Source organism: Pithys albifrons, chromosome 19, assembly GCF_047495875.1.
Source record: "Pithys albifrons albifrons isolate INPA30051 chromosome 19, PitAlb_v1, whole genome shotgun sequence".
Taxonomy (NCBI): Eukaryota; Metazoa; Chordata; class Aves; order Passeriformes; family Thamnophilidae; genus Pithys; species Pithys albifrons.
The window spans coordinates 7946791-8090969 of record NC_092476.1 but is presented as its reverse complement, the minus strand read 5'-3'; the positions used below and the strand labels follow the sequence as shown (position 1 = coordinate 8090969).

General features: G+C 43.5%; 1 protein-coding gene across 10 annotated transcripts; it reads left to right on the top strand.

Annotated features, from left to right (window-relative positions):
• Positions 1-40841: 40841 nt before the first annotated feature.
• On the top strand, positions 40842-138192 carry TNRC6C (trinucleotide repeat containing adaptor 6C). Of its 10 annotated transcripts, none has more exons than XM_071573727.1 (24): positions 40842-42040; positions 61279-61378; positions 61840-61861; positions 83604-83930; positions 100603-103194; positions 111655-111864; positions 113046-113212; positions 113855-113959; positions 114404-114484; positions 115103-115160; positions 115365-115510; positions 120138-120311; positions 121493-121639; positions 122058-122180; positions 122770-122853; positions 123155-123386; positions 125096-125263; positions 126351-126542; positions 126673-126816; positions 129601-129717; positions 132054-132251; positions 133559-133629; positions 134357-134496; positions 135830-138192. In XM_071573727.1, exons 2-24 carry the CDS (start codon positions 61316-61318, stop codon positions 136188-136190), a joined length of 5922 nt encoding a protein of 1973 aa, XP_071429828.1. In that variant the 5' UTR covers positions 40842-42040; positions 61279-61315; the 3' UTR covers positions 136191-138192. The 10 variants fall into 10 exon arrangements, with proteins under 10 accessions (XP_071429828.1, XP_071429832.1, XP_071429836.1 ...); XM_071573728.1 differs by having other exon boundaries at positions 40843-42040; positions 111658-111864; XM_071573729.1 differs by having other exon boundaries at positions 40843-42040; positions 120162-120311.
• Positions 138193-144179: the final 5987 nt, after the last annotated feature.

Genomic DNA, 144179 nt, shown 5'->3' with positions numbered 1-144179 from the left:
CCAGGAGGGGAGATGGGAACAAACAAGCTTGTAAATACACACATAAAGTGGAACAAGCGTGTGCAGAGAGTTCTGCCCACTGCATGTGTGGAACACACCAACACAGCCAGAGGCTCAGGCTGCTGGAGATGTTTGCAGCCAAGCTGCAAAGAGCTGAAAAGACAGGAATTTGGGGAGACAGGGAAAAGAGGGAAGGCACTGCAGCCTGATGGAAACCCTGACAGCACCTTAACCCCGTCAGCACAGGCTGGCATAACCCGGAGGGTCCTCTCTGGTGATGGGAAGTGGCAAGTGAAGGCGATGCTTTATCAGCGCTGGGTTATGAAGGGACAGGCAGCTGAAGGAGATGGGCTATTGTCAGAAAGATGAAATTTATTACAGGGCACCACACAAAGCCTAAATTAGGCTATCCAGGAAAAGGAAAAAAACCCTTGGTGTGTGTGATATGTATGCAGAGCTTGTCATACCGAGTAATGTAGTGCAATAAGGCTGAACCAGGCAGTAATGGGCTGTGTGGCTGCTGCTCTGCTTCTCTCCCTGTGTATTTTTGGTGTCGTTGCTACAGTGGGACCTTAATGGTGTTCTTTAAACAGATGCTTGAGGAGTCATACTCCAGAAAGCAGCGATTAAAAGAAAAAAGAAAAAAAGGGAAAAAAAAAAGAAAACAAAAAAGGAGAAAGGAGGGGGAAAAAAAGAGGAAAAAAATGTTAAAAGCACAAGATTGGCAGAAATCATTTTTCAAAAGAAAAGAGCTTGGGGGTGGGGACGAGCTGGGAGAAGACTGTCAGGCTGTGGAAAAGTTTAATAAATTCCATGTCACTCTAAAGACCGTCATGTGCAGAGTTGCCCAAGGCCAATAAAACCCGATAAACCTCTGATAGGCTGGCTCTGCTGCATGGGCACGCATTATTGCTTTGATACCTTACACAAAAATAGGGTGCTTTTTTGTTGTTTTTGATATGGTAAGAGGCCTTGCAGTGTGTGCTGTTCTTTATAAGAGATATATATATATAAAATCCATGATAAAAACACCAAAGGATTTAAGTGTGTAGCTGTCATCAGTTACTATTTAACTGAGCGAAACATGTTAAAAGCAGCAACAATACAATATAGCAGTGAACGCATGAGAGCTCAGGCAATCTTCCTCCCACATTTAAGAGAAAGTGCTTTTTAAAACTGTAATCTTGGTCTGATTCGTGGGGAGGGGAAAAGGGGAAGATGAAGAAAGCAGGGAGAAACATCTCTTATTTTTGTTTAATTTCAGCAAGACATTTATTTGCCAGATGTAGCAAACCTTGGAGTATTTGCTTATTTTTTCTCCCAGGAATGGCTTGGCTGAATGAATGTGTTGAGGGCAGTCTGGTTCTTACCACAGGGTGGGGTCTGATATGCCAGTGGAGGATGCAGCACGTACCAGCCTGGGGAGCAGCAGCATCGCTTGTGCTCCTACCCTTGAGTGGTTCAGCTGAGCTCTCTCAGCCTTTATTTCCCTTCATCCCTCCCTGATGATGATCAGAGCATGTTGCACAGTGCACCCTTCCCAGAGCACATGTGGCTAATGTATTGAAAAGGACCTTGGTCACTGGAGCAATGGGAAATCTGGGGGTTTGTCTTTGCTGAGAATTAAGATTGTGTTTTCACCAGGTTTGGTGCAGTTTTAGGTCCTTGCCTGTGATCCCTGGGAATCACCACTCAAAAGGGGGTGAAGCTGCTGCTGCTCCTGGCTGGCAGTGCAGCACCCACCTCCTGCCCAGGGCTGGTCACCAGCCCCAGGCCAGCTCAGGGCTGAGCATGGTCTTCCATCACTCCCTCTGAACTCCAGTAAAACTAAGGGATATGGTGTGGGCAGGGAAAATAACCCAGGTGGGCAGACTGGAGCTGTGGTAATGGTGAAGACTGGCCCAAGGGAAGGGTCTGTGTGCCAATTTTCCAAGCCCTTTTCCTTGCCCTGGAGCAGGTGGGCAGTGGAGCTGGATCCCCAGTGTCCCTCAGTGCAGCACCACTGGTTCTCTATTTATTACCCAGTTTCTCCATTTGCTGCTGTTTGTTGTGCTGGTACCTGGAAGGCAAAGGTTGATGATTGAAACATGCCCAGTGCCAAATGGGTTGACATGTTGGGTTTAATGGTTATCTCTCTAGAGCTGAAAGTCATAACCCTGAGCTGGAACAAGTGCAGGAGCCTACAGAGAGCTGGGACGGCACAGACAGGGAATGTGGCTCCCTCTGAGCCCTGTGTCTGAATTTCCACATAATTTTTCCACACATTCACCTCTTGGGCAAGATGAAGTTTTGCAGGTCTGGGTGTCTCTACAAACTGAATATTTGGAATATTTGAGCAAAGGCAGTTTGGTTGGCTGCAGCAGGCAAGACAGTATAAGAAACCCTTTTTTTTTGTTTTGTTATATGAGAAGTACCTGCAGGGTGTCATTTCCAAAAGATGAAATTTAGCCCAGGAAGAGCTGCTGTTAAGAAGTGCTTCTCATTGTTCTCAAAGATATTGGGTTCGATTTGTCTGAGTTATGAACCTTTGATAATCATGTGCTCACCATAGTCAGTACATTTTTCTGCTAAACTCCCAGCTGTTTTCTATAATTTTCTCCCTTATCCAGACACACATTTCACAGGGAAAAACACAACTCCAGAAAAATCTTCTTCCCTCAGTGCTGTAGTTGTCAGGAAGGTATTCACTTCCAGGCTTTGCAAAATACACAAAAATACAGGCTCACTAAATGAGGGTGGGTTTGATGTTTTCCCCCTCTGGAAAGTATAGATTTTCTTTCTGAAGTGTCTTTGGAGCACAAGTTATACAGCTTGAAATTTAATTCCAACAACTTGGAAGATTTAAGTTGAACCCCTCTTTCTGCTGGGTAACTTTGGGTGAATGACCCAAACTGTTTTGCTGGGCCAAACAGAGCCAGGACTTTGTCTTTTCTTCCACCACTCCTACTTTTTTTATTAAAATACAAAACCTTCTGGGTCTGGAAGATGCAGTCCTGGATGGCCCCTCTCTCTTATATTGTATTTGCAGCATCTGCCTGTGGAGGGACAAACCATGATCACTCCAGCAGCATTTTACAGCGGGGGGGGAAAATGTGGCTTTATCCAACATGTTGCTTCTGGTCAGATAAACAGTAATTTCCTGGCAAAATTCCTGTTTCCATAAAGCTTTACCTCATCTCTCCTCTGGCTCCCTTCAGGAGGCCACAGCTCAGCTCAGTGCAAGGAGCATGTGCTTATACAGATACCTGCAGAAGGGAAATGTAAAGGAAGGAATCTGGAAATGTTTAATGTTGTCCACATATCAGCACTGTTCACTCTGTTCATCATAATCCCATTTTCTGCCTCAGACATGTCATTACTGCCCACCGGATTTGGGGAGATAGCAGCAGGAAATGAGCTGGAAAAACATCAGACAGTTTGGGTCTTTTTTTAAAAAGTCATTAACACCTTTAATATATTTAATGAACTGCACGCAGCTCTCGGAGTGGAGAAGGATAAATTCACTCTGGGTTTGACAGTGAAGTGAAGCACTGCAGAAAGGCAGGAGGAAAGTGGTGGGTTTATTTGGGCGGGACTGGAGGGCAAGGAGAGCTGGGTGAACCCTGTCCAGAAGCCCAAACAAAAGAAGGGAAATAAAAAAGAAAATGAGGTCCCTTCTCCCCAGGGCCTTCCATAGGCAAACAGATGTGCAGGGTGGCTCCCCTCCCATGTGTGCTCCCCTATCCCAGCAACGCTCCAGTGCTTGCAAAGATGTTGTCTTGATGAAGGTACAGCATCATCTGCCCATCATGCAGGCTCAGCTGAGCCCATCCATGTTTGTTATTTGCAGTCTTCTGAAGAAGACCAGAAAAGGGAGGTAAAGCCAAGGTGTTATCCCAGATCAAGCCAAATTCCTCACTGCCCACAATGCTCCAGAGTTTCAACTATAAAACTCAACCCATTTTAGCCATTGTTAGGCTGGGGCAATGCATACCAGGAGAGCCCCTGCTGCAGGTTCATCCTGGCCAAAGCTCAGGCACTTCTGTTTTGACACCACCAGTTAAAGCCTGCACACCAGCCCAGACCCCTGGGAGCTACACACAGGCTTTGCCATTGCCCTCTCCTCTGCTGGCTCCAACCTTATCTGATTGTGATAAAGCACTGGAGGTATTGTTGTTCTTAGTACCTGCTGCTGTCTGCACACCTACCAGCATAGCTAATTTGCAGCACATCTCTCGTGTGGGAAGAGGTATTTATCCTTCTGACAGGCAGAGAGGGGCCAAGAGACTTGTCCAAAGCATGGAGCAAGTCTCTGAATTAACAGGGACTCAACCCAGCCCTGAACTGGTGCCCCAGCTCCTGGCACACACACTCTGCCTGCTGGCAGCTGCTGAAGCATGAGGGGGAGAGGAGAGCAATTTGTTTTTCAGGTTGCTCATTTATAAGGACAGGCTCTTTCTGGTTTTTGCAGTGCTTTATAATTTCAAATTGTCTGGGCTGCCATGTCTCCCATCCTTAGGGTTCCCATGGGTGGCAGAGGTGGGAAGTTTGGATGAAGAGGTGACACAGGCTCACGAGGAGCAGCACTGGGGGCTGCCCACCCTGAGGTTTTGCTGGACGGCCCTGCTGGCAATGAGCTCAGCAATCCTGGGCTTCCTTCCAGGCCGAGGAGGACTTACAGGATTTAATGGGCATAAGCTACAGTGCCACTTCCCTGCTCTCTTGACCCTTTCCATGTTGACCCCATCAGCCTGGTTGGAACATGTCATCTCCCCAGCTTGTCCCATGTACTGCATCTCCTGTCCCATCCCAGTTCCTGCCTCTTCAGCATCTCAGTCTGGTTCCTCCCTTCCCTGACTTGCCTCCCCTTCTGCCTTTCCCCCATCCTCCCTGGCAGCCCGAGTTTTCTCCTCCCTGGCTCTTTCCTCAAGCCCAGTCTCTGGCACCCAGGTGGGGCAGCCCTGCCTCCTGCCTCACCTTTGTGCAGCTTCTCATTAGGTCAGTGAAAAGCATGTGGCCACCACACTCTGAATTAAAAGATTATTCTGCAAAGCCTGAAAAACTGTCCAAAATTTTCCTACCAACATAACTTTCCCCATTCTACCCCTGCAGAGGCTGGAGGTGCTGGTGGACAGTTGCAGAGGCACACACTCGCTGCAGAAAGTTTCAACCCAAACAATTAAATCCTTGAAAGAATTTCCAAAAGCGCCTAAGCAGGTTACATGCCTAATTCTCAGAGCCCAATGGGACTTGGACATCTAATCTTCTTAGCTGCTTTTGAAAATCTTTGCCAGGTGCCTGTTTGCATGTTTAGGTGCTCTAAAACCTTTGCAAGTCTGAGCTGTAGAGTGTGGTCAGTTTGGGTCAGAGTAGAATTGCAGCAAATCCCATCTGGAGACATTTATTTGGGCTTAAATCTGAGCTGGGCAACCAGCGGGGTCCCCAGCCCTGCTGAGGGACACCATATGTCCTTTGTCTTTTTGCTTTATTCTACTTGTGGTAGACTTACCATGGGAAAGGCAAAAAGGCCTTCCCATGCCTGCCCCTGCCCAGAGAGCACCAGTTCTGTCAGATACCACAAAAGGAGACTCAGCTGTCAAAACCACTCACCATGCTGTGGGGTTTGGTTGGTTTTTTTTTTTGCAAATCTGTCCCATAATGACCATTGTTTTATGGGACTAGAGCTCCAAGTCAGAATGAGCGAAGACAAAGCCTCCAAGCAAGAGCATTGCCTTGCTGAAACTCAAGCAGAGCAGCTCTGTGTGTAATAGCAACACTTCTGTCCTCAGGGTGCTGTTGAAAATCAGAAACTGCTCATGTAGTTGCTGTGCAAAGCACTGAGCTCCTGGCCAACGCCGCTGATGGAATGAGAAACATGGTCTTTTTGGAGCTTTGGAAAATCAGGCCACAGGTTTTGGGTCTGAAACACAGGCCTGTGTGAAAGTCTTGGCTGTACGACACCAAGGACTGCCCCCAACACTCACTGCCACCGAGCAGAGGCAGATGCTCCAGCTGACAGGATGAACAGGAGCACTCAGAAGTGCTGTGTCCCAGCTCCTAAGTCACTTGAAACCTGTCCTTCCTCAGGAGCCCAGTGGCAGTGCCCAGCAGCCCTGTGGATGCACACACTGCCACATCTACCAACCCCCAAGCCCAGGGAACCTCCCTCCACTGGGACTCTGACCCCTCCTTATCTAGCCCTACCCCACCCCCAAAAAGTGACCCCATTTTCTAAGAAATTATTTCCAGTGCAGTAATTGCAGGCTGGAAATTAGACCCCAGTCTTCAAAGAGCAGGCTCTGAAGTGCACATTAGCTCTCTGCCGGGATGAGCCACCGTACCAGTCCCTGCTCGTCTCCTGCCTGAAATTATGTTTGACTACAGGGCATGAAATGTTATTCATCCTTCCCCATCTCCCTCCCATCCGTTTCTATTCAGATTCAGCACCGAGTGGTAGCAGCAGCAGGTATATGAAAAGGATTTTCAGGTGTTCATGTGTCTTTTCTTCCTTTTTTCCCCGGTTCCCCTTTTATACATGAGAAAGCAGCATGAAAGGCAAAGCAAATGAGAATGGGAAAGAAAGTGTTGGATTTAAAGCAATCTGTTAACACGGGGGAGTTTATTATCCAGAAAGACAAGGCTGTGGTGTGTCAGACAGAGTGGGGTGAGTGGCAGAGCAGCCCCAAGAGCCACCTCTCCAATGGCCATGGTCAAGGCTGGCGTGGAAAGGGTGGTGCTGAGGCAGCTGATGGGCACGAGGTTAATTCTCATTTCACTCCCTGGCAGTAGCAATTTCACGGATCTCGTCATCTGTGGACAGTTGCAGAAAGGGGAGATCAGAAATGACAAATATCTACATTACCTTCGGAGATTAAAATGCCACCAAATGTTCTTTTAATATGAAACCGCTGGTGGTTCTGGGATGTGGTTTGTATAAGTGACCATTTTCAGTTTGGGAATTTTTTTGTATTTGATTTTTTTAAAGAACAAAATACACTGAGAAAAACACAAAAATGCAGAGGTAGCTGGATTTGGAGTCTAACATGTAAAGCAGACTGCACATCTAGGCTGGACATCTCCCATCTGCAGGGATAATTGATAATCATGTATTTTTCCCACCAGTCAAAAACAGAGTTAGTTTTAAATAGATAGCACTGGCTCTTACTATTTTCTTGTCAGTGTTATCTCATTAGGATCAATACTTTTCTTTGCTTTTCTATAAGCCTGGGAAAATCAGGGGGATGGATTTCCTCTAACAGGATAAAATCCTTGCAAAGGACTTTGGAGAGGTGAGATAAGAAATTAACATTAAGAAACGTGATCGCTATCGTATGCAGAGGTTTTGCTTCTGAAACCCACCTGAAGCTTGTTTTCCAGCACATTTACATTTTGAACAAGCTCCAGCTCTTGCTGATTTGAAGCCGCAGGGTGTATAAACCCCCAGGGTTTTGCTTTGCTGAGAATTGCCTGTCCCTGCACGTAGGAAATCCGGTGTGATGCCGACCTTGAGGCTCAGTCGGGACTGGATGGGACCGCGGGAAGAGGGGCAGGAGAGTGCAGAGGACATGCAGATGTTATGTGCTTGTGATCATGCTCAGGGCAAATTAAAGCTGAGCTGTACAAGGCTTTTATTCCATTATTCCATTTTCTCTGCTGAGGAACAGTGCTGGAGGTCCCTGATGGAAGAGCCACCCCCACACCTATGTAACCAGGGGGTGGTTCAGTTTATTTTTCCTTGGGTCATTTCTATCCTCCCCACATCCCTGCTCCTCTGTAGCTGCCACTCGGGGATTTTTTGTGCTGTGAAAGGAGAGGAAAGGGGAGAGAGGGAACCAGTGGGGGGTCTGGGGTGCAAAGCATCAGCAGAGGAGGAAGGTAAGGAAGAGGTGCCTGGCATAGCGAGCATCCCCTTGCTGCCCTCCCCAGTGCTGGCTCTCCAGGCTCTCCTGTAACTCCTCGGCATGTGCTGGTGTTCACTGCAGGAGGCCAGGACACACCATAAATCAAAACCTTCATGTGCCCTTTGATTAATGCCCGGGGAGGCGGGAGATGGCATTGCTGGTGTGCTCAGCCTGGGAGGGGGTGGCAGAGATGAATCTAGAGGGCTGCTGTAATTAGCATTTGGGGAGCAGCATGGGTATGGCCAGGGCAGTGTTTGGCCAGGGCAGGAGAAAGGGAGGTTGTCTCTTCCCCCCTGACACAGCAGCATCCTGTGGCTTTAGAAAGTGTAGGAAGCAACCTGAACCACGTCTCTGGAGGTGTTCTGAGCAAGGAAAATTTAAGGCATTTAAAGAAAAGAGACGGGGTGACTGTCCAGGCATTTAAGGAGAGTCCTTCTGGTTTGGCTCAGAGAGAAACCAGGAGATGGAAAATGTAATGGGAGGGTGATGGAAGCTGGCTGATGGGGGTGGGAGCTGACAGCTCAGTAGCAAATGAGACATGACAGAAAGGGGGGAGATAATTTAACAGGCTCGGCCTGATATTGTCCTTCATAGTCATGTCTTGATTTTCTCTTGCTTTAGATTTGTCAGATCTGATTTTACACAGAAGATGAGGGCGGGGGGAACGGTCTGTACCGCATGTGCTGCGCAGAGGTGCCTGTGCAGCCGCCTGTTGCTCTTCCAAGCCACAAGCATGCAAGAAACATTTGGTTTTAAATGGCTGGAAGTATTTTTGTGTTGTTAAAATGACCTCTTCTTCACCATGTGCCTTCTTGAGAGCTGTTGTGCTATTTTTGCTCCAAATTTCAAAACAAATCCCACCCCCTAAGGCAGAAACCAAGAGCAGGAACCGTCAGGAACTGTCAGCTTCACTGAACTAACTGAAAACTGAGATTTACAACAAAAGCCTTTGACTTTTGGTGTTCACCTCGAAGAACAGGCTGCAGAACCCCCTCCCCCTGAGGCCTGGCAGCTCCCCCACTGCAGGAGATGTTTGTGGTGGAGCAAGGGGGAGGCTTGGGGGGAGTTTACATTCTGCTCGAGCTTCACACAGGCGCATAAGCATTCGCATCTCCATGGCCTTGTCCCACAGCCCAGCCCACCAGGCTCCTGCATCCTGGTGGTGTCTTGAGGTTGAGGTATAAATCTGTGTATAAGGTTTTATACCCTTCTATAAGCTATAAATCCATGCCCTGAAAGCTGCTGGATACCAACTTTTCCAGTGGGAGAGAATGTTATGAACTCCTCTTCATGACAGCACCTCCCATCATGCTTGTTCATGAGGACCTCATGGACCATGATGGGTAAAGGGTAGTCCCTAAATGCAGATGCAGACCACAGTCCTCAGGGTCACCACAGTTCCATATATAATAATGGTAATGATAATAATAATATCAAATATAATAATTATTATAATAATAAATAATAAAAAGTTGAGCTGCCTTTAATTTTTAACCAAAGCAGCCACATAAAATAATTTCTTAAGCCCTTTGCCTACGGCAAATTCCTTAGAAGGGCATAAAAGATGAGCTCTAATCTTCCTCTCTAGCCTTTTCTATGGCTGCTGCCTGGCACAGCTCCTAAGCCACAGATTCTTGCAGCTTTGGAAACTGATCTTTCCTCGGAAGGCGAGCAGGACATGCCTGGAGCCTCCACAAAGCCACAGGCAGGGCACTGCTGGCAGTCAGGACCTCTCAGGAAAGAGCTGCTGCTGGGAGAGGTTATAATTGCCATTTCCCTGCAGATATTTGCTTTAGTACCTTCAGGCTGGACTCTCCTGAGCTCCAGCTGAGACCTGAAGCCACTGCTCAGGGCACAGACCTGCCGAGCTCTGATGGGACACGCGCGGCTCCGTGGCAATTTAAAAACCATTCCTGAAATCCCAACCTCCTGGCCCATGCCAGATGGGGATTAGAAGGGGTTTGCCACAAAAAAACCCCATGAGACATGTCCTGGTGGTGAATTTAGTGATCACAGAAGTGGCTAATTACAGGGAGGGGGTGAAGCCTGGTTTGCAGGACACCCTGCAGTGCTGGAGGGACAGGAATGGGAAGCCCTGTCTGCTTCCCAGTGGCTTTGGGATGTGCTGCTGGTGTGCTCAGTGACAGTCATGGCTGACTGGAGTACCACGGGGTGAAGGGAGTGACATCACACCACTGATGAGCTGCCCTGAGAACTTGCACTGGGGGGGACAACTCAGCAGCTTTGCCCAAGTCTGTCTCTGCTGAGCTCTGAGTGTGTTATTAGTCCAGGGGGGAGGCTGGCTTGGCCCTCCATGGCAGCTCCTGCAGGAGCTGTGGAAAATTGCCTGTCCTTCTCTGGGTAAATCCCACCTCATCTTTCCCAATCTATGGATGGGGCTGACCCTCTATTCCTCAGCAAGAGCTGAGGGGGCATAGCATGTTCTGGGCAGGGACACAGAGGAGCCTCTTCCCAAATGCAGGATGCCAATGCTGTGCACAAATGTTCTGTCTGGGAAAACTCCTGCACCACTTTAACTTGATCTTGACTTACCTCTCTGTGGCAAATGCTCTATATATGTCTAACACTGCAGGGACACAACAACTATAGGTTATGCTCATGCATGGATTAATAACTCTGCCCCCAGAGAGCTGGAGGGAGGGCAAGCAGGACCTCCAAAACCATACCCAGACAGAGACAAAACCTATGCTGGAATAAACCCTGTTTGCTGGCCCTAGATCTGCATTAAACCTCATGCACTTAATGCAGGGAGGAGATGCCAAGGCTTAGACTTTTTTACCCAGGCACTGCTTGCTGGGGGATTTCCCCAGGAGAAAGGAGCTCCATGGTGTTCCCAATAGGGAAGGACATCACTAGCCAGCCCTGCCACATTGCCTCACTGCTGTGGCAGCCCTGGTGCCACTCACTTTATTAGCAGCCTGGTCCAAGCTAAATTTTAATTGTACATGTCTCTCTGATGCCCATTTAAATAGGCCGGGTATGCTGCCCGAGGATCCAGCACATGAGGAAGGTGAGATCTTTTCTTAAAAGGACATTGCCCAGTGATTTTTCACAACGCTTTGAAGAGTTTTGCTGATTCTTTTATTTTTAATTGGTTCCCCTTGGAAAACTGGTGCTGAAATCTGTGTCCTTTCATCATTTCGTGCCGCCGTTGATGCCAGCAGTGTGCTCGGAACTGCGTGGGGCATGCGAGGAGCTGGGGTTGCCTCCAATATCCTGCCCATTAACTAGGTCAGCATTTGACAAAGAGATCTTAGCTGGCAGTGGGTTTGCTGTTGCCATCCCATTGCAGAGCCAGTGGGGGTGGTTGGGGGGAGGTTTGATTTGAAGAGCCTCATGGAAAGGTTTTCCTTACCCTGAGCAGCATCCTTCACCTCCAGGAAATGCCATATAGGGTCATGTGGAGTCTGCAGCCATTTCCCTGGAACAAAGACTGATGTGAAATGTCCATGGAGGTTTGCTGTGTGATGGGGAAGGATAAAGCTAGAACTGCCAGCCTTTGGGCACTGGCTTTAGATGAGTCTGGAGTTGCCCTGCTGTGGATGTTGGTGCTGGGACAGCAGCACCTTCCACCCACCCACTACTCCCAGGCAGGGATCCTTCAGCCCAGGGAAAGCCCTGGGGCAGCATTTTGGGGGTTATATCACTGGGTCTGGTACACCTGGGCTTCATCCGAGATCTGTTTGGGAAGTCCCCTGCATGCACTGTCCTCTTAGCCAAGGGGTGAGGCCTGTCCACTGCCCAAGGGGCTGCCTGCCATTCTGCTTCTGGCTCCCACCATGACATCCCCAGTCTGGGACCCACCACCATCCTCACCAACCTCATTTGTGGCCTCAAGGCCATGGTCTGCAGAATTTTGTCCCCTGTCAGGCAGGAGGGTTGCTCACGAGAGCAGCAGGAGTCTGGCACAAAAGGAGGGGGGGAGAACAGATACAGGGGGATAGAAACTTGACTTTTTTTTTTCATTATTTTTAGAAAACAATGATATCCCAATGCCTGATTTCCTTCACTTGTGCTCAGGTTAGTGCAATGTGTATGTGTGTGGCTTAGCAGGGATATTTTCATTGCATGAGTAGGTGCAATGAGGCAACACCCACACACTGCCACTGCTGTCTTTGTCTTTCTATGAAACACACTTGTTGAAGCCGAGAAGGACCATCTCAGCAGCATTTCCACCATCCTCTTAACCCTCATTGCTTCCCCTTTGATTGTCACATGCTCCTAAGACTTCTCATATTTAACCTCTAGCCCTTTGAACTTCCCATTTCTTGGGACTACAGGTCCCCTGGTTTCACTGTAGCCTTGTCCTGGGGAGCAGAGGTGTAAGGGTTAGATGTGAAGGTGTCTGGGTTTTGGAATAGAATCATAGAAATCTCAAATGATTTGGATTGGAAGGGACTTTAAAGATCATCTCATTCCAACCTCCTGCCATGGGCAGGGACACCTTCACTAGAATTTATTGCTCAACTGCCATCCAACCTCATGTTGAATACCTTCAGGAATGAGGCATCCACAGCTTCTCTGGGCAACTTTACTAAACATAATAAAACAAAGCTGGGGGTCAGGAGGGGCCCAGTGGAGGGAACTGGGCAGTGCTGTCCAGTGTGGGCAGAGGCAGAGCAGGGTTGCTGTCACACATCCTGCTCAGCTTTCAGAGGGTGAATGTGAGTGATTAACATGAGGCTTTGCCAATGCAGCAATGGTTCATCTCCTTCTGGCAGCACAGCACTGCCTGTGTGACTGTGCTGAGGCTGGAGGGACACAGACCTTCACCCTCATGGCAGGGCTGAGCCCACCCAACCTCTGCCTGGGCACCAGTGTTGTCATCACCTTTGGAAATGGTTTTACACTCCTTGTTCATTTATCTAAATAATTATTTTTGTAGCTTTTTGGAGTCCAGTGAACATTTAGAGAAGTTACAGATGTTTTTCAGTACAGGGAACGTTTTGGTTGATTGCAGCGGTGCAGGCTCCATTAGTGCCTTGAGGACAAGCCTTGTGCCACTGCTTGGAGCTTGGGAATTAAACTGGGCTCAAATCCAGAGATCTGGAGGGGCAGCAACTGGGAGCAGAGCACTCCCAGCACTTCTCAGCAGCACTGGGAAGCAGGGACCCACCAAGGGAGGGTGCCAGCCCTGTGGGCATCGCCCTGGCCATGCAGTGCTGCTTGGGAGCACAGCTGGCAGCTTGGAGCTGGAGGGAAGGGCAGCCTAAAAGGCAGCAAGCAAACAGAAATCCTCTGTCTCCACTCACTTCCCTGGTCATGCTTCCCTCCCAGCCCCATTCATAGTTCAACACAAAGTGGACAATGAGACTTGTCATTTTTATATCTGCTGTGCCCACAAGCCCTCTTTGCTCTGGGCAGGAGAAGGTGATGAGTGTTCCTTTGGAGCTGGGTGGGGATGGAGCCTGGAGCCAGAAACATCTCCATGCCCCTCTACCTCCATTTTGCCTGCTGCCATAGACATGCCTTTAACTAGTCTTTAAAGATAATAAAAGGACTTACAAAGCTTAATATGAGTCAAAGTGTTTTCAAGAAATGTCAGCTGCCACATGTCTCTATTTAAATAGGGAAAGGAATTTTTTTCCCCATTTGTAAAGCACAAAACCACACCGCTGTGTTAATTCATGAAAATGCCATGGAAAGTGGCGGTGAGAAGTAAAAAGGGAAAAATGACCAGGTCAGCTCCTCTGCCAAAGATGAGTGAAGTGCTGAAAGGCTGAACAGAAAACGTGGTGTTTGAAGAGATTTGGTGCCTGATTTAACGTCTTTCTTCCCTCTGTAGTTCCTCTGCTATTGTGCCTCACAGGATGGGCACTGGAGCAGAGGCACGGCCTCTGTCACTGAACTCCAGCCAGGCACGTTTGTACCTTCATCAGAAAAGAAACATGCAAAAAATGAATTTTTTTTTCCTGAGTGAGTGGCATTTTGCTTTAATAGCCTTTATCTCCTGTCACTGTGCAACAAATCTTATGCCCAGCTCTGACCTGCTCTCCAGACCCTGCAGCCCCAGAGTGTTTCCCAGATCGAAGTGCTCCCTCCAGCATGAGCCATAGGGTTTTCTTTGCATGTGGAAAAGGGCCTTGTATCTCCAACCAGGGAGACCGAATGTTCCTTTGAGCAAGAAAACCCCCTCTCTGTGTCAGGAGAAGGCCCCCAGTCCCCACCAGCTGCGTGCTCTGGAGTTGCTGCACATGCACCATGCCAGGGGCCAGGATCCAGGAGCTGGGAGTGGGGACCCAGGAGCTGGGAGCCAGGAGCTGGGAGCTGGGAGTCAGGGAGGTGGGAGCCAGGAGCTGGGAGCTGGGAGCCAGGAGCTGGGAGCAGGGAGCCAGGAGCTGGGAGTTGGGAGTCAGGGAGGTGGGAGCCAGGAGCAGGGAGGTGGGAGCCAGGAGCAGGGAGCTGGGAGCAGGGAGCCGGGAGCTGGGAGCAGGGAGCAGGGAGCCAGGAGTTGGGAGCTGGGAGTCAGGGAGGTGGGAGCAGGGAGCAGGGAGCCAGGAGCTGGGAGCTGGGAGTCAGGGAGGTGGGAGGTGGGAGCTGGGAGCTGGGAGCAGGGAGCAGGGAGCTGGGAGCCTGCAGTCCTGGTGACTGTTTGCACAGTGCAAATCTATTAACTGAGTTACTGCCGTAATTTCCTAATGGGATGGGGAGTGCTCAGAAAATGATAGAACTGTATAATTAAACCAAGTCTATCTGAGGATCTTCCATTATGCCATGGTAATTTCTGGATCTCCACATCCTTCTTTCCCTTTTTTAGAAGTCAGAGAGAAGGGAGATGTGTGTGTGTTGCTTTTCTCTTGAAGCCTTAGGTAGCGCGCCTTTATGGTCATAAATCCCTGCTTATTTATGATCCAGGGAAGTTAACCTTCCAAATCAGATTATACAGATAATTCTACGCCTTGCCTTTACCTGGCTGGCAGGAAGGAGATCTGCTAGGGAAGAGGCATATATTCCAGCAGTGGAATATGTTGTGTATAGGAATTTAGCAACATCTTTCTGAATAAATGGAGAGCGCTCCTTTGGGACTCACTGTTTTTTATTGCAGAAGCTATTAAAAAGCTATGAGAGCAGCAGGGATCAGGGCAGCAGGTTTTGTCTTTTGCAGAGGGTACTTAACCTGGTTATTTAGAGTCCAGCTGTAGCTGTTTCTCCATATTCCTAAACTGCAAAGAGTAAAAACCATAGCAGTCTGCAAACTCTCCTTCCATGCTCCACTTCCAGGACTTGGTGTTCTCTGCTGTTGCTCAGGGTTGAAGCCCTGACATTGCTCAGACCTGCAGCAGGTCTGCCAATACCTGGTGTGATCAAACACTGTGAGACCCAGCAAAACGTGTCAGCAGAAATGCAATATTCCCACTGAAGCAGGCAGGAGCCAAGATTTTAAGGACAAAGGCAGCCCAGGTTTTGCTCGAGAAAAAGCCGCACTGGGAGATGCCAGAAGACTGACAATAGGTGCTGTGCACCAAAGAGAGAGGTCTCCCTTAGGGTTATTCTGGGCACATGCCCTTTGGTGGTTGATGTCTGACACCTCCAATGCAAAGTTCCTCTTCACTGGGTCTCACTCTTGACAATGCAGCCTTTCTCTCTGGCGAGGATCACTCGGGGCGTGTGCGGACTTTGCCCATCCAGGTAGCTTAGAATAAAACTGGTCACAAAGCACTGAGGAAAATGCATCTATATTGGAAAAAAAAATCCACCTTCGCCTGGTCTTTGGAGCTAAACTTTATCTCCAAACTGCTGCATTAACACAGCCTCATCCTCACTGGGAATATCAGCTTTTCTTAGATCCTTTTTCCATTTACAATGTTATTGCTGGGACAAGGTAAACAGTTACTTAATGCAAACAGATATTTTATGACAAGGAGGGATCTGAGATGCAAAGCAGGCTCCGAAGAAAGCAAAACATCTCCAGATGCACAGAATTTGATTCAGGGCTCCCAGGGCTATAATGGGACAAGAAGAACGGCAGATTTGCATGCCCCTTCTTTTCTTTCAATCAAGTATTTCTTTATTTTGATGCAAATAAGTGATCCGTGACCAAGCGGCTGCTGGAGCGTGGCTTGCTGAGACCTGTGCAAGGGCTCTGCACATCTCACTGGCAGCTGGCAGAGTCCTTTATTATCCCATAACTCTTCCATCAGCATCCTACATATTTTTCTTCTCTTTCTTTGAAAACCTTGCCTCTTCTTCTAATTAAATGGCTTGTTCTAGAATCAGCACCCTTTGGTGGTACCAGACTCAGCACAGTTGTGTGAAAGGGGAAAGCTGCAGTGTCTTTTTTAAGGGGATGTTGGGGACCCGGCAGTTTGGAGTGAATTTCCCTCTCTCCACGCTGTGTAAGACAAAGTTTCAGACAGGTTGGAATGCAAGCAGAAGTGCAGAACCTGATCTCTACCTTAAGAGAAAGAGTTATAGAGCAACTGCCCATGAGGTAAGACTTGCATGTCTGAATCTGTGGTCTTATTACAGCCTAATAATATTGGCTGAGGGTGGCAGAGAGGAGATTTCCTCATACAGCCTTTACTAGTCAGTTCTGGAAAAGAGTAGGACCTGATGCCTGGGATTTCCTGGGCAGAGGCTTCAACCTGCCAATTTTACCATGGAGACAGTCCAAGCCCCAGGAATTGGTTTAAGTCCAACAAATGAGTCCCTCTAGTGACTTAAGAGCCACTGGGATGTGGATCTCCAGAGACAATCATAGAATCATTTAGGTCAGAAAAGATCTTTAAGATCATCAAGTCCAGCCATTTACCCAGCACTGTCAAGGGCATCACTAAACCATGTCCTCCCAAGTGCCACATCTACACATCTTTTAAATCCTTCCATGGGTGGTGACTCCACCACTTTCCTGGGTAAGAACACAGCATATGGCAGGGAAAGATGGAAACCTGACAAAAACACCTCCTCCCTACACAAAATGAGTGTCACTACCACTAAGAAGGATGGGAAAAGGAATATGAAAACTAACATGTAGAGGTCTGTGAGGACTCTGGATCTGCTTCAGGCCTGACTGAGAGGCCAAGTACTCAGAAAAGACAACATTCAGGCCATGCTATTCTGCATTCTTACCAGAACATTCAGAGGTTTGTATTCTTAGGTTATTGGCCTCTTGGGACTACAGATGACAGAGCTATAAATTACTGCCATTAACTGTCATACAAGTGACTGACATGCCCAGCTGCAGGCAACACAGCAGAGTCTGGTCTGCAGCACTCAGGACCTGTTCAGCCAAAGTAGCAGATGAGAAACTGGACCCAGCCAATCACTTGGATTGATGTAATAATAATGTAAGGAGAAGTTCTGAAACACAGATTTATGGTCCTCCAGCCAGTTTAGGGTTCCCTGCAGCAAAGGGTCTGAGCTGGAGGTTTGGTGGTAGTAGGATATGTGCAAAAGGGCACCCTCCCCACTGTTCATATGTGTATGGATTCACCTGCTGCTGGGTTTTCAGAGATGTCCTGTGGACTCTGTAAGAGGAAAAAAGTCTGGATTTCTGTGCTTGCCCATGGTTACTGTGAAAAGAGACTGCAAGTGCTTAGGGGGTTTTGAGTAAAATCCTCCCCTTCCCATATATCTTCAAATTTTGCTCATGCTAAGGAAGTAATGAGTGCAATTCGTGTTGCAACCTGACCCCTCCATCAGGAGTATCCATTGCATGGACTTTATTAGGCTGTTGGACAGAAATGAGGTTAGGGAGGCTGGTCAAGAGGTGATGTGCTCCTTCATTTATAAATGCCTATAGAAGAGTGTCCTGGGGAGCATAGATCCAATCTGCAATTGCTCCAAGGACAGAAGTGAGGTAGAAATGAACAAATCAGCTATGAAAATTATACCCTTGCCTTTCCACTTAGGAAAACATTATCGGTGCACCCTGGTAGAGGTCTGGATAATGATAAATGGGTACTAATGGGAAGCACTAAGTAGATCTGCCAGTCATGGTATGTATTACCCATTCCTTACCCAGCCTGAGGCATGAGCTTTGGTCTATGGGGGGAATCTTCATCCTCTTCATCACTTGTAGAAGGCAAATGAGTGGCATACCTGGGCATGCACAAGACCCCTCAAAAAGCCATTTGATCCAAGGCCACCTCTCATTCCCAGAATGCTCCTGACATGATGGATTTTGCAACCTGCATTCTGGATGCAGCTCACCTAACTGAAATTAAATGTTTTAATAAGTAAAATCTTATAACCAGCAGTGGAGAAACGGTCCCATTGCCATTTGCTCTTACCATGGTGTATGTCTGTTCTTTGCAACTCAACCCAACTGGAATTTTGGTTCTCTTTCTTCACATGACTACCACAGTATTTTTCTGCAAATTAATCTATTTTAGTGCTTTATTCTTTTTCCTAAAGACATTTTCAGCATCAAAACAAACCTAGTGTGTGGGTAAGAGTGTGATGAGGAGGGAGTTCTCTCAGCTGATCCTCACTGTGAGCAGAAATAGGGCTGGAGCAGAAGAAAATGCCTCAATTTCGGCACAGTGTTGACCCAAATCTGCATCTCTTTCCAAATGGGATTAGGCAAACCAATCCTTCCAATCTTCAGGCAGGTTGTAACTTACTGAAAAAAAGAGCAGTGTATTTTTAATGTTCTCTTCACTAAACATGCAAACCTCATTCTTTTAACAATTAGTCTCAAACATATTTTTCTCTTCACATCAATTATTCCCTACCTCAGTATCTCTTTCTATTGTATGGTGTTTCTTTTATCAGGCATTAATGTACTTCTCAAAGGTAATCTCTAAATACCCAGGCTGATTTTGAAAAAAAGAAGATATTGTTGGTCTTTTCTAAATCATTTGTTTTGAAGGAGTTTTGCAGGAAAGGTTATATGTATTTATCAGGAAAATGCAATAACATTTTAATGAGAAAATACAGCATTAAATATATATCACATGTATTTATTTCTCAGAAAACTCATATTGTTCAGTCTTTGGGTGAAAGCCAAGCACTTGTAATAGTTACCCGACATGATGCGGCCCCGTGACAGAAAGTCTAATGAAGACTTTCTTGATAGGAATGTAATTGTAAAGAAAAAAAATGATTAAAAAATTGGTTCCAGTGCTCTGTGATCCAAGAGTTCATTTGTTTCCTCATTCATGCACTAAACAAGTCCCTAATTAATCTTGAACCTTGGAGAAAGGAGACTAGATTGGCATCTTCTGAATACGAACGTACTTCTCATTTTGGAAAGTTTGAAGAGGCTCTTAAGAATTCTCTTTTAATGGTATTTTTGCAAGGGTTTAAAGTGGCTTCATTAGCCTGCCAAAGCCACTAATTGCATTACCATATTTTTAAACTTCGGAGATTCCTTTAAAAAAAAATAGATTAATTTGATGGTTGAAACCGACTGAAGTGTTCTGTGGCTGTCACGGTCCTCAGCTGGAACCACTGTGGCACTGAGCAGTGTGTGCTGCTGGGGCTGCCCCCAGAGGTGCCACCAGTGCTCATCCCTCTGGGTCCTGGGTAATTTAGGCAGTGTGATCTCTTACCCCAAATGGAAACCTGCCTGAATTCCTGCCAACCTCAGTGCCCGAGCTGGACAGGAGCAAATCCTTGTGCAGGGGCAAACTCATGCTGGATCTGTGGCTTTGTCTGTTTGGGTTAGAAATGCAGAACCAACAGAACCTTCAGAAATGAAGTGATGGTTGCATTTTGAGCAGCTCTTCACCATCAATGGGGCATCTTTAGCAACAGCATCCAAGCATTCTCATCTCTGGGGGTGCAACCTGTGCCTAGGGGTTCAGCTGGGTGCTCACCTTTCCAAAACCCTTCCATGTCCACCAGGCAAAACCTTTCTGTAATCCCAGGCCTTTTGGAGGAAAAGTGGTGGTGCTGATTAACTCTGGCTCCTCCATTCCTCTGCGCTGTGAAGTGTGAAAGGGACGGAGTCAAAGCCTCAGATGGAAAGAGCCAGCCAAGTTCAAAGTGTGGCTGTGTTAGTCCAGCTGTTCTTATTACAGTAAATAGGCACCTGAACTGTAATGAGGTCACTTCCCTGGATCTTGCTTGTGTTCGGCCCCAGGTGGCTTATCTAAGGTAATATGAATAATACGAACAAGATGAGATAAGGCTGTTAGCCCCAAACAGTATTATCAGCCTGTGATTTTAGCTGCCTACCTACTCCATCCTGACAGTGAGGGATAAAAGAAAACCTAAAACTCCAGCCTTGGAGTCTTACAAAAGCCTTGTTAAAACCCATACCAGAGCTCCAAGAAGAAATATTACCCTGGCTGGGGGGAAGGGGTTGGAGGAGAATCAAGGGCACCAAGAAGAAAATACAGCTCACAGTTGAGGGAGTTGGGTTTTTTTCTTCTTTGCAAATGTGTTCTTGCTCATTTCATTGTGAGCACCACGATATATTATCAGCTTTCACGGAAGTGAAGAGTCGTCGAGGTTTCATTAGTTATGTTTATGCCAATAGAAATAAATCTCTGCAGTCATCAGAACAGGTTTGTTCATACTCCCAGCCCCGACTAGGGAATTTCACTGGCCACATCCCTGTTGTGCTGGTGGAGCAGATACAGTTTGAGATATACTTTGGCCTTATTGATTTGAAGGCTTCTTCATTACTTCTCCAGCACTGCAGATCAATAGCCATGCCTAGAGCAGCATAATAGATTTTTTTAAAAAATCAATTAAACAGAATATTTTTAACAGACCCCAGTGTGAAATTCTGTTGCATTTTGATATGTGTGGCTTAAGCTTTGCTGCATTTACCTGCAGATCCACATGCCTTGCTAAGGAATGGAAGTCTTTGTTTCAGCATCCATGGACTGAGATGTTCAGGCTTCAAAGGAGGAGGAATGACTGAAGATTAGAAATAAGAACCACCCAGCTTTTCTCCTTTGAAGTCCATATTCATCACTGCAGCCTCACTAGGAAGTGAAATAATGTTTGTGGTCTTGGCTCAATTCTCAGTGGACAATAATTTAGTTAAAATATACAAAAATCTGTCATGCTTTTTCCTTGCTCCTTGTCTCTCAACACAAGGAGATGAGCTCCTCTTAAATAGCTTTCGTGCTTGAAGGGTTTCCTTCTGCATGCATAGCCTGATCCTGCATCTGCTGGGGCCAGTGACAAATTCCCTATTGATTTTGGTGGCCTGGACCTGGGGTTAGGCAGCAGTATGGCTGAGGGCAGCCTTGGGTCCTGGAGCTGTGAAAAGCAGCTGCTCCTGTTCGGAGTTCTGTGGGACTGCATAGCTGCTGTCCTGGCCCTAGAGCTGGCTGGGAATCTCCTGTGTCAGATTTTTGCAGCAGTGCAAGTGGTTAACATGGTATAACAGAGGCAGGTAAATCCCTATGGCAAGCAAAACACTTATATTTCAGAAGCTTTTCACCAGTGGAAGGATGTAATGAAGGATTCTGGTGATATTCTGAATGGTGATGCTCAGTGAGACCTTTCTCCAGTCTCCTGGTCCCCTGATGGGGCTGCTTAAAGTCATCCCACAGGAAGCCGAAACCAAATTTCCCCATCTTTATTCTTCCTTCCCCCTCCTTCCCACGTTCTCCAGCTCCACACAAGCTGCTCTGGGCTGTCTCTCAGCCAGCCACTGACCACTCCCCCACCATTTCTTCCTAAGCCCTGGGTCGAATTATATTTCTTTGAATTATTTGCATGGCGAATGACACAGGTGGGTATTTTCAGAACTTGCTTTGTCATGTCCCAGCACAGCAGCTGCAGCCACATTGGGTTGTGTTGGCTGGGGCTTTTTTTGCTTTGCAAAGTACAAGTATTTGTGTACACAACCCCCAGTGAACTTGGACCTGCAAACTGGGGGAGTTTCTCATCAATCCAAATCAGGTCTGCACATTGAGAACCTGACACACCAAAGCCTTATGGCAGAGGTGCAGATCCCCCTCCCAGTGTCTGAGTTCATCACCAAGCCAGGCTGCTTCACTCCATTCCCAGGAAGAGCACAGGAGGAGATAGGCTCTGCATCACTGTCATAGGAACAGCTATTTGGCCAGGGAGGTTGCTGAGAGAGGCTCCCTGGATAGAGCCAACCCCTCAGATGTCTGCAGCTGGGAGGTCTGGAAGCCTCCTGGTTTACTTCTTTCTGTCATCCATGTGTGTGGTGGATGTGAGAACCGCTTCCAGAAAGCCCTGACTTCCCTCTGCTCCCCTCTATTTATGTTTAAACATCTCATGCAATCCAAAGAGTTTAAAAACATTGCTCCAACCTGGAATGGGAAGAGGAGGGAGGCAGAGCCTGGCGTTGCTGAGCACATGGACAGGAGCCCACCCAACCCATCATATCCCTGTCAGCTCAAGTTCAAAGCCAAGTGGGGTGTTTTCTGCATGGATGTGAACTGGGGAAAAGGCAACAATTACTGAGAGCTGACAGGTCTGCCTGGAGCTGTGCTGGTGAGCTGGGGGCCACAGGGAGAGCTCGGCTGGGGACTCCCAGCCATGGGTGGACTGTGCCAGTGGAGTAGGTCAGGGCAGCAGCGCTCACACACGTGCTTGATTCATTCATTTTTCATGCCTCATTTTCAAGTCTGCCTGATTTATGAACCTCATTCTTCCTTCTTCTTGGTTTAAATTTATCTTCAGAAAACAAAGGCAGGGTTTAGAGCAGATCCTCCCTTCCCCTGAGACAGAGGAGCCCGAGTTGGTTTAAGGCCACCAGCTTTAACCAGGGCACGAATGGTGTCGTGGGGACCCAGGAGCCTCTCAGGTGAGCAGCTGCCCCCAAAAGTGAGATTTCCCTGCTCCCAGTCCTGCCTTTGCCCTGAGGCCCATCCAGTCCTTGGCAGGAGCTGAGACAGGAGAAAGCCACCCCATTTCCCAGCAGATGGGTTTCCTTGGGAAGCACTAGGGCTGAAATCTGGAGTGGACCGAGAAAACAGAGGAGGAAAGGCAGTGAGATGAAGGGAACAGGAAGATGAGGAGAGTGGCTGGATATTGTGGGGATGGGAGGTCTCCTGCCCCGACTGTGACACTGGTTCCTCTGGCTGTCCCACCTTGTCCTCACTAATCCAACAGGGACCACTCCAGGGACTGCTCCAGCCCTTCTCTCCCACAGTCATCAGGGCAGTTCCCATTTAGTTCCAGGCAGTTCCAAGCAGCCTGCCTTGACATCCTGCACTGACACAGCTCCTCTGGAATTCTCCATCTTTCTGCAGGTTGGGAACAGGCACAAATTATCCACCTTTAGCTTTCGCGTATTCCACATAGACAGCCATGGACCACAGTGATGAGTCGAATTGCTCTGATTTAGAAGGAAAACACAGCCCGTGGACCTGGGATGGGACTTGCACTGTCTGCTAAGATGGCATCACTGGAGCTGAGCTGTCCTCTGGCAGTCAGGGTAGTTCTGATGGCTCAAGGCAAACCAGACTTTGCCTTTTCCATGCAGCAGGACTGAGGAGAGTCTCTGACCCTTCTGAGAGTCACTATGATCACGCAGCACCTTCTCTGCTGCGAGCTGCAAAGGTGTAAAAGCTGGGGACAGCAGTCCCATGGTGGCTCTGCCCTGGCACAGTCCTGGCATGCCCGTGCATCTTCTGCCGGGCAGTGCTGACCTTCCCATGGCGTTGGCATGGGAAGCGCCGTGCCTAATTACTCAGAGGGCTAAGGAGAGACTTTATTATTAGGAAGCTTTTTTCCCCAGTTATCTTTCAGCTAATTTCCCCCCAGTTCTTAATTTGCGCCTGGCTCCTCGGAGTCGTTTCAGATCTGTCAAGTGCTCTCCGTGAAACGCTTGTTTTTGTTTGACTAACACGTTCTGGGGGAGGGGGACGGCGGTGCTTTGGAAGAGCCGGTCTGTTTGCTTTGGTGATAGCAGTGATATTTGGGAGAGACAGATGGAAGGCACTTTTTATTTTCTGCAGACACTTTATGATCCAAGCTGCTCATATTGTATAAGAGAGGCCAGATGCCTTGTTAATTCATAGACATGTTTACAGCATGGAGCTTCTAATAGGTGAATATGAATACTAAATAGTGATTAGTGCTTGTCTGACAGACGTTTCCCTCCTGACTGAAATTGGATCTAAGTTTGACCTTTGGTGAGGGAGGAAGGTATTGTGGTATATTATAAGCCTTTCTTTTTTTTTTTTTTAATAAATATCTCTTCTCTACTTCTAGAAAGACAAATCCTTTACAGACAAATCCTTTTTCTTTCCAGTGAAGGATGTATTTGCCCTAAAGACACAACAGCCTGCCAAGTCAGGCTGTGCCCCCTGTCCCTGTGTCACTGTGGAAATGAGGGGGAACCCCAGGCTGGGCATTGCGGAACTGTGTGAAGTGGGGAGCATGAGCCCAGTGGTGGTTTAGTGCCCATGGGAAGGATGGCATTTCGGTTTTCTGAGAGGGACTGAGGAGCACCATGGCTTTCCACCTGCATCACTAGGCTTTTCTGGGATGCTCCTGGCTGGACAAGAGCTGGTGCAACCCATGGGTGTCTGTGCACCCCGTGCAGAGGGAGAGGTCGGTGTCTTGGGGTCCTGACACCAAACCAAACACACAAGATAGAAGAACTATAGATGTGAGAAGGGCAATAGGGAGAGAAAAAAATTAGCCAAGAGACTTAATTTGTGAATAATCCCCAGCACTGCTGGTGAAAAGGGGTCAACAGCTCTTTCAGAGGATGGAGCAGAGTGCCAGGACCCTGTTTGTCCCATCCATGGGACTTTGCACCACCTCCCTGCAGGACCCAGAGCTGTCGTGTGTATGGAAAACCCATTTAAGAGCAGCACCAATGTATGTTTCATTGTCCTTGATGTGATATCACATCCAAAAACAAGAGGATGACCAGCACCTCAGGATGCTCAGGTGCATGGCCAGGCTGCTCTGGAGGTGGCAGAGGTGGAGGGGGTGATTTGTGGAAGTGAAAGAGAGGAAAGCAGAAGCAGGTCTCAAAAGTAGATTTATTTTTGCAAACTGCTCTTTACAGCTAAGCAAGCCCAGACTTCTCATCTTCTCTTAAAGAATCACTCCCATTTTGGGAATTGCAGACTGCCTTTGGGAGGATTGCAAAGCTGAGGGGGGTTGCAAGGGGTGGTTGGCTGTCAGCAAGTTCCCCACACTCTGGAGCTGTTCCACCTCTCCCTGGGGATTGTTTCAAACCCGAGGATCTGGGAAACAGGGCAAGGCACCCACGCAGCCCCAGGAGAGCCCCAGGTGACCTGTCCAGCTGTAGCAAGTCTGAGGCACCCCAAGAGCACCCCCTTGGTCACATAATTTCTCTTACAGGCACCAGGCATTTCCCAATCTGCTTTGGCGAGGAGAGCTTTGTGATACTCAGACAACTGGTGGGGCTTTGGGAAGTTGTGAGAGTGCTGAGGGAAAGCTGAGTGTGTAATAGTCCAGTTTCCAGCCTTTTTGGCCACGCTAAGCAGTCATGGTGAGGGGCACTCCTGTGTCACCAGCTGTGCACATCTAGACAGAGAGATGGCCCTGAGCCAGCAGGAGAGTGGAGGCAGCCAGAGCATGGAGAGATCTAAGAGGGGTCAAGTTCTACTTCCCCAGCCAGATTTCCTCCCCCAGCCTGGGTCCCTGCAGGTGCAAGGCAGAAGCACTTATGTCTCTGCATTACCAGAGCATCCTTTCATGTGTGCAAAATCATCTGATGCCCATCCAAGGCACTTTTAAAGATACTTTGGGCTCAAGGGACAGTGTATGAATTATCACCCAGGAATTACCCCATGAAGCTGAGTGGAGATGTATCCAAGGTAAGGGAGATGGGGCTCAACCTCCCACACCCAGTGCCCACCATGCTCCAGCCCTTCCCAGCACACAGCAGTTCCCAGCTGAGGCTGCACATCATTTTCCAAGCTTTGGAGGTTCTGGTGGTGACAGGCACCCAGCTTCCACCAACTGTGCTGGAGAGCAAAGGGCCTGACTCCTGTCACAGCCCCTCTGACATGGAGCCTGACAGACAAAGCTACTGGTTCCTCTGGAGATGCAGATCCAGTCTGCTGCCTGTGATCACGGCTGGGTGCAGAGCTTGGCTCAACTTGCTTTTATCCCTTTCCTTTTCACTTCATCCTTAAAATTAGATGTTAAGTTTATTCCCCAATTAGACCAGGAAAGGATAAAATGTTTGGTTTAGGGGATTTTTGTTTTTATTTTTTTTCTTTTAAAGGCTTGCTCTTGCTGTGAATTTATTGGGTATTGCTGACTGCAGAGGAAATCCTGTGGTTTTTGCTTTCCCTGCTTGTTGTTCAGATGTGAAGGTGCAGAGGATGCCTCAAGCCTTGAGTGAGCTCAGCTCTCACACAAGGCAGAGAGAGCACAAGCGATTAAGCAAAATCAGCCCATGACTCTCCTTTCTGATCTCAGACTCCCCTCTGCTTGGACTGGAAGCTGAAGCAGGAATGTGGTTTTGGCAAACAACCTCAAAAAGTAAATTGCTTGCTCTGTGGACCGAAAAACACACTCTTTCTCCTCTAACCACTGCCTCTCTGCAGGGAAACAAACCAATAAACGAACAAGAAAAGAGACCTGGCCTCCAGAGCGTAGCAAAGCAGGAAGGCTGTGGGTCATGGGGGGTGTTCCCACAGGTTAGGGGGCTGATGCTCCAGCCCTGCCCTCACCCTAGAACCAGCCTCTGCTGCTGGAGAGGAGAGAAGGGATTTACTGCATAAAACACCATTAAGGACTTTGCTTTAGGTACCAGCTGAGTGCACTTTGGTGGCCATAAACTAAATGATGTGTATATATTATGTGTGTATGTTTGTATGTATCTCTATAACAAGTTGCAAGGCAGATCCTGCCTCCTTCGAGCCGGAAGGGAGGGAACAAACCCACAGCATCTTGCCCTGACATTAGTGCCTTCCCCAGACCAGATTCCCTGAGGTGTTTGCCTGTGCTGGTGCAGGGCTGGTGCTGCCAGCACAGGCAGGTGCCTGGGGTGCTGCCTGCTCTCACCACTGGAGCTGCTTCGGGTCCAGACTTCATCCCTTCTCAAAACCATGGTTTGGCAATTCTGGTTCCTGCTCCCTCGTGTGCACTGGGCTGGATGGGACAAGGGGGATGTGGCTCTGGGCCAGAGGTGGCAGTGGGGCTGCAGGTCTCCCAGGTGATGCCCTGGGAGGGCAGAAGGGCAGAGCTGTTTCTGGAGCAGAGGCTGGCTCTGACTAATGCTAGTTCTAACCTCCTGCACAGTTTTTGTGCAAGGTCTTTGCTGATGGCATGGCATGGCATCACTGCTCTCTGCTTGCACATATTTAAACCTCTCTGGGTCAGCAGGCATGAGAAATGTCCTCTGTCTTACCAAAGCACAAAGTGACTCCTCCATTCTGTGTCTGTGACATTTTCACAGGGGCCCTGACTGCCATGCAGGGCTCCAGCTCTCAACTCTGCCAGAAAAAAATGATGCTGTTTCTATCTGGGATTTTGGCTCAGACCTATCTTAAGCAATATTGTTTCTCTTGTTTTTGAAACCATAATGCACTGCACTTGGTAGTGATGTCAGGTACTTGTGGATTGTAATTATTGTGTAACCCAGCAGCCTGGAGAGGGACGTCTCAGGAGGGGCAGCCTGGGGGGAAGAAAAGTTAGTCCTTTATGAAATGCAGATGTTTTTAAAGAGCTGCAATTAACTGGACTTGATGCGGAGTATTGCAGATATAAAAGTTAAAGAGGCTTGTATTTTTAAACATTTGCTGCGTACTTCCAGGGGTCACTCAGGTCTGTAGTGGAGGATTTCAGTCCAGTCCATGCTGACCCCAGCATCACCCTCTTGCTTTTGGGTTCAGATCTTAGCGTGGTGCTTTTTCTTCTCCATCCAAAAACTGAGGAACACCTAAACTCCGTGCAGGGCTGTGACCCTTCGCTCCATCCCTCGGCTCAGCACAAGCTCGAAACTGGCTTCAGGGTGATGTGGAGAAAGAGGCAGGATGAGCAGCATGGAAAAGAAAAACAAAACCCTCCCAGCGCTCGTAGCTGAATAGAGCGAGCTCTCCAACCCCAAGTTATGAATTTTGTCAATGAAATTAGCCAACAATGTTTGGGAAAGAATAAAAATAAAGCAGTGAGGGCTCAAAGAAAAACTAGCAGAGCCCGGGAGTGAATGGGGGCTTTGTTCGGGCTGCGGGCCCTTCAATAGGCAGCCTGAAAGCCTGTGAGTCACGACGCTGCTGGCCAGGCAAGGGGCCTCCCGGAACGGCCAGGGGGAAAATCCGCCCCGCTCCCATTTCACAGGCTGACCAGCAACAGAATAAAGTTAATTTACTGTTAAAGTTAATTTGTTGGGTGAGAGAAGGAAACGAGAAGTTATAATAAACACAGCAACAGAGAGGCTGCAGGAAAAGAGTGTCTGAGCCAGGACTGCCCCTCGGATAACGGAATCTGCTGCAGCTTTGGGTCTCCCTGTGTGTCTGGGCACAGCCCAGGGCTCCCAGCGACATTCACTGCAGGGAGGAACCACCTTTACACAGGAAAGCCCTGGTACAGACAGCAGCGGCATGATGCTGGAGATGGGGATGCCTGTGAGCCCAGCCACATTCACAAATGTGGTTCCCAGGGTCAGCACCGAGTCTGGCATTGGAGATCCAGATCTGTGTTGCTGCGGGCTGGCTGTGAGCCTGGCATGGGTTTTGGTGGCTGCGGCGCAGGCAGGGACAGGCAGCACCTTTGGTCACACCAGGTGTGTTTTGTACGTGGAGTTGGGCCCTGGAGGACTGTGCAAAGCAGCACATTCCTGGGATGTGGTTTTGTCCCTGACCACACACTCCAACCTGAGAAGTGCTCCCTGTGCCTCCCTGTCCTGTGAGGGTGAGGAGGAACAACGGAGTGGGAGAACAGGTACCATGCTGTGCCAAACCACTCCTGTAGGTAAGACAGGGGGTTGCACATGCAGAGCCCTGTGCGTGGTTTGGTGGGAGTCGCTGCTGTTTCTAAACAAAGGGCTCCTTTTTTCCCAGCAACAAGAGGTAGCTGGTGTGAGCTGAATACAACCTGCCTCCAGCCTTTGTTCTGCAGTACCTAATGCACCCCGTACTTGGTACTTGGAATCAGACAGGAAAAAGATGGTCCCTCCCCCACGGGGCTCAGAGGAGCTGCCTCTTTGTCCCACCGCTCTGCCCATGACCCTTCCCGCAGCCAGGGATGTCACAGCTGAGGGTGATGGCTGTGCAGGGTGAAGGATTCCCTGCCTGGCACTGACTCGGCATGCCAGGAGTTGTCCCAGTGCCTGCCCCCCGGCCGGCCCCCGGGCACGCCGCCACGCTGCTGTGGTTTCAGACAGGCACGGCTTGTCTTCCGAGGCGGCCTCCGAGCAGGGGAATGAGGGCATTGCTGAGGCCATCCAGCTGGAGCGGGGGAGCACAGCACGACCCTTGGAGGTGGAATGAGCCGGTGTCAGGAGCCAGTGTGGATGTCCAGCCTTGACGGGGCTCTCCTGCAGCCCAGAGTGCAGACATTGGGCTGTATCACGTCCCTTGCCACGTCAGCCAGTATTTAATGAAGCAGAGAAGCACCCAGGTCGTTTCTGGCTTACAGATCATTCGGGAGGAAATTGTAATGGTTTGCTACAATATTTTAAAATCTGGGTTAAGCCAGAAATGGCATAGAAGAGGTAACCACCAGGCAGCAACAAAACGGTACCATCTCCCCTTCCCAGCTGCGTGAGACCATGTTGTGACCAAAGTAATCCTCCTTTCTGCTCACATCACCTTTCCAGATTTATCATTTTAATGTTCTCTGGGCCACCAAGCCCCACAGCTGTAAATTAATTTTTAAAGTAATACAGGTTTTAAAACTTCCATCTGCTTTAATGAGCTTGGGGGAATCCTGTTGTATTAAAAAACATGCATGCAATTATTTTTCCATCTTGGGTTTCGCCAGTTCCCAGCACCACTCGGCGATGACATCTTCTTCCCCTCTCCAAAGTGTTTTCTTGTGATAATGTGGCATTGTATCCTGATGGTGTGTGTTTTGCCGCACGTGGGCAAGGCTAGAGAGGACTTCTCTAAGGACGAAGCAGTATCATTAGCAGGTCCCTCGGTGGCTTCCCAGTCACCTTTCCATTAATCCAGTTCTGCATCACAGAATTACGAAGCGGCTAATGAACAGCTCCAGCGCCGGGAGCCTGGAGGTACCGTATTAACCGGACGTCTCTTTGAACTGCCTGATTTCTGGTGGGAAAACTTCATGGAAAAACGAGACTGTGTTTGTTTTCACAGCCTTCTGCATCTGTTTTCAAATATTTGCTCACAGTAGTTCTGTTTTTTCTTTTTTCTCTTTCTTTTTTTTTTTATTAGCAATTAGCCTAATAAGGCACCTTTTCATTGCTTTGCATGTAGATTAACCACTTCAGAGAGTACAAAATAAACATTTTGCAATGCATGCATGTATCTTCTGGAAAAGATGAGTAAGTTGCTTCCGCTGAGACAAGGTCTTTATAACATCAGGGTTTTGCTCTAATCATTAGTGCCCGAGAGTTTTTTTGTTCCCTTTTATTTCCCTCAAGACAACTTCTTACAGCGCTCATTAACCTGAATATTTAACACAATTAATTCTTATTTAGCCAGTGCATTCAAAGTTAAGGTCTTTATAAGTAACAAATAAATAGCCTGGGATTGTGCAACTTCCTTCTGGTACCTGAGCATTTAAAAGATGCATCTCGATCAGCCAGGGTGGCTGTCAGTCCAGCTAGAACAGCCAGAGAGTCACTCTGCACTTCCTGCAGGCCCTACTCAAGTCTTTTTTACCACTTACATCAAAATTTGTAGGATCTAAATATCTTCATGACTTGTCTTTTGATCACAGTAAACATTGTGTTCCAGAATGACAGTGGGACAGTAGGAAGAAAGGCAGCATGACTGCAGGACCATGATTTCTTTTGCCAAATGAGGTTCAAAATCACCAAGCTGTTTATGCCTATCCCTTGCCATCACAGTATTGCCCCTCCTGGCAGAGTCCCTGAGGTCCTGGACCTGGCATTCTGCATTTTCACCTTATTTTTTTCTGTTCAACTTGAGCTACTCAGTGCTTGATTCACAGGCACTGAGCAAAAGCAAAGCCCTGTAACTGCAGCTAGAAAGTAAGCCCGAGTGTCCACACTGACACAGGGCAGTGGGGGACACGGGTTGCCTCTGTGTCTGATTCCACATCAAATCCCCAGTGATGTGCCCCCTATGATGTGCCCCCCGAGGATGTGCCAGTGGTTCCTCCCTGGCTGGCCTGGGCATGGTCCCAGCTCTAATAAGATCAGTCCTGTGGCGTCTTTCCTGAGCAGTGGGAACAATGAGCCTCTGTCCCACATGCTGCTGCAGCGAGAACAAGAACCAGACTGAAAAACAGTAAAAACAGGAGGAGGGGAGGAGAAAGATCTTCATCTTTGAGCAAACCTGTGCTGGTTTTCACCTCCGGCCTTGGTGAAGCTGAACTGCTCAGTGCCTGTGCCTGCAGCCAAACAGTAAGTTATCAGTGCTGGTGAAGGACAATGTGGGATTTTTTCCAGTGCAACGCCTTAACCACCCCTCTCCTGGGACCCCTTCACTCCTCTCATGCCCACATGGCCCCTTTCCAGAGCCAGTGACAAATTCCACATCACTGCAAAGGAATTTCCTTTCCCTTCCAGAGACCAAGCTGGGTTTGGCAGGATGGGCCCTTCCCACCCAAGAGGGGCATCTCCCTGGCACCTGCCAAGAAGGTTTTGCTGTGCTGCCCTGGGGGCAGGCAACACCTCCTCCCATTGCAAATAGGGTCAGTGGTCCAAACGCGGAGAATAACCAACCTGTGAAATGGAGATGGATAAATGGACACCAGATGGTCTCACTTCATGGAATCACAGAGTGGTTTGGGCTGGAAGGGAACTTAAACCTCATCTAGTTCAACCCCCTTGCCATAGAGGGGTTGGAACTAGTTTTGCTGTTGTTCAAAGCTTTCATTCAAATGACAGCTGCAGGTTCTTGGGGAATTTGGTCTTTTTCTCACCCTCAGGGCTGGGTCAAGCCCAAGGTTTCCTGCAGAGCTCTCTGGCCCTGCTCCAGGCTGGCTCCCCAGGACACTCCTCGCCCTCTAGGAGCCTGCCCACAGCAGAGTCCAGGGCCAGCAGCAAAACACAGCAGAGCTTTGGACCAGCCAGGCTATGTAAGCCCCAGAGCCTGTGGATTTTCTTTGGAAGGGTTTTAGGCTTTCAGAAGAAAGTCCTTCCAGTGTGGCAGGAATCGTGCTCTTCCCTGCTGCTTTTTTCCCCTGAATCTTTCCCCTGGGCCAAGTGATTAGTTGGTGTGACTCAGTGACTTTGATGGGGCACTGCTGATTTACACCAGTTGATGAGCTGCTCTGATTTTCTTATAGAAAATCACAGTTAGGCTGTTACACTTAACCTGTACTAAACTGCGCATGAATGATTTATTGTGTACTTCTCATGCAAATGACACTAATAGACTTTGTCATACATAGGAGAAGATGCTAGAAGATTACTAAAAGCTGCTGCACTTAAAAATGTTTCAGAAGAAAATAATCTTACATTGTATTACCTGAGAAATCCATCTGATCTCCCCTTGAAACATGTACATGAGAGAACAGTGTGAAGGTTGTGCTGCATCGTGTGAAGTACCTTGAGGCTGTAACAGAAAAGCTACAAGAAGTATTTTAAAGGAATATATATTGATACCCAGAGCTGCATTATGAGGAGGGAGAGAGCTGTTTTCCTCACATATCTCATTCAACCCAACTCGTGATCCAGGAGTGCTTGATGACTTCAGGATCAGACTGCAGAGGAAGAAACAAACCAAAAGAAGTCCTGTCTAATTAACTGAACATATTTACATGTGTAAAACTCTCCTGTAGTCCTGGTAATGACTAATGCATAATTATGCACAGACAAATCCCCACAGTAAACACAAATATTTTTGTTTGTGATTATTTATCTCAGGAGAGCTTGGCAATTTGTCATGGCTCTGCTGAGCTCCTCAGCTGAGCTGAGAGAGGTGTGGGCAGCAGGTGAGTGCCATGGTCACCCCAGGAGCCCTTTCAGCCCTGTGGCAATAGAGGAGGGCAGCTTTGGGCTCACAAAATGCCTTTGCATTGAGAAATGTGGATTTATAGGGTCGTAGTATTATTTGGTTTGGAAAAGACCTTTGGGATCACTGGGTCCAACCATTAACACAGCACTGCCAAAACCACCTCTAGACCATGTCCCTCAGCACCGCAGCTACACAGCTTTTAAATACCTCCTGGGGTGATTGGGATCAAAACAAAGCATTTTGCAAGTTTATTCCAATTACACAGAACTACTGTGATTTCCCCCAAGTCCAAACAATGTTCACAACCTTTTCATATTAAAACCCTCTTTCTTTTATGCTGCCTTCCCCAGACTGCTCAGATGGAAACAGGCTCATGTGTGCTCCTCATGTGTGTCTCTGTTTTCAGTGGAGCACTTTCATTTTACACAGAACATTATGGTGGTCTGGAAAGCCATGGAGGAAGGAGACCATGAGGTGGAAATCCCAAGCCAACACCACAGCAGGTACAGGCAGCTGCAGCTCACTGGACATGTAAGAGCTCTGATCCACTCCAGTGGTGTCATGTCTCTTTCCTTAGCTGCTGTCACCCTGCCTGGGAGCAGCATGGGCATTTCAACCTGCACCAATGCCTTTGACTTCCTGAACCTCTCCGGGGTCACCACTCTGCTCTCCGAGTCCTCTGTGCCATGTCATCTTAATCCATGGAGCCATGCAAGCCCTAGTGATAAATTCATCACTTAGTCAATGGCTTTCCTCCTAAAATCCTCTTCAGGGAACAATTCTCCCATGTCTGATACAGTGACTAATTGATAACTTTCTTTAAGGGGACTGCACAATAACTTTCTTTAAAGCAGTATATTACGATCAGTGGGTTTTCCAAGGAGCATGCTGCTCTCTTAATTCTCACCTTCATTATTTTAATACCTCTGTAAAATGGATTTCTAATGGATCTATATTGCCATAAAATTTTAGGGATGGTAGGTGGGTGTCAATAAATTCTTTGCAATCTGAGCATCTCCGCCAGCCAGGTTGGGAGCACAGTGACAGGCTCTGGGGAGAAGACAGGTCTTGACTCAGGACTGCAGCTTCCAGCGATGTGACCTTCCTTGATTTGACCCCATCCTGCTGTCTCTGAACACCTTGCAAAACTTCATTAAGCAACATGACTAGTATCTGTCACAAGCAATTCTTTCTCTCCCACCTCCTCACCCCAGGGATAAGTCATATCAGCTCTGTCAGGAATACAGAAGCTGCCTGAGGTACAATCCAACCCAAAGTGTTGATACCTGGTAAGTCTGTGCAGAATAACAGTCATCACATCAGAGCATTTTCACCCAAAGATCCCAAGGCAGGCTATAAATGTACATTATATTGGCATCAATCTCCTTCAGAATGTTCTCTGCCACCAAGGAGATGGAAGGCAGCAGCCACGATCCCCAGCTTAATCAAAGCAAGAGAGAAGGGCATGTTATGGCCCTCTGAAAATATGGGAGGATTTTAGAGACATCAAATTATTCCCATGATGATTTGCCAGGACATTGGGAAAAACTGTTACCATTGGATCCACCACCAAGGTCTCATGAAAACTGCCCAAGAATCTTATTTTTGTCTCACCCATATGGGCCACAATAACTCATTTTTACTTTGAACATTGAGGTTGCTGGCCCAGCAACTGCTCAGGAATGAGCTGCAGCCATGAGCATTTGCCATTCTGCCATCCTTTGCCCTGAAGAGCAACCAGGATTAGGAGGTGTTGGAGAAGGGTGATGCCCACACTTAGCACAGGTGATATAAAGGAGTCTTCTAACATAAATGTTAGAGGCTGAAGTCGGCTGTGTTGGCTTGTTCCACTGCCAGCATTAGATGTCTGACATATATTACGAAATTCTGCTGCAAAACCCCACCAAAGGCAGTTGTTTGTCCCAAGAAAATAGTGTTGAACTGTCACCATGGGCACTGTGGAGGTGGTGTGGGAGCAGTGCCTGGCCTGAGGACTGAGGTTTGTTTTTTTACTAAAGTGTTTGCAAGCTCTTTCACTACTGCTTTGAGAGCTGGTGGGGCACTAGAAGATATTCTCCTCCCTGCCACTTGTTTCAGAAGAATTTGCCTGCCCTGGTGTTTCTTGGGTGCAGCTGTTTGAGCTGTCCATGTCAGAAAAGGTCAGACTGGCATACACAGCAAATTAACCTTTTTGTGGCCTGTCTCCAACTCTGCTTTATTTCCACTTGCAAACAGGTAGGAAAACCGAAACCATCTTGAGTTTGGAGCACATCATGAAAACAGCTCCAGTGCTTCCCATACATGCCTGAGGCTCTGTGTGGGGCAAAGATAAAAATAAACAAGCTGGAGGAGAAAATCCTTTCCTGAAAGGACTTTTCAGCAAAGAAGTGCTGGCACCTTCCTCCCAGTTCATTGAAATGTTGGGTAATCAGGGTGTTTTTCCCTTTCTGCTGCAAGATTTTTATTACAGACACTTGGCTTGGTGCCCCTCTGAGCCTGCTGGTGCCAGAGGTGACAACTCCAGTATTTCACTGGGGGTTTGCACACTCAGCAGTGGGTTTTCTGTACCATCTGCAGCTGTGCCTGGATGATGAGCTCTGTCTGTGCCACTGGAACAGCCTGTGTCTTCTCTCTGCTTGTTCCAGCCCACTCACAGCAATAAGTGATGACCATGCAGGCAGAGAACAGAGCAAGAGAAACTGATTAATGGCAATACCTTTATTCTCAGAAGCACAACAGGAAATTTGCATGTCTTTACACTTTTCCAACCTATTGGCTTAAATCAAAGTGGACATTTACAGGTTACAACATTTAAACCATTTATTCCTCTCCCCAAAGTAAGTTATAGGGTTAACTATCGGGTAAGGAAGTCTTGGGCTCTGCCCCTCTGTTCAGGGCAGATTATGTATTTATTGTTAAACAGCTATTGATAATAAGCAGAACATGTTATCCCCACTGCTGTGTGCTGTGGCAAGCTGGGTAGGGAGTCATGTGCTTCTTGCTTGCTTTTTGGCCTCAGGACACTTGTGTTCTTGTTTGTACAATAGCTCTGCTTGGAGAGCAAGAATAAAAAATACCTTGTTTTCCCCCTTACCAGATCACTGTTTAGCATCGTGCTACATCTCTCTCTTGGGAAATACAGGTTAGAGACTCTCAGGTTGGGGAGGGAATTGAATCCAGATGTTGTGTTTTCTGGGCAAGTGTTTGAAGTAGTTGGTTATTACACAGAAAAGGGGAACCAGCTCATCCAACCTGGAGGTAAGAGGTGAGCTGTCAGTCTCCTGTGATGATGCTCATTGTGGTATGTTTGTTGATGGGCCAGAGACCAGGAGGAACCCGGGGTACCAGGTTACCAGGAGCCTTTTCTGCTTGGGTCAGAGGAGAGGACATTTCATAGCCGGGTACAACCACCCCAGTTTGGATGTCTGTGGCATTGTGACATGGAAATGTGGGAGGGAAACGTAAGTTATTAAAGTGAGTTTTTCCATTAACAAAATGATATGTAAGTTCAGTATGGTTCATTAATCACTGGACTCAAAGATCTTGGAGGTCTTTTCCAACCTTAACAACTCTAATATTCTGTGATTCTGTTTAAGTGTTCACCCTAAAGACTCAGTTTGTTGGTAGGGTGGCCAGGAGGGATGTGTTTGCATCCTTCAGAGGGAATGGACTCCATGCAAACATCTCATACATCCATAACTTCCTTGGAAAAGCCCTTGCTATCCTTGATCCTGGCTTTCCAGCATGATCCTGCCCACTCTGCCTCTGAGCATCAGCTCAGACAAGGGAGGGCCTTGGAGGTGCAGCTTCATTTTCTGTGAGCTCTGGGAAATCCTGTTCAGCATCAGAGACTGGATTCTCCTTAACACTATGAGATGAACTTTGTGTGTGCTCATTAGCACTTGGTAAGAAGTGCATGGTGACTATTTTGACCCACTTTTGTACTTGGCTGGATAATATAAAAATAAGCAAGAGGTATCAAGTCTACAGTGGAGGAATATTTTGCCTTGGTGTGGTTGAGCCACCCCAACACAGTCCTGAATGTGTGAAGAGCTCTGCTTAGCTTAGTTTTGTCACTCCCAGCAAAGAAAATGCTGATACCTGTGTGACTTCTTGGCTCTTTGTGCTCATACCCATGCATTCAACATGCCCAGCACCCTGTGAACATTTTGGTCACAGCCCTTTCCCCGAGACACGAGCAGATTGGGAAATTGGAGGCTTACAAGGCAGTGGTGCAAGCACAGGAATTCCTCCTGCTCTGCGAGCACTGAACCACTGGCATCATATGTCCCTTTTCCTCCCCTTCACACCAGCTCACATCTGTTCTTACTCATGTGTGACAGAAAAAGACTACCTGAGTGCTGGGGGGAAGGAGAAGGTTCAAAGGCAGCTGTGGCTGCCTGAAGCAGCTCTGGGAAACACAGCTCAAGGAGAAGCCTATGCCCCACCAGGGTCCTGTCAGCTCAGGCCGAGAGGGCTGTTGGGGACAGATATACACGGTGACAAGAGTCACCAGACCCTACAAAGCTTCAGCCCATGGTGTTGGGGGTGCAAGCACACCTGGGATATGTGTGAGCTGCCAGGATTTCTGTGAGCTTCCAAGAAGCACAGCCAGGGCAGCAGGAGGGCAAAACCCCAGTGGGAGACCAAAGCAGGATGAAAAAAAAAATCAAATTTGCATTGAATAAAGCCTTGTATTGAATGATAAAAGCGCTTAGGTAAGACAGGAAAGGTTTACTAGAATGCATTTTTACCTGTTAAGGACAGTATTTTAAAACACGGGCATCAAACACAACAGGCTCTCTGTGTCTGTGTGGCTGCAGTTACGTCATGGTTTTGATGGTAATTTTGCCAGGGCCAAGAAAACAGATTAGTACACAAATCACTTTCAGTTTTATTCCATTTTGACATTTCAGGGTCTCCAGCAACTTGGCATCACTCTGCGGAGCCAGAAATATTTGTGTGTTAGAAGTGTGTTTTGAATTACAAATATTTCCACGTTCACAACACATAATTTAAGGAACCAGGAACATTCCTCTGCACAATTGCCAAGCAGAGTTTCTGGTGCGGGGCAGCCTCCCGTAGGTACATGGTGAGGATGAAGATGCTTGTCCCATATGCAGGACATGTGGCTGTTTCTGCTCTGCTTCTTTGGGGTGGTTGGTTTATTGGGAGAGCAAAATCTCTTTTGAAAGCTGCAGTGTGGGAGCTGCTGCTGCTCCAGGGCGGGTGTGGGAAGGAGTCTATAGGTGCTGACCTACATTTAAGCAAGGAGAGCAAGCTGAAGCTGTGCCAGCTCTTGGGATGGCACTAGGGCATTTTCTGTCCAAGCCAGGTCTGCCACGGTCATGGCATATGAATTCACTCCTGGTGAAAGGCGCCACACTGACATTCAAAATGTGGCAGGGTGGGGGGGAAAGTGCCTTGTTCTTAGCAATTTTTCCTTTCTTTGTGCCGGTGAAGTACAATGGGACATTTAAATCTGATTTTTATAACATTTTGCATTGCTATAGATCACGGTCTGACCTGGAGAAGACACTTTGTTCTGACTACAATGATTTGGTATTTCATATTTTAGCAAATTTTTTTTGTCTTTCCCATAGTATTTCTGTTGCATTCTGGCACAATATGGGCTCCCTCCAGTGGTCAAGGGGTTCCGGGCTCCTGGTGCCGCTTGCCCAGGGGCTGGCACAGGGTGGCTTTGGGGCTGGCACCACAAATCCCAACAGGAATCATATTGGGACTGTATTTCTCTTACCCCCATGCCCCACTGCGGGTGCAATCCCACTGGCAGCAGTAATGGCCCTGCTCTGTAACCCACATTCAATGCAGATTTAAGTGGAACGGCCTGAGCAAATAAAAGATTCACGCTCTGGATTTCCTTGCATTTCCCAAAACATTCACTGCAGAAGGGCGAGAGGAGAGAGAACCAGAGAGGATCTCCTGAAAGACCCAGACACAACAACTTTGAGCAAAAATGACTCATTTTTGCATTCCACTCTTTCTGTGCCATTTTGAGACCAGATCCTGACTTTCTCCTCAAACAGTTAACGTGGTTATTGTGGGGAGCAAACCAACCCCTCTGAAACACGATATTCCACCTAGCCTCTGCGAGGTGCACAATTCCTGGTGGTTCCCCTGTTTGCTTAGCTGCTAGTTCAATTAAAACATTGGAATTATTTTTGGAGATATCTGGGTAGGATGGGGATCCCCTGCAACAACAGCCCAGCAGAGCCATGCAGGAGTGCATCATAGAGAGCTGGGCCTTATCTACAGAACACACCTCAAGTGTAACCAAGGTGTATCCATGCACTTGTGTGTACACACTTGGGTGTACCTGCTTGCACACACAGCCATGCACGTGTACATGTAGGGCACACGAGTACATGCCAGAGTGCAGATGTAGCCAAAGGGATGTATGTATAAGGCAAGGGATGCTGAAAGGGTGAGAGGGGGCTGTTGGCACCTCGGGGTGCAGCAGAACTGCGATTCATGCCCACCTTCCCCTCTCCTCCACCCCGACCAGCCCCTTCCCATCCCCAAAGATCCTCAGCCCACTGGGGTGGGCTCTGTGTGTGTACATGTGCACATGAAGCCCCCCTGCACCGGTTTGAGAGTAGGAGTACAGCTCTCCCGTCGTGTCTGCCCTGCTCCCGGCCCCCGTGGAGGGTTTGCAAGGGAGGGTGGAATGCACCGAACTTTGCACGGGGATCTGTGTGTGAAACCCCTCTGCACTCCTTTGAGGAATAGGGGTGTGTTCTCTCGTTCCCCCCACCCCACCGCGGGGATGTGCGGGGGGCAGGGATGCGTGAGTGCACCGACTGTCGTTTGCACGGGGTTTGTGTGTCTGTGCAGCCCCTCTGGACTCCTCTGCCGGGTCGGGAGTGGCACAGCTCTCCCGTTCACCCCCACGGGAGTTTATGAGGGAGGAGGGAACGCACCGACGGATGTTTGCAGGGTCGCGTGTGTGAATGCACTGCCACCCACTTGCACGGGCTGGGGGCGAAACCCCTCTATACCCCTTTGGGAGGCCATAGTCCCTCTACACCCCTTTGAGGGGTAGAGTGGCACAGCTCTCTCGTTCCCTCTTCCCCGCAGGGGGGTGGTGGTGGTGTGTGAATGACCGACACCCATTCGCACGGCGGGGGGGGTGAGGCCCCTTTTACACCCCTTTAGGGGGCCATAGACTCTCTGCAACCCTTTCGGGGAGGGGGGGGGCGGTACAGCCCCTCTGCACCCCTTTGGGAGCGCACAGCCCCTTTACATCCCTTTCGTGGGGGTCACAACCTCTTTGCATCCCTTTGGCTGTGCTGTCCCGTCTCCCCCCCTTCCATCCCCGCGGCGAGGCGATGCAAATGCCCCGGATGCGCTGACCGGCATTCGCAGGGGCTGGGAGGATGAAGCCCCTTTACATCGCTTTTGGAGGTGTGGGGGCACAGCACAGCTCGCCCTATCTCCTTTTCCCCTTCTTTCCCGCTCCCCCCATTCCCGCAGGGCGCGGGCCGAGCGCGCGCCCGTCGCTGGAGAGAGCGCGCGCTCCCTCCCTCCCTCGCCGCTGGTTGGCTGCGGCCGCCGCGCTCATTTGCATGTCGGGCGGGAAAAGGGAGGGAGGGAGGCCGGGAGGGCGGGTGATGTCACGTGGGCGCGGCGGGGCGCGCGCGGCACTTCCTGTTGGCGGGCGCGCGGGAGGGCGGGGGCGCGCGCGCGGAGCCGCCCCGCGGTGTCGCGGTGCCTGGCGCGGCTCTGTCAGTCAGCGACAAAATGGCCGCGGCGGCGGCGGCAGCGGCGGCAGCGGCGGCTCCTCTGCTCCCCAGGGCGGCACCGGCACCGGCACCGGCGGCGGCGCGGAGGAGCGGCGGGGGACAGACCCGGCAGCACTGAGCACCCCCTCACCTCCACCCTCCCGGCACCGCCTTGCCCTGCGAGCGGACGGAGCGAGCGGGAGGAGAAGGCGCTGCACAACCCCCCCCCCCCCCTCCCGCCCCGGCGGAGCGACCGACCCTCCTCGAGGCGCTGCTGCGGCTCCCCCGGGGACGCCCCGCCGACCCGCGCCGGGTCCCGGCTGCTCCCGCCGCCCGCCCCGATCCCCGCGGAGGAGGACACGGAGAGAGCCGCGGAATCCCCCCCGCGCCCACCCGCGGATCCCTTTGCGAGCATAGACTGTCGGGTTTCCCCGCTCCCTCCTCCCTCCGTGGAAAGACTTCTGCTGGATCCTCCTCCCCCGGATCCCCTCCCCGCGCTCGCTCCTTCCTGCGGGAGCGGCCGCTGGATCCTCCTCCCGGCCCGGATCGCCCGCGGGGTCCCTGCGGAGCCGCGGACCCTCCTCCCCTGGCAGAGACACCGCTGGATCCTCCGCCCCCCCGGAGCTCCCGGCGGATCCTCCTCCCGCCCGCAGCCCCATGTGAGACTCCGCATCCCCCCGGGGGCTCCGCCGCGCTCGTTTATTTTTCTCCCCCTCCTCCCTCTTTTATTTTGAAGGAGGGATCCATCTTAAAACTCTTCTTTTTTTTTTTTTTCTGCCTGGATCCCGGTTTCTCTTTTTGATTTGCACTTTTTGAAAAAGCCCTCAGATGCTCCTCCATGTGGACTGAGAACCCATCAAGGCACACACACGAGAACTCATCCCAATCAACTCCAAATCCTGGCTTTTCGTGGGTTTTGCTGCAACACATAAAAGCAAACTTGTATTTAAGACACACTCGTGCAAGAATTTAGCTGGGGACTTGAACGTGTATTTTGTCTTGGTTTCTTGGTCTTGGTTATATTTTTTGTCGTGTTTTTTTTTTCCTCACTGGAAATCAAAAGCTTGTTTTGGAATTGGACCTGCTTTTGCTGCACTTCTCCTCTGGGCTGGATAACACTGAAGCTCTTTGCTTTTCTACTTGGATAGTGTTTTCCTGTTGATCTGTTTTTTTTTTCATCTCCTGTGTGGCAGACCTTTTTTTTTTTTTCTGAGGGGGGTAAACAAACGACCACAACAACAACAACAACAAAAAACTTAATTTTTTTGGCCGTGTGAGATTTTTTCTTATTCAGATTCGTGAAATTACGGGTACACTTACAAAAAAAATTTAAAAAGAAGCATTAAAAATAAGAAAGGAACACGTCAGAAAGACCCCTACACGGTAGACAAAATACTCACTTGTTTCCTTACAGCAAGACTGAATCGAAAGCTGCCAAAGAGCCCCATAAAGAAAAGACTAAAAGGTAAGAAGGGGTGAGAGCCTCTCTGAATTCGAGCATGGTAGAAGTTAGCAGAGAAGAGACCTTCTAAGCCAGTGCATTCCTCTTTTCCTCACAAGTCTAAATCAGATAATTTTATTTTTTAAACTGCTTATTAGTGCAGAAAGTGCCATCCCGAAACACTTCAAAATCCATTTGTTTTTACACGGTTTTTTTTCCTGTGAAAACTTGCAGATTTTTTTATAATGCTAGAAATAATTCCGTGGGATTTTTTTTCTGTCCCTTCTCCCAGTTGAAGTCGCTGATTTTCACCGAACAGCGATTTGAAATGCCATTTGTGAGCGTGTTGTGCCACTCGGACATGACACGAAGGCAGGTCCTGCTGCAAGGCATGACCGTGTGCTCTTGGTTGAGAACTTGCACGAGTGAAAATTATCGCAGAGCGGGTTGGAAATGATCCCAGGGCTGGAAAATTGTGGGCATGGCCAGCAGTGCTGCTCTATGGGCGACCAGATGAGCTCCAGCTTTGTCATTCTTAAAAGTAAAATATCTAGAGTTGGGTTTTTTTTTCCTTCTTTCCACCCACGTAATGAGGTTGTGGGGATCCACAGTAATTTTCTCCTGAGTATTCAAAGAGAGAGCTTCGTCTAAACCTGGAATGTCCACGGGAAGAGAGAGTATTAAACAGAGTTTATTCCTTTAACTGCGATGCAGAAGGGGAGGAAGATGGGGAGGGCTCAGTTGTTAACCTGAGAAATCTTGAAACGCTGGAAGTTTATTAATTGTTTGAGGCTTCTTTGTTTGTATCACAAGTTTGTGTCAAAGGTTAATCTTCTTAATATGTAATTAGTTGAAGGTTCAATTATGGGATTTATTGAACTCAGTTGGGTTTTTTCTCCCTATTTTGCCATTAAATGTAATACTGATTGTGTTTGTGGCCAGTTTATTTTCTGCTACAACTCCAGTGTATCTGCGAGAAGAGATTTATTCAATTATTCTAACAGCCAGTTTAAATTTAGAAATAATCTTTGGTACGTCATACCCGTGTCTGTTGCATATTTTCCCTCTCGTTTGCATATGGATGTATCTGACGAATTATGCTAATTTATATACAGAAATTTGCTTTGGACATTAGGCCGGTTAAGGTAATTAAAATTCCAATAAATCCCGCTGTTAGTGGGCTGGTCGATGGTGCAGAGCTTTATATCAGGTGGGTGTCGGTGGTGCCTGGACCTGATCAGGGACAATGCCAGAGTGGAGGAGCAGGAGAACATCTGCACTGCTGCTGGATGCGCTGGGCGAGGGAGGCAGCGCTTCCAAATCCTGCCCTGATCCCAGGCGGTGGGTGGGTTTTCCTTGAATTCACCTACGACTCAGAATTTAGATGCAGTTTCCTCTCCGATATTACATTTTTATAATAATTTCAAGAAAGTAGTGGGAAGATACACACACATTCTCACTGCTTCCCCCTGTGTTTTCCAAGGAAATAGGTGATGGACAGCGGGTGCAGCCTGTGCTTAGCACATCACACAGTTACCCTTAATTGCGGTTCCTCAAATTCAGAAATCCCTGGGATATCTGTCTGGCCGCTTCGGTGTGTTATTTTTGAGCTCAAAATGGTGTGCTGAGGAACCAGCCCCCGGATGCACTGGCGTTCCTGCTCTGGCTTCTGGAATCCTTTCCAGAAGGTGAAAGCATCAGTGTCAGCCCCGCATCCTCCAGGTCGAGACCTGCTCCAGCCTGTGGGGGCTCGGTATCGCATTGGTAACACTGATGCTGCTTTTTGGGTAACATTGCTGCTTTTTGGGTAACATTGCTGCTTTTTGGGTAACACTGTTGCTTTTTTGGCGAGCTACAGAAACTGTGTTATGCTTGGATGTTGGGTAACCTTTGCCGCTTCCGAGCCCGTGACTCACTCTGTGAAGAAAGCTGTAGTAAATCAGATTAATTTGAACTTTTTTTAGGGCAAATGAGTGCTGAAAGGCACCGGAACAATGTAATAATGTCTTGCGTCGCTTTGTCCTTATCTTCAAAGGAGAACGGATCATTTCTGACTTGAAGGGATCTGCTTGGCACGGAGCTGGTGAGGTGGGAAAGGTTCTTTTCAGTCCAGCCCCTGGAGAACAGGTGCTGCCATCGGGAAAACTGCTGGAGCCAGGACTTGCTCCAGGACAAGAGGGATGTATGTTAGTAGGGACTGTATTTTAGGCAATGTTTTGTACTTGTGTCTAAATGTTTTGTTGAATAATGAAAGAAACAAGACAGGTAAACCTTTTTAGTGGGAGCTCGTCTGGATTGCAGTAGGATATATTTAGGATACAATTATGTTCCCATTCTCTTTGGGGTTTCCCATATTGACAAATTTAGGATCAGTATGCATCAGACTAAGAGCTGACTGGACCTGAGCAGTGTGTGACACACGGGGGGTTTGTGTGTGCTGGCACATGAGTTTTACAGCTCTGAGATTATTTTGTAACTCGGCTGTCAGTGGTGCAGGGCATCGTTCCCAGTGCCAGGGAATGTCCCTGTGGGCAGCCCTGGGCTGTGCCCTTTCCATGCTGGTACAGAGGATAGTGGAGGTTGCTCTTGGACACTGCCCTTAGGTTAAGAACCACTTGGGAACTTGGAGGTTCACCCTCAGACCTGACATCTCCCAAAATCTGCCTCTGATACCCTGTGAGTGGAAGAGGTTTGCCTCACCTGCCATTGCAAAGCCTGCTGGACTTCGCTGGGATCAATGAAAACCCCACCTGTCTGGATTAATTTCTTTTTTGTTATTGCAGGGTTTGCCTTTTCTATTGAAATAATAAGCTGTACTTTTAGTGAGTTGTGATCTTTACTGATGTTTAGGGAAAGGAAGGGAATTCTATACTTAGATTTTTTCAACGAGCTTTTTAAGACTTTGAAAATAATAGGACAAAATTCCCTTAATATGAGAAATAACAGACTGCTTTTAACCTGAAGATTCTTTGTTGGAATTCCCCAAGCCCCCATGTTCTCTACCTTGCTGTGCTGGAGTAACAATAAAACAAGATAAAGGTTTTGAGAATCAGGGGCTCACAATCACCTTGTGGCTTGGAGCAAACTGTTGCTGAGTGGCAACCTTATAGACAGCATAGCTCTAAATTAGTCTAGAAAGGTAACCTCTTATTTTCCTGTGTTTCATTCAGAAAGGCTGGGAATTTTACTTACAGATTTACTGCCTGCTGTTAACTCAAAATAACCTACTCTTCTGCAGCTGGTTTAGGTGCTCCATGCAATGGGGACTCCTTTTCTCTTTCGTCTTCAGTTTATTAAAAGCCCAATAGCATCGTTTACTTTCAGTTTTAGCTGTGAGGACTTAACCAAGAGCAGTGTATGTGGGAACGGGTAGTATGTTAACTTAGCAGCTGGCCTCGCCGAGATAAACACGCGCTTTTCCAAATGCTGTCATCTGGCCCCTTTCCAAAACAAGCTGAAGGAGGAGGTCAGGGGTGGAGCCATCCCTTGCTTCAGTAAAAAGAGGCTTTCATTTGGAAAGAATTGCCAGAGCGTATTGACTATGAGAAGTGCAGATTTCAAATAAAATGGCCAGACCTTCCCTAAGTAAACCACATAGTCTCTGCTGATGACTTAAATCTCAGTGTCTTGTTGCGGTGCCGCTTCTCTTGTAGGTTCAACAGCTTAAATACAGAGTGCATATTGCTGCTTTTTTTAAAAAAATCAGTGCTTTATGTAAGACTTTAAACATGAGAGCTGATGAAAAATATATCATCTTTGGTTACAGTAGGGACCCACAACACAAAGGTGCTATTGTTTTAATTGTTTAAAATTCAGATTACAAGATAATGGTAATACCATTAGAAGGTTTCCTTTTGGCCTAGAAGCTGCAGGTAGGAGTGTGTCGATCCCTCAGTATTAAAGATGAATGATAAGGAAACCTCTTAAATGCTGTGACGCTGCAGCCTGGCCAATTTAGGATCAGCTGATGCCTTCTAGTGATAATGGCTTGAGGGTTTCAGCTGTATTATGAAGATATTGGCCAGGGCAAATAGTGTTTAGAGGAGAAGGATACTTTATTGAATGGGGAGATGATCTAGAAGTGACAGTAAATTGCATTACTGAATGATCTATGTGCTCTGTGCAGTCTCTTCACTGGCAAATGCTATTGGTAGAATGAAAGATGGTTATTCTTAATGTATGAAAGCAGAGGAATCAAAGTATTATTTGATTTTCCTTTAGAAATCTGTGCTATTTTTGAAAACTAAGCACGGCTTAGTTGTATATCTTGAATTCCTGAAGCTGATGTACTTACTTGTTGTTTCACCATTCCTTAACCATGGTTAACTTCACTGTGGCTTCATACACACAGTTTTGCAACTGTGTTTTCTGAAACTCTATTTGTGCAGCTTCCTGCTTTGTCACTAATGTGTTTTAAAGTCTCCCGTACAAGATAAAAATATCTGAATTTGATCATAACAAACTGCCTGTTCTTTCACAGAATAGTCACAGTGCTCTCTGAGGTTGTATCAAAGATGGTATCACTTGTGGAAAATGCAGCAGTATTTAAAACATGCATCTGATTCTTTTATCTTTTTTTAAAGTGTAACATACCTCCCTCTTCATCCCAATAAAAAGGCTTCTGTCACTGATGACAGCCGTAAAATAACTGTCTGTTCTTACATCTCATGGCTCAGGGTACCAAGCAAATCTGAGTGAGTTTTGGTCTCAGCCCTGGGTGTGAATCAGCACTGTAATTTTTCAGCACTGAGGTCTTGAACGTAGTTGTAATTCAAGCTCATAAAATATTAGAAGCCCTGACGGTACCGAGATCTGCTTTCTGGAGCTCTTCCCCGTGGGTTTGCAGCCAAGGATGGCTGAGAGGGAGAACAGTTATCTGTGCTGCAGCAGTGATGGTTTATGGCTGGGTGCCCAGATTGTCTGGCTTTGCACACAGCTTTATAGTTTGCCTTTGAGGGCTGTGGAGGAGGTGGAAGTCATTTGTAATAAACAGCTATCTGCAGCCTGCTTTTTCTGGGGTTTGAAATGTACAGCCATTTAAAAAAATTGTAAGGTAGATATATGTTTACTTAGATTTCAGTCAGGAAATTCTATGTTTTAGAAGCTCAATTATGAGAAATGTTAACAATTGCTTATTGCTTTGTATTAACAAGCTAATATTTATCCCTTGGATGTTTTGGCTGCTTTTAAGCTCTGAATTGCTAGAGAATGAGGGGGATTTTTTGCTGCTTTTTTTTAATTTGAGAGAAAAATTGACTTGTCAAATCAGGTGGCATCCTTTGTGGTAATTAAGCCCCAGAGAAAAATATGTTTATGTGTCTCAAAATAGTTATCATGCAGCTACCAGCTATAGGAAAAGAGAACACCCACCCCCCTTCCACTGCAAGGAAAACCGCCATCCTGGGCTCTGAAGTGTTTAGTGGCTGCCCATGGGTGTTTTCCAGAGGCAGATCCATTCTTCCCCCCACCTACCTCTCCCCAGCTTCTTGTTCATGGGGTCTGGACATGTTTTCCTATGGCTTTCCAAAGGGATGGTGCATGCTGTCTTTGTTATGGTCTTGCCCAAGAGGAATCTGCTAGATTGGCATTACCTGTTTTTTTTCCTTCCTTCCTTTTTTTTTTTTTGTGCTGCTTTCCTTCCTATTCCTTTTTTCCCTTTCTGCATTTCCAAGACTGCCCAGTGGGAAATGGGAGAGCTTTTTGGTTTGGTTGAGGGCAAAGGGAGCACTGGCAGGGGCTTGGATGCGTTCTGGGTGGTCAGTACGTTCACAGATCAATTGTTAGTCCAGGCTGACTTCTGCCAAGTCTATTTTAAGCTCAGCCAGAGATATCTGTGTTGTGTCAGTCCAATGTCAGTCCTGCTCTAGCCCAGGACTCTCAGGTCTTTTAGTTCTTCAGAATTCCAAAGTGTTTTCATGGCTGATGCTCCATTCATTGGTGCTGACAATGGAGGTCCTTGTTTTTAAACAGTGGCTGGTTACTGGTAAACAAAAGAGCATCAGCCCAGTGCTTTAACACAAACTATTCTAGAAAAAAGAAGCAGTTTGGGGAGAATGCCAAGGAAAAAAGAAATCAGCTGTACAGATGCATAATGTGTGACTCCCATTTTCCTGTGTTCCTATAAGGTCACCAATAGACCACAGAAGGTGGTCTGGCGTTTTTTGTGCTGTCTTTGCTTGAACTCGGTGTATGTTCACAATAGCCTTGAGGATGATATTGTGCATGAAATATGAAGTGAAAAACTTTAGTAGCACTGCAGACATAGCCTAATGGAGAGTGTGTGTGTGTAAATCAAGTAATATTCTTTACAGAAGTGTATTACCAAAGCCAGTCTAGAGCAGGATTCCTCATTATCCCTCTGCTAACATCATTCAGTTTATATGTACATTTCAGTTTTCCTCTTCTCTCAATGTTTTTAATCAATTGCACTTAACAAGTGCACAAGCTTACTTAACATAGGAGAATTGCTTCCAGTGTTTGTGTTGTCTGAATTTCTTCCACATTGACAGCCTTGAAATAGATGCTACACTTGAAAGCATCTTTGTCTCTTACAAAAGATGCTCCATCTCTGCAAATCTAATCATCCTTATCTCCTTATGGTGTCACGGCTGGAGTGCTGTAAGTGCCCAGTTCTCTACCTTGTTCCTGTTTTGTGATGCTGAAAAGAATTGCTGTTGGTTAAAAATAACCTGTTGACATAAGTGTGCTGATCACATCTGTTACTAACGTACCTCTCCATCTTCCTGCCTGTGAAATTATTTGTTTTCTCTTTGCTGATGTAAACTATAATGAGGTGTATGTTTATCTTGAGTCTTTTGAAAATAAATTAGTATGGAAGATGCAGCATCTTCTGATAAGGGAGGAGGAGAGCCTGGTGGTGGCAAACTAAATGCTATTTAATGTTTTCTGGTGTGATCAGAATGAATTATAACTGTCTGATCTGGGTGTGGAATTCGAATTTGGTCTGTCCCAGTAACAGAATTGCTGCTATAAAGGAGCAGAGTCTCTGTAGAAAGAGGTGAAAGGTTTATTATATGGGACTTACTGGAGACTAGTAAATGTGTAATTTTGACTAGTTCTATTTTTCTAATCAAACTCATAGAAGTCCTTCACTTTAAAAGAGAATGGTCCAATTAAGTCTCATTACACACCAACAGTACATTGTCTAGAGATGTAAGTCTTTATACTCTGCTACCACACTTACATGTAATAATTGAATAAAGCAGTAGTTGGGTTAGTAGATGGATGTTTATGTAGTGATTTGCCTAAAAAAAGACCCTCAGCTTTAATTTTTTCCTACATTTGTGAAAGTGGTAAGTTCTTCACAAGTTTCTACGTGAAACACTGCAGTGAGAACAAACCCCACTGCTTTTGTAGCAAATAACCCAAACTGATACAATCTGTTTTATCTGGGTGATACTGGAACCCTCTGATAGTCCAACTGCACTGAAATCCATCTTCCCCCCCATCACCAATCCTTCCATCAGCATCCAGACAAGCAAGAGCTGCTCTTTCTGGAATTCTGTCTGCATCTACTGATCAGTTAACGTACTTGGAGTCATTGGATATATTTCTGAGAATATTTGCTCCCCTGGGCATTTCATGCACTAAATGAAGGCATAAAATAGTTATTACTAAGATCGTAATTGACCATAAATTGATTTCCAAAGTGGTATTTACTGCAACTGGTTTTCCTGTCCTGGAAGATCATTTGCAGCTATTTCCTTTCCCCATCTCTCCCCTGACCCTGTCTCTCCTTCCCCGTGGAGTTGCTATTCATTTGCTAAGTTGAAAAATGGATGAGGGCCCATTCTGATGGTGGATCTGATATTCTAATTTAGGCTTTTACTATGGAAAGTAGAGCAGAGGAACAGAAAAGTTTATTTTCATCAAGTTTTAAGGATTACCTTTTCAGCACTGCACAGCTAATCTTTTAAACTCTGGTGGAGTTGTGGGGAGAAAAGTGCTACCTACCTTGGATCATGCTGTTTCCTTAATTTTGTGTGGTAGGATGAATCTTTTTCTGAGTTTTCCAGATCCAGTTTCCAGCCTAAAGATATGCACAGAATAACTTAAGGGTTTCTTGTATCTTAATTTATGTTGCTATATTAATTTTCAAAGTAACATTGCAGCTGAAGATGCAGTGGAACAACAACTAAATAGCTTCAAAATGTGTTGGGTTTAAGTTCAGTGAAACAATCGTGGTGAGCAGTGTTTTGTTTTTTGTAGTTAAACCCTAAATGTGTAAAAAGTGCACAAAACAAGTAGATTTTCTTCATTTGTGTTTAAACTTTCACATATTTGTCATGCACAACTTTTAGTACAGTTTATTAGTCTATAGTGTGTTTTGTCTTCCTTGACTCAGATCAAATTTGGTGTTAACCTCCTGCAGAGAATTCCAGGACCCCTGACATTTTATTGTGACTCTTGATTAGCTCACCAGGGTTCCTGCTAAGAATTCTTCTTTCATTCATTTGATAAATTGAATTCCCTATTCACAGTGCCTTTAAATAGAATGGTATTTGGAAAACCTGAAGACAACAGCTTGAATATTCAATGAGCTCACTCAGCAAATTTAAAAATGCAGAAGAAGGAAATTACTGGTTTATGTATAAATCTTTGAAAAGAATAAACATTTTATAAAAATTTAAATATCTGTCTTTTATTTGCTTTAAATGCATTTCCCTTTTGGTTTCTAAGACAAGGAGTTCTGTTTTCCCTTTTGCATCCTGTTTTTCCTTGTTGTGTCATGAGCTGTGCAGTCACATGTGCCTTTGTGGGAGCAGGTCCAATGAGGTGACACACATCCATACAGTGGAACTTGACTTCCCAAGGCAGGATGATTGTGTGGAGAGAGAGCATCTTGTTCTTCACCTGGATTATGCCACTCACTACTTTTACTGTGTATCTTCATGCTGGAGCTGCACTGTGCAGTGCCATTCTGGGCTCTACAGAATGGGGACTAGTGTCTTAATTTTTTTTTTTATTCCAGACCTTAAGACACACCTTCCCTGGGAGGCTGCTGTCCTTTGATTCCCCCATCCAGAGCTGCAGCAGTGTCTTGCACCTCCCACCACTCGTGCTGTCTGAAGTGGTACCCGGAGATCTCAGTGATGGGATAACAGAGGGCCATTCCCTGTTTGGCATACAGTCTTCCTAAAAACTGCTTTCTGCAGGACTCTGTTGCACTTCTGTGAAGTGACTTTTATATCATAGTAAACTCGGGCTCAGGGGGACCTCAGAAGGTCATCTCAGGTGGGCAAGTCAGTGTTTGAGTGACACGGGTGTGTCTGCAGGCTGCTGGTCCTCACTGTGTTGCTGGTATGTGCTGGTGTTATTCCTGGACTTGCCTGGTACAGCTTCCCTGCTTGTGGGTAGGAATGAGGAAAGTGTTGTATGCATTTCTCTGCTGTGCCTGTGGCAGATACTCTGCCTAAAGGAGAGCTATTGCTCCCTGATCTCACCTTCCTGGGCCTGTGTGATCACACTGGAGCCACTCAGGAATGAGGATACACAGTGGACATGTGTGGCTGTGGCTGGGTGTCTTTTGCTGAAGGTGTGTTGGCCCCACCTTATTCTCAGAATAAGCACAGGAGCAGCACCATGAACATACCTGTCTTCAGTGTGAATTCTGCTTCCTGCTCTTTGATGCTGTAGGTTGTTCAGGCTCCACCTGTGTGAGAGCACCCACCTGATCTTTAGCTCTGGCACTGCTTTCACCTGCGGCTACCAAAGTCATTGGGCTCAGATATAGTTGAGATATAACTGATGGAATGGGGAGTGGAGGATTTGGGGTGTTAAATCCGTACAGGCAAAATGGTGCATGATTTTAGTTACACAGAGTTTTCAATTTTTTAACAAGGAAGCATGAAGGTTTAGCTGTGTTAGCAGGAGAGCTGTGAAGGGGCACGAAGGTTTAGCTGTGTTAGCTGGAGGGCTGTGAAGGGTTGCTGCTCCTGTCCTGCTGGCCTGCAGCATGTGTTGTCCCTCCTGACCCCAGGTGACACCCTGGGTGGCTCTGCTAGCCTCTGTCCCTGGGAGTGTTCAGCTCTCAGAGCCCAGTGGCTGTGCTATATGGCAAAACACCTGTGGAACTGTTGCTCCTGTTCCTATTTCCTGACCTCCTACATTGCAGCGTCCCTGTGCAGCTGCCCAAGGAAGCAGTGCTCCTCTGACACATCCTTTAAACTCAGCTAAATAATTTGAGCCAGAAACTTGTCCATAGGTTGATTCTGGATCAGTTAATGGGAGAGACTCAGTTGGACATTGTGGGGCTTTGCCTCTGTTGGCACAGGGCTCTTGTCGTCTGAGGTATTTGGAGAACCCAAAATAGCAAACAGTATCTGGAGAGACAAACACGCTGCGCTCTTGCTGAGCTGCTGGATTCCAAAGCTGTTTTCCTTTGTGCTTTATGTCCCAGGAAGATGGGGACGAGCTCTGGAGCAGATGCCAGATCAACTGCTGGTAACTATCACCAGGCCTGGGAGGGAGGCAGCCCTGGGAAAGTAAATCTGGTTATCTGCACTCTTCACAGTGTGTAGTTTAATTTTCCAATCATTCTGTATTCACTGGAGGAGGAGAGTTTCTTGCTGTTTGTAGCCTGCTTTGAGTGGTGAATTCAATGCAAGGGTTTGTTTTGTGAGGGATTTTTGGGGTTTTTTTGTGGGGTTTTTGGTGTGTTTTCTTTTTTCCTGGTCCTTGCATAGTGCACACGGTGGGACACTTAAGGTCTGCTGGAGTGTTGTCAGCAGACTGAGGGAGCAAATTCTGATATGGTTCATACCTAACATGTATACAAGGGTGAGGTTTGGTGTGTACAGTGTTTTAGCCCATGCCTGGATTTACCCATTAACTCCTTAAGTTGTCCCAGATTGGAGGTTTTATGTACACTGACAGTCCTGCACTGTGGAGCAACACCTTCATGGGAGAGGGGACATCCCTGTGTGATGGCAGCTTTGCACCCTATGGGATCATGTCCAGGAGCCTGTTCATTTGGATTGGGAGTTCTGTGTTTGAGCAGACCTTCTGATTGTCCTCACTTGCTGTGCTTTGATTGGCATCATGTGTCTCAAGAGTGCAGCTATTAGATTCCTTTTAGATAAAATGTCACAGGATGATGAGTTCCAAGGGTGCAGTTAAGGCTCTTCTACTGCAAGTGAGCATTGCATACATGGGAGCAGACTGGAGCTGATCTCCACCTGAAACAGGGGTAGTGTGGCTCTGAAATCCTTTACAGTGACAGTTTTGCTCTGCAGATCCACCTCTGTGGGTCTGCACTACGTAGTCATGAGGATGTAACATACGTCATCTGAAATAGTCCCATTTATACTCCTGTACTCTCATTAGTACACTATCCCTCTCTGCTACAATCCAGAGGAAATTGTTGTGTTAAACAGAAACAATAGGAAGTCTGTAGATGAAAACCCCCAAAACTGTACCAGCATTCACTGGGACTTGGACAAATGCTCAAATATGGACTCTCCAAACTCCTGACTTACCACTCATTGTTGATCTGCATCCTTAGTTTTACAAAGACTGTTTCTACTCTGGGATTTTCCCTCACCTCTAGTGACTGGTAATCAACCAGTGGAAGCTGAAACACAGCCAGGTCAGTGTGCTTTAAAAACCACCTTGAACTGAATGATAACAACTACCTAGTGTGCTTTAATTTTGTTCTAATCTAATCTAATGCAGTGGTTGTTTACCTTACATGTACATACAGTAGGGTCACAGTAAGTTAACACTGGGTGAACTTCCAATGGGAGCCCAGATCCTGCAGCAGACAGCACCTGGCACTCTCCTCTGCCCAGGATTTTATTGCCCTTCAACCAGTAATTCCAAATGGCATGTTAGAAATGCCATGTGCTGCTGCTGGAGTTGCAGCCTGGACACAGGGTGTGGAACACAGGTGCTCTTTTTCCTTCTGCTCATGGAATTTCTGTTTTATAGTTTGCAAGAGCAGGATTATTAATTCAATCTTCTGGGCAACCTAAAAGTCTGCCTGTAGTTTTAGTAAAATATTTTAATTGAATACGTTGCTTTTCAAACCGCATTCTCAGCTAATGCTGTTTCATGAGAGTATTTGAATGGCAGCTACACTCTGCTCCTGCACAAATTCCAAATTTGGTGGTTTCTAGGTGACTGCAGGATTCAAGCTGCTGGCCCTGTTTAGGAGATCAGTTTTTCTTACAGACTTAAAGGTAAGTTGCAAGGAAATGGGGGCATCAAAGTCCCAGGCCCCCAGCTGTTACAGGCAGGGGATGATATTGTGATGTTTCAGAGGAAGGAATCCCCTCTTAAGGCAAATCATGTATTAAGGCAGAACAGAAACATAAGTTGACAGTGAGAAACCCTAAAACATGGGATTAATAAATCCTCAATTGAGGTCAAACAAAAACCCTGTCAAACTTCATTTATGACTCCCAATAAGAACAGGTTTTGCACCCAGACTTTCAAATTACAGTGTTTAGTTTCAAGATACATGGTCACACTTGTAGATGTAACTTCTGCACAGATTTATCTTCTCCACAGTGGTGTGACTGAGGGCTTTCCCCCTATTAATTCCCTTGAAAGGATATTGTAGAACTTTACTTTGTTTGAATGGGTAGAGGCCTCCAGATTCCAGACTAATGGTCTTTGTGTCCAAGAGTCACTGTGGTCTTGTATCAGTGTTACTTTATAAAAACAAATCTTTCTGTGTTCTTCCTCTTTTCTTCTCCAACTGTATCTTTATAAAGATTTGGTATCTCTTTTAACGTTGGGGGGTTTTAAATGCTTCAGTGAGGAGGATTTTTCTTTATGCCTAATCCAAATCTTCTTTGTTGCAATTTAAATTCAGTGTTACTTACCACAGCTGAAATAGAAAGATTTCACTCCATGCTTCTCTACCTCTGTCTTTAACACCTTTTCAAATAATGGAGTTGCCATCTCTTCAGATTAAGTGAATCCAACTCTGAAGTTCAAAAACCTGTGCTTTTTTGATCCCTGATCTTAGTGCTGTTTTCTTGACTCTCCAGCTGACCTGTATCTCTGCTGCTGTAGATAGTCCTAAACTGGACCCAGCACAGCAGCTGATGAATTTCTGACCATCTGTGACATTGTTGCTTTGCCTTTGGAGCGAGATCCGCTCTAACACCTGCTTTTTTCCTCCCCAAAACTGGTGTTCAGCCAATTGTTCCCTGTGCTGTATTTATATAAGATTTTTCTGCCAGACATGGTACCCTGCACTTTTTCTCACTGAATTACTCTGCTTTTTCTCTGCCTCTTGAGTTTATCAGGTTATCCCTCTTTAATTGTTTGGCTGCCCCATGACTGAAAACTGAGTAAGTCCACACATTTTTCCAGCAGCAAAGTGGTTAATAAAAATTTTGCTGCTGGACATGTGTCATATTCTAACAAAAATCCATTGGTTCCCTGCCTTGTTGGAGGGGGTTAGTGGATGTTTTATTGCAATTTTGTTATGTACCTTGTTCTTAAAAGTAATAAATAATAAAGCAACCATGTTCTTATCAACAAAACCTTGCACATTTCTTGTAAAGTCAATAAATTAGTTATGTTGCCTCCTTTTCATCCTTTTCAAAAGTACCTGCAACCATGCCATAGTAAAGAAATCAAATTTTGGGGTTTTTTTACCCCCTTACACAAATTTTAGCTCTTGCTGATGTTTTTCTCTCTTCCCCTTGTAAGTTATATGCACAATCTTTGCCATTTGCTGCTCTTCCAGAGTGCCATCCACCTTCTGCTCGTGCATTAATGTCTTTGACACGATTGTTCCTATTGTAAATGACAGCAGGCCCAGCCAGTGGAGAAACGTGCCATTTCTCTTGGGACTTTTTAAGCTGTTCTTGCTTTAGCTGGCCTGATTTCTTATTTGGAATGATAGCAAAATGTTTATCTCCATCTCCTTTTCTTCCCTGGCAGTTCATGAAGTTTTCTGGACAAGCCAGATCATTCCTTCATCTCAAATTTTAGGAAAAGGGACAAATACATCTTGAGCTTCTTGCTTGGAGGTGTGTTCACCAGCCCTTTTGGGGAGAAAGCCAGAATGGAACATGGCAGTGGTGGTGAAGATCCTGGGGCAGAAACAGCTTGGTTGTTGGTGTTTGCTGTCCCTGGAGCAAAGCCTCCCTCCACAGGGAAGAGCTCCATGAAATCCCTGGGAGAAGTGTCGTCATCTGGGGGCTCAGCACCCGTCTAGGCAGTTGTTGGCCATCTGTTACCAGCTGACCTCTTTAGAGAGGGCTAAAGCAGAAAGAAAAGTACTGTCACTTTAGCCCTCATAGGGTCATCTGTCATTAGTCCCCCTTTCCCACTGAGAATCAAAACGAGTATTTCCTCTTGCTGATTAATGAAGCACTTAAAGGTTGATTTATTGTTGCTTTTTTATGCACAAAGCTAATATTTTGTTGGCCTTGCTCAATTTGTCCCCATGTGTTTGTGCTGGATTTTTTTCATATTCCTTCTTATTTATTTGACCTAGTTTTGCATGCTGTTTTCTTTTTGAGGTGATTGGAGAGCTTGTAATTAGGGACCAGCTTGACTCTTCTTGATTAATGACTGAGCCTAGATAGCAAGGGAACAAAGCTGGCACTTTAACGTCACACCAGCTCCTTGCCTTCCCCATTATTTACTCCAGAAAGGTCACAGAGCTGGGCCGTGTAAAGATGAAACAAAAACAGCAATAGGAAAATGTGGGGTTTTAGTTTATCCATTCTAGAAATCATGAAAACAAGGACTGCTGCTGGTATGGAGACTTACTGCTTTATGTAGTATTCTTCCTATACATGTGGATATCTGCATTGTTTAGATTCTTGGTGATTTCCAAGAAATAACACCTGCCCCATCCTGTGAACAGTATTTTTCAGTTGTCCTGAATGAATTGAAATGTGCCTTTACAGAGTTTGCTGCTCCTTTCTTTTAATTTTACATTCCTTTTCATCACCACCCATCAAGCTGTTTTCTCTCTTCATTACTCAGCCACTTCTTTCATACCATTTAGAATCAGATCCTGAAGAACTTTCTAAACAGTGATTTTCTTAATTTCTATTTGAAAGTATATATACCAGGTTCTGAGAACTTGTGTTTGAGGACTTGTGATTACTTTCTGTTTCTTGTCTGTGCTGTCCAGACACCCCTGGTGTCTGTTATCACCTATACCAATGCATGGATCTATTAATTCCTTCCAAAAAGCCTCCACATCTTGCTTTATGGCTGCCTTTGAATGATTATTTGCCTGTTCCCTACAATTCCAGTTTAAAGATTTTCTTTTTTTTTCCCGTTTTTCCCCCCTGCAATCCTCACTGTTAGGGGAAATGCTTGCACAAAATGCAGGGTGTCCTGTTTTATGCTGAGGGAAGTCAAAACCAGAGCAATCCTTGAGCTGCTGTGTGCAAGTTGTAGGATTTCTGTCAGTAACACCAACTTTCACAACTGTCAAGGAAGGTTATTCAGCATAAAGTAGGATGTGAATTGAAGGTACAAGGGGTATTCTGGAATTAAGATAGGGAGTTTAAACCAGACAAAGGCATCTGTAGACCAAGATTAAGAATCCTGTGCTGAAGAGGAAGTTTTCTTGTGTTATTAAATAAACCTTCAGTGTCCTACAGATAGAACAGAATTCATTAGGCTGCTGAGATTTGGAGCAGTGTCACATGGAATGACAAGAGAGACAGCTCTCTGTTTAGTCCTCAATTATTGCAGGAACTTCTGGACTCTAAAACACTGTCTGGGCAATGATACAAATAGAATCTACCTGAAGTTTGATTAAGAACACAATATTCCCAAAAGGGGTATTGCAAACTGCTGTCAGAATGTCACATCAACCCTTAATTCAAAATAGCAGCTGTGGCTTCAGCTGTGGGAGCAATCCAATGCCTGAACCAGCTAGAAAACTCGAGTTCTTACTTAGCCTGAAAAAAGCAATCAGCCTAGATTTGTTATTTTTTTAAAGGCATTTATAAGCCTTCCTCCAACAGGCACTGACAAACCAGAGCCACAGTCCCCAAGTTGTTCTGACCATGACCTGCAGTTCCTCTTGCTTTCCTGTTCCAAAGAGCTCTTAAGCACATGCACTTCAAAGATAACCTTGGTTCAGGCTTGGATTTAATAAGCTGTTTGCAATCTGTGAAAACAACACTTGATTCTGTAGTAAACCCCCTTGCTCATAAAAATCCCCCACGATTGTGATGCATCCAATCCACACACATTAAAAAGGCGAACTCCTACAAGGATATTCTAAGGCTCTGCTGGTTTAAAACATGAGCTTTGTATTCATAAACGTTTTAGTGTATTTCCTGTAATAAAGATTAAACAGCCGCTCAGGAAGTAAAGCTGCAACACGTGCCTTTGACAATGTAATCAAACTTTTTATAGCAATGTTTTTATTGCTTTCCTTTTGTTTTGCTCTTAGATGACTAATTTCTGACTAGGAGTGACAGCAAGGGTTGCCATCTGAGAGGCCGCTTGGAGCTTCATTTCTATTTTAAGCATATTTAAAGCACATGTATTCAGAAGTGTCATTATGTAAATCAGTTTTGAAAATTGAACCTCCATTAAAAATTATGGTATCATTTTCTGAGTTAATCCGAGGCTATTTTAATCTCAGGAATGAAAAACTCCCACAACCACAACCCAGGTTTTGGGGCAGAGTGGGACTTCTCCCTCAAATGTTGTGACTGATGTGATGATATGGTAATAAAATGTGTTGTATTTTTAATGGAGCAAAATGTTTGCTCTTGCTCGATTTGAAAAATCCAATGGGATGGTGCCAAGTTCATAATGGAGTCCAGTGTGAGGAATGAGACTTTGGCAGTGCTGAAAGTTGATCCCCAGTGTTGGACACTCAAAGTTTGGCTGGACAAAGAGCTTTGGCCAAGAAAGGTTGGACCAGGTGATCCCTGAGATCCCTTTCAACCTGGGATTCTGTGGAAAGAACTTGATATTAAAAAGGAGGCTGAACAAGAAAGTTGAGTAATATGTTCTTTCAGAGCTTAAAGAAAACTCTGCACATTAAGCAGAGTGGTGGTGGTGGTGGTTTGTTTTTGTGGAGGCTTTTTGGTTTTGTTTTTAAATACTGCCCTGAGTATTGAAGGGGATTTAAGTGTAATTGTGGTGTTCTGGAATCACTGTAATGTCGTGGGTTTTCTTAAGTACTAACAAGAGGAAACCAAAAAGTTGCTCATTTTACACTGACTTGTTTCATTCACCTGCTTCAAAAAAACAAAAAAAGGCTTGAACTTCCCCTGGCAATAGTCTGACAGTTTGGGAGAGTTCACTGGAACACAGGCTTTGTAGAGTCTGGTGTGACTTGGGTAGGGAGCACTGAAAATGAAGGGACTGGATGTTGTTTCTTTGTAGTTGCTGAGATCCTGGGGACTTCTGTTCTTCTCCAGAGCTTAGAGGAATAAAGGCAAATCTATTACGGTTTCAACTCAGTTTTTTTGGGCAATGTAAGTCGTCACTTTTTGCAGAGCCCTGGAAGAAGCCATTTAAAAGTACGATTTTAAATACCTTTTTCTTATGCAATTTTAACATGTGATGGAAGTGCCCACCTGCAACTCCTATGAGCAAGTGTTTCTCAAACCTTTATTTACAGCATGAGAAGTAAAAGGTGGCCCTTCAGAACTCACATAAAGCTGAGCAGTTGTGCAGGTGATGAAATTTTTGTCATGACAGGAAGTGATTTGTTATCTAAAATACAGTTATCTCATGCCATTTCAGATGTCCTGACCTCTAGTGGTGCACCAGGCACTCCCAGATGGGCCTGACCTTCACCTGCTATTCCAGATCCTGGGTCTTGACATATCTCTCGCTTCTGTACATAGTCTGGGTGCTATAAAGTGTCTAAGAAGGCACTAACACCTAAGTTTAGACTTGTGAAACGCTGAGTGTAGTGTTTATTGTTTTGGGTAACACAAGGAAAGGGAGAATCTGCTTTTGATTTAGTCTGGAGCTCCACACAGGATCTGTGTCAGCATTAAAGCATCTTCGGTGGCCAGAATCGGTATTTGCAGGCAGATGAAAAACCCAAAAACCAGAACACCCTTCACCAGCCAGAATATATATACAAAAAATACTTTTTTATAAAAAGGGAAACTATGTAGTGATAGGCAAACTTTCTAAAAAGGAAAATAAAAGAAACAGCTACATTCAAAATGTTTCTTGGGGACTGTTTGAAAACATAATGTGCAAAATGTCCTTCAGCTGAAGAGCAGAGATGCGCACAGACCTGTTGGGATAAAAAATTAAGCAAAGAGTTTTGTAACTAAAAAACCCCTTTTTTAACAACAATAAAAAAATCTAAACAATAAAAAAGTGGAGGCTGTAGGTTTTGGCAAGTTAAATGTAAAGCAATAGTAAATTAGGCTAAAAGTGGTCTTGAGGAGTAATTGGAAGACATTGAATCTAATAACAGTGATAGTAATGGCTTCAACCCATCAGAAACAGCCTTCTCAGAAGATCTGTAAGGCTGATAAATGATCAGGACCTGAAGAGCTGTCAAGGATGATAAAATAGTTATAGAGAAGTAAATGAATTATTTGCATTGGTATTTATTGGGAAGGATGGTAGGGAGGGTCATTGCTATAACCATTTATTACAGTGATGGACATAGAAGGCAGAGATGGGAAGCTTTCAAATAGGTTTTCTTCTTGATTTGGGACAGTTCAGGTTAAATTTTAATCAAAATGCTACTGGAACAGTCTTGTTTTTTATTAATGCAAATTCTTCAGCTAGAATTTATAGGATGAACACAAAATATGATTATTGGAATTCATCCGGGTCTTAGTTTGCAACTCTAGAGAACAAAATTGATGTATGTAAGAAATAAACACAGTGTGTGTTTGATCAAAAAAAGAAAAACAGTTTGAAAATAATGTACTTTCTTGTGATCTTTAAGGTATATTGTGAATCACAGCTGCTGAAAGCCAACAGAACTTGCATTAATTATCTGAATTGGTTCCTTTTTTTTCAGTTTTAAACTTTCTTTCCCTAGAATATGCTAATATTAAGTAGAACTTGTGAGTAATTGTGGAAGGACTTTCCAAGTAAAATCTGGTTTTTTCTGAATTTTCACTGCCTGCTGGTTTATTTGTTGTTAGTTTCAATTTTGGGACAGCTTTTTTTTAGTACTTCTATTGCAGCATCAGAAAGAGGCTTTATTAGACATGAGGTGTAGAAAGCTGGCAATACAAGTATGGATTATTTACCTGTCTAGATAAACTTTATCTCATTGAAAATCTCTTCCCAACCTTTGTTCTTGCCAGGGAGAAAGAACAAGAAACACAAGAAGAGGAACATTTGATGGAAGAAAAGAAAAAGAAAAAGCAGGAAGAAAAGAAAAAGAAGGAAGGTGCTCAGAAAAAGGTTTGTTCATGTTCCTGTGGTAAATGATCCCTTCCCTCTTAGGAGTAACGTGCAGGTACCAACGGATTGCACAGTTAATTTTAAATAGGAGCTGATCACTGTCTTTTCCAATATAAAAAAAAAGGGTAGATTCCAAACAGATAAAAACTTAATAGGTTTTCTGTGTGTATGGATGCAAAGGGATATTGGAAAAATTCACAGAAGTTAATTCTGATGAGTGTTATAAAGTTCACAAACATAGTGTTTGGTGTCTCTTTGGCATCTGCTTTTGGGTTCAGTCAGACAGAGGTACCTAATCAAGGGAGTTAAACTAACACTCTCCAGTCCTTAACTGGAACTAATGCCTGATTTGTGTATGGACTTCCTGCACAAAATTAGATCTGTGGTTAGGTATAACCTGCTTAGGTATAATTTTGAGTATTGGCAAGCAGTTGATTTGTTTTGTTCTTTTCTTCTTTCAGGCTGCTGAACAAAAAACCAAAGGTAAATTCATATTTATTTTTTGTGAACCATTTGGTATTTTTATGAGCTTGTTTTAAAAATGAAAGTGCTTGTGCTTTTTGTTCTTTGTGTCTGTTTAATGGGGAGAGTATATCTTACTAGGATAGTTCTGTTCCTAAAGTTGTGTTGGAGGATCTGACTGTGTTGGATTTCTCAGCCTTAGCTTTTGCTTATCTTGCTGTGTGTCCTTTGGCAGCTTTATCACAAGAATATATGGATTAATTTTCTGTAAAATATCACACAGCATATGTCATCTTTTTTGTCTGTGTCAGGACAGATGCAGTTCTCCATTTAGTTGTTAGTAGTTATTTATTTGTTCCAAAGCCCACTCTCCCCCTGCATGCACAATTCAACTCAATTTAGTGTGCAAACTCAGTGCATTTAACTTAGGAGAAACTATTTTCCCCACTGCCACCACTGCCTGTTTTTCTTTCTCCTGTGGCTTTTCTGCTCGGGAAGAGCCTGGAGCTGGTTTGCAGCACAGTCCAGGCAGCAGCAAAGGTAAGGAATGGATTCCCTTTTGTGGGCAGTGAGCTCCAAAGTGCCCTGGGAGAAATGTTAGTGAAGTTGTAGCTTTGAAAAAGTGAGGGAGAGAGACTTCTCTTCTGCAAGTGATGGCTCAGAGCTCTTTTTGTCTAGTCTGTCCCTTGATTTACATGGCAGCACACAGAACTCAGGCTGTGGAACTGTTCTGAACCAGTTAAAATGCAAAGTTACTTATCGCTGGGTAATTAAGTGACAGACAGCAAATGGAGCTTCCCAGATTCCCAAAGACTGAGAATTAGAGAAGAGCCAAGTCTGACATACAGGGTTGACAAAACAACTTATGTTTCAAACACTTTTTATGTATTTATACAGCAGAAATTAAGTATTGCCTCTGTAATACTGAATTCAGAAAAAGAAAGACCTGACTACGTGGTGAAGACACTGTAACAAGTAATTTATGGAAACTCTGTCCTTTTCTTTCCAAGTTTTTCCTGTGTAAAAAGTGTGAAGTCAGGAAGTTTTAGTCTGAATTCTGTTGCATCTGCTCTGTGAGATCTCATGTAGTTTAACAGTGGATTTTGCTTTCAGGAGAAGGCAGCAGAAGTAGCTCAATCCTACCAAATTTTAGGTACATAAGAAACTTTTGAATTAAGATTCATGAGAGTGATTTCTATCTAAATGTAATGTTTCTGTTTCTGCAGTATTGCATGTTTTGTTCTGTGTATCTGCTAATTTCTATGGGAAAAGGTTTCTCTGTTCTATAATGGATTATAATGACTTTTTAATATCACAATTCAGTGGCAGATGTTTTTGCTGTCAGAGTAACTAAATTCATTTTCACGTGCTAATGCAGTGGCTCTTCATTTCTGTTACTAGTGAGACTCAGCACCTTCTGCTTCGCCTCTGTGGGATGTTACTATTCCTGTCTCTGTTGTGACAGCTTTGCTTTTTATTGCTTGGAACTGCCAAGTTTAAGTTTTTAGATAATAACTTCAGTTTTTCAGGTATGCTTGGGAGTTTATTCTTTTCACATTTTTTTGGTCCACTACTCTTGTTTTTAAGCATCCTGTGCTACTGCTGTAAAATATGAACCCTGAAGAAGACAACAGTAGTTAAAAGTTACATTAGAGATGAAGCAGTTTTGGCATTTAAATTGTTTCCTCTCTGAGAGACAGTGGTGCACCTTTTTGTAGTTGAGCATTGTTGGAAGGAGTTGACCTGTCCTGCAGAGAAACCAAACTTCCTGTTCATACTCAGGGCAAGGACCAGGGGTTATTTACAGTCCTGTGAGTGACTCTTCTTTGAATTTCCTTTGTCTGGCAACTACTTGCTGCTTTTAAGGTTGCTCTGTGGGAATGTTTTTCCACTTCAGGGTACAGTTTCTTACATTTGTCTGTAGGAGGGATGTGCACAAGCTTATGATAAATAGCAGGAATTTCTTAAAATATAGAAAATACTAAAAAAAATTAAAGAAAGGAAAAAGTTAACTGAACCATTTTTCCTTGAATATTCAGAGTTGACTGTGAACTTTATTGCAGTGCTGCACCAAGTGTTTGATTTGGATGCATTTTCAAGGTTGAGTGACAAAAGCTACTACAACTGAAAGGCAGCACAGGGATTATCATTGAATTTAGTTTATTTTCTATCTGGGACACAGCAATTAAATTATTTGTAAAGACAGGATAACACAGTAACTGAGTGAATGGACTGCAGCAGGTACCACATGGCAATGGGCACGGTGTATTAAATAAGAGATTAAAACTGGGCTGGAACTGAACATTTTGCAAAATGTAGATTTTTGTAGGTGAGCTATAAATATGACTTAATGTAGCTGCTTCTGGTGACTTTAAAAAAGTGGTTAATTTGATGCATGTGTCATTCAGTTCTGCCACTGGGTTGCCATAGCAGTGAGAGATGCTTGCACCAGTTGGGTCCTTTTGGATTAAAATAAATCATACAACTGCAGAAAGGGATGTGGTGGAATTTTTAATCTTGTTTTTCAGCAGATTGGAGACTGTATGTTTATGCTGTTCCTTGTTTACTTTCAGCAGTGTTTGTGAAGGAAAAGGCACTTGGTTGAAGTGGGTTGGAAGAGCCAAACTTGGGGAGTTTATAGGGAGGGAGGGTTTATGCTTTGGGGGTGTGCTGGAAGCCTATGCTGTGGTCAAGGTGCTTTTTAATTCTTTTTAATTAATAGTGAGATTTTCATTTATTTGTCTGGCACAAAGGAAGATGTGGAGATATGTCTTAGCTGACAGTGGACTCGTATGCTTTGCACACGTAGCTCTGATCTCTGTAAGCTGAGATGGCTGTTGCATGTTCAGTCTCTGGTGAGGCCTCAGGAAAGAGCAACTAGTCAGGAGGAAGGAGGTTTCCTGTGGGTGTGTGTATGTGGTGTGTTGTCAGTTCAGTATTGCCCCGAGGCCTCAGCCCAGGCTGAATGTTTCCATTTGTGATGTGGAGCACAAACGCCTTCCAAAATAAACACACATTTCCACCCAGAGAGGAAAGGTATGTGGCTGCTGCTGGTTGCTGGTCCAGGGGTAGGAAGTGCTCCCTCACACAGCTCTTGCATCTATTTAAACAACTTAAATTATTTTTTCTGTTTAAACAATGTCCCAACCCTTTAAATCTTCTCTACATAATAGCTCCTTCAGTTTCTACTTTTTTTTCCTGCAACGTTGTTTGCCAGAGTATTTTTGTGAGGCTGAATCTTTTATAAATACCCTGTTGGCAACAATTCTAGGGAATGTGTAAAAGGAAGAAAGATTGAAGAGCTGATAAGTAGCTGAAATGTTTCTCAATTACTTGAGAACAAATGAAAGTAGTCTTCCTGTTCAGCTGGAGAAGAGCACTGCAGAATTAGATGAGGTGGGAAATGAGCAGGTTTTTATTGCACATCCACATTACTGTTCTTTTATGGTAATTTTTTGGAGAACAGGACTATTGAGCACAGGCTATTAGTGTTTATTTTACATGTGTAAACTCTTGCCAGTTTATATGCACTTGATAAAGAAACTTTGCCAATAAAGGCTTTTGTAATGAAAACATTCAGCTGTAAGCACCAGTTAGAGTTCTGTTCTGTATGTAAATAGTCACTGCTATGGGAAATGGCTGTTCTTTAATAACTACAGGGGGTGTTAGGGGAGCTGTGCTTCTGATAAATAGTTAGAGGTCAGTGGGTTTTCCTGTCTGCTTCTCTTCCAGCCACCCTGCTGCAGGTGTAGTCAGCACACAGGTTATCCTTTCCTTGGCTGCTTCACTTAAACCACAGCTGAATACACTTTGTCTAAAGCAAAGCTGAAGTGCTGGTATAAAATAGCTTAAGGGGGTTGTTACTCAAACATCCACCATGGTAATTGAAAGGCAAATTGTCCATTCAATTCTGCAGCATTATCTACAGTAAAGGTAAGTGTTAAATCTGCAAACAGAGAGTTAAGTCTTTACCACTTTTAGTTTAAGATAGGAAACAAATTAGAAATCTTAAACTGGAAAATATTTCTGTAAAGCAGAGGTGGCCAGTCTCTGCCTCTGAGACCTTCATGATCCTGGTAAGGTCAGTCTTTGGCATGTTCATGGCATGGGACCAGGAAGAGAGATGAGGGCTTTCCAAGGGGAATATTGGAACTTCACCTCACTGCTTGGGAAGTGGGACATACACATACACACAGCTGGAGCAGCTGCAGTAATCCTGGGATTCAACAGCTCATCCAGCACTGCCCACCCTCTGTGAAAGGGGGACAGTGGATCCTGTCCCCCTGAGCATCGTTCCCTTCCACTCATGGTCTGTTCTGGAGCTTTCCCCTCCCCTGGACTGCCTGAGTCTTTGTCTTGGGACTCTTCACCGTGTCATGACTTTAATATGCCACTTGCAGAGTCAGGAAGGTTGTCTGCAGACTGGGAGATTATTCTATGGTTTAATACATTTTATGTTGAGGGAATTAAAAGAACAGAAAGCATTTAACAGTATGTAGTTGCTTGGTAAACCATTGTGGTGGCACAAATGTTGGTACACTTTCTTCAGGTTGCTTTAAAAATTTGCATAGCCTTTTTTATCCCACAAGAACTGCTATATATTTTACCTGGAGGAAAATGGTCGACTGTATTATATGGGGAGTTAAAGGGAAAAAAAGAATGGATGAATATATCTGAGATCCCATCCCCTCCTCTGGCATTTCTGTTTAGATGAGGGGGATAATGGCATACCTGTCTTCAAAGCCAGATACTGTAATTTCCAAATTAGCCATGTAGATTGCTGCATAGTTTTAAATTGGTTCTTTACTTACCCTGCCCAAATGGGCTGTTAGAATGTTCTCTGTTGGGCTCATTTGGATGTGAATCACCTTCCTGTAACCTCCATTCTGCTCATACAGAAATTCAGTTTGTGTACCCTGATAATGTGCTGTTTCTGGCTGTGGTAGATGTTGCTGATGTTTAATGGTAGTTCCATAGAAAATAAGGGAAAATGAGACTTTATTTAGAGAATCTCATCAGTATTTTAAGTAGAGTTATGTGTGTAACACAGTCTTTTTCAAAAAGAAAAGCCTTGAGTTTTTCTGGTTTGTGTCACATTATTGTAGGAACAAGCAGAGGCTTTTTCCGTAAGATTAGAAAATGTGTTCCAGCCTACAAATCAGGTATGATTTACAACAGATTTACAACCTCTGACTCATTTGAGTATTTATAGCTTATTCTTGAATATCTGCCTCTGCCATCTTGTTAGTTAAGTGCTGTGTTTGTACTGAACTGCTGCACATTGTAGTGACAAAATGTGCCATAAATCATCATTGCAGGAGGAGGGGGAGCACTGCAATAAGTTCTTCAATTAGATCTTAATATGCAGTCACTTGATAACTTAATGATAACCTGTGGCCATATGTTAAGGCTTTATAGCACAAAAATATTTTCTTTTTGATAAATGTTATCATGGTGATGTTTTGCTATTATAAGTATCTTTAAACAAACATGAATTTGTTCATAAAACCGACTGAGATATCACTTTTCTGATAGGAGAGTAATTACCATTTTACAGCCTGCAAAGAGGAAAGTATGGAGGTAATTTGTGAGTCTATGCCATAATACTGGGTGAAAAGGAGTAGAAAATGCAAAAGATTACAGCAGACAGGAGGAGCAATTTGCATAGTCAAGGAGACAAAGCAAGAAGGATGAGCTGGGAGGCTTGGAGTTAACTAGTACAGGAAAAAACTTTGGTTTCCTGCTTATCTTTTTCAGTTGTGGGGATGGTTGTGACAAGCCACTGAGTTTCTGGTGGTGGCAGTAGTTCAGTGGTATTTAATAGGCTTTTTGCTCTCCCAAGTGTAAGCAACATGATGAATATCTTCAACATTGTCATAGTGAAGCGAAGGAATAAAATATAAGGTAATGAGTAAGTGTATGGAAAATCTTTGTTAAACTGTATTTGGGGTTGCAGCACTTTCTGTGTTAGTCTTGCTAGTTTGCTACTCAAAAGTGTCCAGCTAGAGATTTGCTTTGAGAGTTGGTGTCTTTTTGCAGGAGAGGGGGCTTGTCATGTGTTGCAGTTTGCCATCATGCAAATATTGGCATGTTCTTACAGTATAAATACAGGCAGAATATTGCTCTGGTCTTCCACATGCTTTGCCTGTTCTCAGTTTCCTCAATTAGGAAATGATCTGGGCTTATCAGATGGCAACAGCCTGACCTGTACATAGTTAGTTTTAAAACTAGATGAAAATGGGAGCTTTCCAACACTAGGCACAGTTAATTAAAAGCGTTTTTCAAATGCTCTGAATGTTGTAAGAGTTGATAACCTGCTTGAAGGCAGTAGGACTACATGCTTTCATCAGATTTCTCTTTACATTGTCCATTGTCAAATACATTTCAAGCCTAGGATATCATCTCTGCAAGAATACTTTGAAGAGAGTAAGTACAGATTACGTAACACCAGTTTGGCTTTTCTCATCTAGACCTAGTTGTCAGGGTGCCCCTTGGTGGAAAGTGCTCTCAAAAAAATCCCCAACTTGCTTTCTGAAAAACAGAACTGCCAATACAATTGTTGACAATTCTAGAATTTAAATTTCAACAGAGGTACACAATGCTAATAGTGGTGGTTAGGGTCAAACTGCATCCTGGGTTATGGTTCTTTATCTGCCCACAGTGGGTGCTTTCATCCCCAGTGCTGTGCTGCTTTTGCAGTGCTGGGCATTCCCCAGGGCAGTGTGTTTGTGAAACATCAAACTCTTGCACTTCTGGCATCACAGCAGCTCAGGCACTGGCATATATTCTGTTCTCTCAGTCTGCTTATAACTGTTTTACAGTTATAAATAGGATGTTTGTCACTTGTCCATCAGGCCATATATGCCCTGGTACTCGAGACCAGCTGTATTTTTCCATTTTAATATGCCACTTCTGTATCTACAGGCACCAACCCCACATCTCTTCACTTTCTTACCCATCCAACAGAGTCTGAGATACGTGTTCTTGCAAGTGGCTTTATAGCACAGCTCATGTGTTTATCTGTGTGCTCCTCCCTTTGCTTTCTAAACTAAAGTCTGTGGTTCACTTTTACTCTTCTTTTAGAAACATGTCCATGAAGGCAATTTCTTGTCTTCCTTGAGCCCTGGCTCACTTAGGTTTTCATGGAGAAGGCAGCTAACAGTTTCCCATGAAAAAAGAACCTATCAGCTTTGATTCATCTGCAGTGTGCTGACCACTCTCCATTATTAGATTATCATCTTGCTACCTGGAGGAGGCTTGTAACGCATATAAATATAATGTTGATAAGATCTGCAAACGGTAAGCTGGAAGAGAGGTTCATCAGGGAATGTATTAGCTCACTGTGGTAATGATTGTTTTGATATATGGGCTGGGTTTCTAACGTTTCTCGCTCCCTTGCTTGGGAGGGATGAAATCAGCTTTGAACTGTAACACTCGTACATGCTCCTGGGGTAGTTACTGTACAAATGCTGAAGGGGGTTATCTTGGGAAAACAAAGGGAATGAAAACGTGGTTTTGATTCTTTTGCACTCTGTGTGAGGCCTTTGGCCCGAGGGACCTTCTGTTCTCCTGTTGACTGTCTGGTGTTGACATTCCTTGTTCCGAGAACCCAGACTTCGCTATGTCTTGCTAGATAATTTTAATGTTTTTCCTGAGTTTGTAAAGGTTGCAGCCCACACTTTGCAAAACCTACAGAACTACTTAAGAAGTCTGTTTAGCCAGCTCACACTCTGGTCAGGTGTGCACTGTGCTCGTGATGCTTCAGGTTATTCCCGACCTGGCTCAGGCAGCGCAGTGTGGATTATCATCCAGAGAGGTGGTTGCTCATGAGGTTGCTTGGAGGTCCAAGAGTCCCACGAGAGGAGGTGGTTTTCCCTTTAGGGATCCTGCCCTGGTGTGGGATGGCAGCAGTAGCTCAGGCTAAGCTGTCTTGTGGGACCTGCGTTTAACACCACCACTGAATGCTTCGGGTGCTCCTCAGCTGCCCTGAGCATGTCAACTGTTATTACTGTTTGCCCAAGGGGAACAGCTGAACTTGAGGCCTGATTCAGGCTCTCAGTTGCTTCTTACTATGTTAACAGAAGTAGTTCTCTGTCTTATAATCTCATGAAGATCTGTCCTCCTGTTTTCAGGATGCTCTAAATGTTTCTGGCATAATTTCTGATTTGGCTGCAGTTGCTGTCCTTTTTCAACAGTTTTTATGGAGCCAGACTTTTCCCTTTCTGAGGCCAGACAGTCTCTCATGAACTGCTTTGAAGCACATGAGTTACTAAGCTGCAGAACTGACAATTCCTTAACTCCATTAAAATTTCAAATGCCACACTGAGGTCTTATTATCATAGGACTACATACATCCCTTTAGATGAGCAAGAAGAGATTGTCTTAATCCTCTCCCTACTCTGACAGGTCCAACAAATGTTCTTGAAAGATTTTTGTTTTTTGTTAGAAAGTAATTCTTGTACTCAGCCTGAATAATCTTTCCTGTAAGTGAAGCCCCTTCTTTCTTGGCTGCTGTGCCCAGTATGTGGAGGGCAGATTTCCCCTCCTCTGGAGGGGTCTTTTTGTGTGTCCTGTTTTCTACTTAACAGCCCATTCAGCTTCATCTTGTGCTAGTGCTTTCAAGCTGTTTTTCAAACCATAATAATTTATGTTTCTCTTCTTTGGAAGTCCATCCAGTTAGTCCAGAGTTATCTTTCAAATGCAGTATCTGTGTGTTGTGGTTCAACCCCAGCAGCAGCTCAGCCCTGTGCAGCAGCTTGCTCACCCTCCCTCCCCCAGTGGGATGTGGAGAGAATTGGAAGAGTAAAAGTGAGAACTCGTGGGTTGAAATAAAGACAGTTTAAGTAGAGCAAAAGTCACACACACAGGCAAAGCAAAACAAGGAATTCATTCCCCACTTCCCATGGCAGGCAGGTGTTCAGCCATCCCCAGGACAGCAGGGCTCCATCACACATAACAGTGACTTGGGAAAACAAACACCATTCTCCAAATGGTGTTTCTCCTTCTCTCCCAGCTTTATATGCTGAGCACGATGCCACCTGGTATGGAATATCCCTGGGGTCAGCTGTCCTGGCTGTGTCCCCTCCCAGCTCCTTGTGCCCCCGTCCTCCTTGCTGTCACTGTGGGGTGAGGAGCAGGAGAGGTCTGCTCTCTGTGATCTCTGCTCAGCAATAGTGAACACACCTGGGTTATCAGCACTGTTTCCAGCACAAATCCAAACCACAGCCCCATACCAGGTACTGTGAAAAAAATTACCCCTATCCCAGCCCCAACTAGCATGTTAATTGGAGGATTATTAAATAACTGTGAGCTAACCTGTGTAAAGATCATCCACTGCTGTTCACAAGGTAAATTGAAGGTTGTTCTCTGTGCCTTTCAAGCTCACCCCTTTGCACAGCTCTGTAACCCAGGCTGTTTCACAGCATTGCTGCTGCTGATTGTTCTCCCCCAGTTACCTGGCCCTGAACTCTGCTTGCTTTAAGAAGCTCCCAAGATACCTTCTTTAATTCTGTAAGGACTTAGATTTGGTAATACAGTTTCTTCACACTCTCCCTGTTTCTCCTGTTTGATCACCAACCTTTTTCCCTCTGCAGGTTGTCCTTTGAAGTATATGTTTAACTGTATTACTTGCTTTAATTTACCAGCAGTTTCCACTGCAGTTTTTCAGGCCTGATTGACAAACCATGAGAGCTCTTCCTGCAGTGCTGGAGGTGACAGACAGTCCTGCCCTGCTTCATTGTCAATTCTTTTTTGGTGTCCAGATGAATATCAGGCATCTGAGGAGTGACTTTCTCCTCAAAAGGAAAAAGTCTTCAGAGGGAAATGGGAAGAAAACAATGTGTTCAGTGCCACATTTCTGACATAGACTCCATCAGAATTCTTATTTTGCTACAGCTTCGCTATCTCACTGCCTGCTTCTAAGAGTAATAATTAATTTTTTTCTTTGTTTTATGGTTATTTCTGACCTTATCCAGTGGTCACTGTGGTACATGAAATGGGAGGTCATCTTCAGCCTCCTCAGTTGTGTAGCTCTTCCTTCCCAGAAAGGATTCTTGGAACACTTTATGATTTGGTGCCTTATTATGGCTACTAAAACTCTAAGAATAATCTAATTCTAACTTAAAGTCTCTGGATAATAACTTGGATGCACAGTAGCAATGAACACTTAAATCCATAATCCCGTTTTACTGATACCTGGGACATAGATGGGATGTTGGAGCTCAGCTTGCTCCACCCCCGAGGTTGTCACTGTGTTAATGCACTGTTGTTTTTCACATTCGCTGGAGATTCAGAGAATGTTTTAATCCTTATTTACTGTATTATTTTAATGGAAGTGCTGCTTTTCCTCTGGGTGTTTCACAGCACTGACGTCATTGCTGTCACTGTGGCCAGTGGCAGATGTGACAGTGCCGTGTGCTCCCTCTGCTGTCCCCAGCTGCCTTCTCAGCACAAACAGAATTTCTTTCTGAAAACTAAAGAAATAATGTGATTTGTGGTTCTGAAAAGTGATTAATGTTAGATAAGGCCCTTTTTTGCCTGAAGTGTCTTGATGAGTTTGTAATACAAGTTAGAGTCAGGTTCTTGGGGACAGCATAAACACCAACAGCTGGCAATTATAACTTTTTATTTACATGAAGGACTGGGAGCATCTTAGATTTGTCTCCCCTGAGTATCCTAGTCCAGCATACAAGCAACTACTTTAAAAAATAATTAAAAAACCAGTTTGTTAGTAGATCTGTAATGCCACTAAAGAGCTTTTTTTTTTAACCCTGCCTAGACACACATGGTGTTTTCCTCTTTGTTTGCGGTCGGACTTACTGTAAAACATTTTCCTTTTTTTTCTGCAAAAAGCAAAAAGAAAACTCTTTGAAAAACTGGACACAGTCATTGAAGGTGTGGGAATTTTCCCAAAGCATGAGGGGAGGAAGAATCTTAGGGTGTCACATATTAAAGCAAGCTGTATTTCTCCTTAAAATGCTGATGTTACTTCTTTTAGCTAAGTCTAAACACATTCCTATGAAGTAACTGTGTGTAATGCATGTGGAGTAATTAGGTATTCCTTCCTGGTGAGAGGAAGACATGTGTCTAAAATAAACTGAGCAGAATTTTTGAATTAAAATGAAGTAATAATATTAAGTTATTATTAGTAATCTTTATTAAAACATCTTTAATTTCTTTTAACATTCATGTAATAGAATCTGATTTACTGGGAGTGGCATTTAATTAATTTAATTCAATTTAGAGAGTTAACTCTATTACATATTAGTACAGAAAATTACCTCTGAACAGTCATTTCTCACTGGTGACATGCAATAAGTTAATTTAGCTCGGAGTTCATTTGGGTGCATTGTGAGTTCTTGGTGAAAGTTGCTATGGTGACAGCCCCATCACCAGAGCTGTCACTGTGACAACAACCCCTCCTGACACCGTGCAGGAAACACAGGCAGGTGCTGGAATCTTGGGAAGAGCTTCCTTGGGAATGCCCGTGCCCTGCTTGCCAAAGGGGTGTTGTCAGAATGTGCTCAACAAACTGAACTCAGTTTGTTGTTCGGTCTTGGCATCATCTCAGCTGCAGTGAAATGTTTGCTGAATCCCCATCAGATTTTAGTTTGGTTTAATTTAGGAAATTTTCCTGAAGAATCAGAATAAGAAAAGATCTCTAAATTGCAAGAACTGCTTTCTTTGTGTTTCTGAATAATTTAAATTCTGTTTTTCATGTGTGCATTAATGCACGGTGGCACTGGAGACATGAGAAATCTGTTCAGCTTCAGCTGAATTAATGAAGAATTTGCTTTAGGTTTGGTGTTGAATCTGAAATGAAGACTTTGCTTCAGATTCTCCAGGTTTGCTGTCAAGTAGATGCTTAGTTCAAAACAAAAAGCTTCCATCATTGGGAAGCTCATTCAGAAAAACTATTGCATTCGAAATGTCATGTTTAGATTTGAGCAAATATTAAAAGAACTGAAATACAATTTTTAAGTTCAGTTTATTCCCCCCTCCCTTCCTGATATATATGCAGACTTAAACACTTGTTTATCTCTAGAGCACAACTTTAATTGGGTTTATCTGAGTAGAGGATCATTCTTTTTTCTGGGTTTCAAATGTTTCTCAGCTGCTCATTTCTTAAGGCAAAAGAATGACATTTCCATAGGACTCCTCGTCTTAACCAAAGTAGGAACTGCATCCAAAGTGGGATGTAGAACCCAAACAGGTTTTTATGATTGAAAGTCTGTGACATTCTGTAAGTACAGTCTCCTAAAGTGGTAACCATGTCCCTGTGGGTTTTTTGTATATTTTTAAGAACCTCCTTGCTCAATCCATCAATTCTCAAAATAATTTTGTGAAATATAAATGAACACATCTTCAGTTACCCCAATAAGGATTCAGACTTTGACATCTAAGGCCAGGTTTCAGGTTTAGCCTTCATGGAGTTGGCTCCATGCACAGAACAGAAACAGTTTCTCGGGGTGATGCCACCTCAACCTTGGAATATTCCACACTCCTGAGAGCGAGGGAAGCTGGTCCATGCTGGACACTGTTGGCTGTGCTTCAGTTTTTCATGCTGACTGCTTTAAAATGATTGCTCAGATCACTATCTTTAGAGCTGTAGCATAAACATATTAAGTCTTCTTTTGAGATAGAATGTGAGATGGAAGGCTTATGCTAAAACTACAGAGGCCTTTTACTGGTTGCCCACAAAATTGTTACTATTTTAGTATTGCACATGAAATATTCATTTGGTACCATAAATGTATATGACAGGAAAGCTGAGGCTTTGTGTTTACACAGGGCTGTAGTCAATGTGACATGTGTGCCCAGTCCCATGATTCCAGCAGCACAGCCAGTGTCAGTAAACATTACACTTCATATCCCACCAGCAGACTTGTCATCTGCAAGCAGTCGACACTGTGCTTTCATAGGCACGCCTGAAAGGAGTTAAATAACTGTCTGCTCACCCTGCATCCACCCCAGAACATAAATAAAATAACTGGAAAAGCTGTATTTTTGCTTCGCAGAAGGAAAATGTGTGTATATATAGTGACTGTGATGTGTCCAGGCTGTTGGACCCAGCGTGGTACAATGGTGTGTATCCACTCTCCAGGCCTGAGGCATTCCCGGGGCATTGATCCCAGGCTGCCTGCACACCCAGGAGGTCAGATGTGTCCTGGATACATTGATCCCTCTATCCACATGTTAAGATATTGATCCATAAAAGCACACTGGCAGTTTCCAGGGATTCAAAAAAACCCACCCAGGGTCCTTAGCTTTTTTTCCAGCTCAAATGTGAAAGTGGAAAACGAGTACCTGATGTAGCATGAATGCTTAGTATTCCCAGCTGTCCTGGGTGGGATGCCAGCAAAATAGAAATTATGGTTATATAGGGGACCTCTTTACTGTACCTGACCATGAATTCAGTTGTATTTTGGTTTATATTTGACATTTGAAGCATTTACATTGTGATTAACTCTCTTCAAGCCCTTTGAAGAGTGGGCTGTGCCTGTAGGTCCATCATTGTTAAAGATGTGAAGGAAATTTCTGTCTCTTACATACAGTAAACTAGTGGATATTGATATTATCCTGATTGTCAGTTACTTGTGTATGTAGTGTGAATTTTCTTATTTATCTCTTGGTGTGAATGGTTGAATGATTGGATTTCTGCTATAAGGAGTATTTACTGCTCAGTCCATGCCTAGAAGTGATCTGTGGAAAGAAGAAAAAAGGAATGTATCTTGTGTGATGGCTGTGTCATCTGTAAATTTGTTTTTTAAAAAACATTATTTTTCATATGAGAACTGTGTAAAACATTATCTGATGAGATTAAATGCACACAGTCAGTTAAAATTGAAGGATTCGGTTCCTGGTTCTCCCCAGATATCTTCTGTGACTATGTATGAAGTTATTTAATCTGTTGTTATGTGCTTGAGTTTCCCACTAGTACTTGTGGTAGTATTGTTGATTTTGTGTAATTTAACTTTAAGCTGTTCCCTGTCTTCTCTTACTCCTTCTCTGATGGGGTTACACTGATGCAGCAACACTGAGGAGGGGTTTGGAGCGTGAGAGCAGAGGTGAAGGAGGGAGCACCTGCCCTTGACTGGCTCCTGACATGTAAAATGCTGTGACCCTTTACTGTGGTACTGAATTGATGGCATTATGTTGGTGAGGCTCCCATGTCCTGATGGAGGGATAGAATTTATTATATTTCTCTAGTGGGTCTCTATAAAATTAGTTGGAGTTCAGATGTTTCTAAATGCTCTGGGAAGAAATACAAGGTGCCAATTCTCTACTTCTGAAGAGATCTGAACACTCTTTTATAGGAAAGTCTTAAATCATAAACCTGAAAATAGTCTGCAGACATTTCTAAGCACTGGTCGAGAATCCCTCTTTTCATTCAGAGCTGCCCTCTCACTTAAATTTTACAGTGGTAATTTCCTGTGCAAGCTAATTCGTCTCAGCAATGACTCTTATCTCCCTCCTCTCCTTTTTAGAGAGTTCTTAATGCTGTTGTTTCTTAATGTTATTAATACGAGTGATTAAAAACTTCTAATAGCTTCATTATTTTCCTTTTATAATAGACAAGTTGGCTTTCTAATGTCAGTATATCACCACGCTCTGCAGGTGAGAATTGAGTTTACAGGAGTCTGAATTCAAAGTTAAATGTGTGATGACATATTAAAGGAAATAAGGCTGTACTGAGGTGTCAGAGGCTTCAGGACAGATGTGGTTTAGAGAGCAGCTTTTAACTGGATGTGTTCATTTATTTATTTGTTGCTTTACGAGTGGTGCATATTTGGACGAGTCTGTGTGGAGAGATGAACATGATTAATACTGGTGTTTGAGTTCCATGAATTCATAAACGTGCCTTCACATCGCCTGCAAATTGGAGAACTATCGCTTGAAAGAAAACAGATGAATTGTTAAGTCTTGAAAGTTACCATCTGTTATCAGTTCACATCCTGAAGGGGAATGCAGCTATGCTAATTTCTCTGTTCCATTACCCAGAATCCTGATTCCCAGCTTGGACTGCTGTGTTTGAGGCCTGATGTATATGGTCCAATTTCTGTTCATCAATTAGATGACGGCAAACCCCATGTGTGTGCACTCAGAGCCTTCAATAAACATGAGAGAGCTTGGCTTGCAGTGGAAGAGCATCATATTTGCTTTGGATTATCAATCTATTGTTGATGACAACCTATCAACCTAATTAGCTGTACCATTTTTAATGGCACAGCTAATTAATTGTGAATTTGAAATTAAAATTATAATCAGTGCTAACATGGAGGAAAGCAGTGAGGAAAATATTAGAGCTGTTAAAAACGTAAGTATTCCTCACAAGACTGCTACATATGAAACCAGCCTGAATACTGTAGAATGGGATTGAAGAAAACTTTTGAAAAGACATGTTGAGTCACCCAAAACAGGTTTTGTGTCTTCCTCTCAAAAGAAGTATTTGTCACTCTGCTGACAGATTTGAAAGAAAAAAAAATATAGATGCTGTTCCAGAATGGGAAACAAAATCTTGTGTCTGAGGTCTGAAGTATGCAAGGATCTGTGTTTTTATTAGGAGCTTCTCCAACTCTTCAGAAAAAAAAATTGTGAACACAGAGTTGTGTCAGTAGAATTAGGCTCAGACTTTTTGGTGCACTGAAGCTCTGCCACAGGGTGGGCTGTGCTGGGTTCACACAGAGGAATCACTGTTGTGGTGAAGGGATAAAATGTCACTCAGGATTGATACAATTTCAACTTGACATTAATCAAGAACAAACTGTGGAGAGTCCGGACAAGCTGGGCTGGTGAAGAAAGACCACATCTGAAACTTATTTAAAAACCAGCCGAAGCTGGAGGGAGTGGTGGGACTATCAGCCTGAGAGAAAAATGATCTCTCTGTCATGGCTGAGGGAAGTGGGAGAACTGAGTAAGATGGATTTGGAGCTCTGATTTACATATAGGCTTGTAGAAAGTGATGCTCTTAAGGTTCTTGAGGGGTCATCTATTCCATCCTCTTGCCCTGACACGAGATCACCAAACCTGTATCATGTCTGCAGATAATCCTTAATCATCCTTATTGTTAGAAATGTAAATCTAATTCTCCCTGACTGCTGTTTAAACACAGCAAGTCTTGTCTTACTCACTGTGGGATGAAGCAAATAATTTCCTCCACTTCCTTTGTATTTTTCTTTTTTTTTCTTTGTGTACCCAGTGTGTACTAGACTGAGCTGCTTCATTGCCTCTGTCTGCTGTGATAGGTCCTGTTTCCAGATTCCTGTTTCCTTTGTACTCTTTCCAGGTTGCCCAGCTCTTTCTTGAAGAGAGGTGGGTACAGGCAGTGCTGTAGTAAAGGCTTTATGATACCAGGCTGAAGTAGGTGGGTGACTCTGAGCCTCAGAGCTGGGTACTTATCCCATTACAACACTTGGCTTCTTACAATCTTTTTGATTGATCTTTTACTTGTCTTTGGATTGGGATCTGCTAAAACATTGCTCTTTTTCCTGCAGAACTGTTGCAGGGTGAGTTTGCTGTTCCGCATTTAGTTGTTCCTGCCTAATAATGGGACTTTCCTTATTCAATTGCAGTCATTTTGTCACATCACTTCTCCAGTTCATCACTGCTGGGTTCTGATCCCATCACACAGAGATCTGACCACCATCATCTTCTTTCTCCCATCTTGGTGTCATTTGCACATTTAATAAGGATATCCTGTAGTCCATCATCCAGTTGTTAACGAAAATATTGAACAGTGTGGGCTCAGATCAAGTCCCCATGGAATCTATTCTGAAGCACTTCTGTTCTGACAGCAAACCATTGGTTCTCCCAGAGGACATTTCAACCAGCATTTCCACAGTACATACTTGATTTGTCATAAGCAAATTGGGGAAATGACAATATCAAGTATGAATGCCATTTCAGAAACCATTACATAGTTACATAGAAAGAGCTTTCAGTGGTGGGATATGGGTGGGAAATGTGAGGAAACAGGCAGAACTTGTTTGAGCTAAAGCAGATGTCTGGGTCTGAGGGCAAGGAGGAACAAATGAGTGTCAGGGTAGGAGTTGGGGGTCACCTGGATTTGTGGTTATACTCCTCTAGAGTCAAAATTGAGGTGGGTGGTAGATGAAGTTCTCAGTATTTCTCTATTTCAGACCTTTGCATAAAGCCAGCAGTTAAGAAGATAAAACCCCTTGAAGATGGTTCAGAAATCCTAATAATTGATGTTGAGGTTTTCCATGTACTTTGTACCTTCCTGTTAATTCCTACTGTGATCTCAAATTTCCTGGCAAAAAAATAGTTCTGTATAGAAGATCCAAATTGGTAGAAGTGAGAAGTCTGTCAGGAGAGCTGGATTATAGAACTGTGATGGTGAAAGGCTAAGGAAGGGGGAAGGAAATGTTGCAAAAGCCAAGAGAAGGATGTGGAGAGGAAGCAGAAGAAGATGCACTGTGGTCAGCTGGGACCCAAAAGGAGGGGGGAAATGAAGGTTAACCAGGAAAAGACTTAATTTGTTTGTAATATTGGATAAATATGTTGTCAGGAATTGGTAGAATGTTCAGCCATTTCTTTAAATAAATGGTGAAAAAGTTCTAAAGCCACAATAACATGTGTATTTTTACTTTTATCCCTGAACATGGGCTTTGATGTCAAACAGCAGCTTCTGGTTACATTAGAAGAGCCATACTGAGTACTGTGGAAAAGGAGTTTTGGGTTTCTTTCGGCTTTAGACTGTAACTTTTCTGCAGGTTTTTCTCAGGAGAAGTTTGTGAGCCCGGGAGAAGGGATGATCCAGACAGAAAATTACCCATTTTTGTATAAAAACATTGAAGTCAGTTTTTATGCAGTATCTTCTGAGCACCTTTGCAGTTGCCAGTAGATGTCACTGTGGATAACAAATCCCAGCGCTTAGGAGACAAAGGAGGTAATTTGTTAAATGGAAATTCAGCCTTTGAAAGTAGATTGTGGGGGTGCAACAATTTTTTTTCCAAAGGAGACTTTTGTCAGCAAATAAAAACTGATTTCTTACTAATGAGGACGTCAGTTTTTCCCACTATAATCCTGTATTTTGTGGCTGTCTTCGCCCAACCTGGGTAAGTTCCTGTCGCTCTGTGTGACCTCAGAGGGGATGTCTGTGTGAGTGTGCTCCTGTTCAGCTTTATTTTGAAAGCCTTTAGTGTTTGGAGGGTGCTTCAAGCAGCAGCAGTTGTCTCTGCAGTGTGTATGTGCAGGGAATTGACCACGGAGGAAGTGGCTTCATTAAGGTTGATTTGGAGGGGGGAGCAAGACGAGGAAAAAAATTGCCCATATGATTGGCTGGGAGAATAGCTCTGAATTATGGGATCCATCTGTTTCCTGTAATGAATTCATAAACCCATCAAACAATGACCTGAACGAATTGCTGAAGGAAAAAAAATAATACACTGGCATGATATGTTTAACGCAGTGAGGCATTGGCATTGTATAATCAAAAATTCTCCTCACATCCAGCACTTTGTAATGGAGCTGCTGTGTTTAATAGAAGCTGTAAATAAATCCTGTCACAGTAGCAGCCAAGAATGCATTTCTGGGTTTAACTGTTTCTCTTCTGGAATGTCTGGCCCTCAAAGGCTTTAGAAATGCAAGTTTTATAGGGCTGGAGTGGGGGATTCTGAAATACAGAGAAATGTTAATGAGGTGAATGAAAGGAAAAAGCTGCCATAAATCAGTATTATGTGGCTTAACCAGTTTCTTTCATTTATGCATGTTCTTTCCTTATGTCATAGAAATGTATTTAAAAGCTATTGTTGTAATTGAAATCTGTTAGACTGATCCTATTCATTATATTAATAAAATCCACCTACAATTGCTCGTAACACTTTTTTATGCAGTTGGGATTCCCGAGATTGTAATCATCAAAAAGCATATGGAGTAATTATTGGATTTGTTTGGGTGAAATTGGATTAAGAAGTTTAGATACCATTAAGTACTGATAATTATTACAAGCAAGCTCATTGTTTAGTGTATGTACAGCTTGGAATGAAGAGTAAGCAGATACCCATCACAAACATCTTAAGAGCAAGCAATCTCAAGGCTTTTATTTTATGCCTGTAATTGTATTTTTGCAAGAGGCTTTCTACTTAAATGTTTTTGCTTTAGTTCTTTAATCACGTGCTAGTTATGAAAATCACTCAGTATTTAATCCTTTCCCACGTACATTTGAAACAACGTTTTTTTAGTATTCAGGCAAATTTAGCTATAAAGAGGCTCTGTTTTAATTCCTGGATTTCCAACAGCTGCCCACATGCCATTAGCTGTGACAGTGGATTACTTTCAGGTGAAAGGGTGGACAGGCTGCCCCTCCGGGGCTGGAAAGGGCTCTCCCTGGATTGGCAGGTCGGCCCTTGGGGCTGATTAAACGCGGAGCTCACGGAGCATCAGTGCTGGGGCAGCTCCGTGGCCAAGGCACTGCCTGGGAGAGGCTCCCTCTGCTCTGCTTTTGTGCCCTGCAGTGAGCTCAGATATTGTCTTTGTACACTGTGTGTTCTGCAAGGGATAGCCACGGTCTTGGAATGTAGCCTTTTAGGAGGGAGAATGGCCAAAGGGTTTGTAAAGGTGCTGTTATAGCGACTATCACATGAGACATCCAGGGCACACTTTGAACAGCTGGTATTTCTCACAGTGCATATCAAGTGAAAATTGCTGTTCAGACATTGCTGGGGATGCCTTTAGAATACAGTTGTATTGTCTCTGTAATGTGTTTTCTCCAAATATTATTGCTGTATTTGAAGTCTAAATTCTAGTCTAGTCTGAAGCTGGAATTGGGAGCTCAAGCCCATATTGCTGTGATGTTGTTTACTCTTTTTGCTTTATTCCCTGTCAGTGGTGTAATTAAATGGTTATTTTCCAGCTGCCATGATTTGTAGACACAGAATTCTTGCAAGAGCTTCCATTTAAATACTCTTAAAGAGATTTTGAGGTACAAAATAAAAAGTACTTTTCTCTGTTGATTAGAGAAAAACAGTAACATGAATATGCAGAAATATTTTTATTCTAAAATGCAGTCATACTTTCATTTTCTTTGTTCTTTTCTCTCATCTGTGGTTCAGATATATAGAGGGAAACATTGTGTCTGACACTGAAATTGGGTCTCTCTGGCCACACCTTTGTAATGGAACAGCTTTGTTAATTTACACTGATGTGAAAAGTGTTGTATATTCTATGGCCTGTGTTACTGATGGGTTTTATAACTATATCTATGCATACCTATTTGGAAGTATCAGATGTGATTTGTATATACACAGTACTGAGAGTAGAATGCTTTTTGAAAAGCAGCCTGCCTTGCTCCCTGAAATATGTTTCCAATTAATTGTTATTCCTTATGAAATCTCAGGGCCAGACAAATCCTGACTCTGCTGGCATCGTGCCAGTTACTGGTTTCCATTCTCTTGTCCTTTCCCTCCTTCCTCTTCCCTGGCATTCCCTCTCCTCTCCTGGCACCAGGGTTTGCGTGCCTGGTCTGTCAGCTGAGTTGGAGAACCTTCCTGGCTGGAATGGCGCATTATTTTGGGTTGGTCCCCCTGTGTTTGGAGTGCTCTTGGTGAATCTTGTGGTAAAGGACTTGAAGCCTCAGCCTTTGCAGAAATACTGAGTTCTTCAGGTCTTTCTGTTTATAAATATTTGCACCTTTGCAATGATAATACAAGTAGTAGGTAAATGCTTACATCACTCTAATAGCAGTAGTAATAGGAGTTAAAATCACCCATTAAATTCAAGTAATATTTTCTATCATGTGGACAACAGATTTATTTCTACTGTGGAAGCAAAATAGTTTTCACATTTTGAATATGCAGATTTGATATTTGAAAATAATTATTCTGCATTCCGTGACACTCTTAACCTCCTTTTTGTTATTGTCAGAGTAAGTTTTATCTGTTTGTTTCTAACGCTGGGGGTACATTTTGTAAAGGTAAAGAAGATTTATTATGTGCTCTTCAGGTGTTACTGGTACTTCAGGGGTTTTTTTTAATACTAAAAGTTCCCTTTTTTGTCACAGACAAAAGCACAGGTGAAACTGTTTAGAATTCTAAAATAAATATCTTGGAGAAGCAAAGTCTTGATGATTCTGTTAAACTTGGCATATTTTTGCTTGGCCAAGTCCCTGCTTGCTTTGACCACCCTCAGCACTCCCTTGGTGCCTTCTCACTGCTGATATTATGGAAGTTGGTGGGTTTTCCAGGTGGCCTGTCTGGTTTATTGCAGGCAGGATTAGAGTGGGGCATATCAGATGTACACCTGCAGTGTCCTGAAGTGCTTGATGTGAAGGTTTGGATAAAACCACAAGACAACTAAAGTCTGTGTGAGTGTGGAATAAGCTGGTGTGTCAGATGTTTTAACTTGGTTTTGAGAGCTCATTAGAAACCGAAAATGTTTGTTTTCATGGCTGTAGGCCTTGGGATTTGATGTTAATATCGACGAGCTCGCATCCAAACCTGTGAAACTGCTGATCTGAAAAGGCAGTGGGGGTTCTAGATGGCGTAGCCTAACTGAGTGTTCTATTCAATACTGAACTGTCACAGCTCTCTCTTGTCCTCCCTTCTATTTTAAACTTTGCAGAAGAGCTGTTGCAGTAAGGAATAAACTCAAATACTGACGCAGTCAGTGTTTTGCTTAAGCAGAAAACATGTTTCACCAACTTGTATTTTGAGACTAAAAACCATCCATTTCCTCATTTATGTTAAAAAACCCCACAACCTTCCTGATATTAAACCTATTACTATTATTTTTTTTTTAAATACAGTGCCAGAACCTATTAAGACCAGTTTAAGCCAGCCCCAACCTGCCGGTACCGGTACCAGTACTTCCACCAGCACTATCACCAACAGCAGCAATGGCAAGCGCGCGTGTGCTAATGGGCAGCAGCCGGCTGCGTCCCGATACCTGCCCCGAGAGGTGCCTCCACGCTTCCGCCAGCAAGAACAGAAGCAGCTCCTAAAGCGGGGCCAGCCACTGCCCACCGGCGCTCTGACCGGCACCAGCCCCGCGCCAGGCACTGGGCCAGCAGGGGCCAGTCCTCCTCCGCAGCAGGGAGCAGGTGGACAGCATCATCCCAGTAAGACCCAACCAGGTAAGGCTCCAAACCCAGCGGGTGGCAGGTTGTTCTTCACAGTTTTACGTCCTGTGCTGCAATCGCTTGTGGTGTGATAACTTAAGGAATGTTATATATGGCCAAACTTTGCGAGTGAATATTTGGAAAGGGCTGTCCCCACGTGGGTGTGTCCTTCAAGCCTGCGCAGTGGATTTTTCAGGTGAGGCACAGCATGTGCAGAACTGGCCCCACCTTTAAGTCCTAAGGTCCATCTGCCATGGCCAAGCAAGTTTGGAGAGTGACGGTGAAGTCCTTGGGACTGTCACAGCACCCGGTACTGACCGGGACTGACCCTGCTGAGCATCCGAGTGACGGGATGGGATGGCAGGGAGGCATTGAACTGCCAGGGGATGGTCCCCACTGAGACTCAAACTCACTGCCTTGGAATTCAGAGTTCAGAGAGCTGTCCATTACACCACAGGACCGCCCCCTTAAGGAATGTTAAGAACCATCTTAAAGTAACAAGGTGTTGCAGAAACTTTAGGAGCATTAAGAATCATCTTAAAATAACAGGTTTTAAAGCAAAGTGTATGCTGTTGTTCATCTTCTTACCAAATATGTCATTTCTACAATCCACTTCAAGATGATTTTCTTTCATATTCAGATGCTCGGACCTTTGTGTCTTATTTTAGTTTGGTTTTTCCCCACTGCTGTTACTTTGATGGTTACAATGCATATGATCTTCAGGAAATATAAATATATGTATTTAATGATCATTCTTAGAGCAGCATTGTAGTTTGGGTGCTTCCAAGTTTTCATCTGTCGTTTTGGTGACTTTAATGCTCTTTAAAAGAGCACTTTGCATGTTTGTAAATAAGGAGTAGGAGCTTTGCTTATGTTCTGTTCTGTTTGCTTCTATGCTTTTATTAACTTACTTATGCTGTCAGTTGTTATTTGCACATTAGGAAAATAGCACTTTGGGACAAGTAGTTGAGTGTCTTTGGCCTTTCTACCACTTCATCCAGTCCTTTACAGACCAGAGAATCACAGAATGTTTGGGGTGGGAAGGAACTTAGAGAACATCTCATTCACCTCCCTGCCATGGGCAGGGACACCTTCCACTAGATCAGGTTGCTCCAAGCCTCATCCAGCCTGGCCTTGAACACTTCCAGGGGTGGGGCAGCCACAGCTTCTCTGGGCAACCTGTGCCAGGGCCTCACCACTCATGGTGGAGAATTTCTTCTCAATATCTCTTAGAAACCTACTCTTCTTCACCTTAAACCATTCTTCCTTGTCCTGTCACTTCAGACCCTTGTCCCAAGTCCTTCTCCAACTCTCTTGGACTCCCTTTAGGCACTGGAAGAGGCTTTGAGGTCTCCCAGAGCTTTCTCTGCTCCACATGGACACCCCCTGCTCTCCCAGTCTGATTCCAGTGCAGAGGGGCTCCAGTTTTTGTAACATCTCTGTGGCCTCCTCTGGACTTGCTCCAGCAGCTCCATGTCCTTCTGATGTTGGAGCCCTAGAGCTGGACAGAGCACTGCAGGTGGGGGTCTCAGGCACGGTGACCTTCCTTTGGCTGTTTGAAATAGGATATGGAGGAATAAGTCTCTTAGCTACCTTTACTTCTTTGAGGCTGCTAATGAATGAGAAAATAAGCAGCTCTCTTTTTACTTGCCCTTCTGTGCTAGAGGTGATGTAAGTTTTCCAGTGGAGATGAGCTCAGTCAGTAAATGGTGCATATCCTGTTTTCCATCACTGCTATATGTGTGTGTGTGTCATGTCAGGCAAGGCAGGGAGTGTTGTGAGATGCAGTTATCTATGCTTAAAAATTGTCTGGACTGAATCATAAGGAGGTTTTTGATATCTTGAATATAAGTAATTTCTGTATGATCTCAAGTGTTGCTCATTATCACTCATTAAATGCTGTCAAACATCACAAAATTCGGATCTGAACTGTCTGCAGTTTTTCCCTTTGGGCATTACTGAATCTTTCACTATTTTTGCTGCTGAGCTGAACTCCAACAAAGCAAATTCTTTGGTGTTATCCTTAGAAGTTTTAGTTAGATAAGAAAACAATCTGTCAGAAATTACAGCTTCTATGGTTATGGAGATGCATTTGAAAATATTATTTAGCTTCTCCCTAGGAACACAAAACTGAATAGACAAAATAGTTGCTTATTTACTTAAACTCGTTCTGTTTTAGAGAGGGAAGAGGTTCTTCTGCATTCTCAAGTGTTTGGCTTTAGTGAAATGGAATCTAATCTTTCTTGGAAATCCCAGTTCAGCAGGGTTGGTTCTGACATTATTGGCTTCTTTTGGATTTGGAGATGTTTGTTGACTGTCAGATTAATGTTTTGTGTTGTATGTATGTTTATTATTTTATTTTCAGAACTTTAGAATCATAGAATAGCATATCCTGAGTTGGAACAGATGCACGAGGATGGTTGAGTCCAACCCCTGGCCCTGCACAGACACCCCAGCAATCCCACCCTGTCCTTCAGAGCGTTGTCCAAACATTCCATGAGCTCTGGCAACGTTGAGACCATGACCACTGCTCCAGGGAGCCTGTTCAGTGCCCAACCCTCCTCTGGGGGAAGAACCTTTTCCTAATACCCAATCTAAACCTCCCCTGACACAGCTCCAGCTATTCCCATGGGTCTTGTCACTGGTGTCAGAGAGCAGGGATGGGAGCTGCCCCTCTAGTCATTATTTATGTGGTAGAGACAGATTGACCAGTTCAAGTGGTTCAGGCTGCCAGAGGGTCTGTGTGAGATTTCTTCCAAGCATCATTATGGATGTATCTGATGCATCTGTGTTTGAGTTTAAAGAAACACTCTGTAAATCATGAAGCAAAGTCCACTGTAAATCATAACATAATTCATAGAAGAACTTCACTTGTAAGAGTGTGGTGCGAGCTGTCTGACTTTGATCATGCCAGATGCATTTCTACCCTGAGGCTTTAGATTTCTTTCCTTATTCCTGTTTTACCCTGCTGTAGGTGTAGTTTTTCAGCCTGGCAACCTTCAGCAAATGTTTTCTGCTGTTGAATTGGTTGTTAGTTTTTTTGCTACTTTTCTCCCTGTCCAGGCTGGTCTTGAACATTTCCAGGGCTGGGGCAGGCACAGCCTCTCTTGGCAACCTGCCATCCTCACAGTGGAGAATTTCTTCATAATATCCAATCTAAGCCTGCAATTTTAATTACTAGAAAGTGATTTGTGCAGAGTCACAATTGTCTGCTTGTTGTTTACTCTGTAAAGTCAAAAGCTTTGAGAGGCATCAGAAGAGCTGCACAAAGTTCTTAGTTCAGGGAATAGAATCTTAGACAAGTTAAATCCTTGGCTAAGTTTTTATCTGCTGACAAGAGATGGTGTTTTGAGGCTTAAAGGATTGCATCTTCCCCATAGGAAGAACTCTCTGTATTCTGGAGCTCACACAGTTCTTTCCAGCAGGTGGAGCATCAGTTCATTTACTGTTTGCAAATGGTTACAGGAGAAAAAAATAAATGTCCAGCTCAGTTTATAGTGATGACAGCTGTGTGCCTGGCTGCTTTGGGAGGCTGAGACAGGAGTATCTCACTCCTGAGAGACCTCTGAGTAGCCATGAAATAAGTATATATTGACAATCTCACTCGGTCTCTCGTACAGTCTTTGTCTTCACCTTGACAAGTATAAAGAGCTAAGAAGTAAGAAGAGTATCTGGGGAAGGTCAAAGCCTTTTGTTCTCAACTTTTAGGATTTGAGTGATTGTTAGAAAAAATTTGGGCATTCTATATGCTGTAAACACACAGAATTTATGACTTTTCTATGAAATTTAATTCAAACTGGTCATATTTTTGTGAATATGAAAATACATTTTAAGCAGGAGGATTCTCACTGAGCAATACTTTATCAGAAGGAAGCTTTTCTCCTTCCTCCTCTTATCAATAAGAACTGTTTTCCTTCAGCTGTCTGTCTCTGGTTCCCTGAGTATTTCCTTTACTAAAAGAGTCTTTGAAGGTAAAAGTTCTCTGGGTAAGTGAAAGCAAGGAACAAAACAAATTAAGCTTGTCCAGAAGACTCAGTATAGATACCTGATCCACATCTGAACAAGACGCCTGAAGAGCACCTGCGTTGCAGGAGAATGATCACTTCGTGGGCATTACGAGACATCTCGGGGGCTAAAGGCTGTCAGTATTGACTCCATGCTCAGGGCTTCCTCCCTTTCCAGTGCCCTGATTGCCTGACCAGAGCCCCTTAGACCTGTGCTGGCTTTTACCCAAGCAAGGCTCCATGTGTGCCTTCTCATCATAAACAATAATAACTCATTTTTATGGATGAGCTGGTGTAAATCAAAGAGCCAGGATCTTTGTTCACTCCAGGAGATGCTTGATGTAAATTCATGTCTGTAGCATTTCTTTTTATAGGTTCATATTCCTTCATAGTTAATTTGTAATTATGCAACCACGTTTCTTCCAGACCCTATTTATAACTACCTGGATACAAGGAAGGCTGTGAAAGAGGCATTGCCAGCCTCTTCACTCTGAAAATCACACTATTTTATCTCTTTATTCTCTTATCAGCAGTCTGTGTTATCTACTGCCTCAGCCTATCCAAAACACTTATCAGAACTTAACTGCAATGTCATGAATTAAAAAGGATGTTCTGCCAGTGTAAGGCAAGTGGGAATTAATGGCCACTAATATATTCTTTGTCAGGTTTATCACCTGGAAATATCAGTGAAGTGGATGAGTGTAGGGATTTTTTGTTTCTCTCTGAAGGTAATGTCTAAAACATTAACTAGACAAACTGTTAAAAGAAGAAAATAAAACATTTGAAATTGCATGGAATATTTTAGAAGTCTTACCCCTTGAAAGCAGTCTTCTACTCATTGTGAAATATTATGAAATTCTTTTCTGAAGTACTTTAGAGCAGTTACTTGTCTGGAGCTTCTGTCTTGAGCTACAAAGCTTATTCTTGACATGGCCCCTCTGTAATCCTTTCCAGGATTACACTGAAGGGAAGCTGTATCTCTAATTTATGAGCAGTATTCCAGCATCTAGGCAAGTTTGTTATTTTTGAAGATGGGACTTTTTATCTCTTCCCTCCCCACTTTGTCAACTCAGAAAACATGGTGAATTAACTTCCCTTTTTAAGGTGTGAGGCATTAATTGAATTAATGGAACGGACCTTTAGCCTCATGATCTAAAAGAATTAAGGTAATTTTTGGAAGCTGCCATGGGAGATTAAAAATAACAAGTACACAGACTTCTTTGTTTCTTTACAAATCAAGAAGTTTGTATAGGAGTCTCCAGGCAAGCACTGTGTGTTTGATGATTTTAAGAACAGAGATCAAAAGAAGTCATCGGTTCTCCAAGATGCCTTTCCTGGAATTCAGTGATGTGGAACCACCATCCCTCAACTCAAAGCCAATGTACCATGGCTGCAGGAGTCAGGATGGAACTTCTGCCTTTCTTTTCATTGGCAAGTAGTGTGTTTTGTGGAGCAGAATTCCTTCTGATAGCACAATTTTATATGGTTGTAAAGTTGAATTTCGAGAAAAGTTTTAGGGTGAAATATAATTTCTTCTAAACCCAGTCAATATCATCAGAAAACACTGATAAGCTTTGACATACAGTTGTTCATCAGATCCAGCAAAGTAGTAGAACCTTCCTGCTAAACTCATGTTTGAACAATTCTGCTTGAACAGTTCAGCTTAGTGTGATTTGTGATGGCTGTAGGTGAGGCATGTACATGCAAAAGCAGTTCTGAAATATATTAATAAACTTTAATTTCAAAAGTCTGAAATAAGATTTAGCTTCATCTCCTGGAGGCATTGCAAACAGGCTGAGCCTTGACAAACAAAGCACATGTGGGAACTGCCTTTATGGAAATGATTTGCTGAACTTCATCTCTTTGAGCCCATATTCTGTAATTCCATTAGCAGCATATCTTTGTTGGCAAAACAATACTGCCTTTTTGATTTTAGTTGAAAAGTTACACAATTAAAACCAGGAACTATAGAAATGGATTTATTCTGGATCTCCCATAAGCAGAGTTTTTCCTATGTAATAGTTAAAACACTAAACACTATAAAGTAGAAATCGGGGATTAGTTAATAATATTTATTCATTTTGTTTGCACATTTTCTATGTATATCATTTCACACTTTATTAGAAAATACACTTTAAAACAAAAAGTGTTCTCCATAATACCTGGATGATGTGCTTCATTGTGTCATGGCTGTTGGTCTTGGATGAAGAAACAAGCATGAATTGGCTATTTATGCTACTTCTGTAGAAGTGACTGTATAGAGCAAACACACAATGCCAGTACTGCAAAGAAACTCTTCACAGCTTGCAAGTCTTACACCACTTGTCGAGGTGTTGGCTGTGATTTGCAGAGCAGTTCCCTGTACAGCTCATCCTTGTCCACACATTTCTGCAATGTGGCTGTGTAAAAGTTTCCCACCAGTGGGATTTGTTTAAAAACAGCGGGAAATGACCAGGATTTGGGTTGGTTACGTTTTTTGCCAATAGTTTCACTGAGTTAGTGCTGTAAAGGGATGTTCAGGTATAGGAAGTGATTATGTTTCTGCCTGTTCATGTCGTTCCTCAGGGCTTTGTTTAGCACTTGGTAGTGCCTGTTGTCTGGTTCATGTCCCTGGAAATCAGGCAGTGTTCCCAAAGGTTACTAGAGCCAGGGATATATTTAGGCAAAAGGAAGTTAAAGCATCATACACAGACATAAATGTAGAAGTTAACATGGAGATGGGATTTATCTCATGGTGCTGTCTGGATGTGCTCCTGAGTGATGGGCATTTTCTGAAATTCAGCAATAGAAAGATGTGGGATGTGAATCTCAGCTAGTGGAGGGTTTTGTCTCCTATCTAAATTTTCAAAGGTTCCACATAATGCCTTGAGTATAGAGAAGCAGCAAGCTCTGTGTAGCCCAAATGCAGGCATTATGAATGAAAAATAATGGTAAAAACTCATCAGTAAACTAATCTCTGGAATGAGTTTTTCTGTATTGTGTGTGTTATCTGACATCAGGCAGCAGAGCGTGCAAATAAATCTGCTGCTTCGAATCTCTTTGACAGTGATTAGAATTTTTTACCAGGAGAAAGAAAAATAGAAATGGGTGAAAGGATAAATAACTGAGGTACATTTGTAGTTTTCTTGGCCTCGCTTGCAAAAAGCCTAACAAACTCAAAGGTGGCTGCTTCTGCTTTAGAGGCTCCAGAGCTGCACCCCTCCAGCTTCACTGTGGGTGGCAATGCTGCAATGATAGCCATGGGCAGGAACAGCCCAGGTGTCTGTGAGGAAAGAAAAGTCAGGACAGAGTCTGGTAAGGAGTTAAAATGTACAGGTGGCAGTTTTCTGACAAAGCATGTGAAGAGATCGAGTAGCAGGACCTGCCTCTGATAGTGGAGAAGTAAAAGGTAGAAAGCAACTAAGGTCAAAGTGACCAGGGAATGTTCTTGGTCCTTGGGAGTAGCAGAATGGATGTAAGGTCATGTAGAAATTACTGGAAAGCCGAATTTTGTACAGCTCAGGAAACTTTCACAAGTAAGTAGTAAAAGGAAGGCCAGTGGAACAGGGAGAACCAGTGATGGTTGGCATCAGGATTTCTTTAAATGCCTATTCCCTTCATCTGTAAACCAATGGCTGACTTAGAACTAAGGCTACAGCAAGTTAGAGTACTTAAGGAAATAAAAAGTTTACAGTTGTCTGGAAATAATGACATTTATAGTAGACTACATTAGAGGATGGGTTGGAACAATGTGGTCACTTCCAGAGTATGAGAACTAGAAAATAAAACTGAAAATAAAACAGCTGGTGTTAAAAGGTGAAAAAGGAGAAAGTGAGGAATTGCAGATCAGTCAGAATAATTGCTAGAATAATTCTAGAAAAAATAACCAAAGCAGCTACTTCTGTGCATTCAGAACTTTGCAAGAGAGACTTACAGACTCAAAATGGGTCAATGGAGAGCAGGTTGTGCCCAAGGAGGGTAGTTCCCTGTCAGCAGTGCAACAGGCACTGTGAAATGCCCTAGAAGTCAGCATGGTGCAGCCTTTGATAGTGTCTTGTGATGGGTGTGTGGTGGTGTAAATAAGTGGGAAATATAAAATGAAGCTATTGTAAGAAGTGTCACGTCTGCTCAGGAAGGTGTAGACAGGGAGTAGCTGTCGGTCCTTACTGTCAGAATGAAAATGTTTTGAGCAAGAGTGCAAATTTGTACTCTGACATTTGAGTCAGGCTTTCAGTTCTGAACAACACCCTGCATTAAGTTTTTGATCGATATGAACTGGAGAAGACTGCAAAGCAAGAGAAGGACAAAATTACAGTATGGAATAGTGGTAACACAATTGTGTAATTGGGTAAAAAAATAGAGAAAACAGAAAGGTTCTTTATTTTGACCAGAACAGCTGTCCCCAAATACAGGTATGTGAGTATCACTCTGCAAAAATGGATCTGGTCACAGAGTAAACTAGACTGTGCAAAAGAGGACAGGCACACTGAGACATATCCATAGACAGTGGGATAAGACCTCTGAATACTGAGTCCAGTTTGGGGCTACTGTGTCTTCAGAAGGGTGTGAGGAAGCAGAGGAATGCAACAGGAATTAGTAGAGATCTTGTAAAAAAGCCTTGCAAAGACTAAAGGAATTGGAGCTCCTTAGCCAAAGGAAGACTGGAATTATAAGTGCAGAGATATCTAAATACTGCTGCAGGGAAGGAAATGGTATGGTCTGTGTGTCTGTGATGGATGACATAAGAAATAATGGGCTTAAATTTCAAGAAGGAAGATTAAGGGTAGACATTAGAAAAAATGTGCTGGTATGAAAACTGTCTTGAGAAGTGAGGTAGAGCACTTGGGAATGTGCAGACTCCATTGCTGGAAGCCTTCCTTGGTGGGTAGAGGTAATGTCACCTAGTGTGCCTCAGGAATAATTCCTTAGACCAGGTGAGTGGGCTGCATCACCTCTAAAACCCCTTATTTTAGTCTTTAGGCATCACTAATTATAAATTTCAAATTTATCAGGCACAAGCTTCATCGAAGTTGCTCCAAGATGATTGGACATGTAGAAGGGAACAGATGTGCTCAGCCAGCGTGGTTGGAGTGGAAGCTGTGCTTCATTTTGCTACCAAACCTTTTAATAGGCTCAGACCTTTCTTGGGGTTCTTCATTGCTCTTCTGTGTACTTGTGACTGGTAAAAACAGTCCCTTTCAATAAGTGCCCTTTCTAAGTACTTACCTCCATAAATTGAAGTTGATTACAGGAAGTCTGTATTACTGATAGGAAGAAAACAAGGAACATGGAAGTGTATCCAATGTTCTCATCCAGTTTTGACATATTTTAACTAATGGAAATTTCAGTTGTGTATAGTTGGTATTAAAGGACTGTAATAAACCACAACAGTAGTTTCACTTAAAAAAGTTATTGCAGAATTGACTCAAGTTTAGCTGCTGGGTGTATTTGGAATGGTTTTCTGAATTGTAACAAAACCAAACAGATTTGATTTTCACTCATCTGTTGTTCCTCAAATGGGGTTGAACACAACCAGTGTTCAGAGACTATTGTGAAGAAACAAAGAATAAAATGTCTTCAGAAGGGAACCAGCTATTTTCTGGAGTACTTCAGTGGAGCAGTTCTCGAGCCAAGAATAGCAGCAGTGATGGTGCTTCACTGGTGAAGTGGCAGTGACCCTGAGAACACAGCTAAACCCCAAAGAGCCATCAGTTCTGAGATCCACCACAGAGGGGCCAAATGGCTCTGATGGGCACCTGACAGGAATTAAAACAGAAAATTTAAAACTTACTTCATTTACTGCATCATTAATATGCATTCAGGGCAGGTAAGAGGAGGAATAATCGTAATGGAGTGTATTGGACTTACTGGAAGTTTGTGTGAATTAGTGTTTGCAGTTTGGGTATACGCAGTCATAGAAGTTCTCTGTGCACGATCTCAGAATTTTGGTGATCTTTAGGTCCTAAAAACATACGGCTGACCCTCTTTCTGCTCACCCTGCATGTTCCTGTGCCTTGAAGAGATCCGGGGCTCCCGCTGCGGGCGTTCCAAGATGGTCGGTGCGGGCGCAGCCAGCGCCCAGCTCCTGCCGCATTGTTCAGCAGCGCTTCCCTTCCCTGCCTCTATAAACAACCGCGCCGCTGATTAATGCGCTCATGTTTGCCACTTAGAGCTGGTTTAGATAGAGGCAGGGAAGTCATTAAGGGCTTGGCAGCGATCCAGTGTACATCTGGGACTTGGGAGCTGCTGCTGGGGCAGGGAGGAGGGCAGCGGGCAGGAGCTGGGGCAGGGAGGAGGGTGGTGGGTGAGAGGAAGGAGGACATTGGGCAGGAGGCAAAGAGCAATGAATAGGAGATGTGGCTGGGGCAAGGGAGGAAAATGATGGGCAGGCGCTGCCATTGGGGCAGGGAGGACGCCAGACAGGAGCTGGGGCAGGAGAAGGATACCAGGCAGCAGGGGAACGCCAGGCAGGAGCTGGGGCAGCAGGAGGATGCCAGGCAGGAGCTGGGGCAGGAGGAGGATGCCAGGCAGGAGGGGGACATCAGGCAGGAGCTTGGGCAGGCATTCGGCAGCACCCGCGTCTTCTCTTGGCTGACTTTCAAAAGCGTCAGAAAAGCAGCTATGGGCGCTAATTGTAGCTGGGTCCTGAAGTGAAAATGTTTTGTGACAGTTGAAAGAATTTAAAGAGGAAGGAAGATCGGTTTAGTGTCAGCTGCAATTAGATAATCAAAGCTTAAAAATCCTGCTCTGTTGATATCTTCACCTAGAGCTCAGGAGCGGAGCGAGGGGAAGGGGGAGGAGGGCTGTGCGTGGAAAGGGCATTTCCATCGCCAGTGCAGCCGAGGCCCGGCCGAGCTCGCAGGTTGTCTGGGCGCTCGCTTGCACAGAGAGATTTTCTTGGCAGCTCTACAGGATGAGGCTTACACTGTACACAGCCGACATATTGAAGCCGGGAGCCCTGGAGAACGTAGAGGCAGGAGTAGGAACAGCTCTGCACACAATGTAGCGTCTCCTAGGATGGTTGGGCGGCTCCTTTCTTCAGGTATTTTGTTACCCATCAGCCCTTTTTAGAGCCAAAAAAAGAGGGAAAGTAACCCTAACCCTGAGAAAATAGCATCTGCTTCTGTTAAATCAATTTATTACATAACATTTCAGCGAGAGAGCAGCAGCACAGCGTCCTGAGCTTTTGGCTGCGTTTCAGGTTTGATAAAATGGCGTCTTTGCAGCAAACTGCTTGTAAAGATGTGTTGCACTGAGCAGAAAAATGCAATGATTTTGGTGTTTTCTGCTGCTGCTTTCTTGCTGGAGAGGTAGCATGTAGTGGAGTCTCTACTAATAATGGGAAATGCTGTTTATTTTTGCTTGTTTTCTTAATGCATTTAACAGCTTTCAGCACCAGAGGAAAGGAGCTGCGTTTGAATGTCGTAGTGCAGAAAATGAAAAGGGGATAACAGGCTTCCCCCGTGTGGGCTTAGCTATGGTTTAGTTTTAAAATAAATAAAGCTGCTTTATTCAATGCTTCCATCTCTTTTCTGTCTTGCCACGTTATGTATGCTGTGCAAGATTTCTGCTGCCTCAATCCATGAGACTTGTTGTGAGTGAGCTTTGCAGAGGCTTCACACAGATGCCAGTTTTCAAATCTCTCTCTGTGCCTAGAGCTGGATGCAGCAGCTAACCTGGAATGTTAGCACTGCAATGCTCAGGTTTTCTACTTTATTATATTTTGTACTTCAGAATAGATGCTTATGTTGTATTTTCTTTATGAAATTAGGCTACATTTGGTTTAGCACTTAAAATGTTCCTGGTGATTCCTATTTAATTTAGATTTAGGAAAACTCATAGTCTTTTAAAGATTTGCTCATGTTGAATTGAAAACTACTTCTGTTTGGGAGGAGCAAGTAATTTGCCATTTTTATCTCATCTTCCTACTCAGAATCAGTAACCTTTGTGTGCCAAGGAAAATCCCCAGTGGGGCTGTCACTGGCCTTTGGGATTTTATTCTGTTCTGCATGTCAGAGCAGAGAACATCGTCTGTCATCTGTCCTTTGGGCAGCACAGGGCGAACCAATGGGTCTGGTTGTTGTTACGTGACCAACATGGGCTGAAAAATAAAACTAGTAATAAGAGAGGGAGTCACTGTTAGATCTGATTTAAAACTGAGTGAGCAAAAAGTATTAATACTGTTCCATTTAAAGTTTATCCTGAGCTTTGCCATTTAACACCCTCCCTGTGCTTTGGTTCTGGAATGAGATGAATGTTGTGTTATGGTGGGGATGCAGGATTTTACTGCGCAGCATTTGAGCTAATTACTGTAGTGGAAGTTGTGAAGATACAGTTACTTTTAATTCGGCTGAATAAAAAATTAGAAGAAATATTATTGTAAATGCCATTTTAAGAGGAGGATAGACATTTTGGGTTAATTGCTTGTGCAGGCAATTATTTTCCTGGTTCAAGAAATGCATGCAACAGCTTCTTCCATTTCACTCTGCTCATACTTTGCATTTCTAATCTATGGAAGCATTAAACTGATTTTGCAACTAATTATTCATTATCAAACACAGCCAAAAATGTTTTGTGTATTTAATAAGTACTAAATTGAAGCTGGTCAGGTATGTTGTGTACAGTATGTAATAACATCAGTCAACTCCTCCCACCTCATTAGGGATATTATTTAAAGAAAATCAGCCCAAAACAACCCTCTCATGCTCATTGGTAATAGTGATCAAAGCTGTGCATTTTTCAGGTCATGTGTATATTTGTAGCAGGACGGAATTTATGTGCTTGTTAAAAACAAATTTGACCTGTTATCCTCAAATGAATACTGCCTTCCTGCTTGCTGAAGAAATGTTGTTAATCAAGGGAGCTGTATTTTCTAAAAGATGCATAATTAAGATTTTGAAACACAAAGTACTAATTTAAAAATCCATTTCACTTTGTGGTGTACTGGCACTAGGATTTGCTAACAGGGAATACCTGTGGCTCCTGTTCCTCATGCCTTGTTTACAATTTTTGCTCTGCTCACAGAGGGAGGGATAGAAATGCTTCTGGTGGACTCAGTACTTTTATTTCTTTTTTCTTTGCATAAGTAAAGAGGAACTGATTCTTAAAACTTTTTAAAATGGGTTTCCCATTTCAGTTTTAAGAACTTTGAAAGTGAAAGAAAATTTTGGAAATCTCTATGAAGAATGGGATTACTAAAAAGTTGGAGGAAATGTTTGTGTAAAAAAACCCTGAAACAAGCAGAAAAGATCTCTAGATTTAAACATATATAATATTTTGCTTTCATTATTTTCCCCAAATGTTTAAAGTCCTCCTGGATTAAGTAGGACTGTGCTACCAGTTATTGGATTCATAGGAGTGAACTCCTTTTAGTCTAGAGAAAATGGAAAAATGTCTTGTGGTTGTTTGCTTCTAGAGACAAGAGTTCTGTACTCAAACTCTTATGTTTGTGTAGCAGCAAAGTCACAGTTTTAGCAGCTTTCTGTTTACTTTGTGATTTTTTTTTTTCATCCTCTTCGTCTGTCCTGTTTCTTACAAGCTTTCTAGCAGCAGCTTTTGGTGTTAGAAGCAGTTGCTCCAGTGAACATTTGGACACTGTGAGGCTATTGCGTGTTTTTACTCTATTCTGTGTGTCTGTGACTTGTGGAAGGGACTGGAGTGACCCCACTGCCCCAGGAGCAGGGAAGGCACAACACAGGTACCCTCTGCTCCAAAGAGGGATTGCTGATTTCATGTCCTCTACACAGAATTACTGTAATCCCAGTCAAAGTCACCCCTTTCATTTTAGTCTGTGGTTGTTGTTGAGGGCATAATCTGAGCCTCAGGAAGAGCAACTGCACTGATGGTACAGGACAGGGAGAAACTGTGGATTTGCAGGCCCTTGGGAAGCAGAGAGGTTTGAGCTGCACATGTGCTTCTTCCCAGCCAAGTGCTCTTGCTGGGATACTGTCTGGAGTAGGAGTGCTTGGCCATTTTCTACCCTTAATATGGACATTTCTTACTTTTTATAGTTCTTCCCCCTCATGATTTTCATTTCATCTTGTTTCTCTTACAGCTTCTCAAAATCTGGTCTCCTGTTTAATGAATCATTTTGCTCCCTACTCTCAGGAATCTTTCTAAGCTATTCTGTCATCTTCCTCTTCCATCCCACCTCTTCCCTTTATTTTCAGTCTCCCAGGTGCTCTCAAATGTGAGCATTGCTTTAACCACCATCTTTGGGGCAGAGGAGAAAAGAAATGATTAAACAAGCAGCTCCTTTTTATCTCATCCTGTCAGTCGTGGTGCCATTTTTGTGAGTATGGAGACGTCTTGATCCTTCTTCCCAGGCCTGCCCTGCACAGCTCTCCTTGGGCGGCACCTCCTTCCCCCAGCACCTGCACATGGAGCCCAGGTTTTGGATTTGATGAGATCTTTTATTGGAACAATGTATTTCAAGCCACTTTTAAATCCTTCTGTCGTGTCTCAAATGCAGTGTTGAATCGCACCACCCACGGGGTTGAAGAAAATCTCCTGTAACTCCTCTTATCTGATTCCTTGGTTGCCTCAACTTCTTATCTTCTGGCCTGGCCTGCTGCTGCTTTTTTCCCTTTGTTCGTTCCTACTCTGCTAAGAATGTTTCTCGGCTCATTTCTCTGACCCTGCTGACCCTTTTTAAGTCATTTCACAGGCTGCCTTCCCTTTCCATGTCTTATCTGAGTTTCTGGTCTTCATTTAACACCAGTGTAATATGTCTAGATTATCAGGTAAATGTTCAACCTGCTTCCTTAGCTCTGTGCTGTAACCAGTTGGCTGTATCAGGAGTAACAGGATTCTTCCTTCCTTTCCAGCCATTGCATGTAAGGGCGGGAATCCAGGTAAATCCAAGCGGCTCCTTTCACATTCTCTCAGATTTGTCATACATTTGTCAATTATTATGGAAGAAATTCTTCCTTGTGAGGGTGGGCAGGCCCTGGCACAGGTTGCCCAGAGAAGCTGTGGCTGCCCCATCCCTGGAAGTGTCCAAGGCCAGGTTGGACGGGGCTTGGAGCAACCTGGAATAGTGGAAGGTGTCCCTACCCATGGCATGGGGTGATGGAGCCTAGATGGTTTTTAAGGTCCCTTCAAACCCAAACCATTCTATAGCCTATGGTTATTTAGCTCTTTCTGTGAAATGTTAGGCTCTTCCTGGCATCATGAGAAGACAGATGATGAGCTAAGACTGTTTTCCCTTCCTTTATTTAAAATTATTCCTTTACTTCATTTAAATAGGGGGGGGGGGGAAAGACAGTAGTCTGACTTGGTTTATCATATTATTTCTTCATCTTGCTGAACCCTCATGAGGCTACCAAGTTATCACCCCCCTTTCTTGTAAAGCTACAGGTGAAATGTGTGAATAAGACTTTGTCAAAGAGAAAGCTTTTTCTAATCTTGGCACAATTTTTTGCAGTATCAGAACACCTCTAACTGGAGAAGCTAATCACACCAAAATATTTCTGATTTAATCTAATGCATATTAGGCATCCTCTGTTAACAGCTTGTTTGGGAGAATAACCAATAACAAAAAACAAAGGTCAGGTTTCAGGAGGTTTACAGCAAATAAAAATAATTTACATCCAGAAGTTGTTACTTTGGTAGATACAACCAGTTAAGAAGAGCTCTTCAGCAGATTGTCTCCAGTACTGGATCCCTTGGATCAGACTGATTTACTTGCTATCAAACTCCCATCAAAAGAAGCTAAGAGGAATAATCTTGTAGAGAGCAATCAGATGGAAAGCAAATGCAAAACTTGACCAAAGCTTGAGTTCTTAGTATGAGATGTGCTGTGCCTTCCAGTTTAACTTCATAGCCTAGTGAGCAAGTAGATGCTCAAGAGCTTTTATTTAATTTTTTGGATTAGCATCTGTGAGGATGGGACAGTGCTGAAAAGGCTTTTCTGAGTGTCTGTCCAGCACAGCATCAGTTTTCACTGGGTTAGGGAGAAACAGGACTATGTGTACAAGTGCAAAAGGATGTTTGAAACACATGTAAAACCTTTGAGAGGTAAGTTTCTTGGCAAAACTGTCTCTTACTTAGAGATGTCCAAGTTCTCTGCTAAAATATAATTTAGTGGCATTTATATTTGGCACCTAATAATAAAGGTTGTTGTCTGTATTTTTTCTTAAATAAAAACAAGAAGATTGAAAAACCTAAATGCAGTATGAATTTAGTGTGTTAAATGTGATGTGGGTGGGTGCGTATGTAATAGCTTATGGCAGCCAGACATTTTGCATTTTTTTTATTGGATACTCTTTCTTTGTGTTTCTCTAAATTAGAGTGAGAATTGAGTCAGAATAAATGGTAAGAGTCTGCTAGATACTCTTCTGTGTTTTTTCCATATTTTCTTTTTAGATTCTTCACATGGTTTGGTGTATTTGCTCTCCTTATTTATTGCCTGCTTATTATTTTTACTGGTACATTAAGGGCTACAAAACACTTGGTCCATTCTAAAATGTGATTGTTTCATTACTTTAATAGAGAATTTTTCCAGATCAAAAAGAAAGGCAAATTAATATGAGCATCATGTTCTATTGTGGTGGGGAAAATTGCTGTATTATGTTAAGAGAACATTCTCTTAAATTTCAGCAGAATGTCGTGTTATTATAACTAGTGATGTAAACCAGTACTTAATAGAGGGCTTTTGCAGCGCTTGAACAGTGGACTCATTTTGTAACCTTGGATCCTTTCAGATCTCAGCCACAGTGGATTGGGAGACCATTATGAGAATTCCCACTGGGGACAGCAGCCCGCTTTCAGGAGTGAAGGCAACTGCAGCTGGGATAAAGTGATAATAGACAGGACTGACAAGGAAGCGTGGCCTTCCATAACCGGAGCTGAGACTGAGTCTGCCTCAGAATGTACTACAGACACTGACTCTGCCTCCAACTGTGGCTCAGAGAACAGTAGCATGGCTACAGGGAGTGCCCAAGGCAACTTCACTGGACATACAAAGAAAACTAATGGCAATAATGGCGCCAACGGAGCACTCGTCCAAAGCACTTCTAACCAGAGTGCCCTTGGAGCTGGTGGAGCAAACGGCAACGGCAGCTCGGCCAGAGTGTGGGGGGTGGCTGCGGGCTCCAGCTCTGGCCTAGCTCACTGCTCTGCCAGTGGTGGGGATGGAAAGATGGACAACATGATGGGAGATGGTAGAAGTCAGAACTGCTGGGGTGCTTCCAACTCGAATGCTGGCATTAATCTTAACCTTAACCCTAATGCCAATCCAGCTGCCTGGCCTGTACTTGGACATGAAGGAACTGTGGGAGCAGGCAACCCTTCCAGTATTTGCAGTCCAGTCAGTGCCATAGGTCAGAACATGGGCAACCAGAATGGGAACCCAACAGGCACCTTGGGTGCTTGGGGAAACTTGCTGCCGCAAGAGAGCACAGAACCACAAACGTCCACTTCTCAGAATGTGTCTTTCAGCGTACAACCTCAGAACCTTAACACTGATGGACCAAATAACACTAACCCCATGAACTCTTCACCAAACCCTATCAATGCAATGCAGACAAACGGACTGCCGAACTGGGGGATGGCTGTTGGCATGGGGGCCATCATCCCGCCCCACCTGCAAGGCCTTCCTGGTGCTAATGGAACATCCGTTTCTCAAGTCAGTGGGGGCAGTGGTGAAGGAATGGGCAGTTCAGTGTGGGGGATGTCCCCAGGTAATCCTGCCACAGGAAACAGCAATTCTGGGTTCAGTCAGGGGAATGGAGACACTGTGAACTCAGCATTAAGTGCTAAACAAAACGGATCCAGCAGTGCTGTGCAAAAGGAAGGAAACGGAGCAAACGCCTGGGATTCAGGGCCCCCGTCTGGCCCTGGGGTCCTGGCGTGGGGCAGGGGCGGTGGCAGCAGCGGTGTTGGTGGTGTGCATTCTGGAGCTTGGGGCCACCCCAACCGTAACACCAGCAACGGTGTCAACGGGGAGTGGGGCAAGCCCCCAAACCAGCATTCCAACAGTGACATCAATGGGAAAGGATCAACAGGGTGGGATAGCTCTAGTGTTACCAGTCCAAACCCTGCCATGCAGCAGGGCAGTGAACAAATGAACTCTTGGGCCAAAGCTGCAGCATCTGGCGCCACGGCTAGTGAAGGAAGCAATGACAGTGGTGGCAGTCAAAATGAAGGCAGTACTGGGAGGGAGGGGGCTGGAGAGAGCAGGAGGAGAGACAAAGGGATGATAGACCAAGGGCAAGTTCAGTTGCCAAGAAATGACCTTGACCCCAGGGTCCTGTCCAATACAGGATGGGGACAGACCCCTGTGAAGCAAAACACTGCCTGGGAATTTGAAGAGTCCCCAAGGTCTGAACGGAAGAATGACAATGGAACAGAGGCCTGGGGTTGTGCAGCTACTCAATCTTCAAACTCAGGGGGGAAGAACGATGGGTCCATCATGAACAGTACAAATACCTCTTCAGTATCTGGGTGGGTCAACTCTCCACCGGCAGCTGTTCCAACAAATACAGGTTGGGGAGACAGTAACAACAAAGCACCAAATGGCCCGGGGGGGTGGGGAGAGTCAGCAAGCTCTACTACTGTTAATAATGCTGCTGCTGCCAAAAGCGGCCACGCTTGGAGTGGGACCCCAAATCAGGAGGACAAATCACCTACCTGGGGTGAACCTCAGAAACCCAAATCTCAAAACTGGGGAGATGGACAGAAATCAAATCCAAGCTGGACATCAGGAGGTGGAGACTGGACAGATTCATCATCTGTTCCTGGACACTTGGGTGATGGGAAGAAGAATGGATCTGGATGGGATTCTGACAATAGATCAGGGTCTGGCTGGAATGATTCCGCAAGGTCTGGGACCAGTGGGTGGGGAAATGGCACAAACAGCAAGGCTAATACAGGTACAAGTTGGGGGGAATCTTTAAAGCCAGGCCCCCAGCAAAACTGGGCTAATAAACCCCAGGACAACAATGTGGGTAACTGGGGAGGAGCTGCTTCTGTAAAACAGACGGGGTCAGGGTGGGTTGGTGGGCCAGTGCCAGCCAAACAAAAAGAGAACTGTGAGGCAACTGGCTGGGAAGAGCCATCGCCACCGTCCATTCGTCGCAAGATGGAAATCGATGATGGTACCTCAGCTTGGGGCGACCCAAATTACAACAACAACAAGACTGTAAACATGTGGGATAGAAATAATCCTATAATTCAGAGCAGTACCACAACCAACACCACCACCACTAGCACCATTATCAACACCAACATGGTTGAACCTCAGCCATCGCACCAGTCAAGTGCCCAGCCAAACCGGTCCCCGCTGCTTGGCCCAGGTATGAAAATAGCTTTATAAATTGGTTTTATCAAGTACTTTTTACTAGTACCAATCAACTGAATGCTGTCTGTCCTGTCAGTGTATAGTTGACACATTAAAGGTAGAAATCCTGTATTTATGTCAAAGAATATGAATTTATTTACTCTGAAACTGTTTTTAATATCTCCTCTTGAGGACAGAACCTACTGAACCTGATACAAATTTCCACAGTCCAAGTGAGTGTAAGAAAGGTTTGAAACAGTATCTGGTCAGTAACATGGTAGGTTCTTGGATGGTGGATCTGTATTTATTTTGACATCTCTTCCACAGTTACTTAACACCTTTTTAATTCAGCTATTTGAGAGTTTGGGGTCTTTTGGCAAATCTTTCTTCTCTTATTTGTCTCCTGTTCCCATTGCACGGGCTCTGTTCATGTTTAGACAGTCTGAATCTGTTATTTTGCTGCAAACCATAACTCTTGGCAACAGATGTTAGTTAACAGTTGTATGAATTCAGGCTTTTGCTGTCTCTCTGTCCTGTTTGTTGTCTTTGTTGAAGGAATGGTTTTCCTCCCTATTTTGGGGTTGAGGCAGGGGCAGTATTCTGGGTTTTGTGTGATTCTCATAAAGCAGGACGGGTTAAACAACATTAATATTCAGAGTGGCTGGGAAAACTGACCTCAGCTGTGCTCCAAAGACAAGTTTTTAGGCATGTAGAAATTTTTCTAATCAAAGACAAGGTACTCTTGTAGACAAGAAGCAAGAAATAAAATTGCATAAAAAATGAGAAAAATGCTTAAGGAGGTAGTATTTACATACAAGTTACACTAGCAGCACTGCTCTATATCATGACCACAGACCTCTCCAAAATTAATCTAGTCTTGAAATGCTCTTTGAAATTCTTAATCTGATTTTTGTCTCTAGGTTTTTGTTTTGTCTTGGTCATGGTTGAATACTCTCTTTTTAACCACATTTTTTTCTAAGTGGGATTTGTTCTCTCATTTCCAGCATTTTTCTCTTTGATGTTGTGAAATAATTCGAATTTACTCTGATGTCTGTGTAAAAATAATCTTATGTTCCCCATTCTGGTCAAATATTTTAACAGTTGAGGCACATGCTATTGGAGCACATGCTATTTTAATAAAAATTTTAATAGAATCATAGAATCATAGAATCGATTGGGTTGGAAAAGACCTCCAAGATCATCGAGTCCAACCCTTGGTCCAACTCTAGCTCATTTACTAGATCATGGCACCCAGCGCCACGTCCAATCTGCATTTAAAGATCTCTAGGGATGGTGAATCCACCACCTCTCCGGGCAGCCCATTCCAATGCCTGATTACTCTCTCTGTAAAAAATTTTTTTCTGATATCCAACTTAAATTTCCCCTGGCAGAGCTTAAGCCCATGCCCCCTTGTTCTATTGCTGAGTGCCTGGGAGAAGAGACCAGCCCCCACCTGGCTATAACTTCCCTTCAGGTAGTTATAGACAGTGATGAGGTCACCTCTGAGCCTCCTCTTCTCCAGGCTAAACAACCCCAGCTCCCTCAGCCTCTCCCCATAGGACTTGTGCTCCAGTCCCTTCACCAGCCTTGTTGCTCTTCTCTGGACCCGCTCCAGCATCTCAATATCCTTTCTGAACTGAGGGGCCCAGAACTGAACACAGTACTCAAGGTGTGGCCTCACCAATGCAGAGTACAGGGGAAGGATCACTTCCCTGGTCCTGCTGGCCACGCTATTTTTGATACAGGACAGGATCCCATTGGCCTTCTTGGCCACCTGGGCACACTGTTGACTCATGTTGAGCTTCCTGTCAATTAGTACTCCAAGGTCCTTTTCTGCCTGGCTGCTCTCCAGCCACTCTGTGCCCAGCCTGTAGCGCTGCAGGGGGTTGTTGTGGCCAAAGTGCAGGACCCAGCACTTGGCCTTGTTGAACTTCATCCCATTGGAATCAGCCCATCTCTCAAGTCTATCCAGATCCCTCTGCAGAGCCCTCCTGCCTTCCAGCAGGTCGACACTCCCTCCCAACTTGGTGTCATCAGCAAATTTGCTGATGATGGACTCAATCCCCTCATCTAAATCATCAATAAAGATGTTAAACAGGACTGGACCCAACACAGACCCCTGGGGAACACCACTGGTGACTGGCCGCCAGCTGGATGCAGCTCCGTTCACCAGCACTCTCTGGGCCCGACCCTCCAGCCAGCTCTTAATCCAGGAGAGGCTACACTTGTCTAAGCCATGGGCTACCAGCTTTTTCAGGAGTATATTATGGGAGACAGTATCAAAGGCCTTGCTGAAGTCCAGATAGACCACATCCACAGCCTTCCCCTCATCCACCAGGTGGGTCACCTGATCGTAGAAAGAGATCAGGTTGGTCAGACAGGACCTGCCCCTCCTAAACCCATGCTGGCTGGGTCTAATCCCTTGTCCACCCTGAAGGTGCTGTGTGATTGCACTCAGGATGAACTGCTCCATAACCCTGCCAGGCACAGAGGTCAGGCTGACAGGCCTGTAGTTGCCAGGGTCCTGCTTGCAGCCCTTTTTGTGGATTGGGGTGACATTCGCCAACCTCCAATCATCTGGGACCTCCCCAGAGAGCCAGGACTGTTGGAAGATGATGGAGAGCGGTTTGGCAAGCTCTTCTGCCAGCTCCTTCATCACCCTGGGATGGATCCCATCTGGTCTCATAGAATAATATGTGCTCCAAAAGGAGAAATCTTTAAACAGATTGGCACTTGGTCAGTCCAACATACGAGATTGTTAATTAATTTTTTTTAAACTTATTTCATCCGATTTTAAAACTTTACCTATGGAACAAGAATTCAGATTCCTGAATTGTAGTGGAGGTATCACGGAATTGAATTCTTGGTTGGTTTGGGTGAGGTCTTGTTTTTCATTAAGGTGGTTTTTGTAGGGTTACATCAGTGCCTGTAAAACTGTTCATACACAGCAATGCATTGTTAATGCTATTAAATAATCTAATATGTTGAAGAGGAAAACTTAGAGTTCTGAGTCTTTCAGATTTTGAAAAGGGGATTTAAAACCTGGTGTTAACCTGCAGTGGTTCCTGTGGAGAATGGACAGTAGCAAAGGAAAGGTTTATTTGAAGCAATATGTTTATACACTGAGAACTGCTTATGAATTTGTAACCTCCTGCTCAAGCTGCTTCATGACCAGGTTGAAGTGACAGTCTTGGCCATCTTGCTAAATCTGAATTAAAAAGACTCTAAGATAAGAAAATATTTATTTTTTTATAACATTTTACGATACGCAAAGCCAACTTTCAGAATATACTGAAGTCAGCAGGCGAGAAAGTATCAAAAGAGTAATAGTGACGACAGTTCAAAATACAATTCTCTTATTAAAAGGTCAAGCTGTTGGAGGCACAAATTAGCCCTTTTGTTGTGTATTTTTGCTCCATATCTGTAGAGCTGTGTAGAGAGGTACAGGTATAAAGGCCAAACAAGGGAATATTTTGAAGGATTAGTGTCTAATCTGCAAAAGGAAGCGAGGAGCAGTCCCCTGTTCCTTGGTGTGTCCTGCCCATGTTTACTTGTGACTGCCCGAGAGGGACCAGCCTTGTGCTTATCTTACACAGAGAGCAAGAATTGCAGTTTGAAGTGATCCCATTAACTTCCCATTTGGAGTGCAGGAGGCCCAGTTTTCCCAGTGCATGTAAGCACATGGCAGCTGCAGAGCAATATCCTCTTGGTCTGTGTGGAAATTACACAGACTTGAAACATCTACAAATCATCTCCCATCTGGGAGAGCTAAAAGATGGGGAAGCAAGTAGTGAGTGTCGTCCCTCCCACACAGACAGGACCTGCAGCTTGGAGTCGTGCTGTTTAACTGTGGTTATTCATACTCCAGTTCCCTCTCTTGGCTTTGCTTTTCCAGCCTCTGCAGGAAGGGAGACGAGAATCCTGTAACATGTAGACTTCTGTAATCCACATCCAAATTTCATCCAGCAACAGTTCTTTTCCATGTACAGAATTTCCATGCAAAGCATGGTTGTGCCATTAGAGGCTGTGCCACAGGGCAGAGTTAGGAGCTCATCTAAAATCTTGGACCACTTGAATTACATAGTTACCACAGGCATTTTGTCATCTGTATGGATCATGACATGCTTTTCCAATCTCATTCAGGGAATAGAATGAATAAGGAATCCTGGATTCTGTTCCTGTATAAGTCAGGAAGGTGGTCCAGCTGTAAGATACCACAGTCACACATCCTGAAAGCAAAGAAGTGGATTTTAATTTTGCTTTACAGCACCAATTAGGGTTCACAAAAGATTAGCAGTCCCTTTTGGACTTGAAGTTTATGCTTTTTTAGTTTAGAAATAGAGGCCAAGTTACAGTCTTACTATTCAAGTTGTCACCCATCCCCAGAAGTTCTGCAGATTCTTTGAACGCAGAACTTAAAAGCTCTTGATGGGAAGCAGATGTTGGTACACACTTGATGAAAATGCAGAATGCTCTAAGGAGTTTCTTTTTCTATTGTAAAAGAAAAAAAAAAAGGAAGGGGGGACACACAGGGTTAGATTATGTGATAAATGTAGTCCTTTCTGGTTCTAGGAGCTTGGCCCCAAACCTCCAGTGAGTTACTTAGAAAGAAGAGCAGAAAGCTGGTGGGTTTGAGTTAGATTTGATTTTAATTTAAATTACTTGTGCATAATTCTTCCCAGCACTTTTAATTCATGCAACTTTGATACAAGGGGAGTAAAAAGTGAGAGGAGGTTTTTCAAACAGGAATGATTAAAAGATTTTTTTGGATCCCAAACAGCACCAGATCCTTCCTCCAAGTGCTGAGGAGTGGGCTCGATGCTTTCCTGTTCCCATTAGGTTGATAGAGCCTGGCAGGGTTCCAACCACCTCTCCTCCAGCTGAGGAAAGAAAAAGCAAAAGAAAGATTACATAGGCTTCTCTGTGGGGATTTTAGGTCAAAAATCCCATGAATAGCCAGGTTTTTGGGGGGCAGCCAGGTGATGATGAGAGGCCTGCCCTTGATTTTCACACAAGGGTGATCTCACTGCTGAAGCCCAAATTAGAGCTCCTGAATGCTGAGTGGCACAATAAATCACAGAGTTCCACTGCATGAACTGGAATCCCTTTCAGAAAATGAAAATTTGAAAGGTTAAAGGTTATAGGTGGCTCTTAAATATATACACATATATATATAATCCTCCCTTGTACATGCACACCCTATAGCTTAATCTCTTTTATTTTATTCACAGACCAATGTCTAATTAGTAAACAATCACTTTTTTACTTAATTCCTTTCCATTTTTTATCTACATAAGGTTTGGATATTTTGGTTTGCCTGTATTGTAGTCGTGTGTTCTGGTATTTATCACTGACCAACAACTTCAGGGAAAACAATTTTTGCCATCCAAATGACTATAGGGTTATTTTGAGGGAAAACAACTGCATCCTGCCCCAGCTTAGTTAACATTTCACTTTCCCTTGAGGATTTCCTGTTGGCTGTGGCCCAATGTTACTTATGTTTTTATTTCTATAAAACAAAGCTCTGCCAATGTGTCCATGTTTATTACTCACTGTGATCTTTTTGTTTCGTGCAATCCTAACAGTGTTTAAAAACTTCAGTACTAAAACCTCACTTTGTTGCCAAAGAAGCCCTTAATGGAGCTCGTTCTGTTGCGAAACAACACTCCTGCAGATCTGGGTGGGTTTTAAGGAGCTTTTTCTTGGGAAAGCCTAAACTCATTTTCATAAAGAAGTTAAAAAGTTTTCTCCAAGCAGAATTTTTTGAAAACGTGAAGCAGGTTCAGGTTTTGAAGCCACTGTGAAGTTGTTTGCCCTCCCAACAGCCATGCAGAGTTTTGCATCATGCATGCAAAAATGTAACTTTATTCACCTTGAAAATGTCTAAAATAGAATCGTGTGGAGTCATAAAAAGGTAGCACAGAGACAATAATGTTGGGACAGCAGGTGCTTAGAGAGGAAACAGGTTTGCAACTGAGAAGTATTCAGGAATTTACACCCAGGTTAATTCTTGCAGTGCATAGGTTATCTCTCCAACAGCCCTCAGGGTTTATTTACTAATTTCCTCCACTTTATTTGATGTGCTAAGATAGTTCTGAAATCTTTTTGTTGATTTATTTTGTTTGCTTTTATATACTTGGATTATTCTCATTTAGGAAAGGTTAGTTCCTCCATTATTTGTAATCCTGTATTATTTACTGCTCAGTGAATTCAAAAGCACTTAAAATAACTTGGACATTACACATCTGTGGCCTTTATTGATGTTGCTGAATTTATACTAAAGAGCAACAGCAGGACCAGTTCTTTTGAGGTTTTTATTCCGTAATATAGCACACTTGGGCTTTTTAATACATGAATTGTGTTTTAAGGATGATTTCTTAAATGAATCAGGTAGAGTTTCCAGTATAGGTTGCATGAACTCTGTCTGTATTTGTAGTCTGGTTGGTGCTGTAGGGATGTTTTGTTTTCTGTTTCATTTGCCTGCAGTTAATCTTTTTCAGCTGCCAATATGATTAAATACATGCAGTTGTCTTCCAGTTGCCTCCTGAGTAGCGAGGCAGAAATTCAAATAAAGCCTTCCTTAAATAAAATTGCCTTGAAAATACAAGCAGAAACCTTGAAATAAGTATTTCAGGTGCAACACCGAGGAAGCTGTCGCGTTAAGCAGAAGTTCATTTAGATACATCTGTAAATCTGCCAGTTTATCTCGTTTACACACCTTAAAATAAGGTTGATAGAGCCTAAACCACAGTGTTTTTGTTTTAAACAGAAATCACTCTAATGAAACAGTGACATTTTGAGTTGTTTCAGGAGCATGCTTTAACACACAGTGGATCTTGCTGGCAGTGAAGGAGTTTTATTAAGCTGTTTGTTGCTGAACATCTTGGCGCAGTTTGGCCGTGGTTTGTGCCATCTGCACATTGATCAGGGTCTGAGAGAGCTACAGTGGCTTTAAGAAATAGAACCTAAAATAAATATCTAATATGGGAGCACTGGAGCCATGGACAGATCTGAGCACATCTATTTAAAAGGAATTTTTTGCTTTGCTGGCCAATGTTTTGAGTTGTTTTTGGCAGTGGATGTTGCTGCAGTTTCTGGTAACATGAATTCTGTGGAAATCACTGAGTTCTGCAGAGACTTGTTGCTCAGTGAAATGCTATTGCTTGGTTATACAAAGTATTTCGGGGTACTCTTAGACACAGTTCTGTGGTGACTTCCTTGCCATTGCCTACCTATTCTAGGTGTCAGATTATGGAGAAAATGTTGTCCCTGCTCTTTGAAACCTTTCTAGAGTACTTTTACAGAGTACATTGGGGAGCAAAAAAGGAATAGTTCTGTGGCCAGGCAGGCATTTAGTCCTTCAGTTATAAAATACCCATCTTTATAATAACCATCTCCAATGAAAAACAAACAAGTTCCTGAATTAGCAGCCTAATTACCAGGAGAAATTTTAAGCAGACTGAATTCTGCAATACTTGTTGAGATCTTGGCTGTCAAGTAATGAGGTGTAATTTTTTATAATTGTGGAAAAATAGGTTGGTATCAGGTATCTGTATTCTTGTTTTCTTGCTTGTTATGCATCTCCTTTGTATATATTTAGAAGGCGCCTTGAACTCAATCTTTGATCCAACTTCTCTCTTCAGAAAAAGCTCTGGTAATGGTGGTTGTAAATGCAATTTATGCTTCTGCTGTGTTGGTCAGGGTTGGTCTGCAGGACTCAGAAGCTCTCTGGCTGTTCCTTGAGGGCTAAAATCATGTCATATGGATTTAAGCGCATTACGTTCAAGCCAAGCCAGACTAAGGCTGTTCCTGCATAGTAGCTTATGTCTTCCAGTGAGTTACTGCAGCACACTGTAGCAAAACAGGGACTTCCACCTGCCATTCCTCATGGTTTGACTATCCCAATTGCAGTCTTGTCTAGTTCCCTTTAAAAACTACAGTTATTATAGTGTAGGGGCTTAGTGATGAAGGGGTTCATAGGGAATACAGTCAACCATAATAACCAACAAATAGCATCTTACTCATAGGACATGAGAAAAGAGATTTTATAATTTGTAAATAGTTAAAAGGAATTAAAATAAGTTAAAAACCTTTCAGTGAAAGAAGGCCTGAGACAGCCTGGGCATCCTGGACACTGACCCTGCTGCCTGGGGTCCCTGAGCCCTGTTTAAGCTGCTCTGAGAAGTCACGTTTTAAGCAGCTGCTCCTTGGGATCCGGTGTGGTGCTCACCTGGCTTCTCCTGGCTGTGGAAAAAACCACTTTCTGCCTTGACCACTTGCTGTTACTATTCAATTAAGAAAAAGACTTTTGGGACCAAATCTAAGGGATTTAAAAAAATTTAATCCACTGAATTAGAATCACTGCGTGTACTTACTGATTCATGTCTTCTCCAAAGAAACAGTAAAATATCTACCTTTGAAATGACTGACAAAAGAGGCATTTCCTCTCATCACTGTTCTCCTTCCCTTGCTCCAGCAGGCTGGGGAGAGATGCCTGCTGTCCACTCAAAGACCGAAGCTTCTTGGGGAGAGCCCTCATCCCCTTCTGCTGCAGTTGATAACGGCACTTCGGCGTGGGGGAAACCCCCCAGCAGTGGGACTGGGTGGGGAGAGAATCCTGCTGAGCCAGCAGGGACTTATGGAAGAACAAACGCTCCAGCTGCTGCCCCAGCACTGTGCAAACCAGGTAGGACATGGATGTCACCGTCCTAAGAGGTTGGGGGAGAAGAGGGGAAGGTGGGTTTGTTCCTTCTAGTGGTTTTCTGTGCATTGAAATCAGAGACTGCCTTAGTTTAGTTCTCAAAGTTACATTCGCTGCCTCAAAATGTTGATGCTGCAAATACCAAATTAATTCAAAAATATGAATATAGTGCATTGATCCAGTAAATTTAAAGGAGAGCTGTTTTGTGTACTTGGAAAGCAACATGGTAGAGAGGCAGGAACTGTGGAGCTGCAGAACATGAGTAGGTGCCTAAAGAAACCTGTGCCTGGGATGAGAAGCAGCAGAGTTCAGCCAAGGTAGGAAAAACAACACCTGGAAACAACTAGTGGTAACCTCACTATTGGGTCAAACTTGGGGGAGTAGGTATTTTCTTCAGCTGTTGTTCACAGGTTCAGGAACATCCTGAACTACTTCCTGCTTCGTGATTTCTAACTCAGGTTATTTGATGAAAATGCTCCATCTCTGAATGCCCTGAAGGTTATGGTGATTGCTTTTGGCTTCTGCTTTGGATGTGGGAGTTGCCTTAAGTTCACTCCTGCAAAATACTGTTTTGAGAGAGAGTTAGAAGGCTCAGAAAACATAAAAGGAGAAGCGAGAGGTCTTAAGATGAGTAATCCCAGCTTTAAACAGAGTAAACAGAATAGAATGGACTGAGGTGGCACAGCCTCATCGCTGAATAGACAGTGTTCCTTGCAGCCCACGAGCTCCTTTCAGATTCCATTCTTCCAAGCTGGAAACAAGTTTCTAGCAATTAATGACCTCAAAATTTGGGTTTTGTCATCAGAAGAATGTGGCAGCTAAAATGGTGAGATTCATTGAAGGCAAAGTAGCATTTAACAAGTGTGTGGTCATATTTTGGTTCCTCATTCTTAGGAGACTGGAGTGGCCATGACCACAAATCTTGCTTTTTCTGGGAAAAGCAAGACTTGTTGCTGGGTTGCTTTTTCTTCTCTAAGTATTTAGAGAACTTTTCTGTTTTGCTGGCTTCAAAGAAAGTGTCCTTCTCATTTAATGCCAATTTAACTATTTGATAAACCTCCGTGTCTCTTGGACATACTCATATTAGCATGCTGGATGTGGAAGAAAAAGATATTTCTGTAAAATTTGCAGGAAACTGAGTAAGACTTTTCCCTCTTTCCCTCCAGCTTCAAAATCTATGCAAGAAGGCTGGGGCAGTGGTGGGGACGAAGTGAATCTCAGTACTAGTCAGTGGGAAGATGAAGAAGGAGATATGTGGAATAATACTGCTTCACAAGAGAGCAGCTCCTCCTGTAATTCCTGGGGGAATGCCCCGAAGAAAGGACTTCAAAAGGTAAAACAAAAATAAAGATACTCTCTCTAAAAAGAGTGGAATTAGTATATTTGTAGAATAAGTTGTCACAAATTTGCTGTTGCATTACACCTGAAATTAGATCTCTTGACACCTGAACACAAGCACATCTTGCCACTACAGTGGTTCAAGTACAGCCTACCTTGTTTCCAGGGGAAAATGGGAGATCTTTGCATTTAGGCATGCTAGATGCTTCAGGAGTTTTGCTGTTGTTGCCTTTGTTTTTTAAGTTTTATAAGCTTCCATGTATTCTAAAATGATAATGTATTAACAAAATGAGAAAAGGTGCTATGGGGGCTTTCAGACACTTCCCATGGTGGGAAACCAGTAGTTTGTGATGGAGTTGTTTAACAAAAATAGCTGTTTTCTATTTGTGAGGAACCAGCAGATAATTGTACACTGTGTGTGTGAGAACAAAGCGAACTTGTATTAATGCTGCATTCAACCAAGAACATAGACAATTGTGTGAGGAAGTTTTCCATTGCACAGTCTTTATTTCAGGACAAGGCCAGGCTGTAACTTAAAGGAATTGGGAATGCATTAGCCACTTTGTTTGTTGTTCCATTAGCCAACAGTTAGGCCGGTGATTTGATCAAGTATGGTTGTTTCTTGTACTGTCCGCAGCCCAAAACAAATCCGCGCTTGTCCCTTGGTACTTTCTGGAGAACTGAAAGGAAGAGACTTCTTAAGGATTTTGTGATAGAAAAGCTGCACAGAGATCTTTTAAAGGTGTTTATCTAGACGCTCTTGTTTGTTTTTAAGAAAATACACTGAGTAACATTCTTAACTTCAAGGTTGCAAACTTGTTTTTGGGAATGTTTTTCAGGAAGTGTTGTACTATTTCAGCTTTATTTCATTACGATTTTCTGCCAAGGATTAAAATGAAATACGTAAATTCAAAGGTGGCTTTAATTCAGTGGTCGGCAAATCAAATACTAAATAGTACACTGAACACCTCTTCAGCTGAGATAAAATTCGTTACACTTTTGGGGGAAGAGAATCGTAGTCGCGTTGCTCGGAGGGTTCTTCAATACTTTCTGAATTAATGTACTAATACATCTTTCAGTAGCATGTGTTATTAATAAAAAACACTTACCATTTCTTTTGTGTACATCTCACCACTATGATCATGGAAACCAGCCCATTAATGCAATCTCCCATTTATTTACTAAGGGCATGAAGACATCTAGCAAGCAGGATGAGGCCTGGATCATGAACCGTCTGATAAAACAGCTCACAGACATGGGCTTCCCTGTGAGTAGTGCTCAGACAGACACCTCTGACTTAGCTTTGGTAGCTCAGAGTTCTGACTTAATTTCTTTCAGACTGTAGCTACAGAAACATCTTCAGTCTCTTCTTCAGGCCAGGAAGTAGCTCTGTTACCTGCATTTAGACTCTGATTTCAGAAATCTGTTGTAAATAATGAAGTGCTCAGAAATCACTGAGGATATACTTTGCATGATGGCATTTGTCATATTTTGATGTTCAGAGTTCCATAACAACAGGTATTGCTTTGAGCTACAGTAATAATTCCATTCCTGTTCCCCTTTTCATATTAAACAGGTAAAATGAGAGTATAGCTGTATTTTTTTGTGTGAAAAGTAATTGTGATAATTAAGTTGTTCATAGAAAAGACAAAGATATTTAAGCAGAACAGTGTGATTTGACCTTGTAGAACTGGTACTCAAGAAACTGAAACAACTGAATTGTGGGAATTGCCAAAAGCAGAAAAAAGTGTGCTCAAGACATTATTTAGGCTGCAGAGTAAACACTAAATCTGGTATTTAAGAGGTGTATCTGTTTTCTCAGGTTGCTTTGAAATTCTATGAGTGTGATTACCTTTTTTCTTAACATAATTCTTATTTTTGACAGAGAGAGCCAGCGGAAGAGGCCTTGAAGAGCAACAGTATGAATCTCGATCAGGCCATGAGTAAGTATCTGTGTAAGTAATTTTTTTGTGTCTTTAAAGCAACGCAGGAACCCTTCACACTTCTGGGAGTTTTATTATATCCAGATCAATTAGATAGTATTTATTTTCTTGCTTTTGCAAGCAAGATGTATTTCTCTGAACTATTGTTGGCTACTTCACTGTCTCTGTGACACGTTTTCCAATATAATTCCCTTTTCTGTGCAGGTGCTCTGCTGGAAAAGAAGGTGGAAATGGACAAGCGTGGAATGGGAGTGACCGACTATAATGGAATGGTCACCAAACCCCTTGGCTGCCGCCCACCACCAATCTCCAAAGAGTCTTCCATGGACCGCCCCACCTTCCTTGACAAGGTAAGTTCCCAAACAGGAATGTGATACACGAGTCAGAGTGTGCACAGTGTAGAAATATTGATGATTTCCACTGTCTGTTTAGAAAGCGTAGAGATAAATGTGATAGAAATTCCTTTTCTTGTCTTTTTTTAATCCTGTGGAGAAGTCAGTTCTTGTGCAAAGGACCAGTGATTTGATTTCCACATAGAAATAAACAATGGTCATTGCCAGTTTTACACTTGAAAACTTACCAAGGAATCAGTAATATAATGAAACTAGAAGTGGGAAAAGCAAAGAGATGAAGCACATAAATCCTTTCACTCTGTCAGGGTCCAGACAGTCAGTGACCCTTGCCCACACTAACAGTCAGGCAGGACCAAGGCCAAAATCTTCAAGAATTAGGCTCCCAATTCCTCTTTGAGTTTTGAGCTTCTTACAGATTTCAGTGGAAGTTCAGTATGTAAATAGGAGGGAGAAGCTGAGATATTTTTGTTAAGTCTCAGAGCACACACACACAGTCACAAATAGCTTCTCCAAAGAGCTTCCCTTTCTGTGATCACGTATGACAAATTTTCCAGCACCATTTAATGACTGAGGAGAAGGCTCCAGAAGTTTGTGGTGTCCAAAATTCAAAGTGACTAAATAAAAGAATGTATGGAAAAGTGCTTCAGTAGGAAATGAGATTCACAACCTGATTTCCCACCAAATCACCTCAGAATCCCCCTGAAAATTATTGATAAGGAAAGAATAGTCTCAGATGCCAGTCTGTATTTCACAGGCTATTTAAAGGTTCATAGGGATGGGTGGTGGTAAATTCTGAACACAGAAATTGGTGCTTTTCACAAACTGTGCTGAAACCAATTCATTTCACATTAGCTGTGTACAGGATGTGAGGCAGTAATGATACCTACTTATATATAAAGTTCATTCTTAGCTATGGTAAACTTTAAGGAATGTGTTAATTGAAGGCCACAAAATCGATGCATGCACACAAGTTCATCTTTCCTTTTCTTGGATAACAATATCTTCAGCAGGAAAATTATTGCCAGAGAGAGAGGTGCATTGTGTGCAGCATGATGCATAATTATGGAAACATATGTTAAACACAACTATTGAGAAGGGAGTACTAAAATCATTAATATTCATACAACAAGTAAAATCTATCAGTCTAGGCATAATCTGTCACAGTGTCTTTGCGATAACAAAGGAAATAATCCCACACTGTTTGTTAGCTATCACAGTGTTGAGCAACTTGTTAAGTGAATTAAATAAATATAGTTCCTACTCTAAGAAAAGATCTTTTTCCCCCGAAAGAAATTCCTTCCAGATTCACAGCTTATGCTAATAGAGCAACTCCTCTTCTCCAAAAGCTTTTTGCCCTTTGTGGTGCTATTTCAGAGCATGAGTCTGGAGCTGTCTCGTTTCCTGCTTGGGTCATCATTGTGAGGAACAAGCTCTCTGCACAGCTGGACAGAGCATTCCAGCCAATATTCCCTGTTTTACTTACTGCCTTGCCAAGTCATTATCCTTTTATTGGCTTTGCTGAGCCGTCAGTAAGTTCTGCAAGGTTCTCCTTCATGTAATTTTAGGTTGGGTTGGTGTGCTCATTGGTACCCCTCTCTCACTAATTCTCTCAGCTCACCTGTGCTGAGACTCCATCATTTTTCTTCTGCATTTTCTCTGACAGGTAAAGCCAGTGCTTAATTTTTTCAACCTTATGCATTTGAGGAGAATTTCCAGGCCTGACTTTTCCTTACTTTTTAAGTAGATTTTTTTCTTGTTTCTAATTCAAACATCATATTTGTTGCGTTTATTTCAACCCCATCCTTCACCTTCTGATCCCAGTAATCTCTGGGTGACTGTGACTGTTTTTTGTCACTGAGGCAATAAATAGGATACTTTGTTATTATGCAGAAACACTTTTTTTAGGCCTTGCAATTAGATAATAATCACTAGAATTTTAAGCTTGACTTAAAATTCCTCTTTGCTTCATCTCTGCTTCCTGTGATTTGGTGACTGTTTCTTTTTTGAACTTCCAAGTTTTGACACCACTTTCATCTTCCTGTGTATAATGAGTATTTCTTTGAGTGCTGCATTTCCTCCAAGTTTCTTTTGGCTATACTTAACTCCTGATTGATTTGAAGAGAACTTATTTTAAGATGAGATTTTATTACTTTAACTTTCTCTTTTGCGTAAGTTTGTTTTTTTTAAAAACCTTTTTTTTTAAGGAAGTCAGTGGGTATTTTCTACCTACTGCTTCTCTAACTGACTTTGTATAAACACCTCTGCCAAATTCATGAGCCTCACTCTCTGTTAGGCCATTTTGATTCATGAAGTGACAGTTGTTGGCAGGTGACTGTCACAGCATCCAGGAATCCTCTGCTAAATTGTCCATGTCTCACAGGGCGAAAAACCTTTCAGTAACACCACTTGCATTCTGTCACCTTCAGTACTTGAGACTATTGTGACTAAGTCCTAAAAAGCACCACAGTGTGGTGTTCTGTGTTGGATAACTGTACTAGGAAACACTACTACCAGCAGGATTTTACCTTCCAAAAATTCAAAGTGTAGTGCTGGATTGAACATTAATGTGATGATTCTAATGTGGAGGATTTGTTTAATTGATTAGGCCAAGGGAGAAATTATAACATAGGTTTGTAAGAAAATCACTGAAGAGGAAAGGTTAGGAAGAAAAGATAAAGGAGCCTTAAAAATAATGGGTCACAAACCATTGTGAGCAGTAAAGGTATCCCCTAGTCTGGGTTGGAAGTGGCTTTATGTTGACCAACTAAAATACGTACTGTTACATGAATGGGTTTCAGTTCAGTTACAGAGCACAGATTTGTGTAGCACAATGAACACCTTGCAACAAGTTCAAATTAAATAAAATAGAACCAAGTGTTACAAACTTGCACAGTAGAAATTTACTGCAAAAGGAACACCTTTGTGAAGGAGTCTGCCTGGTCTACAAATTAAATTCCTGAGTTTGCAGCTGTGGCTTGTCCTCTACCACCCCTGGCACTGCCTGTTTCAAAATTAAGAAAAAATAATTTCAGTGAGACAAAACTGGAATAAATTGGGGGGCAAGGAGATATTGCACTGGTCTTTCATGGTCAGTAGGTCTGTTCACATAGGAAACAATGGCATCTGATGGAGAGAGCACACACCAAGCTTGAAATTATTTTCCCTTTGAAGGGGGAAGGGTAGAATTGTAAACATATGTCTATGATCTAAAGAGAAATCCTTGAACCTGTTACTGTCATGCAAGCTGCAGTTGTTTGTGGAGTGTGACTGATGTCCACTAGAATGTAAAATATCTCAGGCTGAAAGGCCTTGGGGATATCATTAGAAAATGTCAGTGTCCCCCTCAGGATAGTCAGATACCATGTCAAGTGTCACTTTGCCTCATAGGAAAGAAACTTTTCCTTTGCATCAAAGGAGAGCTGTTGAAAATGCATTTTTCAGGATTAACTTAAAACATAAAATGTGTTGAGTATGCTTGATGCATTAGGTCATTTATTTAGGTATCTGGTTCACAGACGGGGCTGCTTTTGGAATAAAGAAGGTTTATCAGTATCTCACAATCTTCTGAGGCATTGAATTTATGGGTTGAAAACAAAAAAGCCTTTCCTTGCAACAGACGTATTGCCTGAAAAAACCCAGTCCAGCACATTGCAAATTAGAGATTTTTCACTCTGCCTGTTTTTTTGGAGCCCTACTTTGTACACAGTGTTATTTGATCGTGTTTGCCGCAGGCTCCCCAGACATCAAAGCACAGTTTGAGATAGAACTCGGTGCCCCACTGTAATACGAGCGAGATATCTACCTGTTTGATTGGGGATTCTGTAATTTATTTTATTTTCTGCCTTGCTGTTTATCCCCCATGGGAGCTGCTTCCTGTGCTTCATATCCACGCTCAGCCGTGGTTTCTCACAGCCCAGTTATCAGAGGGGGCTCCTCCTGCCTTGCTAAAATCTGCCTCCTCCTGGGGATGTTCAGGAAGGCTGCACAGACGATATTGTCATTATTGGGTTTAAGTGGTTTGTGTTCATTGGGTGCAGTGTAATGTTTCATAGTGGGTATTAATAACTCAGTGCTATGTGAATATTAAAAGAGGCTCATGTGTCTCACTTAGGAAAGGGGATTAATGCAAAAATGCTTTTTTAAGAGCAGAGCTATGATGTGGAACCAAATCCAGACTGGTGTCTAATAAGCTGATCTGGCCTTTCCCAAGTTTTGGGCTTGCTAAAGGAATGTCTGTGCTCCACTGCTGAGAGTTTTCCAGACAGAGGACTTCCCTCCTGGCTCTCTTCCCTTTCCACCTTTCAATGTGGTGGAGAAAAGAGGAGATAATCCAAGTGGATAGGAGGCAATGGCCACATGATAGCTCTGCAGTTGGCTGCTAGAATCCCTCCTTTCCTCTGGAGAGGTGGGTGAGGGTGATTATGCATTTGGGGATTAAGTGCAACCAAGTTAAGAAAAACAGTACCTTAATGCTATTTCTTTTTTTCTTCTCCCTTCATTCCATACTTCTCATTCCCTGTTATTCATACCTTTTTTTTATATATATATTTTTACTCATCCATGCTCTTTTCTGTCTCCATGGGACACTGCTTTGTGTGCTGTCGGCTCCTGGCACCGCACACAGCTCACCCTTTCTTTCTCCAATCAGGATGGCGGCCTAGTGGAAGAGCCCACTACTTCACCATTTTTGCCTTCACCAAGCCTGAAGCTCCCCCTTTCAAACAGTGCACTCCCTAATCAGACCCTGGGCGGGATTGCCTCAGGGCTGGGCATGCAAAACTTGAATTCTTCTAGACAGGTAAGGCTGTCAGGGGAGATGCAAGGTGAATGCCCGTCAGTCAATTCCCCAGGGAAAATGAGTTTAAACTGAAAGTGCAGCATCTTTGTTCACATGAAATATCAATGGAGAAACTACTTGCTGTGTAAACATTTCACCTTATAGGACATAAAACAACTGCTCAGTTGTAATTAGCCTGATAATGACACGCATCCATCAAGAAGAGACCGTAATGCTGTGGATTTATATCCCTAAACTCTGATGTGGCTCTGCCTTGATTGATGGGAAATCTCTTTTTTTAAGGCACTGCTAATTGTCACAGACTGTGAGGCAGAGACGTTGCTCTGATTCGTCTTTCCTGACTGAGTTAATTATTCGGTGATGAGCTGGGGGAGAAGTGATGGGGCTTTTTTATTCCTGCTCTAAATGTCAAGGCAGGTCATAATTTTGACAGGTGGCAAGAAATAAAATGGAGTTCCAGCACCTGGGTCAGACGGAGCATTGAGGCAAGGGGGGGTGTTTTGGCCCCTGGGTAGAACATGCTGAAAGGGAAAGAAAAGGAAAGGAGATGGAGGGGAACATAGATAAACTCCATAAGAGTGAGAGGCTGTAAATGGCTGGTGATTATGAAGAGGTTATTTTTGCCATGAAAGTGAAGTTCTAACAAAACCAAAATGTTACAAGACAGAAAAACGCTGTCTGTCATTCTATGCTGGCTCTTATTATGTATTTTCTTTTAAAGTCAGTGTTTTAAAGGCAGTACTTGTCCAGCATGTCCATTTTCAGGAGCTTTGTAAAATGATTCAGTACAAAAGCTGCTTAGCAAACTTGAGGATGGAGATGCTGTGAGTTTAATGCTCCCATTCTCCCTTGCTACACAAATAAAAACATTTTTGGCAGGTACTTTCATTGTTCATCTAATGACCCTCTAGGGCTGTGCATCCTAATAAAGGCCATCTTTAACTTCAGCTGCGTTTTGTTCAGGCACCTGTACAAAGTTTTGGGGGTTTGGAATGTTCAGTGCATGGCAATCCTTGCTATGCCCAATTCTAAACCTCATTGTCAGTACAGTCTGTATGTGCTGGTTTCTTTATTCATGCCTGCCATAATCACTGAGAATAGACCCTGCAGAGATAAGTAACATCCAGGTTATGTGTTGAATGATGTCTTTACATGCCAGTGCCATTCTTGTCCTGCTGCAGATACCGAGTGGCAATCTGGGTATGTTTGGCAATAGCGGAGCAGCACAAGCCAGGACCATGCAACAGCCGCAGCAACCGCCAGTGCAACCTCTTAATTCATCCCAGCCTAGTCTTCGTGCTCAAGTGCCTCAGTTTCTATCCCCTCAGGTTAGACAGAACTTCACTCATAAGTTCACCCTTTCCCTGGAACTCTTCCATACTCACTTCTCCTCTCCTGAGGTTTGCAGCCACTGCTGCCTGGCTGTGTCCCTGTTATTTATTTATATGTTGCATGGCTGAGATGGTCTCACACATATATTATGTACATTACTTGTGAGGGCATATTCTTGTCTTCCTTTTTGCAAACAGTGGTGTTTCTCAAGAGTTTGTTTTCATCTCTTTTTTCTATAAATGAACCTTTGAGGGTGTAATTAAGATAACCTTGCAAATTTTTGGATAGTTCTTGATACTACTTCTGTTAATAGTAGTATTTTCCAGCTGGGATCTCGTGATTCTTATGAATGGCTCACTCAGTTGTCACTGCCAAAAGTAAATGTACAATGTTTAATCCACTTCTCTTCCTTAGGTTCAAGCACAGCTTTTGCAGTTTGCAGCAAAAAACATTGGTCTCAGCCCTGCACAGTTAACCTCGCCAATTAATAATCCTCAGCATATGACGATGTTGAACCAGCTCTATCAGCTGCAGCTGGTAAGTTAAAAGACGTGGCAAATAAGCTCTAAATGAGAATTGAAGGCATGAAGATAAAATGGAGAATTGCTAACTAAATTTTTAAATGACATGACAGATCTTCAAAACAATCAGATGCTGATTTCTTTGGTGGAGTTTCTTTTTAAAGAAACAAACTCATATTTTTTGCCTCAGGCTTTATAAATAGCCATTTGTGGAATAATTATCCTTTACAGCTGATCAGTGGAATGAAAAGTCAGTTGCCTTCCTACAGCTGTGAGTAACATAGTGTATTCTCAACCAGCACTGCTCTGTGTGTTACATGTGAACACACACAACTGACTGAAAAAGGTTCTTCAATGACCATCTTTTGCTCACAAACGTATTCATTTTTTTCTGACGTGTTTGCCTTTAAATAAAACACACTGGGCTTTAAATAAACGTATTATAGAATATATTTGTGACAGGGTTGTTACTTCTGCTTCATTGACTGTTTTCAGAGAACTCCAGTGTTTGTCTTTTCTATTTCATGATGTACCAGAGCAGTTCAAGCAATCATGTTCAGCCTGTTGTGTGTGTTGGGGCTCTGACCTCTCCCTTGTCTCTCCAGGCGTACCAACGTTTACAAATCCAGCAGCAGATGTTACAGGCTCAGCGTAATGTTTCCGGACCCATGAGACAACAGGAGCAGCAAGTATGTTTGCCTGCCAGCTCAATCTCTGCATTAGTTTGGTTTCAATAGCTTAAAGAGACTGAATGACATTATACCCAAGCAGCTAAAGCATCCTTAAAACAGGAATGCAGTGCAGGAGTGTTGAATAGCAAAGGGTGCTGTGTTTTAAAGCTGTTTCAGAGCATTATTGGAGGGAAGCTCTTCACCCCTTAATACAGTCAATTTTTATTTGTAAAGAGATCTATTGTGTTATTTCACTGTAGAGAAAGAAATCTGGTGTCTTTTTGTTCCATTGAGCATTTATCGATTCTCTCTCCTGCAGGTTGCACGTACAATCAATAACATGCAGCAGCAGATCCAGCAGCACCAGCGCCAGCTGGCCCAGGCCCTGCTTATGAAGCAGCAGCCTCCCCCTCCACATCTATCTTTGCACCCCTCTGCAGGCAAATCAGCCATGGATAGCTTTTCACCCCATCCCCAGGCTCCCGGCCTTCCTGACCTGCAGACCAAAGAGCAACAGTCTTCACCGAACACCTTTGCTCCTTACCCTCTTGGTGAGTGGCCTCAAAGCAGCAGGTGCCCATGGAAAACATAGGAAGGGAGGCTGTTTCCTTAATTCAGCATCTAAATGTTTTGCTCCACAGTGTAATAAATATAAATATGAATATATGTTTCTTGCATAACATTGAAATGCCAAAACAAACCCATGGTGCTGCATGCCTGTGTGGTAGCTGTGCAGATGGGCTGTATTTGCTTCCCTGTGTTCTCTCCCTACAAATATCAGAACTGAAAATTTGTCTGATGAACTAGCCACATTTGTTGCTATTTATGAACTAAAGATAAATTAAGAGCATCATGTAAAATGAACAAATGTCGTATTGATAAACAGTATCATGTGGGAAAGTCATGGAAAGTCATCTTTCCACTGTAAGCAGCATCAGTAAGGCCTCTGTATTGGTCAGTGCATTTCAAGAAATATATCGGGGAAGTTTGAAGGAATATAGAAAGAGTGTAGTAGAGATGATTATATGTTTCAAAAACACAGCTGGTAAGTAAAAAAATTAAATCCTCTGCTCACTGGAGTCTAAAAAGGAGATTTAAGACACATGGAAGAATCTTCAAACATGTAAAAGAGCTATGAATGTTTTCTTGCATGTGGTTAATGTCAGAGGTAATAAACTTGTGTTCTATTAAAGGAGATCTAGTGAAACATTCAGGATCATTTACTTGCTTTAAGCAAAGTAGAGTACTGGAATAAATTATCTGGGGAGTTTCTGAAATCTTCACCAGCCTTTCTGTGGTAGGTTAGACACAGATCTGTCAAATATGATTGATGTCAAAATAATTGATTGGGCTTGGAGACAGGGAGAACAGAGCAACCTTTCAGACCTGTTTGCTGTGTGATTGTTTGATGTATGCTGCAGACTTCCTTTATGACATAAAGGAATTAATTTAATCTCTTTGTGACTCTCTTTATGCTGGGTACAATAGAATTGCCAAGCTTTATCTGCCATGCAGCAGTTAAGAAGGTAATTCTGACTGCTGTGGTGAGCTGTTGTGGCAGGGAGCATCAGAAGGCAAAAGAATTTGTGAATTAAAGGCCTAAGTCTAAGAGGTTCTTATGATTTCTCAGCTTCCTGTGATCTGCTAACATTCAGGATTATATGTCAAAAAAGACCCAGATTCATGTCACAGGAGCATGTCAAAATTATTTCCTACAAAACAGTCTGAGTGGTTCTGTTCTGTGTATACAAAATACAAGCCCAGCTAGTACAATACCTGCTCTGATAAACAATCTGACCTTTAATTAATTGTTTGTTTGAGACTTTTACAATGTTGTTAGCAAAATGAAGTGTCAGACATCGTGGGAAGATATTGGGAATATTTTTGCTTAGGCATGGAATGGTGCAAGTTCTTCACTTGTTTAAACATAACATTCCAGTGCATTCTTCCAGAATGCCTTTCCTGAGACAAGTGAGGAGACTGTAAGTAGAAACACTGAAAGCTTTAATATATTATCCCTACACCTTTTCTCCCCTATTTTTAGCAAAGTTTTGACACTTTCTGATTTCATGGGAGATCTGTTGGTGTTCCCATAAAAGCAAAAGTTCTTGACAGCAGGTTGAAAATGTGCATTGTAAGTGACAAACATGCACACAGATGTCTGAGGATGAGTGTTCAGTAATTCCTGTAGCTGGGTTTTTAAACACTTCTTTTAATCCCCTGGTATATTACAGATCTCTAATGACCTATTTCCCCTCAGCTGGACTGAACCCGAACATGAATGTAAATAACATGGACATTACTGGTGGTTTGTCAGTGAAGGACACTTCTCAGTCCCAGTCTCGCCTTCCTCAGTGGACACACCCCAACTCAATGGATAATCTGTCTAGTGCTGCTTCTTCTCTTGACCAGAACTCCAGCAAGCACGGTATGTCCCCTGCAATCCCTGTGTCAGTCTGGTTTTTGGGGTATTTGAGCCACAGTGCAGTTGTAATTATTTTTCTCATGTTACTTTGTTACTCATAAATGGTTGGCACTGAACGCCTTTTGAGCACAGGAGATTTTATAAATGATTTCTGCAGTCACATTCAGCGGTGCATTGGAGTGCCTGCAGCTCTCTCTCTGCACTTCCTCCTACATGCAATGTAGAAATGTTGCTTTCATCTATTGAATATTGTTGCTGAGAACATGGAGTTCAAGTAAAACAACCCTTTAGTGTTGACAAAACAAGTCCCACAATGTTCCCCTTATTCTGGACCTGTATACCCTCAATCCTAAAAACTTTCTGTTCCCTTTCTCCCACAATTTTTCCAGTGTCATCAACCTTTCCCAGTCAGTTCTGTACAAAGACATGATGGATTACGTAGTTTCCTACTCTGGAGTTAGGACCACAAACTTCTTATTTTTCCAGAAGTGATTGCTAATCAGTTTGAACACCTTTATCCCTCACACTGCCAGTATCCTGACTCCGTTATTCCTTTCTTTCCTGTGCCAAAGTTTATTCTGTTAGAGCATGGGGCTCTGTTAACTTTATTATATCCTGGATTTTATTATGAGAAGAATGAATTGTTCCTTCTATGGCAATTTTTTATTCTGTAAGTAGCTGCACTGCTTATGCCAAATTGTTGTTTGATAGTTTGTAGGAACATGAGAATGATTTCAAATCATCCATCCCATCAGCAATGAATGCCTTGGGAAGGATGAGATGAGGGGTTGCCTGCAGTGATATTCCTTAGCATGCTGCCTCAGCAAGTTCCTATTTACCATCAGTGTAATGATTTGAATTACTTAAGTCCTTAAGTCTCTTTTTGGCAGGAATTTAATGCAAATAACCCTTAGTGAGGCTTCAGAGGCTGTTAAGCCTGATTTACTGTGTTTGTATTTTAGTTTTCTTTTATCTTTGTAATACTGAAACAAAAAAAGAAATTAATAGCAAAATATAGGGACTGGTGAGATCCCATACCCCAAATTAGTCCCACTCTTAAATAAAGCCTTTCCAATCTCATTCCTTACAGGTGCTATACCTGGAGGTTTAAGTATTGGTCCTCCAGGAAAGTCCTCCATTGATGACTCCTATGGCCGGTATGATCTGATTCAGAACAGTGAGTCTCCTGCCAGCCCACCTGTAGCTGTTCCTCACAGCTGGTCACGTGCCAAATCCGATAGTGATAAAATTTCCAATGGCTCCAGCATAAACTGGCCACCAGGTAACAAAACACAAAGCCTGATGTCCTCAAAATGTGCTGTTGGGTTGATTTATTGAATCCTTCTGATGCACAAGAACTTTGGAGAATTAGGACCTTGTACACTTCTCATTTTTTGTTGTGTTTGAAACAGAGTTTCATCCAGGAGTGCCATGGAAAGGACTGCAGAATATTGATCCTGAAAATGACCCCGATGTTACTCCTGGAAGTGTCCCCACTGGGCCTACTATAAACACCACGATACAGGATGTTAATCGCTATCTTCTCAAGAGTGGAGGTAAACACACAAGTTACTTTCACATCTGTGCAATTCTTTCTTTTTCTTTCCAAAAAAGTTGGCTTCATTTGTTACAGATACAGCATATTTTTGCATGTACTCTTAATCTAATAATGCTTCTGCTCAGAACTTTCACTGAATATCCAGAAATACTTGATTTAAATAAGAGATTAAGAAGTTTCTTGTTTTCCATGGAAACACAAATATTTTTATATTGGAAAAGGCTGTGAGACATAATTTAAACTTTTGTGGTCACTGGAAGTTTTTCTAACTTGTAATGCTTGGTTTTAAACAAAATTTTGCTCCCCACACTGCCCACCTTCCTACATACACTTTGTTAAATGCTAAGAAGACACAGTACAAAAGTTTCACAGTTGCTGCTGAGGCAGCAGGCTTCTGGCACACTAATTAATTGTAGCTTTGTTAGAAGATCAGTCAGCAAAATAAATTAGAGCTGTTTTATCCCCAAAACCATAAAGAGAAGAAAAAAAGTAAAAGGGAGGGAATTGACTAATAACTGCTAATTCCCCGTGCCATTTCCATTCCTTTTGTCTTGGCAGTGCTTACTTCAGAATAAAAAGGGAATTATCTAAAACAGTGGAGCATTGGGACTGTGCTACTTGTTTTTTAGGTGTGCTGGAAGTGGTTCAAGGGAAAAGTGCTGTGCCAAAATACCCAAGTCATCTGCACTATAATAGGCGCAGGAATAGCACAGTCCTGTTGTCCAGAAGGACCTGTCAGGATTAAAATTGTGGATTTTGTCCTAACAGACACATCTGTGATATCAGCACAGATTGCAAATCAGAACTATCCTTGAAATGGGTGTCCAGCTCTGGGCTTGTTAATTCAGCAAGGGATGTGAAAAGTGAGGGAAAGGAAGCAGAGGCTTCATTGCCTTCAATCATTTTAGTTGTCTCTTGCCAGGAAGCAAACTTTATTGATGCTGAAAGGCAAAGCATTTGTGTGTATGAATGATGTTGAATTAACTTTTAATGATCCAAATGTGCTTGAAGGGGCAGGCAAGTTTGAAGTTATAAAAAATATAGATGTAATTCTGTAACAGTTCAGATGTGGTTCACCCAAGAATTACTCCCTTCAGACCAAAGGTCTGAACCTACAGAGCTGTACCTGTAAGCCAGGTGATACCTACTGCAGGTCTTCCTGCTTTAGACAAGGACCATTGGCTCTGTTGGTGTCTAATCTGCCTGTGGAATGAAGAAATAATTTGCCACTTAGAGAGGGCCAGCAGAGATGATCTTTGCAGAAGTAAACAGGCCTTAAAGAACTCAAACCTTCTGAAGAGCAGTGACTGTTGGGGTCTGTGTGTGCTTCCTTTCCTCATTAGCTTTTTAGCTTGCTAATAGAATAAAAAGATGGTTTAGAGTCTGTTACTTTATGTTCATAAAACATGGGGGGTTTGCTGCTAGGGAAAATTACCTGTTATTGTCAGTGCCCCTCCATATGAGACTGGGGGTTTTATGGGATGCTGCCGGGAGGAGGCTGTCCAGCCTTAAGCACACAGCTTGTATTGGCAGAGCTGATCCCCATGTAGAGGGTTAGGCTGTGGTGTACACTGTCCTCACACTGTGCACTCAGAAACAGGCAAACCCCAAGCTTTTGGGTGGGCTTTTGCTTTGCCCTGTTTGCTAATGATGCTGTGCAGGGTCAGCAACTATGAGCTGAGTCATAGCCACGAGGAATCAGGACCAGTGTCACCTCTGTAGTCACACAGGCCTTTGAATCTGCTATAATTTCATCACTCCTGCCTGGGGAATAGATAAATTCCAGAGAAGGCCTAATGCAGAGTTATTTTGCTTGAAACTTGATGCCTGTATTGGTGTCCTTTGGAGTTCAGAGTTTCTGGTTAAGGTGAAATTTGGTCGGTTGCTGTTCCAGTTGAAAATACAGCCTGTGCTGGTAATTGAGAAGTGAAGGATGAGATTGTCCTTTTACTTCCTCCCTCCTACTTCAATACAGTGCTCTTTTTAAAAGAACACAGCTATTTTTATTAGTCAGTTAAAGATGTTTCAGTATCACAGTGCATCTGTGTATGACAGGAATGATAAGTCACCCAGAATACACACTTGATTTTGTTGGTGGCTAGAGAGAATAATTCCAGCTCCTCTGGTCTTTGTAATGAACATTTTTTATTTTATGTTCAGGTTGTTTCATTTGCTGCCAGTAAGGAAATGTGTGTTTAGATAGCTCCTCAGATTGAAAATGATTTACTGAGGTGGTTTCAGGCTATTTCATTTATGTTATCAGTTGAAGAAGAGATTGCTAAAATACATCCTTACTTTACTGAAAGTCTGCAAAAATTTAAAGATGTCTGTGGGCATTAGGATGTAGGGGAAGTGCTTACCTTGAGTAATTTAGGACAGAGCACCCATGGTAAGAGGTTAGTTTATCATACACATCTTTGCTCATCTACAGTTGCCATTACCTAAGTCAGCTGGCAGAGGACCTTGACAAATAAAGCCCTTGTTCCTTGACACTAAACAGCTGAACACTGATTTTTTGAGTCACATATCTTAAAGAAAATGCAAAATTTGCCTCCCTCACAGTCACTGCTACAATTGCTACTGTGCCAGCTTTCTTCTCTTTCCTACTAAAGACTTCACTTGATCACGCTTTCAATAACATTTCATTCCTAGCCTTCAGAGACCAGGCTGATTAAGAGAAATGCCTTTGCATGGTTTGTATTTGCACATAATAGATTTGCTTATGTCACACCAAACATCATTATGCCCATCTTTCTTAGTTGCTTCTCTGCTGGTTCTGCAGGGTCATCCCCAACATCATCTCAGAATGCCACGCTGCCTTCATCGAGTGCCTGGCCGCTTAGTGCCTCCGGCTACAGTAGCTCTTTCAGCAGCATTGCATCTGCACCTAGCATTGCAGGTACGGAACTGGCCTTTCTACTTCCACAGCCTTCTGCATTCCCACCTAAAGGCCCTAGGAGGTGCTTTCCCAGTGCTTACAGGACTGCTGCCAGAGACAGAAGTGTGTTAGCAGTGCTGTGCTTGGTAGGCAGCTCTCCTGGTGGCTCTTCAGCAGAGAGCGTTGTGCCTGGAATTGTGCTAAAGAAAAGTGTATTTATTCCACTTGGTGCCTTGTGCTGTCACTCTCTTTGCACTGACATCTTTGAGGGCGAATATTGTCTCAGCAGGAACACCCCTACTAGACTTTTCCAGTAAGAGCTGATGTGAAATTTTCGTTACTAAACTCACTGTTAAAAGTGAAATATCTTTAGCTTAGGAAAAGCTTCAGTTGTATCTCCAGGTGTCACTTTGCATGGCTCTGAAAGGGTTGGGTTTGGGGCTCTTAAGTGTCATTTACTAGCCAAGCCAAAGCCTCCCCTCTATGGCTGAGCTTGTAGGTGGACTAAATAATTACCCCATTCTTTTTAATGAGCTCTAAATTCTGGAGTATATCTGCAAAACAAGGCAACTCTGCTTGCAAATTACATATCCAAATATCCAGTTTGTCCCATTACAAAATTGTGTTGGGGCTGTTATGTGGATTGGATGAGCATTTGCATATCTAACCACTGAAAACCCTCCACCTTTCTGAATGAAGCCTTCAGGTCATACTGCAGAATGCAAAACAAAAAGGGTTTTTTTGGGAATGTTTTCCTCCAGTGAAAGGAAAATAAAGGAATGGCTTGCTTTTCTTTATCTGCCATGCGTTTCTGCTTTATTTGCTTGTGATTTTTGTGCAGTGTCATCTAATGTTTGTGTTACCCCCATGAAAAGTAGTGACACAGCAACACCTGATCTGTGGTGATGTGCATGTGTTTGTGCCATGTCACAGGCTGGGCTACTCTGAGTTCTCCAACTCAGACTTGCTCTCTTCCCTCACACCATTTTACACTCATTAATGTCCTCATCGTCATTGTCAAGTCATTTTTGTTGCTATAATTTGCAAGAAGATGGGAGAGTAGTTGCTCTTTCACTTAAATTGTTTTGATTCAATATAACATCACTGAGTTAAATGATTTAGATAAATTGAGGCAATTTGGGGGAGGCTATGATTTGGCAACTGGTAAATTTGGCTTTAGGACTGATTAAAAAACCCTCAGTGGCTGCCAGATGCAAGTATAAACTTAAATCTGCCAGTTCAAATCTAGTTTTATAAAAATACAAAATTCACAGTTTATAAAAAATCACAATTTTGCATTTTGGACTTTGTCAGACTGAGTATTTTCTTACTCTCTGCAATCAGGATTAAAGCAGTACAGTCACAACATCATTTGCTGTGGCAGAAGATGTAGGATGTGTCCCTTTTGGTCCATTCCAGTCCAACACATGCTGACAGTGTTGGTAACAGCAGGAGTGTGCTGTGACAAGGAAATAGGGCTCAAATTGTACATCGTTGCTACAAGGAGGAAAGGCAGGGAAGTGTTAAGTCTAAAGTTGAATAAAGGGGTTTATTTTGGCATCCATCATTTATATCAACTTTGTCTGCCTCTCTAAATGCTAAGCTGTATTTGCTGTTCTTGGGTTTGTGCTATTTTATAAAACTGATATGGCAGGAACAGTAGTAAGAGTTTAAAAATTGATCAGGGAAATAGCGAACTGAACAGCAAAAAGTTACAGAGAGTGACAGGTTGTGATATGGTCTGAACTTCTGAAGGCTTCATTTTTCTCTAAGCTACTTGGGAAAAAGACTATCAGTTACTTTGAATATTTAGAAGTAGTTTTTCTTGGTCTTTGATCTTTTGAATTTTAATAAGGTGTCAGAAGAACATGCAGATATACTGGTTTCTTTATATTAGATAAAATCAGTTGTTAGAAAAAGTTTAAGTCCTGTTAAACCTTTAAGAGACACAGTCTTGAAGTGTTTCATTGTAATTTTGGTGAAATTAGATTTCAAATACCCAAGTTAATTTTCTGCTCTTTTTTAAATGTATCATCTTGTACAAGAAAGTGAAGCAGTAGGAGATTTTAAAAAGGGAACTGTGTATGTAGCAGGTATTGTGGGGTTCATTTAATACACAGTTGTTTAAAAATGTCAGTGCTAGTAGGTGTAAAGGATATAGTAGGTATAATATAGTATTATATAGTGTATAGTATTTGAAAATGTAAACACTAGTAGGTTCAGAGGATAAAGGATTTCTGGCACTGGATGGTACAGGAGGTTGTTCTTCCCTAAAAGTTGGAGGAATGTAGTCAATGATACCCATCCTACTGGGTTTAAAATTAAGAATGCACAAATGTATTCTTTTTGTATTGCAGGTAAACTGTCAGACATCAAGTCCACGTGGTCCTCTGGCCCAATCTCTCACACACAAGCCTCTCTGTCCCACGAACTCTGGAAGGTACCCAGAAACACTACGGCTCCGACGAGACCCCCTCCAGGCTTAACCAACACCAAGCCATCATCCACGTGGGGAGCCAGTCCCCTGGGCTGGACCAGCTCTTCTTACTCCTCTGGTACCCACAGCTTCTCTGCTTTAGAACACCTGCTTTTATTCTGTGTGTTAGGCTCCAAAAACTGGAGGTTCAGTACAAGTTTGGAGGCAAATCTCATGTCTGTTATTTCCCTTTGCCCCAATTGCAGCTGAACCTGCCATATTTCAGGTAGTTATATATGTAATTTTACACAGGAAATGCCAATTTTTTTAACTCCAACTATGATTTTTTCCCCTCATTTCCTTAATTTTTAAAAATGCCTTTCAGACATGTGTCTTGTTTTGTGGTGTGATCTAAGATTGCATATGAGGCTTCAAGATGAGCCCATGAAATTTAATATGGAACACATGTTTGGAGCATGGATGTGAAGTATTTAGTACCTGATGGCATTGCAGGGCCCTCAAGGAATGCTTTAATTTTTCCACACAGGCTCTTTTTTTAGATGTTGTTTTGCTTAGATGCAAATATGAGAAACCATGTGTCTGGCTGTGTATATATTTATATAGAGATAGCAGTTTAAGTATAGATATAGATGCAAGTACTACACCTATTTTATAAAGCTGACTATTCTATCAATCTGCTTTCACTAAGATGAGAATGAAATATTCTTCCCTCTTCTTCACATAAATGTTGAATCTGTTTCCTTCACCAACCCACCCCCTGTGGGCAGATATTGCTGCTGCCCAAATTCTCTGCAGAGCCTGTGTGTGGTCATGTGTGTGACCACAGGATTCACTGTGGCTTCTCAAGTGCCACTCATAAATATCAAGCTTGTTCAGTTTCTTACTGTAATACTCCAAGCTGTAAAACACCAGGCTGAGGTTGGAAGAGCAGGTTTTGTTGGTTGTGCCCTTGTATCTTCAATCAGGACATTGTCAGTGCAGAAATACCTGTTTTGAATAAGTCATATGCATTAATCTGTCATTGGCAGGATAGCAGAGTGCTGCAGTGCTATAAAATCTTTAATAGCAAGCAGCAGCCTGAGCTTGGACATCAGAATTGCTTTTAAAATGTGCCTCCCAGATTAATTCTAATGTATCCTGAAGATCCAGTTTGTTGCAGTGTCATACCTGCAGCTGCCACTGTCCTACTAGTTACTGTGGGAGTGTGGAAAATGCCACAGCCCTTTCAGATGTAGCAAGAGCAGGTTTTCATTCAGCAACCTTTCATTCCAGAGGAAACAGTAAATCAAGATGTGAGGAAACTGCTGTAGGGTTTGTTTTCAGTAGCAGTGAGGCTTGGTAGTATGTTGTGATTCCAGATAAATTTGCTTGTAATGTGCTCTCCAGACCGTGATGGAATTTTTTTTTTGTGGAATTTTATTGCAGGTTCTGCATGGAGTACTGACAGCTCAGGGAGAACAAGCAGCTGGCTGGTTCTTCGGAACCTCACCCCCCAGGTAACTGGAATTGTACATAACTGGTTAGGGAAAAAGACCTGGCACATTTGAGAGATGATAAAAGCAATATTTAGCAGCAGCCTTGGCCATTTGATTCATTTAAAGGAAGAATAATTACTCTGCATTTATTACAAGTGTCTGTCTTCTTCAGGGAATTTGTTAAGTTTTCAAAGTGCTGTCAAATCAAGTATGAACTTTTAAGGCTGTAATTAGTCATTCCATGGGCACCATTAATTTATGTGTAAGTTTGGAGGTGAATGGTGTTTTAAAGCAGATGATACAGAAATGCAAAATCTGCTTTTCCTGTGGGTCTTTTTGGTTCTTCTCATAAGTGTGTCAAATCCTCTACTTGTCCTTCACACAATGTCATTCAAAAAGAAGAATATAAACCACAAAGCCTTGAATGCAGACGTCCAAATTAATGTTAGGAAAAATTCAGTCACATTTATGAACAATGTGTTTTAATTTTGACTTACTTCTTGACTTCTGTGGAGTTTCAATGATAAATTTGTATAACCTAAACTGGGAAATTTTGTGCAGTGGACTGTAGGGAAGTCTTAAAAAGACCAAGATATGTCCCTCAGTGCAGTGAGTGCTAAGTCTGTAATTAAATTCTTCTATTTTTTCCTTTCACTTATACTTACTCTTTAGCTTTTTAAACTTGCTGAACAAGCATTCAAAGTAAAAGCACAACACAGGTAACCTTTCCTCCCTTCCCTGTCCCCAGATTGATGGTTCCACACTGCGGACACTGTGTTTGCAACACGGCCCTCTCATAACATTCCACTTGAACCTGACACAAGGGAATGCTGTGGTCCGATACAGTTCCAAGGAGGAAGCAGCCAAGGCCCAAAAGTCTCTGCACATGTATGTTCCTGCTCTCTTTTTTGTTTGTTATTAAGCCAGATTTGTCTCACAAACTAATTTCTTAGGCATTTATTTGCTGGAAGTCAGAACTGATCACTAGTTACTTTAATTTGCTTTTTAAAATTAACTGATGAGGTAGAGAAAAATAAACTGGGGGATAGGTATTCATGTACTACCAAATAAGAGGTCATTACAGAACTTAATTCACCATTAAAAATGTGCTCAGTTAGGATTTGTTCCCTATAAGGCTGCAAAGAATTTGTAAGACGTAATAAGGATTCCAGAAGAAGCTCAGAGAGTGGGACATTAGGGAGCAACAGAAAGGACATAATAATGATAAATAAGGAATGTGCTCATGGTGGTCACCTCTTTTAAAGGAGTTATGAGAGAAGTGTATGATGACAAAACATGCTTTTTAGGAGTTTTAAAACCCATGGGATTAATTGGCATAAAAGCTGGAGAATCTGAGTGATGAAATCATTGACAATAGGCAGGGTGAAGAATGCAAAAACTGATGTTTCAGGAGAATACCTGGATGCTTAATGTTGGAAAGTAATTTTCTTTACCAACAGGTTATAGCATGAGTATAATGGAAGTACTAAGGTAGCAGAAACATCATTTGGCTGGTGGGCTTCTGTCCTTATACTAAAGAGAGTACAGGCTCCCAGGATGTGTGTCAGTTGAAGGAGGTGGTCTCCACACACAGGGCTTTGGGTGTTTGCCTGTGGATGCAGAAAGGTGAATAGAAAATAGGACAGAGAAGGCTTTCTCGAAGAGACAGGGATTGCTCAGAGTGAGTGAGTTTGGTGTAAATCTTCACCTCGATTTCAGCTTGGGGGGAAGATGGATCTGTATCACAGAATTGCCTGGGTTGGGAGGGGTCTTGAAGCTCATCTCATTCCACTCCCTGCCATGGGCAGGGACACCTTTCACAATCTCCCAGGTTGCTCCAAAGCCCTGTCCAATCTGCCCTTGGACACATCCAGGGATGGGGCAGCCACAGCTTCTCTGGGCAGCCTGTGCCAGGGCCTGCCCACCCTCACAGGGAAGAATTTCTTCACAATATCTGATTTAATCTACTTTGTCAGTGTGAAGCCATTCCCCCTTGTCCTGGCACTCCAGGCCCTTGCAAATAATCTCTTTCCATGTTTCTTGGAGCTAGTTCAGGTCCTGGAAGGCCACAATTAGGTTGCGCCAAAGCCTTCTCTTCTCCAGGCTGAACAATCCCAATTCTCCCAGCCTTTCCTCACAGGACATGCATCTCAGGTATTCCCAAAAGCGCCCTTTGCACCCCTTGTCTCCCATCCTTACACCTCTCTGTTTCTGCCCCCAGGTGTGTCCTGGGAAACACTACCATCCTGGCTGAGTTTGCTGGTGAGGAAGAAGTGAACCGTTTCCTGGCGCAGGGCCAGGCGCTGCCGCCCACCTCCAGCTGGCAGTCCAACACTGGATCCACCCAGACCCGCCTGGGCTCCTCCGGCAGCTCCCACGGGCTGGTGCGCCCCGACACCGGCCACTGGAACCCCCCGTGCCTGGGGGGCAAGGGCAGCAGCGACCTGCTGTGGGGAGGGGTCCCCCAGTACTCCAGCAGCCTTTGGGGACCCCCGAGCACCGACGACGGCAGAGTCATTGGGAGCCCCACGCCTCTGAATACTCTTCTCCCGGGGGATCTCCTCAGTGGGGAGTCCATCTAGGAAACAAGAGGAAACAAAATGGAAATAACAATCATCAGCACTAAAGGAAAAAAAAAAAATTAAAAAAAAATTGTAACCCTTTCCAGTCCCGGGCTTGATGAAGAATCCAGCTTTAACCCATGAGACTGGCAGCCCTCCTTAGTACCTCTGTCCAATATCGAATCCGAAACTGCAGAAGTCCTTGTGAACTGTTCCTGAAACAGTATGGGCTCCTTTGGTCAGTGTCACATGCTAATGACAGGTTTTATTTTTTTTTCATGGCTTTTTTGTTTTATGTTGTCTTTTTATGTTTGTATGGTGGGTTTTTTTTTTCAAAACCAAGTATAAAAGCTGCTTAGAATAGGTCTATCATGAAGGGCACTTTTCAGAATTTGGGCTGGAAAGGGTTATTTTATCAACTTGGGGGGGTGGGAAGGGGAAATGAAAGCCTATTTAAATGAGCCTGTGACTATTATGCACATTACAGAGGCGGACCCAATAATCAGAAAGGGTGAAGTGTGATATTTACCATTGGTACAGAAAAGTGACGAATCCAAGTGGGAACTATGGACTGTACAGGTTGAGTTGCGGGGGAGGGAGGGCAGGGTTGGGGTATCTCTGTGTCCACTACTCCCATGGATCTGCCTATGCACATTACCCTTGTTTCATTACTTTTTCATGTCATTTTTTAAATCCCAAAAATATAAAAAAGTAAAAAAAAAAATAAAAAAATCAACAAATTAAAAAAACTGAAAAAAAAAAAGAAAAAAAAGGCAACAAACCATATCAACATGCAAATACTTGAATCCAGCAGGCCAATAACAAAATGTGAACACTTTGTAAGTTGAATTATTACACTTCCAGGTCAGCATCAGTACACAAAAAACAGGCTCTAAGAATTTTTTTTTAAAAGTTCAGACTCTATGTTTTTGTTGGGACAGATGTGAGCGTGCCTGTGAGTGTGTGTGTGTGCGCGTGTGCCCACGTGTGGTTTAACTCAACGTGTGAAGTTTTTCCTTTGATTCAGTATATGCTTTTTATTTGCTCATTGGTCAAATGTTTAATTGTTATTAGCTTCTAACTTTGCACTGAGTGTCCGCAGCCCTTCTTGTAGCTAATCCTGTAATGGTAAAAAAAACACAAAAAAAAAAAAGAAAAAAAAAAAAAAGAAAGAAACTGATAGAAGGGGCCGGCGACAATTCACGTGTAAATGTTTACTCAAGGACTCTTACTGCATTTTAAAAATTACAGTGTGTATCTCTGGAGAATAATATGTATATCTACCTTTAGCGGCTTTTTATTGTGGACTAATGCAAGAAAAATTATTACCGGAGTATTGCACCATTTTTCCATTCGGAATATAAAGTTTAAAAAAAAATACTCTTGTTGAACTGTGGCCATAGATAATTGTAAAGAGTTGATAGTTCCCTTGCAAGCAGGAACAGAAACAAGCACTTGGACATAAGTTTTGACTGCTTTTGGAGGAGCCAGGAGTTTTGGCTCCCACCTGTTTACAGACCTTTTTTTTCTCCTTCAAACTTTAAAATAAAAAAAAAAAAGGAATTACAAAAAAAAAAAAAGACAAAAAAAAAGACTTCCATCGTAAAGAAAACTATTTTCAGAATGAAGATATGCTACTTCAGAGCTCTGGGATTGAACAGTGTTGTTGTATTATCCTTTCCTTTGGCCATTGCTGTGTACTATTTTTGTTGTTGTTTTCCTCCTCTTCGTCAAAGTGGCGAAAACTTTGTGATCACTATCTTGCACATGGTGGAAGATGTCTCAGGAAAGCCGGGTTTCCCGAGGAGCAACTCCACACCATTTCATGTATTTTTAAAACCCAACTCCTAGCACTGAAGATATTATTAAAAAACAAAATAAAATAAAAAAAAAGACAGTAAGAAAGAAGAAAATACCTAATCTAATGTGTAGCAGTTACATATTTACCAAATAATGGACTCAAAAGAAATAGATGTTTGAAGAGTGCTTTATATATTAAAAAATCGCTTTATGTTTAAAAAAAGATCAATGTTTTTGATTGTTTTGAAAGGAAGAAAGACAATGGAATAACATACACTTCAAGTATGTTTTAAAAATTATATGAACATTGTGCTCCCTGCCTGCTTGGATCAGGAAACTTGTGCATTACATTTTTTTTTTTTTGGAAGATTAGCTTTTTAATGGTTTTATCAGATTTAAAGGGTCCTGCAAGATTGCAAATTAACAAAAGCTGGTTTTATAGAGGATCATGAACTATGCACAAACTGGGTTCAAGACTTTTTTTTTTCCTCAAGTTTTAGTAGTGTATTTAGCTGAATAACCTTTCCTCAGAGTAATTGCATCTCATTGCCATTACACGCCTCTTACATATATATTTTATATATATATACACACACACACTTATATAAAATATGTATGTGTGTATGTGCGTGTTTACATACAATTTTCCATGCTGAAGTTTAGCATTGAGTTGTAGAAAAACTCCTGGTATTTTCAAATTGGGAACGAAAATTTCTGTTGGAGGGGTAGGGGGGGTGGGTTTTGTTTTGGGGCTATTTTTTTTTGCCTTTTCCTTTTGAATTAAAGATGTCTGTAACTCTGAGATTAAAAGAAAAACCAACAATTGTGGCTTTTAATGTTTATTCTCCTCATAGAATGTGATTGTTAAAGAACATGCACCGAAAGTTGCTTTCAAGAGTACGAAGATTCTTTGAAACTTAATAAATTGCAGTTTTTTCTTGGCTGTTGAAATAATGTGTATTTTTCTTTTATGCAGGGGATACTAAAAATATATATATTGTTCAATGTGTTAAGGTATTTCCTGAAGAAGTTTAACTCTTTCACTTTGAATGAGAATGATGTGTAAGCCAGGAAAACCCCTGCTGTGGTTGCTCCCTCTGCTTGTTGGTGACACACTCATGAGCTTGTTCCATGAACGCTTTGCACATCACATCCAAAAGCACTGCAGAAACAGCAGTAATAACCATTTTTATGTTATAATTCTGTTTTTCTCATTTTCCATGTCTTCAGTAAAGTAGTAAATGACTCATTAACCCCTTGAACACTGCAAGGCTGGAGGTCACTCTCCTGCTCCATCATTCCAGAGCCTCCCAATTTCTGAACCTGGATGTCTCTAAAATTGCCATTAAAATTTTTTGAGGTGAGCAAGTAGCCATTAAGTAGGGTAGGAACACCAAAATATTGTCACGTTTGGCCTTTCAGGTTTGAATTAAGGTGTTTGCAGTGGTAACCACTCCAAGGTTCTTTACCCCAACCATACCAACCTGAGGCACAGGAGATGAAGGACTGAGGGTTCCTGGGGACATCCCAACCTTGCTCCATCTCCCTCTTCTGAACATGAGTATGTTCTCCTCCCACCACCATCAAACCAGTTCCAGACCTTCAGTGGCCCTGGGGCAGCTGGTGCTCACTGTGATGTACAGCAGAGCTGGCCCTGGGTCTCAGCAGGTGTGAGTTTGTACAGTGAGAGTCATTTCCCTAATCCACTGGAGAAGGGAAAACCCAACATGGGCAGCTGGATTAATAAGAAAATGGATCCCAGCCCTGAACAACCACCTGTGCTGTCACTGGGTTTGTCCATAAACCATAATTCCACAAGAAAGGCCCATGGGGCAGGGGGGTCCCAAGCAGCTGGAGAGTTGCAGTTTGCTGGCAGATACAATACAGTCTGAAATACTCAAATTCAGCTTTGTGTGTAACTTCTGTTAGCAACACAGATAAAATACCCTGTATGAAGCCCATTCTGCCAATTTTACTGATCTGGCCCCAAAGTTGCACTGTTGTTTTTTTACTGGGAACTTCCCACCTCTTTTTTTCCTCTTCCAGTTGTTTCTGATGAAACTCTTGGCAGAGAGTTGCCTTCTCTTTTCCTTCTTTGTTTTTTTCTTTGGTTTGTATTTTATTGGGCATTTTTTCTGTGGCAAGGAGGGCTTTAAGTTCTGGTGCCTCTGGGTTTTGTTGCCAAGACATCAAAGTCCCTTATGAAGTCGAATGTTTCAGTCTTCCACGGGGTTGGCAGTGACGGCTTTTTGTAAATTAAATGCACTCTTAATATTTAGCATCCCCTGACATATTAAAAGAAATACAGCTCTTGACCAAAATCAATCTTCTACTGTTTGCATTGCTCTTTATTTTCAGTGTCATTCTCCTGCTTCAATGCTCTTCAGTATTTGTCAAATTGTAAAGAAAGCTCCTGATGATCAGGATTCACCCTCTGACTCCAGAATCTTTGCAAGAAAACATTTTAAACAATTTATGTTTTTCTGTATATTGCATTTGCTGTACCCTCCATGGCACCTTCACTGCATGGCTCCCTGTCTTTAGGCCAAGAGAATTTCTCTTCCCTAAGTGGTTTGAAACTGTCAAACTTCTTCTTACTTCCTTGTCTAGTTTGTGGGTGGCACTGGCAGAGCAGAAGTTTTTGCTTTTTTGCTCCGGAAATATATTATTGTTCTTGCTAATTCAATATATGATTGTGTATGTGAAGGAGCCTTTTAATTTAAAAAAATTGTATATGGCTATCTGTATATGTTAAGAATTGTTGGAGTTGGAAGAGTCTGGAAATGAAACTGGAAAACCCTTTAGGATTTGGGTTGTGGGCAGCTACAGTGTGGAGCAGATCCAAGATTGCCATGGTGATGGATCCTTTGATGTTGTCCATGAACTGCTGCTGAGTCCCTGCTGTCCGGTGCCAGCTGTGCCCCTGTGTCACTGTATTGATGCTGAATGTACAGTCTCAAGTCCTGCATAGCCAGTTTCAGGGAAGGGCAGTTCTGGAAAAACGGGATGTGGAGCTCAGACGAACTCTTGGTGTGAACTGCACGGATGCCTGGTGGCGTCCTCGCCTTCCGCAGCACCCGAGGGAAACGGCAGCTCCCTCAGTGTCTGCAAGTGTCTGTGGCTCACTTGGCAGGATCAGAAGATGCCCAGGACATGTCAGCTCCCTGCAGGTCTCCTGGACTGTCCCACCCAGGTCCTTGTGTCGCTTCCGAGGCGGCGACGTACCCGTGAAACCTTAACGCCCGCGGGAGCAGCGCAGCTTCTGCCCGCTCCCATTCCCCCTCCTCCCGAGGGCTCTCTTCCAGAAACACGTGTGCTCTTGGCATTTGGGAGAGGCGCCTCCAACACTCATCCACACTGTAGCTTTCCTGAGGGAGGACGGACTAACATGCCCATGTTCTAGTGGGGTCTAGGTGTCTTCCTCCAGCGGATACACCCAATCGCTCAGGTTAACTATTGCTGCAAGTTGCCAGACTCCAGCCTCCAGCCTCTGCAGAGACAGTCCAGCTGACCATTAAGTGACCATTTTAACCCCTCACGCTCCCAACTGTTCCCTTGTCTCTAATGAAGCTGTTTCATTAGACACGAATATGACCCTTTGTCCTGTGTGTGTGCCCCTGGTGTTTGTTTTTTACTGTCCGATGCATTGGAAACGAGTTGCTTGTAAATTTTCCCTGATGAAAATGTGGTCCCAGTGCAGTCATGATTTCAGGGTTATTAAAATGTTATAAAACACAACAAGCTGGAAGATTGCTTTGCTTTCAATAAATATGGTTATCAGTAAAGGTGGTTTGCTTTGACCTGCCTGTGAGGTGCTGACTCCTGGGGAAAGTGTGTGTGTCCCCCACCACTGCCTCTGTCTGTCCTCAGTTAATATGTATTGCTTTCAATGTTCATTTGAATGGTGATAATATTCAAAACTGTGGCAGAGTTCCTCTATAATTTTTCTGTTGTTCTATCTCCTGTGTCCTTTGCCCACTTCTTTATTTATCTGAATTTATTCTTAATTTATACCAAAAGCATTTATTCAAGCAGGCTACTGATGGTGTTGGAAATTATGAGGTTCTGTTTCCATTTTTACTGTAGGTCTCCTTGTCTTGGCTGCCATATTCAGGGTTTACAATTATGTTTAACTGTCTGTACCTCACAGGAGAAGGAAGAACTTAACATGTTTTCATTGTTTTATCTGATTTCAAATGGGCCTCACTTTTTCTGCCTTTTCCTGTCACTTGCCTGTCTCCTTCCCATCTCATCCCTCCCTACAGATGACAGGAAACTTCTGATAAAGGCAGAGGAGCTGATTATTCTGCAGGTGAAGAATGGCAGCTTCTGCCTGTGTGAAGTCTGTGAGTTGCCTAATTAGAACTATAATCCCAGTGGGATATTTGAGCACAAGCATAGAATATCTGAAAGGCAGAGGAGGAGACAGGCATTATTACCCACAGCTAAGCAGCCTCTCTTTTCTGGGATAATCTTGAATTCAGAAGGAAAAGTTCATAGGAAGATTGCAAATATCTCTGAATTACCTTGTCGTGCTTTTATAGCTGAATAGATCCAATAAACTCCCTGGATGGGGAGACCTGCAGCATCCAAGGTGGGGTGTGGCTGGTGTGAGGAGGGTGGAGAGCCCAGGGACAGGGCTAGAAGGAAGTGTACAGGGATCTGTCTGATTTGCAGGGGAGTCTCATTTCTGAATTAGCTAAAAACAGCTCAAAATAAAGAACAAACAAAATCAACAACAACAAAATCACAAAACCAACAAATGGGTTTCCCTGCTGGCTCTGCCTCAGTGATGGATTTGGACTTCTCTGTAGCATCATTATGCAAAGATGGGCATGGAGTGAGGTGGCCCTAAGGAAGTGTCCAGCTTACTGTGTTGGTCTAATATCCTTTATTTCTTGTTCACCAGCAGTTACTGCATGTTCTGGTGCTGGGGCCCTGAACTGCTTTCTAAGCTTTTGCTGCCTCTTTGTTAGTAAGTTATGGGTCACACAATAATAACCTGGCCAGGAGCAAAGGTGGGAGCAGTTTCAAGATTTCCCCAGCATCTTTCTTTGAAAAATACCTTTTCCTGGGACTTTTCTGAAACACAAAACATAAAGTTGGGTACTCAGAACCAGCAATTCCAGCCCAGGTAGGGGCCTCAGACACATCTTGGTGCTGTTTTCAAGCACAGACCATTGAAGATTAAAACTGAAATTGATGCAGAATAATGCTTAGAACTTTGTCTGTTTGGCTAGGAGGCCAAATATGTTTTCCAAATGGGATTATTCCTACTGCTCTTGTCAATACAGAGCATTTAAAGTACAGCATAACAATGATCGATACATTTTTAAAAGTGCTTCACTGGTTTCACAGCCAGTGGTGGGACCACAGAGGGGTCAGTCATGTGTCCAACTGCTGTCCTGTGTGAGACTTGAGAGAGCAGAAATACCAAGTCAGCCTTTTACCGGGTTTTTTATTTTACATATTTATCATGGCAAAGTCCAAAGTTCATGGTCTGCACAGCTGTAACAAAAGGGCCATTGAGGTTCCTGCAGCACAGGCACCATTGGATTCTGCTGCCCTGTGATTAAGGCCAGAGCCCTAATAGGGTTCATCAGAGTTATAGTGAAAAGCTGGGAAAACACCTCATGGAGTGGAGATTCCTGCTTTTTTGGACTTGCTGCCAGCCAGCTCCAGAAGCCACTCTGCCCTCCAAGGCTCAGGGGAGGCACTGCCCTTCCATGGCCTGTGGCACAACTTTGTGCCAGGGAAACAAACCCCACTTTTCCTCTCTTTGCCTGGATAAGCAGCCCTGTTCTATCAAGGCATGGCCATGAGCTTTTGTGGTCTTTCCTGAAGGCCACCTGGATACTCAGCTTGGAAAGATGTAGGGCATGAACTCAGGTGTTTACAGAATGTTGAGGCTCCTCACTGGGGCCTCTTGATTTTGAAAAGCATTTGTACCAGGCCAAGCTCAGCACACTTCTCCCTGTGCATTGAGCTGTCAGCTGAAAGGCAAAGGACCGTAAATCCTCTTTGCTAATGCTTGGAGTCCTGCAGTGAGTGGATCTCTGAGCTCCTGCAATCTGGTCTGTCCAGGGAGTGAATCTGTGACAGCTCCACGCCTGCCACAGGGTGGGCTGGTGGGCACAGGGGTTAGTGGTCAGAGGGGCTGGTGGGCACAAGGGTTGGTGGTCACAGAGTCAGTGGTCAGAGGGGCTGGTG

What these genes read in the sequence shown, in the direction of transcription:
- TNRC6C (XM_071573727.1), top strand. Translation starts at nt 61,316, where the DNA reads ATGGAAGAAAAGAAAAAGAAAAAGCAGGAAGAAAAGAAAAAGAAGGAA. An exon ending in CAGCATAAACTGGCCACCAG is followed by an intron (nt 126,543 to 126,672) that starts GTAACAAAACAC and finishes TGTTTGAAACAG; the next exon opens with AGTTTCATCCAGGAGTGCCA. An exon ending in CAGCTCTTCTTACTCCTCTG is followed by an intron (nt 132,252 to 133,558) that starts GTACCCACAGCT and finishes ATTTTATTGCAG; the next exon opens with GTTCTGCATGGAGTACTGAC.